This window comes from Sceloporus occidentalis, unplaced genomic scaffold (assembly GCF_023333645.1).
Source record: "Sceloporus occidentalis isolate IW3139 unplaced genomic scaffold, rSceOcc1.0.p SCAF_5, whole genome shotgun sequence".
Lineage (NCBI taxonomy): Eukaryota > Metazoa > Chordata > Lepidosauria > Squamata > Phrynosomatidae > Sceloporus > Sceloporus occidentalis.
In genome coordinates, this window is record NW_028316985.1 from 183,625,670 (window position 1) to 183,743,202 (window position 117,533).

General features: G+C 43.7%; 1 protein-coding gene across 2 annotated transcripts; it reads right to left on the reverse strand.

The window, feature by feature from the left end:
* Positions 1–3,106: 3,106 nt before the first annotated feature.
* On the reverse strand, positions 3,107–88,106 carry LZTS3 (leucine zipper tumor suppressor family member 3). Of its 2 annotated transcripts, XM_089526378.1 has the most exons (5): positions 87,810–88,106; positions 23,970–24,066; positions 14,111–14,596; positions 11,687–12,517; positions 3,107–4,454 (listed from the first exon to the last, which is right to left on the reverse strand). In XM_089526378.1, the coding sequence occupies exons 3-5, from the start codon at positions 14,558–14,560 to the stop codon at positions 3,738–3,740; spliced, it is 1,998 nt and encodes a 665-aa protein (XP_089382504.1). In that variant the 5' UTR covers positions 14,561–14,596; positions 23,970–24,066; positions 87,810–88,106; the 3' UTR covers positions 3,107–3,737. The 2 variants fall into 2 exon arrangements, with proteins under 2 accessions (XP_089382504.1, XP_089382505.1); XM_089526379.1 differs by lacking the exons at positions 23,970–24,066; positions 87,810–88,106 and adding an exon at positions 44,634–44,656.
* Positions 88,107–117,533: the final 29,427 nt, after the last annotated feature.

Consider the following 117,533-nt stretch of genomic DNA (forward strand, 5'->3'; position numbering starts at 1 on the left):
TTCAGAATGTGTTTGTTACTTTTTGTTTGAAATGAATTTTCAAGCTGTATCTGTTTTTAATCATTGAAAGCTACGTTGAGTCCTGGTCTTGGGGGGTGGGGAGCAGACTATAAAGAAATATAATAATAGCCTCAGGGCAAGCCAGCATTTGAACCTTGTAATATTCCTCTTCCACCATTTAGTGATGCCCAAACTCTGGAACTGGAAAAGTAACACATTATTATAGTGGTGTTATGTGTTACAAGTCGGAATGGTAATACTGTCGCCCCTCTATGTTCTGAACCCCCCCCCCCCAAAAACGGAAATCCACAGAAATTCAAGCCCTATTGGCTTGAATAGTGGCGCACCCCCATTTTATATCTCTCTGTTTGCGCCTCGCAAATAAGCGAGGGATGCGGAATCAAAGTCTGCACAAACAGAGGGATGACTGTATGTTGAAGTTACATTGTTTCAGGGGGTAAAAAGGAAGTACAGTAAAAGTAATGAAGTCATTATTTATAACTGGTTACTTCCAAATTGAGATAAGGACCGTTGGATTGATCCAGCAGGGCTCTCTTTATTAAGGATCCCCTCGGAATTGGGAGGCCAAATATGGGCTTGAAATTGAATCAGCTTTGCAGTGCAGACAGGCTCAAAATATCTTGCCATCAGGTTGCATTTGCAATGCTGTCACATTTCCCTGGCAATTACTGGGCAGCATTCTTGCAAAGGGAAATGTCCTATCTTCATTCCAGCGGTCACACAAATGTTCCCAAACACTAAAATCTTTCCCAAAAGAAATCAAAAATCTTCCAAAAAGAAAGACTGCAACACAGTTTTGATCCTGGACAGGTGATTTAGGTCACTCCAGAATAAATAACCCGAATTCCATCTTATTACAATGAGTAATTCTTTCTTTAAAATCAGATTGTGTAGCAATTGTGTAGCATTCCTTTCTTTCTAACCTAGAAAAGATAAGAAGTTCAGTTATGAGTGTGGGAAAAGTGGAAACAATACAGCAAGGTGGACCAAGCTAGCAAAACATTAAATTCAGCCTTAAGAACAGATGCCAGGATGTAGTTCTGCTAACAAAAGAAGATGTGATAGCCTTCCTTCTGTAGCACAATGGTCCTTTGCATCACCTGAAATTCTGCTCTGGAGGCTTCCTAGCCTTCCAGAGCACATACTGAAGGTGTGCAAAGTCTGTGCAGATGCATGGTCTGTGCAGATGCATGCACTTCTTCCAAGATCCTCTTCTATGAGATTGTCAGGACCCAGAGATCATCAGGAGAGGCCTTTCTTTCAGTCCCACCACCTTTGCTGGGGCATCTAAGTCCTCTGGGTGTTTTCTATTACCCTCTAAAATCCCGATAGCTCCAATCCAGACATTATTTATATACATTAATCCCAGAAAAACCTTTAAATAAATTTCACAGTGCAGTTGCAACATATCTGGCTGAGCATTTTCCTCCTGTCTACATGAGTTTCTCAACACAGTGCTATATCCAACCATGAACTGCTTCTCTATGCATACAGTTTCCTACAGGAAAATCACCAGGAAACAACAACACAGCCATTTGTAGAAATGTTTCATCTCTAATTCCAGGCTCTCTCTGTTACACCAACCCACTTTTTCCCACGGGAAAAAGGAGAAGAAAACCTGGGCCTAGGTTTCTGTTGAGCAGAACAGAAAGCTTAACAATATTCTGCTACGTAATCCATGCTGGAGATGTTCTGTGTGTGTGTATGTCTACAAACATATATACACACACTGTCAAAATAGGAAGGAAACAAGAGATGAGGTGAGAGTCTGCTTTGGATTTGCGTAACTTAAATCTCTGTATACAGAGTTACACATTAATTGTATTATGCATCCCTTGTGCTGGACAGCAAAGTTGTGCGACTGAACCAAGAAACCAAATGAGAAACCTGATACACAAATAAAAGAGAACATGCATTCATATGCAATGGACAATGTTCATACCCTCCAGTTGTCCTGAACTGGCAGGGACAGCCCTGATTAATCCCTTGTCATCCCACTTTTTCAGATGCTTTTAAAATGTTCCAGTTTCCTCTCCTCCTCTCACTTTCCCCCTTTGTCCTTGGCTGACTTCAATTACTGCAAACTGTGTTTGAAGTGCTAAAATAGTTTGTACTCTATTAGCAGGGGGAGACGAAATGGAGGAATCTTGCTCTTCCCAATAGGCTCAGGCAACAGCAAACTGCTGCAGCCTCTCCTATCTAATCTGTTATTCCTTACAATTAACTTTTGCCATCTTCACCACACTCTGATGTTGCGTGACCACATGTGTCCTAGTTTTCATTCTGCACATTTTCCAATGTGAAAAGTTGGGAGGTATCAATGTGTCTCCAATAGTACCACAAACACTACTCTGCCTTCTGCAAACTGAAATTGAACATGGACACTGAGCACTGGATGGGAGTGGCTAAAAGTCAATTTTAAGTTTTGCAAAAACTGCAAAAACAGGTGTCTTTGGTGTAAGGTGGGGGTTGTGCCTGTTATTTAAAAGGTGAATTCCTCTCCTGAGTGCTTTTAGGAGAGGGCAGTTCACCATTTTGGGGGCCATAAAAAGGACAGACCAGGTCTGCAGGGATAAACAGCTATGTGTGTGTTTGTGTGTAGAGTGGAGGGGAGAGGGTTGCATTTATCTTCCCTAAAAGAACCAATCTGTCATCCCAATATGCTAAAAGGGAGGAATGGCAAACTTGCATGAGGCATAAGCACATGGCTTTCAACTTTACTAGTCAATGTGACTAAAATGGCCAATGAAGATGATTCTTTCTTTCTTTCTACATTTAGGACTGCCTCCATTAACAGAACATAAAAAGGTGGTGGATGATGATGGTTAAAGATACTATAGAGCAGAGGAGGGCAACTGTGGGAGGCCCTCACCCTGAGACCTCAGAGGGCTTCCTTCTCCCACTATGTCTCTCCATGTTTTTAGGCACCAGAGCAATTGTAAGCCAGGAGAGGTCTTTTTAACAACAGGAAGGAACTAGAAGTCACTTCTTGCTCAGTTCCTGATTATTAGTATTTTTAAAAAAGCCTCTGCTGCTGCTAAAATGCCTTGGTTTGCGGGGGGGGGGGGGGGGGGAGAACGATGTGGCAACATTTTCCAAATAATTATTTTGAAAATGCAGCCAGCCCTCCATATCCACAGATTTTTTTGTCCACGGATTAACACATCCATGGATTGAACGTATTTTAAAATATATATAAATTTCAAAAAGTAAACGTTGATTTTGCTGTTCTATATAAGGGACACAATTTTACTATGCCACTGTTTATCATGGGACTTGAACATCCATGGATCTTGGTATCCACAGGGGGTCCTGGGACAAAACCCCAGCGAATATTGAGGGCCCACTGTATATTGTTGACCCCTGGAAGTGACAAAACTGGCCCTGGAGGCCTGCTTTAGAGAAATCACCAATGCTTTTTTTTAAATGGAATTAGCAAAATTTTTAAAACCACCCCACACAAATCACATACACTTCCCAGGTCAGATCATCCATACAACATGAAAAGTGCACCCGTGGTTATGTTGTTTGTTTCATTTTAATAACCTGTAGAGCACCAAAGCAGGTTGGAGGGACCCAGTGCAAACGAACCTACGCTGCTGGTTACATAGCATATTCTCTTTAGGAAGATCACCGGCTGAAGTACATGCACAGTAATTAGAAGAAAAGAAAAGAAAAACCCAAACAAACATACTTTAAACACCTCGGTCCTTTCCTTAAATCTCTGTGGACTCTATCCTCTCCAACCTGGATGGAGTCCATGCCTTCTTGTCGTCGGTGTGCGGCGGGCTGGTGACTTTGCTGGTCATTTCGTTCACCTTGTGCTCCAAGATTTGGTTCTTCTGGTACATCTCCACATAGTTCAGCTGCAGCTGCTTCTGGTACTTTATGACCTTCTCCTTCTCTTCCTGCCAAGTGCGACGCTCCCCTTCAAAGTCTGCCACCTGCTGCTCCCGCTGCTGGCGCTCCGCTTTCAACTCCGCTTGGAGCCTCTCCACCTCCTTCTTGAGGGCGTTGAGGTTCTCCTCGCTCTGCCGCTTCATCTTGGCCTCGTCGCTCTCACAAGCCAAGGTATCCCTTGCGAGCTTCTCCGACAGCTCAGCGTTGATGTGGTTGTGGTGGCCTCCCAGGTTAGTCAAGGTCTGCTTCAGGCTGGACACCTCCGCCTCACATTGGCTAAGCTTTTCCCTCAACATCTGCACCTCGCTCATCTTCCGCTGCAGCTCGTTCTCGCAGATCTCTAGGCTGACGCTTTTGTTGCTGTAGGAGTCCTTCAGGGTCAAGATCTGATCTTCCTTTTCCCTGAGGAAGCTCTTGCCTTCCTTGAGCTGCGTCCGCAGCCCAACAATTTCGTTCAGTTTCTGGGAGACGTCTGCTTGGGAGTCCTTCAGTTGCTGTTTCAGCAGAGAGATCTCTCCTGCCTTTTGGCACACCTGGGAGCGACAGGAAAGGAGAAAAAGGGTCAGGATAGGACACCATCTTGGAACATGGTTTTCTACACATAAGTTTAAGAGTTCCTCTAGTTGAGGCTAATGGATCAGGAGACTGAAGAATTTGTAGCTATAATTCCTGGAGTTTAAAGAAAATTAAATGGCAACTGGAATTCTACATCAAGAGATGCACATCTTGCAAGTAGCTACATCTCTGTGAGCCACCTTGGGCCCCTTTCTGGGAGAAAGGTGGCATAAAAATGATAATGATAATAATAATAATACTATGGGACCTTGTTATCTGCTAGGGTTTGGCTCCAGGATCCCCTGTGGATAACAAAAGCCTTGGATGCTCAAGTCCCATTAAATATAAAGGCAGAGCAAAATGGTGTACCTTATATAAAATGGAAAATCAAGGTTTGCTATTTGGAATTTACTATATATACTCGACTATATATCGAGGGCAGGTTTTGGGGCCGAAATTATGGATTTTGATATGACCCATGGATAAGTCGAGGATAAAATTTAAGGGCATATAGCAAAGGATCTAAAGGATGAAGCAAAGCAAAACAATGACAAAGACCTTAGAAAAGTCCAGCTCTTTGTGCTCACTCTTAAGGCTGGATGGATGAGAGAGTAGTGGGGAACTCGACTCAGGTTTTTTAGGTCAATTTTTTGACCTAAAATTTTTAGACTTATACGTGAGTATATACAGTATACTTTTTAAAAAAATATATTTTCAAACTGTGGCTGCTTGAATCCGTGGATAAAAAAATCAGTGGATAAGGAGGGCTGACTGTACAAAAATATAACTGTGTTAGTCTGTAGAATCAGTATGCAGAGAGATCTTGTAGCACCTTTGAGGCTAACTGAAAGAAAGAGAGAAAGTAGGCTTTAGTCTACGAAAGCCCATGCTACCAACTCACCTTTTAAGTAAAGCAGTGCCACCAACACTGCCATTTCCATGTAGATGGAAGGCATGGGGATCAGCAGAGATTTGTCCCTCTATTTTTCTGTAGCTAGAGATGCTCAAGGGATCCCTGCAGATGATGTCCTTGCAATATTTCCAGCTACAAGAAACTAGCTAGACACATCTCCACAAGCCCCCAAGTTCTCTAGTGAAGGGGAAATACTCATTCTAGTGAGGCTGTACCACTTAAAAGGTGGCTTGGAGGGGATTTTGCTTGTTACACATTTGGTAAGGGATTCTAACTTCTACAACAACCAAAGAACTGGTTATAATACTGTAAGTTAGACTTATGTGTAAGTTGTTGCTGTGTTTGTTGTGTTCCTTCAAGTCGTATCTGACTTAAGGCAAACCTATCACAAGGTTTTCTTGACCAGATTTGTTCAGGGGAGGTTTACCATTGCCTTCCCTTGAGGCTGAGAATATGTGACTTGCCCAAGGTCACCAGTGCATTTCATGGCCAGCGGGGAATTGAACCCTGGTCTCCAGAGTCATAGTCCAACACTCAAACCACTACACCACATTGGCTCTCATGCAAAAGTTAGACTTACACAATTGTAATTTACTAATAGGATCCCGGCTGATCTCGCTCTTGTTCCACATTTTCTGGCAATTCTGGGCACCAGCTACATTTTATTCCTACCCTAATGTGAATTTATTTTTACTTTTGAAACATATTGGTATGATATGTTTCCTTTTCTCCTCCTCCTCCTTTCTTTCAAAGAGATCTAGTGCTGTATCCTTGGAGCCGTTGTAGCTAGTCCCTGGAGAATTTCCAAAAAAGAAAGAAACAATGGGCACAAATATGATACCAATCTTTGTGGGAGGAGGGAGAGGAATTATGGTCCCCCGCATGAGATAGCTTTAGAAGCATTGTGAAGTAAAATGGCACTGTTGCATTACATAACTCTAAAATAACAATAATTGAAAAAAGAAAACAGAGAAGAGAACATTTGCCCTTCAGATCATAGGATCATGTCAGCACATCTCCTGCTGGTTAAAAAAGCAAAAACAACATTGGAAGAGCCCTGTTGTGGATCCAAGGGGGTCATTCAGGCGGCGTTTATTTTAGCAAGACATGTGCATAATCCCACTCAAGCATTATTCACACTGTGAGACAGCATCTCTACAAGTTCTGTTGCTCACAAATGCCAGCATCAAATAAAGATGGAGTCGACAATGTGAACATATTTGAAACATGTCCAAGACATGCAGAACTTTATCCTGGTTTATCCCAGGTCTATTTGCATCAGTTATTCACTCACCTGATGATGCGGATCTTTTAAAAAAAACTCGGGGGGGGGGGGGGAGGAATCTGGTATCGATTATCCTGGGTTAAGTGGGTGTTTTGGCAATCCCCCCCCCCCGAAACTTAATTGGATGCATTCAAAATGCATATGAACAAAGAGCCTTGTCACATTATTAAACAAACCTGGAAAGCAAATGAAAAGACACGTGTTTTCTCCCTCCGGATGACGTCGTTTTCTTTCTTTTCCTTCTGATTGTAAAACCATGAGAGAAGGTCATAAAAATGTTGCAAAAGTGTCCCATTTGCCAAGCTGAAATAATCCATTTGGTAGAAATGATGTTATTACAATGCTCTCCCACACTTTTACAACCTGAAGAGAGAGTCATGGGGAGACAGGGGGAAAAAACATTTTTTCGTCTGCCTGCCGGGTTTGTTTAATAATTCGATAAGGCTCAAAGATTCAACCCAGATTATTTTCACCATCTGAATAACCCCCAAGAAACTGCTGCAAATGGCCCACAAAAAGGACAGAACGAAGACATGGAGGCGAAAATACCTGGCAAAACTCAAGGGGTAATACTGTGGGAATTCACCCTTCTTTGGACTGAGCTGGAAGAGCCCTGAGATGCTTCATCAGTTCCATGGGATGAGAAATGCAAAATGTCACTGGACCCACTGCCCCTGTCATCCCATTTCCCATACTCAAGCCTTATGAACAACAACATAGCGAGCTTGGTACATTTAGCCTGAAGAGAAGATTGAGAAATGAGATGATAACCATCTTTAAGCACCTGAAGGAATGCCATTTTCTAAAGAAAAAGAAGCACTAAAATTTGGGGAGGCAACATTTGCCCAAATACCCTAAAGGCACCAGAACCTGTCTGACCTTGGATGCTAAGGAGGGTCCGCCCTGGTTATTACTTGGATGGTGGACTTCCTACCAGCAGTCTACAGTGTGATGGACAACTGTGAAAGAGCCCTGCTCCTGTTTGTTACAGCCACACTTGCTGGTGGGATGGGGCTGGAAACATCATCCTCTTGCACCCAAATTGCCAGAAGAACCTCCCTCCCTCAGGCAGAGCGGCTCCTTGGAATTTAAGATGGGATTCTAGGAGCACGTACAATCCTGGCAATAGTGCCACAATTGTGACTGCATAGCATAGTAGTTTGAGCATTGGACTCTGGAGACCAAGTTCAGATCCCGGCTCAGCCATGTAACCCGCTGGGTGATCTTGGCAAGTCACACTCTCTCATCCGCAGAGGATGGCAGAGGCAAAACCTCCCTGACGAAACCTGCCCAGAAAACCGCATGACAGGTTTTCCTTAGAGCCACCATAAGTTGGAAATGATGCGAAGGCATGCAACAATCACAACCACAACATAACTGAATACAGAGCAGTTTCATGTCCATAACTGTAAGCTATATATCCATGACTGCAGAATAGGATCCCAGCTCACATTGTGTTGCCTTGGAGCATTCAGTGGCAATTTTCAGCACCAGTAGCGACATTTGGATGGGTTATTTTAAAAGTCCAGAATATTATGGCACAGCAATAATAACAATAATAATAATAATAATAATCCCCTACGATTTGTATGATTCAGCACTTGCGATTCATACCAGCTTCCTCGGTTATTCCTTGTCCTTCCTCCTGGATGGGTGGAGGCAAGCACAAATGGTCCCTTCTCACGCTTAAGGTTTTTGGAACACTGTTGCTTTAAAAAACAAAGGCATGCCCATATGCGTCTCTCGACATCCACAGCAAAGGCACTGAAGAATGCTGAAGGAGGATTTGCTAAAATTGCCTACTGTGTGGTAAGATCTGGATGATGATTGGCCAAATTGCCAATCATGTCCTACAGCTTCCTTCATCTCCCCCTCCTCCAAGTTTCTACAGGCATCAGAGGCTCCCAGAGGATGCAAAAATGGCACCAAGCAACAATTGTCTGTTACGAGAGCACTTGCTTCTTTGCAATACTCTGGAAGAGCCCGCTGTTTCACCACCTGTTTGGTGCACAGCTGTGGGATAATAGCAGTATTATTACACGGTCCTTCGTCTGCAAAACCCACCACTCTGGATGTCAGTGTTGCATTATGCAGCTTATTTATATTACAGCATTATTGCACAGTCCTTCCTCTACAAAATCCACCACTCTGGATATCAGGTGTTACATCGTGTGGCTGACTTGTATTTGCATTATATCACCTGGTTCTTGGCACTCCACAAGCTTAAAGGAATTTGCTGGCTGAAATCTGTCTTTGTTTTGGATCTGCCTGTCAGTTTTTATTTCTAACCTGGACGAAGCCACTGTCTGCTTCGTTGTCCAAACACATAATTCAATGGGCTTTGATTAAGCATAACATGAAAACCACAAGCAAAGCCGCTTGTAAAATCAAATCAGGTGGTTCCTACGAAGAAACGACTACTGATAATTTCTATTACAGATTGCATGATGTGTCACTGAACATATATATACTGAACATTATGTATGTACTGTGGTTTTGAAAATTATTTTTGTTATTTTTAAAGAGCCAGAACAAGCTTCAACCTGGTGCCCTCCCTAACTGTTGACCTGTGCCTCCCATCACCTGCAAGCAGCAGGTCAATTGGCTGTGGATGATGGGAATTTCACACAAATGCATCTGGAAGGCTTCACACTGGGAAAAGTGCAAAATTTCCTAGCTGGCAGGAACAATGACAGCCCAAGTGGGCAAAGTAGAGCCCAGGGGCCACATGTGGCCCTTCAACGCTGTTTTTGTGGCCCATGGCCCTTCAAGACTCTCCATAATAACCTTCTTGTTGTCCCTCTAAAAAGTGAACTGAGTCATGTAGAAATCTTCAGGAGTGAGATTTCACCTTGGAACAATTAGCAGAGCTCCCCTGTACATTTAACATTTTTAAAAATGCCTCTTTTTCAAAACCAGAAGTCCACCTCCAATTTTGTTTTCCTTTTCCTTTTGGGGGGTACTTTTAGCAGTTTGTTTGGCCCTTAAAGGGTCTCAGGAATAAAATTTGTGCCCTAGGCCCATTGCTGTTGCCCACCCTTGAATGACAGCTTCCACTCAAGCTCTTCCAAGCTTGGACCACAGGACAGTGTGTTGGAGACTCCTTCTTTGGCGGTTTTTAAAACTACATGTTGGGAGTGCTTGGGTTGTGTCTTCCTGCAGGACAAAATGGGGTTGGATAGCCCTGGGGGTCCCTTCCAACTCTAGGATTCTATAACTCTACAAATATCTAGAGGGCCAGCCACAATGCTGACCCCTGCATTAGAGTTTCTGAGTATGTCTTTGACAGCTTCTAGGACAACAAACCCAGACTCCACATTTCCTCTGCACTGGGGCTGGGCAACTATCAGGGGCCTCAGGGACTACACCGACCCCCACCAGGAGATCTCACTCAGAGGGCCAGATGCCCAGCTGCGCACCACCAACATTTATTTTCCCCCTCCAAATGCCCCAAACACCTTCTAAAGGCACTTTTGACATGATTTTAGGCTCAAACAAGCCTTTGTCTTTTTTTTTTTTTTTAAACAACAGGAAATGGCCCAGAAATCAATGGGTCACATTCCTTTGGGGGGGAAATAAACTTCCAAAATGGCCTCAAGGGCCATAAACACGATGAAATTGCAAAGGCCTCAAATTTGGACAAAGAGGTTTTTTAAAAAGTAAAATATGGACCCTGGGGTCCCAGAAAAATAGCCCATTGACAGCATTTCCCCACCCTTGCCCTACCATGCATCCTCATGCTTTAAGTGCAGCAACAGTTATAGGACTACAGCCAATATGTATTGAGTAGGATACATGGTGACAGCCAGCATGGCATAGTGGTTTGAGTGTTGGACTATGACTCTGGAGACCAGGGCTTAATTTCCAGCCATGAAAGCCACTGGGCAAGTCACCTTGGGCAAGTCACACACTCACGGCCTCAGAGGAAAGCAAGGACAAACCCCCCCCCCGATCAAATCCTGCCAAGAAAACCCTGTGATAGGTTCACCTTTAGGGTCACCATGAGTCAGAAATGACTTGAAGCCACACAACAACAACAACGAAGGATACACGGTAAAACATGGAGCTTACATTAAGGAGATTTGGCCTGGTTCTCAGACCCCTGAAATGCCATTGTGAGCACACCATTAGAATATCTGGGGACTCTTTCAATTCTAGGATTTCATAGTTAGTATTACCATAAAACCAGTGCTAGTCTTTCCCAGTATTATAGCCTCCCAACCATCCCGGTTTGTCAGGGACAGTTAAATCCCCATCATCCAACTTTTTCAGTTGCTTTTAAAATGTTCCAATTTCTCTTTCCTCCTCCATTATCCTCAGCTTATTTCAGCTGCTGCAAACTGAATTCAAAAAGTAGAAGTAGTCTGCACTTTATTAACTCAGCAAGGAGGAAAAGGAAAGGAGTGGGTGGAGTCTTGCCTTTCCTAAATGCATTATATAAATTCCAAGGTTTCTCTGCTTAAAGTAAGTGTTTTGTGTGTTCTTTATCATTAATGTATGCATCTGGTTGTCTGATCACACTCTGATCTGGCTTGGCCACATGTCTCCCAGTTTTTATTTGTGAAATACTGGAGGGTTTGCAATATTAAGGACCTAAACAATACCCTGAAGGCCCCAGATCCTATCCTATCTTGGAAGCTATGTACTTGGATGGGGGACTGCCAAGGGATACCACAGTCGCTATATTTCAGAGGAAGGAACTGGCAAAACCACCTCTTGAGGATTCCTTGCCTAAGAAAACCCTATGAAATTCATGGTGTTGCTAGAAGTCAACAGGCACCTTGAAGGCACATAAACACACACACACAAACATCCAATATCAGCTATATACCTTTCATTAGAGTGGGAAACACACAGCCCTCCAGATTTACTTGATAGCAACTCCCATTGGCCCTAGCTGCCATAGTTAACAGTGAAGAATCACAGGAGCTGTATTCCAACCAGCACCATCTGAAGAGCTGCATATTCCCCACTCCTGCTTTGTATGATTATCAACTGCATTTGTCTCTCACCTCCCACTTGGTCTCTTCAATCTTGGGGAGAAAATCAGCCTGTTCTTTCTTGAAAGCGACAAATTTCTTCTCCAGCTCTTCCCGCTGCTGAAGGAGCTGACCCACGTCATCCTGCAGCTTCTTTTTCTCTTGCTGGAGCTTAAAGATCTGGAGCTGCAAGGCTTGTTGGGCCCTCTGGGCTTTCTTGGAAACCTGTTGCAGTTTATTGGCGTAATTTTGACGGAGGTCGTCCATCTCACGCTCCCAGATCTTTTGTTTCTCCTCAAAGACCTGGTAAATGGCTGCTTCGCTCTTATCCAGGTTTCTCCTCATCTGGAGGACCTCCTGCTCCTTTTCCCACAACCTGTCTTCCAAGTCTTGGATGATGTCGTCCGTCGAAGGAGAGTGGAAAGGCATTGTTTCGTTGAGATGGTTGAGTCTACTGAAGGAAGATGTGCTCTTACTGGAAGACCGCCCACTGTCTGAGGTAGATATCCCATTGTATCCTACAATGTTCTTCTCTCCATAGGTTGTCCCGATGCGGTTTATGTGACTGGTCGAAGCACTCATCGGGCCAACATGCTGGCTGTAGCCTGTGCCATAGGTGGGCAAGCTTGTCAAAGAGTTGCGGCCAGAATCGGAGAGTCCGCCCGCTTGGTTGGTAGTCCTGTTAAGGCTGGGCTTCTCCAGGCCACCTTTGACAGTGGAAGGGCTATTGCTGTTGGTGTGATTCAAGGTCTTTCGATTCTCTGATATTCCATTGCTCTGCGGTGGGCACAGATTCTGCATGGAATGGAAGTTCTTAGGAACTACCGGTTTAAAGGCTGAAGGTCTAACTAAGGGCTCATTGCTCTGCAAGGCAGAAAGATAAACAAGACAACAAATGAAACATAATCACCACCACCATCATTATTATTGGTGGCAGTGGCTAGAATGCAACATGGGATGCATCCTTAGTCCCATGGACTCTCAGCCTCAGAGGAAAGCAAAGTCAACCTCCTTCAGAACAAATCTTGCCAAGAAAACCTTGTGATAGGTTCACTTTAGGATCACCATAAGTCAGAAATGGCTCGAAGGCCTGAGGTTCCCCACCCTTGACTACTGAATCTTTATTAACTTCTACTGAAGCTGAGGACAAACCCTTCCCTACCACTCTGTCTCTGCACAGTGCTCTTGTATTACCTTGATGCAGATGGAGTTTGTGGCCTTGTCGGGGCACCTTGGGGCAGCCTTCCATCCTGACTGACATCACAACCCACTTAGGATTTGCATACTCGCCAACTGTCCTGATCTGGTAGGGTCAGTCCCAATTAATCCTCCATTACCCCACTGTTCAGCTGTTTTTAAAATGTCCAAGTTTCTCTCTCCGCCTCCCACCTTCCCCCTTCATCTTGGCTTACTTCCACTGCTGCAGACTCAGTTCAAAGCACAAAAGTGATCTGCACTCAGTTAACTCAGCAGGAGGAGAGACAGCAAGTCTTGCCCTTCCCAGTGGGCTCAGGCAAAAGGAATCTGCTTCAGTCTCTCTTAGCTTGTGTTTTTTGCTCCTTAATAGTTTTGGCATCTTGACCACACTTTGATGTTGTTTTGGCACATGTGTCCTAGTTTTCATCTGTGGAATGCTGGAAGGTATGGATTTGTAGTTTTGGGAATCTAGGTGTTCCAGCACCAACATCCCCTTCTTCTCTTGGACCTCAGTTTTTCAACCTTGAATCCTCCAGATGTTTTGAACTTCATCTCCCAGAAGTCCCAGCCAGTATGGCCAATGCTCAGGAAGTCTACCTTGGCAGCTGAAGCTCAAAACATCTTGAGGGCCAAAGGTTGAGAACCTTATACTTCATTCAAGTAGATGAAAAGTAATCTAGCCCCCTCTTCTCAAGTACAGAGGTGTAACATTTGATAACCTTCTGAGTGAGAATAGATGGGGTCCCTACAGTGGAAGTTTCTACTTTCAACTAAGAACCAATTTGTTTGCCCAGGCATCTTCCTGACTCGATCTAATTTGTCAAGGCAGTCAGTTACCCTTATGTCGAATGCATTATGTCAAAATTATTTGTTATTGTTTTTATTGATCTATCATCATTTTCTTATCTTTAGTAATTAGCTTCATAGTACCTGTTTTTAGTGTCAACTGCCTTGAGATTCTTTAGAACTGAAAAGCAATGTAAAAGCCTCTTTAAATAAACACAAAAAATAAATATCAAGTCTGTGTTGGTGAGAAGGCATGGCAAATGAGGAGGGCACTGAAAAGAGGAAAAGAGAATGCCTAGTCATGACCAAAGCCGAGTGAGGCCAACACCATGCAAGGCATTCCTTCTCCTGTAACCATCTATTCTCAACCATTTATTCTCCTTACTTTGTTGTACAATAGCAAAACAATGTTGATGAACTGCCTCTTACCCAACACAGGCGAGTTGTGCTTGTTTGACATCAATGGCATCTTACCTGGTCGAGTTTACCAGAGATTGGCAATATCTTTGGTGGGTTATTGGGTTCTCTGTACTGAGGAGGAGGTGGGATATTCTTCTCGTTGTTGGCTGCGACATTCCCACAGAGATCTGCCTTCACTTTCTCACTCTTGCGCAGGTCTCCGTTGATGTATATGGAGTTGGAGATCTTTTCCGATTTGTAGGTCTTCTCCTCCCCAGAGTAGCGGTTTGAGATCTCCCGTGTAGAGTAGCTGTTCCGGGACCCGTCAACCTGCCGACTACTGTTCTGAGTCCTGGTCCCCACGCTCTTCATGGCAAACTCTTGTTCATTGGCGACACCGCTGCCTACGCTTCCCATACTGCTTTGGGAGGCAGATTCAGAGAGTCTTGGTTCGAACGGGTGGAACGATTCCTGGCTGTGATAGCTGGGGTCACTAAGGACAGAGAGGGTCTCTAGTTTGGCCATGGTAAGGTATGGAAGTTGAGGCACGAGTCAGTGGCACTGGAAGAGGGGGAAGAGGAAAATACATGAGTAAAAGAAGTGTTATCAAGCTGTTTGCAATTGCCTAATAAAGGTACAGGAGCCCTCTCCAGTTTTCAGTCTGGCAAGGCTGGATGGCCATCTGTTGGGAGTACACTCATCCCTCCACATTCTCTGGGGTTAGGGGCACAGGACCCCCGTGAATATGGAAAAACCATAAATAACAAAAACACTATGTTTTTACCTGACACAACACCTCTCTAGGAATCTCTAGGTCCTCAAAGCCAACTCTGTAGTCAACATCTGCCCAGACGTTGACCACAGAATTGTGCTGGAGGATCTACAAATGCCGAGCGGAGTGTTCTCTCTAGGTCCTTCAGTGCGTCTCTTGGTTAAGGTCGACCATAGAGTTGCACTGTATGACTTAGATATTCCTAGAGAGAACATATTAATAAAATGCGTGAACAATCAAACCGGCAAAAGTCAAAGTCACAAATGCGGAGGGACGAGTGTACTGGGATTGTGTATTTCTGTATGGGGCCGGATTCAGTGGCCCCTGGGGTCCCTTCCAATTTTATGATCCTAAGATTCTAAGAACCCTAGTTAGGGCAGGATAAAAGATGAAGCCTACTCTGCTGCTGTCTGATAGCATCCTAGCCACTTGCCTCATTTCAGTCCCATGTAGTCAACTCAGGGGCCCTTTCACACTACACAAACCTAGCACTATTATTCCACTTTAACTGCCAGGGTTGCATCCTATGGGATTCTGGTGTTTGTTGTTTGGTGAGGTGCTAAAGCTTGATGGCTGAGCTTTCTAAAAACCCTTCCCTGAACTATAAATTCCCAGGATTCCATAGGATGCTGCCATGGAAGTTAGTGGAATCATAGCACTAGAACAGAGCAGTGTGAAAGGGCCCCAGGATTGAATTGACTCCAGTCCTCTTTGCAATACCTCATCTTACCATGCCAGGATAGGCAGCTGAACTCTCTTGTGTGCTGAGCCTCCCATGGCCCAAAGCTAACAGTAGGAATCTCCTTGTTCGTTATTCCCCACATTTCACTGGCAAGAGACATTTCAGAAGGGGATTTCAGTGATTCTGCAAGAGGAATAGGGTGTCTTAGCAGAGCTGTTCCTCATAGGAGCTTGTGGCCACTATTTCTTACCTCCCACCCACTCCATACCTACACACATTCTCCCTCAGAACAATGCCATATCTCAAGTGTAGCTTTATTCTGGACAGATGCCTTACAAGGCAAAAGAGATGGGAGCCACCATATTCATTTGGAGAAGATCAATGAGACACGTCCTCAAAACTCTCCTGCCTTCTCTTTGGCTGGCAAAAGACCTGTGTCATCTTCACCAAACATAATAGGCCAGTTTTTGTGATGGGAGCGGGTGGACTAACCATCAGCTCTATTAGGAAATTAGTAAGTAAGATTTTTTTTTTCTAAGAAGAAGGAGGAGGAAGACTGCAGAGGTAAAGCTTCTCAGAGATGCATCTACACGGTAGAAATAATGCAATTTGACACCACTTTAAGTGCTCTAGCTCTATGGAATCCTAGGATCTGTAATTTTACAATGTCTTTGGCTGCCAAAGAAAGGTGGTACAGCGCACCTGCGTATGATGCAGGCGCACTATACGCGGCTTCCAGCATACGCTGGAAGCCGCCTTGGAAAAGCTTCTCCCACGCCCCGGAAGAAATAATGAGGTGCGTGCTGCAGGAACGAGCTCCCATTGTTTCTAACGGGGCTTGACTTTACACGGTATTTCCCTTACGTGGCTGGGTCTGGAACAGATCCCCTGCGTAAGGGAAGGGCCAACTGTATCTCTCAAAACTATAAATCCAAGGATTCTGCAGGAGGGAGCTATGGCAGTGAAAGTGGTATCAAACAGCAATATTTCTACAGTGTAGATGCACCCGGGGCCCTCTAAATATTTTCACTTCAGTCTAATTCCAGTTTGTGTTGAGACCTATGGGCCAGGAGGTTCCCAACCTGGGGTACCCACGCACCCAAGGGATGTGAGTTGGAATTTCAGGGGGTGCAGCTAAAAGTACCTTGTGTCCTAGAGTGTCGTATCACGAATCATCACTCTATTTTTTTCTGAATAAATTAGAAACTAATTGCTCAATTTAGATTTGTATTTTGTGCACCGAGTTAAAAGCTTTATTTCTTTTAAGTTCAATTTGTTCACCTGCAGTATTGTTTGTGCTTCAAAAATTATAAATTAGACTTCTTCACTCTTCAAATGTGGATATTATTTTTGTAGCAGGTGCGGACATTAGTCAAACATTTCCTAGGGGTGCGGGGCATGGAAAAAGATGGGAACCACTGTTATAGGCCAAGGGTGGGGATTTATGCTAGCCGCAGGCAACCTGGCCGACAAGAGATGCCATGCAGCAACTGCCCCCCTGCAGACCTTGCACTGACTGGCAAAGCCTGATGCTTTGAGATTCTTATTACCTTATTACCAAGGACTGGATCTGGGGCCTTCTGAATAGAGAGCATGGTATTCTACCATTTTCAAGAGGAACATTATGCATGGTAGAGTAGGTGCTTTGCATGCAATAGATCAGAGACTCTCTCTTTCCATCCTGATATCTCTAGATAGGGTTGAGGAAAGCCCCTGTCCAAAATTGCAGAGAGCTGCTGATTGCTGTCAATGTAAAAAACATTGATCTTGAATGGAAATATGGTCTGACTCTGATATATAAGGCAACATCTGCCAGAATCCCTCCAAGCTTTTGGGGACATGCTGGGAGGTATAATCCAAAAAGTAACTTTGCCAAGCTCTGGCATGTACACAGCAGAGATGGTAGAGCACTCTGCAGATGGTCTGAGACCTTGTTGTCTCTCTGCTCCTGGATGGAGCGTGCGCATTCAGAGGTGATTCCAGGACAACTAGTTGCATGGAACAGATATGGTAAGCCCCATATAAAGGGAACTGCAGCCTAGGTGCAATGAGTCAGTCTGAAGAGGTAGCCGCTTCAGGATAGAATAAGCAATGCACTGTAACAACATGAAAGAATACATCAGCCAGCCTTGCATAAAGCCACGTATTAGAGCAAGTGCACAATTATGATGTCACACATACAGTTGAACACGCATTTCAGTACCCATCCCCATGCGCACACCCACATCATACCACAACAAAGGTGCATCTTCCAAGCAACTATAGATGCAGGCATGCAGATACACACACACACTTTACAGACCGGAAAATTCTCATTGCAATAGTTCGAACACACACACGGCAGTAATACTATATGCACCAGTCAAGACATCATTGCTACTGTGAGTTCACATGCCCAATGACAACCGCATGGCTCTGCTGCCATCATTCCTTCCCACCCCTTTATACTGTGCCTGTAACCCTAGATTGTATGAAACGAATGGAGTTTCCTAAGATGCCATAAACAATCATACATCAATGGGACAGTGAATCTTCTACAGGGCTGCATCTACACTGTAGTTTGACAGCACTTTAACTGCCATTGCTCAATGCTATGGAATCCTGGAATTTGTAGTTTCGTGAGATATTTTGTCTTCTCTGTCAGGAAGCTCTGGTACCACAACTACAAATCCTAGGATTCCACAGGATAGAGACATAGGAACAGCATATTTTTTACAGCGCATTCTCCCCATAACCCCAGAGATTCTTTGTGACTTAACCTTCTCCTTCCTCTAAAGAAGTGCAACATATCACAGTCTTGAGATTTTTAAAAAGTGCTGTATGTGTTTGCAATGTTCCTGTTTCAAGCTGGGAGGTAAAATGTTTATCAAAAACAGTGCGAAGAACATAATGTTCTCCAATTAAAGGATGAAATTCAGTATTACAATTGCATCTTCCTAAGTAGACTTAACACCTGTGGGAAATAGAACTGAACAATTTTACAACACCCATATTCACCTAGAGGCTACTGTAACATTACAAATTATGATCATCCACTGCACAGTGGTAGAGAGACTGGTGCGCAATGACCCATTGCACAATGGGCTCCATTGTGCATCAGGAACTCTCCAATATGGATCCAAATACCAGCTGGGAAGTGCTGGAGCACAACAAGAGCATCCAATGTACATCAGAAGTCCCCAAAGCACACTGAAGAAGCCAGTGTGCATGAGAAGTCCCCAATGCACACTGAAAAATCCCTATGCACATCTGAAGCCCAATGTGCTTCATAAGTGTGTCCAGAATGGATCCCCCACGAATTGGGAGGGACGACTGTATTAGAACATTCTGTGGTGTTCTGAAAAGGACTTTATAAGACTTCATCTGAAACTTCCTAGAAAAGAACTTTTTGAGAAACTATCTGAGAGTGTTTCCAGGTTAGGCTTTGACTGTATGACTGCAGTAGCTCATCTATGGACTTTATCACATGGAGGCAAATCCTGTGAGGAAAGGGGATTTTAAAATCCACTAAACATCTGCAAATGTGGGTTGTTTTTCAGATGCGTTTGCGTGAAAGAAATAACGCGAAAATAACCAGGATGGAAAGCCAACAAAAACCACTCCTTTCTACTTTTGGAATTTCCTGAAAGTAAAAAGGAGAGAGTTTTTTCTACTTTCCGTTCAGGTTAACCCTGAACGTCATGTGAAAAACAATCCGCAAAAGTGGGTTGTTTTCACTTGAAATCTAGTTTCTGCACAGGATTCATCCCGTGTGATAAACTCCTGTGCAAGCTTACATGAGGTCCAAACATCCATTTGCAGGCTTTGTGAGTTTTTTCCATTGCTTTCTCTGATTTTTCTTACTAGAAAAACAAGTCCATAAATCCTTTTACTTGTGAGTAGAGATGTGCATTTTCAATTGTGAGGATGAATAATTTCATCTCTACTGTGGGAGAAAATAAATTCTGCACAATTTTTTGCCAAGTGTTTGCACACCCCAGGAATGCTTAGGAAAATCATTCTTTGGAGAAATACAGGTGAGGAAGAGGTTATGAAAAAGTGGTTGGCTTTTGCATACACAAAAAACGCTTCCCAAAAATATACAAGTTTTTGCTTCGTAACAATGGCCCATACAGACAGGCCAAAATAAAACTCCTTCGGGTCACTTTGGAGGTATGCTGTTCAAATAATGCATGCATACTAAGAGTCCAGAAGCCACACCAAAGCCACGATCCAGTCCTAAGGACTGGAGAGCAGCTTTGGCACAACTTTCGGACTCTTAGTATGCATGCATTAGTTAAACAGCATACATCCAAAGTGACTCGAAGCAGCTTTATTTTGGCCTGTCTGTATGGGGCCAATGATTCTTACAAAAAATACACTCTACTTTTGCTCTGCACAAAAAAATACATCTTTGGAACTGGTTTTTTTTTTTTAAACACACATGCATTTTTCCACCTAAAACCACAGAGTTTGTGGTGGGGAACCTACTATGTGTATTCCTGCACATAATAATTTCTTAAACTATTTCAGGATGTGTGAATACCAGGCAAAAACTGCACCAAGTTCTCACCTTGGTGCTATCCTTCATAAAACTCAGGAAACACATTTTTCAGCCACGAATATTTGCAAATATTCTTTCCACTCCTAGCTGTGAATGCTAGGGCATTCTCTCTGGGAAACACCTCAATAATTTTCATCTTTGGACTCTTAACTCTTCTTTCCCTCAGGCAAATATTCCACAAACCTCGCTATCCATTTCTCATTTCTCAGTCTACAAGTAGAGCTGAATTTCAGGGTCAACTGTCCATCTAGGTTTAATATCATAGAACATTGTTTTAATATTCTCAAAAGAAGCAAGCTCAATGACTTTTTGTTTTCTTTCGTCCCAGGGTTTCCTTTCCCCATCAGGAGGAACGGACAACATCTTTTCCTTCAAGATCAACTCAGCCAGAATTTCTCAGCAGAGATTCTTTGAAGACATTATCTGAGAATTTTCTGTCTGGCTCCCTTCCAAACTTATGAAGAATTTTTCACACTCTCCATGGATGGGCCCCAAATATGTTCCTGCCTGAGGAAAAAGAGAAAACAATGTCTCGCCCCATTACAAAACGGTGACAAGATTGGAAGATCAATCTTATTCTGATCTAGAAACCATGGTTTATGAGGAGAGACTTAGGGAGCTGGGGATGTTCAGCCTGGAGAAGAGATGGTTAAGAGGTGATATGATAGCCCTGTTTAAGTATTTGAAGAGATGTCGTAATAAGGATGGAGCAAGCTTGTTTTCTGCTGCTCCAGAGAACAGGACCCAAAGCAATGAATTCAAACTACTGGAAAAGAGGTTCCATCTCAACATTAGGAGGAACTTCTTGACAGCAAGACTTGTTTGACAGTGGAACACACACCCTCTGAGTGGGTTGGAGTCTCATATTTGGAGGTCTTTAAACAGAGGCTGGATGGCCATCTGTCAGGGGTGCTTTGATTGAGAGTTCCTGCATGGCTGGGAGTTGGACTGGATGGCCCTTGGGGTCTATTCCAACTCTGATTCTGTGATTCAAACACCAGTGTCAACATAGCATCCACCACTATATCTGAAGGCAGCTGGGTAGCCTGGGGAAGCAAATGAAACACCGAATGCAAACCTTGCACGTAACTGGCCAGCCTCCTCCTAATGACATATGCAAGCATAAGTCCTTCTTACCTCTGCATATGTCATTTTTTGATCATTGTGGAGGTTGGTATTCTCTTCCAATCCCTGCAATAACTCTTCGTTTAGCTGTGCTAGTCTCCTTGAATGGCCATTTTGTGGCTGGTAGAGAGAACTACCTGACTATATCCTTGTAGTCAGATGCAAAATGATGCCACCATCCACTTTTTGGAGTCCTTGATGGATTTCAGGGGAAGAGTCCTCTCCTGCTTTCCACCAGTCATGAAATGGAAATTCAGGATGGCTATCACAACAAAACAATGAGTCCTGGGAGTGGGGAGGTGCAAGCGTAGTGGAGTTCTTCCTGCAAAACTCTTGCTAAACTGGGCAATGTGGGGTCTTGACTTCTATTTACTGCCAAAGGCCACTGCCTCACTCTGCCTCAGATCTGAGACAGCCTGCTTCCTCCCAAACTGGAGAATATTTGGTGAAACATCCTTTACGTTGACCCAGTTTCATCAGCTGTAAAAGGAGGACAACCCTACTGGATGCCTCCCCAAATTAGTGGCTTTCAGAGTAAGAAGGGATCAAGCTACATCCCTCTTTCTTCACTGTTGAATGGCGATGATCCATCATAAATAGATAAGGACATCCTAGGATTTCCAAACAGTGTTACACTGCCTGCGCTGTAGCCTAAAAAGGCAGTGGAATTGCTAGGGGCATGGCCCATTACCTAGAAAACCCTCTCAAGCTTTGACTGGCAGCAGAAAGGCAATAGCAGGAAGCCAAGGTGAAAAAGAAACTAGCTTCAGAGCTTGGAATGACAGTAGCTGGCATCCTGTTGGCATTTTATGAACACATAAGTTCCCTTATGTGTGTGGTCATTTGGCCATGGTGTAATGTCCACATTCAGCTCAGAGATGCATAGGAGGAGTTCTGAAAGTGGAACCATTACACATGCAGTTGCACATCCTTGGACAGTGCACAACTATGCATCAGTGCCTACAATGTACCACTTGATTCACTGGAATTGTAGTCAAAGCAAGCAAATTTGCAGATTCACAACTGGTTGCACAATGTTGGTTTTCAGCACAAGGGTGGCATAGTGCAACGGTGCAACCAGTACTTCATGAGCACAGATTTACACTACACAAGTTCTGTGTAGGATCTTGGCTTAGCTCACTGTGTTGTTAGTGGCTTGAGAAATTAATTCAGTGTCATTAGCTGGCAAAGTGTTAATTAACTACACCATTCATTACATTTCAAAGAAAGCAATGGCAGTCTGCACACTAGAGCTCTTGTTCCATGCAAACCCTTTGTTAATCTGCACACCCCAACCCCTGTCCCATGCACAGCCTCACAAGTTTGCACATCAGAGTTTCTTTTCCATGCAAAACCTTGCCACTCAACTAAGAAGAATGCCTGTTCCATGCAAAACCATGCCAGTCTGCAAACCAGGGTTCTTGTTCCATGCAAGACTTTGCCAGTTTGCCAACAAGAACTCCTGTTCCATGCAAAATCTTGCAGGACAGCAAACAAGACCTCTTGTCCCATGCAAAACCTCTCAAGACTGCACCCCAGAGCTTGTTTCACTGCAAAAACCTTCCCAGGTTTCAAACATCTTTAATCTCTGTTCATTGATTGGAGATAAAGGCAGGAGAATAAGGAACTAATGAGTCAAAGCTTGTTGTTTGTTTTGTTGGTCTCATTAAACTGAAAGCAAAAGGTGAAGCTGTTTCCCATCATTATTCAAAAAGCCCCTATGAACTGAGTAGCGTGTTTTTTCATAATGTAATGCAAAGGGATCTTTTAGCACCTTTGAAACTGAGTGAAAGTGGCAGCATAAGCATTCCTGGACTTCATCTGCTTCCTCCATCTTTTTCTGTGTTATATCCAAGCTCCAGTCCAATTCTATGGTCAACCTCTGGCTCAAACATAGCATAGAATTACCCTGGATGACCTAGAAATGCCTAGAGCAACCTCGTTAGGCACTTCTAGGCCCTTCAGCATGATTCTATGGTATGCTTAGGAAAGAAGTCTCATTGTAAACAATAGGATTCCTTATTATCCATGGTTTCAGGTATCCATGGGGGGTTGTTGGAACATAACCCCTACAGACATGGGGGCTGTACTGATTTCCTTTAGAACAGGGAGGACTATAAGGGGATTAATAAACTAAATATTGAGTTTATTGTATGGAATCTGTACCAGGAACATGATGACCTGGCTGCAGCCACATGGAAAAACCGTGAGGTGGTGGACGCAATACAGCAGTGGCTGCCACCTTAATGAGATGATGAATCTATTTCAGGTTTGGTCCAACTTTGAAGGAAATGTCCCAGGTGCTGAACCAAGTTAGGAATAGCACTCAGCACCCTGAAAAGCTCCTTTATAGCCGACCTTATAACCTGGAGTAGATTTTCCACTCCACTGACATGGTAGCACCAATCACTACTCGTTGTATAGACAAAGAGGAGTGAGTGTGGCAGAACCAAGCACTCCACCATGTTGTTCAGATGGCCTAAGATAAAATTTAGCGGTCTACTACCCATTGTTACCACGCTGTAAGAACAATCTGCCACGGAGGCTTGTTTAGCTTCTCCCCTTGTAGTTAAGAGGATTTGGGTTGCTTGGTTGAAAGTATACTACCATTACTCTTAATCCAAGAGGTGAAATATCTTTTTAGGGGAGCTTCAGTTCTGGAAGGGGGCAACTGAAGAATGAGGGTAAGGGAACTAGGTGTCAAGACTGTCCTCTCCTGAGCTAGTTCAAGATGGCTTCGGCCCATCCTGGAAGCACAGATTTCGCACCATTCACCCACCCTCAGACAAGACAGGATGGTGGTTTTATTTACTTGAATGAGCCTGTTCAAGCTTAAAACGCCGGCTGCGACACAGCACCTTCTAGGCTCCCCAACGTTCCCCGTTCATTCACAGGCCTTGTTATTGGTGCTGAAAAAATGTAATGGAAGAAGATAAACAGGTTAAAACATAGGTCCCTCATTCAGAAGTTGTTATTTTTACTCAAAATATTTATTTTTAGTTGCATTCTGCCTCCTTTCATTCACATCTTCTGTGCCGCTGTGCACATTGCAACCACAAAATTCATATTACCCTCACAACACAGACCTTTCCCAGAAATTCACAAGGCAAGACACCTTCTGAAAGAGTGCAAGCAAGTCAAAACATAACCCACCCTTCCCCAATCTGTGCTTTGCAGATGTACCGGACTGCAGCTCCCATGTTCCTTCAGAAAGCAAGGCCATCTTGGCTGAGGAACATACCTGAAGGACACCAAGAGGAGCAATGCTGATGTAACTCATCCCTAAATAATCTTTACCATCAAGAACATAGGATATGCCAGTAAGTTCTATTGCTTTCCATACTCAGAAGTTTGTCTAAATTCATAATTCCTTGGCTCTAAATTTGAACCTCAGTGTTGAATCTCATGCCACTTTCAGTACATGGTAAGCATTAAGATCCCCAGGTTTATTTCTGGTTTGGACTTAAAACACAGAGAGAAAAATGCTCCTCAGATTCATCAGGGCCACATGACGGTCCAGTGACGGCTGGCGGCTGCCATGTCAGTGGAGTAGTGGATCCACTCTGGCTTTTACACTCAACTTTAATGGACCTATCTAAGGCTCTCAACCTATTTTAGAAGAATTCAAAGATACAGCCGTGCTAGTTGGTAAAAATCGAGACGTAAAGAAATCTTGTAGAACCTTTGAGACTAACTGGAAGAAAGAAGTTAGTAGCATGCAACAAGATCTCTTTACAACCTATTTTGGAGATAAGATTCAGAGCAAATGCCAAAGTGTATTCGTCATCCCATTGACTTCAAAGCCACAAAGTGAAAAGTATACTGGACCTTGAGCCGGCTGGCCATAGCAGCCCCCAAACTCTTCCCCCAACACTGGATTCACACATAACATTTGTGCGCACACACACACACAAACACACACACACCACACTCAACACACTTTTCAGAGGTTTTCCAATTGAAAATGTCAACCTCAGAAGTGAGATGCAACCATAATCCCCCATGTACAATGTACATAATCTCATGAAGACCTGTGGATTTTCCTAATGGATCTGCAACGTTTGAATCACATTTTATGGCACTGGGAAGCAAGAACAGAGTAGAGAAAAAGCCATGGACCAGGGAATTTGATAGCACCAGAAGCTCCAGAGCACCAGGAAACCCTAAAATATGCCCCAGGAAACCCCAAAAATGGTAAAAATGCCTCCACAGTCTCTGCACAATGGGACTCTGGGAATTGTAATTTGTTGTGGCACCAGAGCTCTTTTGACAGAGAAGGCTAAATATCTCACAAAACTACAGTTCCCAGAATTCCACAGCACTGAGCCACAGCAGTTAAAAGCATTGTCAAACTGGATCATTTCAGCAGTGCAGATGCAGCCCAAGTCTTGCAACCTGTTACAAAACAAAGATTAACAAGACAATGTTGGCTGCTTTCAAAGAAATGGAATAAAATCAAGATAGAGGGATTTCCATCTCTTTATCAGCAACCTGTCGCCAGCAGTTAAGGAAACACATTAGAAACAGGAGGATGGGAATTGTGGATTTTAGGGTCATTAAGTATACATAAACTGAGAAAGAAGGAAGGACTGACAAGATAAAGGATAAGACTGTAAACAGTGCTAAGTAAAGATGGACTTATCTCCTAACTACAGGAAGAGCCACCCTTAATGTTCAACTATGTCCCAAAGGTACCAGATCCCATCTTATCTTGGAAGCTAAGTAGGATCAGCCCTGGTTACTAATAGGATAGGAGCCCAGAAACAAATACCAGGCACTGTAAAGGCTACATGAAGAGGAAGAAAATAGCAAAACCACCGGAGTATTCCTTGCCTAAGAAAATACTATGAAATTAATGGGGTCACCATAAGTCAACACATACTCTTATGGCTTGGGCATGAATACCCTAAAGGCACCAGATCGCATCTGATCTTGGAAGCTAAGCAGGTTCAGCCCCGGTCAATACTTGGATGGGAGACCCATTAAGTCAATAGGTGCCTTGAAGGAACACATACACACACGCATGCAGCATTATCAGCAGAAACCACTGTTTCTTGCATGGCATTTTGTTTTCTTTTTTTAAAAAAAGCATTAAAAAAAGGAGCGACCAAATATCTGGATTCCCTTTCACACTCAAATCCTGAATTAAGAGAATTCAGTTCCTGAATTAAATGTTGGCCAATAAAAGTATCACTGATGGATTTTTGCCTGAATTAAGAGACACTGTTTTCCAATCGCAGTTTGATCGGAACAGATTCACGCAGCGGCATTTCCAGCCAGCTCTAAGCAAGGCATTTCTGCAAGAGAGATAGAAGTTTTCCATCTTTATTACTACCTCCATCCGGAATGCGTTTGTTATGTTTGGCTGAACGTTGGAAGGATTTAGTCTACAAAACTTAGCTAAGCCAACAGTCAATATTTAACCAGCTCCTCCCTCGCTGCTGCTCCAAAAGTATTTGATTTCCTCAGCTGAAAACTGGTATTAAGAGATTCCGTGCAACTAAAACAGAGAAGACAAAAGGGACTTTTCCACCATTGAAGCTGCTCTGGTTTTCTGTTTCCGGGGAGCTGAGTCTGAGTTATTTGTTTGCCTAATTCCCCCCTTTCCCCATTCAAACAACACTGAAAAGAATCCCAGTTTCAACAGGATTATAGTAAAAGGAGACCTCCTTTACAGATAATTTCTTTTTTTCCCCCCTCCAAGAGCTCTACAAACTGTGATTATGGCATTAATCAGATGAATTAAAGAGTCGGTCCTATCCCAGAAATTCTGAAATCAAACCTCTTGGTATCAGAGAGTGCGAGTAAAGTGACCACTTACCATTTGCTGAAGAAATGCGCATCAAAGAAAGGACAAAAATGCGGAAAGTCTTGCCTAAAATTTGCTGTTGTCTTCCTTATGTCCCGTCATGTTGACTTTGACTTGCTGCCCTTCTATGAATGAGAGCCTTCCAAGAAAGCCTGTTATCGATAGCCCTGCAAAGATCTGGCAAACTCAGGGCTGTGTTTTCTTGATTATTGAACACAGCCCTGAGTTAAATTGCAAGACCTTTGCAGGACTGTGCATAACATAATCTGCATTACATAATCTGTAATGCAATCTTCCCCTTTTCTTACCTGCCTTGCACTTTCTTCCGGCATTATTGCCTTTCCCAGTGAATCATGCTGTCTCCTGACATGTGCAACAGTGCAAAGTACAACCTCAGCTTCGTCAATTTGGCTTCCAGTGAGAGTTTTGGCTTGATCTGCTCCAAAACCCATTCATTTGTCTTTCTTGCTTTCTAGCTATATCCGTAGAACTCTTCTCCAGCGCATATTTCAAATGTGCTGTTTCTCTTCCTGTCACTTTTCTTTACTATCTAGCTTTCACACATTTGTAGAAATCAGAAATACTATGGCATGGATGAGTCTCACTTAGAATTTTTTATTGTATATATCTTTACACTTGGGGATCTCAACTTGATAAACTTTCCATACATCGCATACAGTGGGCCCTTGGTATCTGGCTAAGGTTTGGATCCAGGACCCCCTGTGGATACCAAAATCCATGGATGCTCAAGTCCTGTTATATAGAGTTGTGTAGTAAAATGGTGTCCCTGATATAAAATGGCAAAAATCAAGGTTTGTTTTTTGGGATTCATATTTTTTGGAGATACTTTCAAGTAGTGGATGGTTGACTCTGTCTGTGGATATGGAGGGCTGACTGTACATGCTGATATATAGTTGTTGGCCCTCCGTATCCATGGATTCTTTATCAACGGATCCAACCATCCATGGCTTGAAAATATTTAAAAAATATATAAATTCCAAAATGTAACCCTCGATTTTGCCATTTTATACACAGTCGGCCCTCAGCATCCGCTGATTCAAGCATCCACGGCTTGAAAATACTATATATATATATATATATATATATATATATATATTCAAAACCCAATACAGTTTTTGCCATTTTATATAAAGGACACCATTTCACTATGCTATTGTATTTAATGGGACTTGAGCATCCACTGATTTTGGTATCCATGGAGGGTTCTGGAACCAAACCCCAGTGGATACCAAGGGCCCAATGTACACCCAATTTCCTCTCTTTCTCTCTCTTCTCAGGCCCCAGTCCAAGAAAATTGTCCTTCCAATGCAGTTATGCTTAACAGAGGCAAAGGGGGCACAAACAGGAATTTGCGTCCTCTAAAATAAATTGTAATGGGGTATAGCTGGGAACAAAGCCAGCATGACATAAAGGTTTGAGTGTTGGACCATGACTCTTGAATCCAGGGTTTGATTCCCCACTTGGCCATGAAACCCACTGGGTGACCTTGGCCAAATCACACTCTCTCAGCCTCAGGGGAAGGCAATGGCAAACCTCTGAACAAATCTTTCCAAGAAAAGCCCATGATAGGTTCACTTTAGGGTCATACAACAACAACAACACATATATATACTCATGAAAAGTCAACCCTGTTTTTTGGGGGATCAATTTTTTGACTAAAATTTCTCAGCTTATACATGAGTATATACAGTACTTATTATTATTATTACTTATTTTATTTATTTATTATTATTTATTTCAAGCACTGTTAAGCAGTGAGACCCTGATCTATTAATGAGAAAGACACAGAAGCTAGGAGAGGCTGCAAAAGTTTGCTTTTGCCTGAGCCTACTGGGAAGGGAAAATATTGTCCCCTCCTCTCCATTCCGCTTTGCTGAATTGACTGCAAAGGTATTTTGACTTTTGAACTCAGTTTGCAGCAACTGAAATAAGCTGAGGACAAAGGGGAGAAGTAGAAGGAGGAGAGAAAAACTGGGACATTTAAAAACCAACTGGAAAAAACCAAGTGAAAGACAATTAATTCTGACTGTCCCTGCCAAATATAGGCAATTTGACAATATTTGCTTGCAGACACCCCCACAACAATATTTGTTTCCAGGGTGCTTGTTTGCAAATACCCCCACAAAGGAAAATATTAACACATCTATTATAGAGAGTGGTCAAAGTTCTGAAAGCATCTGCTGTAATCCTTACCCCAAACTTCTTGTTGTTGTTCTTGTGTGCCTTCGTTTCCGACTTATGGCGACCCGAAGGCAACTCTATCATGGGGTTTTCTTAGCAAGATTTGTTCAGAGGAGGTTTGCCATTGCCTTACCCCTGACGCTGGGAGCATGCAACGTGCTGAAATGTTTCAGGGCCGAGCTGGGACTCAAACTCTGGTCTCCAGAGTCATAGTCTAATACTCAGAGCACTACATCTTGGTTTACCAAACTTGTAAGGAGCTGGTTAACTCCACACTCTCTTTTTCTCCTTCTGTGGGGTTATCAAAACTGGCCCTCAGTCACCTAAACCTGCTAACTATTAGAAAATAAACGTCTATTCTGATAAGAGCCTATTTTGGGTCTGGTGGGTTAATCATTAATGTTATGTTACTAAGTGGCATGGTGAGAAATCCCCAGGCGTTGTTCCACAATTGATGCACAACAGCAAGACTCAAACAGATTCGCTTCTACTGACAGAGCTGCTGCAACCAGCGGGTTCCTATTCATCTATCAATAGTGACAAATGGAAATGTGGGGATGCAAAGAAGGTGGTCGTTTGGGGAAACTTCTCTTTGCAAGAACTGGAGAGCAACATGAGAACATGGCTAGCAGAAGACCTAGAATAATGAACTTCTAGGGCAGTTCATTCTTCTTGCTTTGTGCCTTTAAGTCGTTTCCAACTTATAGCGACCCTAATGCAAACCTATCAAGGCGTTTTCTTGGCAAGATTTTTCAAAGGAGGTTTGGCATTACCTCACCCTGAAGCTGAGAGTATGTGACTTGCCCAAGATCACCCAATGGGTTTCATGGCTGAGCTGGGAATCAAACCCTGGTCTCCAGAGTCAAACACTCAAACCACTGCACCATGATGGATCTCAAGTTTGTTCATCATTCCTCAATTATTATTTTCATCAATAAAAGGGTGCAGACTCCCAAGTAATTATTAAGACATCATTACACAAGAACCAACCTGATATAGTGGTTTAAGGATTCTGGGAGACCAGGGTCCAAAACCCCACTCAGCAATAGAAACCCATTGGGTGACCTTGGGCAAGTCACACTCCTCTCTTCAACTGGTGCCACACTGCAAAAATAATGCAGTTTGACACCACTTTAACTTTCACGGATCCATTTTATGGAATCCTGGGATTTGGAGTTTGTTGTGGCACCACAGCTCTCTGACAGAGAAGGCTAAATCGTTCACAAAACTACAAATTCCAGAATTGCATAGCATGGAGCCATAGTGTATCAACTGATTTTAGTGGAAAGCAAAATCTAACATGGAAAATAGGTCCCCTTCCCCCTTTCATCCCAGTAATAAACTATTTGTAGGCTTTTTCTGTTTTGGAAAACAACAGCCCCATTATGCCCCCATTATTTGCCTATATAATCCCAAGACAAAAGCTGCTCAGAGCAAATGTACACACACAAGAGAGACAGTGACACTACTTTGTTGTCCCAAAGTCCATCCATCTGTCAACTGGCCGTGTCACGGAGTACACACACCATGTGAAGTTTGCAGATCAGTATTACTAAACCTTGGCAACCTAAGTGCTGGTTTGTGGGGAGGGGGAGGTATGCTTTATTTCTTTATTTCAATGCATATCCTGTCAGAAGAAAATTTAATGAGACTTACTCCCATCTTAGTGTTCATACCAGAGTTGAGCATAGTGGGGCCTGTGCGGTGCTTGCACTGTGTGGGTCTTAAGCCCCCCACTAGTTTGACAACCCTCCATTAAAGACAATTTCGGCACAATTTCTAGGCAACGTTTGCCTCCAGACCATACAGAAATCCCCCAAACATGTGGAAATACACATAAATAACTCCACCCCACAAGTACCCCAGACTCCTTTACTTCCCAAAACTGTTGCCATTTTGAGAGGGAATACAAAGGAAAATGGAGGCATTTAGGGCTGCAGGTATGTGTGTGCAGCTCACAAAAGAATCTGGGGGAGGAATTGGCCCTGGCCACCATGCAATTGCCTTCCTCTCATTTATACAATTAAAGCATCTGCCTAAATTCTGATAATGCTAACCTTGGCCCAGTACATACTGGCACCGAAGGACGCCCTCGTCACGTGCGAGGGGTGCCCCGCCCATACGCCCCTCGAACGTGATGAGGGTGTCCTCACTGTGCGGTGTTGAAGAGACGGCGCGTGCAGCGATGACGTCACTGCTGTGCGGCATCCAAATGGAGCTGTGCAGCAGCGACGTGCTACCGCCGCCGCAAGCTATTTGTGGAGGCACAAAAAGGAGCCGCTTTTTAGTGGACCTTTTTTGCGTATCAGCACCGCGCAATTTGATTGCTTCGGCGCTGCTATGCAGCAACGAGAGGCAGCTCCCGGCCGCCTCTTCCTGTTGCTCTGTACCGCACCTTTGTCTATTATGTGGGTAGAATTCAGAGACATCGCTGTGCTAGCCTCAAATATCAGTATGCAAAGGGATCTTGTAGCACCTTTGAGACTAGCTGCAAGAAAGAAATTGTAGCATAAGCTTTCATAGGAGTTTATTACACTGGAGCTAATTTCGGCATTAAAGAGAGATTAAAGTGCATTTAAAGCATCCCGCAAATAAAGCGAAAATGGCGAGTAATTGTGAAAATGATTATCACACGCAATTGTGCAAATAAAGTGATATCAGAAATGCATTGTCGCTGAAATCCCAAAAGTAGAAAAATGAGTGTTAATGCTTCTTTGTGACCACTTTAAAGGCAGGTTTTGTGTGATGTCGTGGGAAATCATTTTGCATAATTACGCTATTTTTCTGGGATATTCATGGGATAAACTCTATAGACTTGGTCTACTTCCTCAGGTGCATGGAGCATTAGTTCACTCCATGCATCTTAGGTGGTGGACCAAGCCTACGAAAGCTTATGCTACAACTTCTTTTGCACAGTTAGTTTCAAAGGTGCTACAAGGTCCCTTTGTCATCTTGAAGGAGGAACCCATTTCAAAAAAGGGTGTGCTGAAACTATCTTTTGTTTTAAATCTTTTCAGCAGTGAAAAAAAAGCCTCCTATTTTATTAATTCAGTTTTTCAGTGCATCTTGTATGAACTTGTTGGTTCCTTTGTATTGCCTTCACTTGTCCTCATCCTCAGTGATCTGATCAGGAAGTCCAATCTTATTTGTTGTTGTGTACCTTGAAGTCATTTCCAACTTAGGGTGACCCTAAGGAGACCCTAACATGGGCTTGTCTCAGCAAAATTTGTTCAGAGAGGGATTGCCTTCTACAGCCTTCTCCTGAGACTGTATGACATGCCCAAGATCACCTAGTGAATTTCCATGACCAAACAGGGATTCGAACCCTGGTCTCCAGAGTCATAATCTGCACTGGTGATTTTGGGGTTACTCCTTGTCCTACTCTGGAGTAAGATATTTTTTCTTAATGTTACTCCTACTCCTACTATGCTCCTTAATAAAAATAAAAATAAAAAATTGTGTTTGCATGTACAGTACAGTAACAGGAATAACAAAAATATTTTGTAACTCCTTATTCCTACTCCTACTCCTGTAAAAACCTCTTACTCCATTACTCCTTACTCCTACTCCCCAGCCTGGCCTCTGGAGACCAGTCTCTTGTGGTGTGTTTGTCTAAAAAACCTGGCACTTAATATATAATGCTTTAAGACATCATCACCAGAGGCCAAACCTAAGGGCTTAGGACAATTTTGAGCAGGCAAGCCCTAGTTGAAAGGAACTTCAAGGGTCATCCAAAGCAGTGATTCCCAAACCTTGGTTCTCCAGATGTTTTAGACTTCAACTTCCAGAACTCCCAGCCAGCTTAGCCAAAGTGTGAAAATTCTGGGAGCTGAAGTCCAAAACATCTGGAGGACCAAAGTTTGGGAATCACTGAGTCAACTCCCTGCCAGTACACGAAGTGACAGCAAAAGCACTCCTAAGAGGTGGTCATCCATCCTCTGTTTACCCCTCTGCACTCCATGAAGAAGAATCTGCCTCCTTCCAAGGCAGGTGGCTCCACTGTTGAACAGCTGGATATCGGTGAAGTTGGATGCTTTTCCCAATGCGGTATTTACTTGGAGTTTCCCTTCTTGTGATTTGAATCCCTTGGAAGGAAATGAAATTAAGGTCAGACTCTCAGTATCTTGAAGGCTTCAAACTTTATGCCAAGTGGAGGTACCATCCATGCACCTCCTTATTCCCTTCTCTATCTGGAGAAGGTAAGTCCACACACAAAATCCATAAAACATATGCAGGAGTAGCTATGTTGGTGCTACGGCATACAAGAACATCCAAATTCCACAAAACACAGGTAACCTTTTTGGGCCAATGAAAATGCACATGTTGCAAGCTTCCAAAGTTCCATCGGCTTCCTCACTGCTGCCTGATGAAGCAGTGTTTTGAAAGCTTGCAATAAGTCTTTTGTGCATTTTGGTTGGCATCACTGCTTTGTGGAATTTGGATGCTATTGCACCAGATCCATAGTTATTAATCCCACTAGGTCACACGCTGTGGCTTTGAGGATCCTGGCTTAACAGACAGCAGATAAAGGGTGTTTCTACTATCAGCCAGAGTGAAGGACCTGCCTCAGGCAACAGATTGTGGGTACCATGAAAGATAAGCAACAAGAGACACTTGGAATTCATGACATGCATGGTGGATAGTAGGAAGTAGCTGCTAGTGATCTGGTGTTCTAACTAAATACCAAATTAAAGTATTGATTTCAAGTAACCTTGCTATGTAGAGCCTGCATGATGTAGTTGTCTGAGTGTTTGTCTTCAATTCTGGTTTGTCTTCAGCTATGGAAACCTACTAGGTGACGATGGGTGAGTCACACACTCTCAGCCCCAGAAAACCCAGTGACAGCTTCTCGTAGGTCCTCCTCCGGGTCACGCTAAGCTGGAAATGACTCGAAGACACACAATAAACCCAGCTATGTATTTTTTTGGTAAAATCAACATATTGTCCACATTCATAAGAGCCACTGCAGTGTTGTAGCTTGAGTGTTGGGCTAGGAAGTTTATTACACGGGATGAATCCTGTGCAGAAACTAGATTTAAAGTGAAAACAATCCACTATTGCAGGTTGTTTTTCACATGACGTTCAGGGTTAACCCGAACAGAAAGTAGAAAAAACCCACAAATGCAGGTTGTTTTTCAGACAACGTTTGCATGAAAGAGAAATAAAGCAAAAATAACTCGAACGTAAAGCCAACAAAACCTGCTCCGTTTTACTTTTGGGAAATTCCGAAAGTAGAAAGGAGTGGTTTTTGTCGGCTTTCTGTTTTGGTTACTTTCATGTTATTTCTCTTTCTATCAACACTTCTGAAAAACAACCTGCATTTATGGGTGTTTAGCGGATTTTAAAATCCCGTTTGTGAACGGGATTTGCCTCCATGTGATAAACTCCTATGACTCTGGTGATCAGGGTTCAAATCCCAGCTTGGCTATGAAAAACACTGGGTGACCTTAGGCAAATCATAGGCTCTCAGCCTCAAGGGAAGGCAATGGCAAACTTCCTCTGAACAAATCTTACCAAGAAAACTTCATGATAGGCACACAGCACATTCATAAATGACATGATGTACACAATTCTGTCTTTATGAAGGGTCCACACCCCCCAATATATTATTTTTGTAGGGCACCTTGTTCAGTCTATCTAAAAGGAAAAGCTTTCCAACCCTCAACTAGAGGACAACCTTTAAAATAAGGGACACCTGCCAGCCCTTTAAGAGACAACCTTTCTGGCCCTCAAATAAGGGACTTTCCTTATAATAAGCGACACCTGGCAACCCTAATGAAAGGGAAGTAGATGATTAAATATTCAGTTTGTTGTTCTGAATTGTTTTGCGGCCAAGGATATCAAGAGGCATGCGTGGGATTTTCTGACTCATGGAGCAAAATATTTTGGCTGCTCTGGTGTCTTAGACACTCTTACTGGATTGTTTCAGAGCTGGAGGAGAAAGAAGCTGCCATTTGCTGCTCCACTTTGAGAGCAAGACGTCTCTGCCCAGGCACTAGGTTTAAGGACCTGAACCTAGTGGTGCTCACAGTTCCTTCTGCATGAAAAACAAGAGAAACAGTCCTTGTATAATTTAGTGGGAGACCTGGGCAGTAAGTAATGAGGAATCACTGAACTGATACTCTTCTTAAATAAAGGAGAGTCACTGCTGAATTACCCAGTCCTCTGCCACTCTTAGTCTACAGCTCTTTGTCTGCGACAGCTCTATACCAAGGATGGAAAACCATGCAACCTCCCAGATGTTGTTGGACTACAGTTCCAAGAATGCTTCACCATTGGCTGGTTTGTCTAGGACATCTGGAACCTGCAATCCAACAACATCTGGCGGCCTGCATGATTCATAGAATCCTACAGCTAGAAGGGGCTGCTAGGGCCATGTAGTCTGACCCCATGCCATACAGGAATGCACAACTACAGCACTCCAGAAAGATGCTCATGCCTTTTTAAAGACCTCCAACAAGGGAGAGTCCACCACCCTCCAAAGCAGTCCATTCCCTAACAGTTCTTATACAGGTTGAATCTTCCTTATCTGAAACATTTGGGAGCAGAAGTGATTTGGATTTTGGAATATTTGCATATACATAATGAGGTATCTTGGAGATGGGACCCAAGTTTAAACATGAAATTCGTTTATAAGAAACGTGCCAAGAAAACCTTGTGACAGGTTCAGTTTGCCTTGGGGTTAGCAGAAGTCGGAAATGACTTGAAGGCACACAACAACAAACACCTTGTACTCATAGCCTGAAGATAATTTTATACACAATATTTTAAATAATTTTGTGTACTGAACCATCAGAAATCAAAGGTGTCACTACCTCAGCCACCCACATGGACCATTTTACATTTTGGAGTGTTTCAGATTCTGGATAAGGGAGACTCAACTGTAGTAAAGTAGGTCTTCCTAATGTTTAGGTAGAATCTCTTTGCCTGTCATTTGAATCCACTGGTTTATGTTCTGGTTTCTGGTTTTGACTATCTCGGCTGCCTACATCTGGACACAATCCCAACCTTGCTCCACAGCATTTCAGTTCCCAGTTCTATCTATGCAAAGCACATGCCTTATCACCAGAACATTTAATAAGGTTATTTTTAGGGACTATGAGTTCCAGAATCCTCCAACTAGCAAGTCTCTGACCATACTAGCTGGGAGATCCTGGAAACCATGGTTGGAAATATAAACTTCTCCAAGTTCAGACCAAACTAGAGATCTCCATGACTGACAAGCCTGCATTGCAATGGAGGATTTCATCTGTTGGGATGTGTTACAGAGAACTGGAGAAGGTAGAAAGATAATAAAGAGTATAAGTTATATTACCACACGGACAGCAGATTGAAAAGAAAAGTTCCTATCTCTGATTCTAACATTTTTGCAATAGAAAGTAGTTAATATACAAGCCATACTCACTTTTAGAAACTCAAAAGACTTACCCAGAACAACTCCAGTGGCCCTCTTGCACTGCAAACGCATTACAGATTTGTTATTAACTTGGCATGAAGAATTTCAAGGGCAGTGATATAGGCCTCACTTAGCCTCCCAGAATGTCAGTGGCAAAAGGAATGGGGGAGAGGATGCTAATTATTCATTGGTGGGAATCAAGCCAAATTCTGAAGCAAGAGGTTTCGAAAGTAGCCTGAAACCATGAATGAAGGGTTCTGGTAGTTATTTAGAGGGTGTTCTTCATACTTTTATTTCACATAGTGGTGACCATACAAATCCATGTACAGCATTCCTTCCATCATCCCTCTTCCTCAACTTCAAGTCAAAGAATAATAGAACCGTAAGAGTTGGAAGACATCCCAAGGGCCAACCACATTCTGTTATGCAGGAATATACCGTGAATATACCATCTCTGGAGAGATGGCCATCCAGCTTCTGTTCAAAGATGGAGAGAGTCCACCAAGGATGTCTATTTCACTGTCAAACAGCTCTTATTGTCAAGAATTCTTCCTAATGTTCAAGTAGAATCTCTTTCCTTCTAATCTGAATCCACCAGTTCATATTCTAGTCTTGGGAGCAGCTGAGGACAAGCTTGCTCCATCTTCTATGTGATTCTCCTTCAGGTAATTTAATATAGCTCTCATGTTACCTATCAATTTCCTCTTCTCCAGGCTAAATATACCCAGCTCTCTGTTCCTCAAAGGGCATGGTGGTTTCCAGACCTTTCACCATTTTGGTCATGCTCTTCTAGACATGTTCCAGTTGGTCAAAGCTGAGTGGAGTGGCACTATTACTTCCCTTAATCTGGACACTATGCGCCTATTGATGCAGCCTAGAATCACATTGGCTTTTTTTGGGGGGGGCACTGCATTGCACTGTTGATTCATGTTTAGCTTGTGATCTAAGACCACTTGATCCTTCTCACATGTAGTTATCAAAGCAGGAGTCACCTATCTGTGCATATCATTTTTTCTTGCCTAGATATAGTTGTAGTTGTGTGCCTTCAAGTCGTTTTTAAGCCTAAGGTGAACTATCAAAGGGTTTTTGGAGGCTGAGAGTGTGTGATTTCCCCAAGGTCACCCAATGGTTTCAATGGCTAAGTGGGCAATCAAATCCTGATCTCGAGAGTCATAGTCAATACTCAGAACACCACACTGGCCTAAAGTGCAAAAGTGTTGTTTCACTGATACAATAGTGCACTTTTGTTATCTCAGCTGATTTTGACTCATGGCAACCCTGTCCTAGGAGTTTTCCTGCAAACTTGATTATTCCAAAGAGGTTTTCCACTGCCTTCCTCTGAGGCTGAGTGTGAGACTTCTTGCCCAAAGTCATCTAGTGGGTTTCCGTGGCTGAGTAAGAATTTGAACCTCAAGCAGCATTCATACCACTACACCACACTTTGCAAGCAAGTCCAAACAAAATGGCAAAACATCAGAACAAAATCACAAGAGTTAGGATCACAATTAGAAAAAATGACACTTCTTGGAACATGTCATAAGTATTGTATTAACCTGTTGTTACCCGCCTCGGTTCCCAAAAGGGAAGAGGTGGGATATAAATAAATACATTATTATTATTATTATTATTATTATTATTATTATTGTATTCTCTGATGATGCCTAGATTCTTGGATAGGTCCAAAACCCTAGTCAGTAACATCTAATCAATAATAATAATAATAATAATAATAATAATAGTGTTATGGTATCTAGGTCTTCCAAATGCCTCTGCCACGTTCTCAGTGACTCTTTTCTTTCTCAGTTTCTTTCTGTAGTAAACTATTTTCCTTCTGTTTTGTACACACACTTCTCCGATGGAACTGTTTACCATCTTGTTTCACCTTCCCTACCAGGAATAGCTTTCTTGCTCTCCTGCACTACAGCGAACGGTTTATTTTGGAGGCAGGCAGAGCTAACCAATTATTCCGCCACAGAAGTCATTTAGTTCCAGAACTGTCCAACTATTATAATTCTCTCCAAATGGCTTAAAATATAACAACACCCAGCAGAAACTCCCAGTGAAGTGGGCTTTGTTGGCAACATCTGATAAAGCGGGCTGAGGTCCAGGAGATCTCATGCCAAATAAAACCTGTTCATCTTGAAAGTGTCACAAGACTCTTAGTCATGAAAAAGAACAACACAGTTAAAAAACATAGTCTGAGATTCGATTTGATACTACTGGAGCATAAAGTTCCCCCGGGTGTACTTATAAAGTTCCACCAGTGTACTTAAATGTACTAGAATGAAGGAAGGAAGATGACGTCTGGGAAGATGACAGCTCCCAGCTGGGAAACAAGATGGAAGGAGCTTTCCTGGAGCCCCATCCACGGCTGGATCATGGGATGGAACTAGACCCATTGGCCATCTATTTGCCATTTGGCAACCAGTGAAACTTCCTTACACAGCATCAAATATATTAAATACACTAGTTATAGTAAATATTAAGTACATGTGAAAGGGATCTAGGAGCTTTAGTAGACTACAAGCTGAACGTCAGTCAGCAGTGTAATCCAGCAGCAGTTATAAAGCCAAGATAATCATAGTTAGCATCAATAGAAGTATACCATTGTCCCTCCATTTTCGCGGGGGATCCATTCCAGACCCACCCTGCTAAAATGGAAATTCACACATATTCACGCCCCATTGGTTTGAATGGCCGCACGCTCCTAGGTGCACCATTTTGACCCTCCCCATTTGCTGGTCCATGAAGAACCAAGACCTCAGACTCAAAGTCTGCAAAAATGGAGGGAGGACTGTAGTGTCTAGATTGAGGGAAGTAATAGTCCCACTCTATTCTGTTTTGGTCAGACCTCACCTGGAATACTGTGTTCAGTTCTGGGCACCGCAATTGACAAACTGGAGCATCTCCAGAGGAAGGTGACCAAAATGATGAAAGGTCTGAAAACCACCAAACCCTATGAGGTACAGTTTGGGGAGTTAGAAAATGGTTTAGCCTGGAGAAGAGAATGTTAAGAGGAGACTTGATAGCAATGTTTAAATATTTGAAAGGATGTCATATATGAAGGCTTGTTTTCTGCAGCTCCAGAGAATAGGACACTGAGCAATGGATTCAAACAACAGGAAAAGAGATTCCACCTCAACATTTGAAGAACTTCCTGACAGTAAGAGCTGTTCAACAATGGAAGATGCTGTCTCAGAATGTAGTGGAGTCTCCTTCTTTGGAGATTTTTAGAGGCTGGTTGGCCATCTTTGGGAGTGCTTTCACTGCATGGCAGATTTGGACTATATGGTCCTTGTGGTCTCTCTGCCAACTCTATGATTCTATGAATCCATGCAAGCATGGTCCTTGGTTACGTTTGTGTCATTGAGATGGTATTCCATAATCCAAAAAAATCAAAAATCTAAAACACTTCTGGTCCCATACATGTCAGATAAGGGAGATTCAACCTGTATGTGCCTTCAAGTCACCTGTCCACTTATGGTGATCCCATTGATTTCATAGGTTTCTCTTAGCCGAGGAACACTCAGAAGTGGTTTTGCCAGTTCCTTGTCTGAGATATATAGCCTGCAGTACCTGATGTTTATTGGCAGGCTCCCATCCAAAGTACTGAGCCTGCTCAGCTTTCAAGATCAGATGAGATTCTGGTGCCTTTAGGGTATTTAGTCATATGTTGCCTCCCCTAGTTTTGAATGTGTGTACAGTGGTCCCTTTGTGTCTGCTGGTGTTTGGTTCCAGGGTCCACCGTGGATACCAAAATCCATGCCTGCTCAAGTCCCATTAAATACAATGGATAGTAAAAGGATGTCCCTGATATCAAATGGCAAAGTCAAGGTTTGCTTTTTGGAATTTATATATTTTTAAAATATTTTCAAACTATGGACGCTTGAATCCGAGGATTCGTCTGTATGTGTCCGGGAAAGCAGCCAAAGGGCTGATAAGGCAGCTAGTTCTCCAACAAACAAACCCCCTCCCAGCACAGCAAAGTCAGTGTAAGCTACACAGTCCTGGAGATTCACAGTAGTTCTACCAAAAGGGATTACCAAGAGAATTGTCAGACGGTCCGAGGTTCAGAATAACAGATAGGCAGGTCGATAAAGCAGTCCAAGGTCAAGGTTTCCAGGTAGTCAAGACAAGAAGCCAAGGAGCCAGAGACAGAGTCTTTCCTCTAAAAGAGTCAGATATCCACTGGCAAAGAACCACACATGCTCCAGGTGCTTAAGAAGGCAAGGAGCCGGGCTTCAGCTGTGTCTGATTACGAAGACGCTTCTGATAAAGCCTCCGAGATCTTCGAAGGCCCTCTCTTTCTGCTCGACGCTCATTGAAGGTAGGCACACTGCCCAGATCCTCCTCCATGTCCACAGCCTCGGCACCAAGCAAACTTGACTGCTGAATCTCTGGAGGGGCCATAGACTCTGCTCCAGCAGAACTAGGGCCAGCCTCTGGCTCCTCCATTACAGGTTCAAGCCCCAGGGGCTCTGGCTCCTCCATTACAGGTTCAGGTCCCAGGGGCTCTAGCTCATCCTCTGAGTCCTCCAAGCCGTCCTCCAGGCTGGGCATGACAGTATGTGCTTCAGGTTTCCCAGTGACTTAAGGTGACCCTATAATTTTCCGAGGGTTTTCTTAGGCAGGGGACACTCAGAGGTGGTTTTGCCAGTTCCTTCCTCGGAGATATAGCCTAAAGCACCTGCTATTCATTCAGTTTGTCTCAAAGGTGCTACTGATTCTAGAGGGCTATATCTTTGAATTCTACTGCTATTCATTGCTGGTGTCTAATCCAAGTATTTACCAGGGCTGACCCTACTTAGCTTCCAAGATCAGATGGAATCTTGTGCCTTTATGGCATTTAAACTGGAATAAAACCTAAAACAGATTTACTGTGTCACTGACATAGAAGCCTCTGGCCATTCTTGGTGGCAACCCAGACTTTCTTGATAAACAGATTATGACAGGCTGCATAACAAAGTCCTTTTGTCCCTATTCAAGTGTGCCCCTTTTGCATTTCAATTGCCCCTGACCTCACTCATTGCCACCTCCTGCCCACTCACCCAAATATGTGGATAGTAATGGATCAAGAGAGGCCACAGAGTTTACTGCAAAAGGCTAATAAGTTACCCCATAAAAGAAAATAAATAGATTGACTGATTCCCATTTGTCCTAGTACCCATAGCTATGGTTACCTGCCTCTTTTCTGGCAGGGACTCTGTGCCTTTAAGACCTCTGCAACAAGGAAAAATGCAGCTAATGGCCAAGAGTTCACCCACTTAATTACTACCTGCTGTACAACTTTTTAAATGCACAGGAAAATGCCAGAAAACAAACTTGGTGACCGTTCTTGCAAGGTGAAAACAATCGCCTGTTTGATCACATCATACTCAAAATATGGATCATGATAGAAGTTAAAACTGGGGCAAAATCTAAGCGCAGAAGTTATAAAAGATGGTGCAAAGGAATAAGATAGGGTAACTAACCTCTCTGAACATATGCCAAGTGCAACCCACTTTCCCCTGAATAACTGCATTCTCCTTGTGTCCCTAATGGACTTTCTATTTATTTCCTAGAGTTTACAACTCTTTGTGTCCTGAGCACATGCTCAAGGAGGAGGAATGGCTTCTGCCTGGATATCCCCCCATACCATCTTAATTCTGAACAATTATAACAACACCTTTTACAAAAGGTAGGCCTCCGACTCTCAGCGTCGAAACTTGCTATTTCTTTTTTTTGTTTGATTTTAACACCTTTTGCCTGACCAAGAAGCCATCGGAGCTTCAAAAGCTTGCAACATCCATCTTGTGCATTTTGGTTGGCCAATAAAATTATCAATGTCTTGTGGATTTTGGTTATTAATGCACCTTGCATTCTCCCGAACGGCAACTCTGGAAGCAGCCAGCAGCTTGCAATACGATTTTTAGGACTAAAGCTGCACTTGGTAAGGAAAGGTGAACCCTACTATTCTGTTCTCCAGTTCTGACCTTCTCCTGGTTCCATCGCCACATATATACACCCAAAATGGAGCTGCTTTGGTCTAATAGTCACAGATAATTCTATACATTTTAATATTCTTCTAAGAGCAATTTTAATTCTAAAATTCTGTGGCTCTACATTGTAAGAAACTGAGTGGCTGGGCTGGACTGGTGACCTTCAGGTTTGCATCTCTTAAAGTCTGTGTTTTTATACAGTGACCCAAATATGTCCACTGGTGTGGGTTCCAGGTAAGGTGTTCCTTATTATAAGGCAATGGTTCCCAAACTTTGGTCCTCTAGATGTTTTGGACTTCAGCTCATAGAAGTCTTGACTTTTGGCCAAGTTGACTGGGGCTTCTGGGACCTAATGTCCCAAACATCTGGAGGATTAAAGTTAGGGAATCACTGTGTAAGGGATCTCCCTTACTTGAGCACCAGAAAGCTAGTCCTTTATTGAAGTGACAGGTATCTTATCGGAAGCAATGTCCCCTATTTGAAGGTTGGACCACTTGAGACAGCACAAGAGGCAAGAAAATCCCTTATTTTGGGATGTGGGCCCTTCATACAGACAGACAAGTATGCATCATGTAATTTATGAATCTGAACAATATATTACAGGTTGAATCTTCCATATCCGAAATGCTTGGGTCCAGAAGTGTTTTGCATTTTGGAGTTTTTAAAATTTTGGAATATTTGCAAATACATAATGAGACATCTTTGAGATGCAAGCCAAGCCTAATCATGAAATTCATTTATGTTTTGTACACACCTTACACACACAGCCTGAAGGTCATTTTATACACAATACTTTTAATGATTTTGTACATGAAACCAAATTTGTGTACACTGAAACACCAGAAAGCAAATGTGTCACGATCTCAGCCACTCATGTTGACAATTTTAGAGTATTTCAGATTTCAGAATTCAAGATAAGGGAGACTTAATGTGTAATTTTAAAGAGGTACGTGGTTAAGTTAACTAAAAAGAATAGAGGTACTTTCATTTGATATTTTAAGTAGATGACAACTGTCCCTTATATTTTGAAAACTTGGAAATACTATTTCCAGATAGTGCTGAACTTGTCCAAGATCACTAAGTGGGTTTCCATGGCATAATAATAATAATAATAATAATAATGATGATGTTGATGATGATAAACCCAGGGAAGCAAGGATTAATTAATTATTAATAATAAACAACTCAGAAGTGCAAGGCTTAATCATAATGATGATGAACTCAGAGATGCAGGGCTTAATAACAGTAGTAGTAATAATAATATTCTTAGGTGCACGCCTTGATAATAATAACGATGATGAACTCAGAGATGCAAGGCTTGATAAATAATAAGAAAAATAAACTCAGAGGTGCAAGGCTTGATAATCACAATAATAATAACAACTCAGAGATGCAAGGCTTAATAATGAGCTTAGAGATATGACGCTTGACAATGATCATGATCATAATGAACTCAGAGGGGCAAGGATTAACAATAACCATAATAATAATAATAATAATAATAATAATAATAATAAATACACCCTTCTTTCCCCCCCCCTCAAAATTGGGACTCAAAGTGGCTTACAATTTGAAAAAGGAGCAGCACAGCTAAAATAAACCACTGACTACAGCAACGCATCACAACTCCAGTGGAGAAAAACAGACAACAGGTGGAAAAATCTTTCCATTTGAACCTTGAAGACAACAAAAAGAAGGCAACTGGTGATCTCTTCCCCTTTTTACCTGCAGAAAAACCTTTCCTTCTCACCTTAACCAGAAGCCATCTCCTTCTGCAAGCAAGCTGCACCTATGTGTTTACTCTCACCTGTTCTGCTGGCTTGATGCAGCCTGGGAAACAGCTCTGCCCTCTCTGCCAAAGGAAGAGTTTCATGTTACCCAGCAAAAAAACCCCAAGAATCCAGACAGAACAAGAGGGAGGACAGAAAGCAGAGCGGTTTTGAAGCAGCAGCAGGAGATCCCTGGGATGGTTTACCTCTACTCTCAAGGAGACCTCATTCCCATGCAGTGGGCTGTTGGTTGCTTCCTCGCCTGCAAAGACTGTGTGAGAAAAACGAGAAAAAGGCTACCTGGAGTAAACACTGGCCTCACCTGTTGCAGAGCTGGGATCCCCTCTGGATTGGCTGGGACCAGGAAGCGCTTTTGCTGCCAAGGAACCATTAACTCTTCCCTGGAGGGACAGCAAAATTCATACTGTTCAAACTGATCTCTGCATTTGGTTTGATGCTTGATATTTTTGTCCCCATCCTTTTTTCAAGTTTTCTCCCTCCGCAAGTTTTCTTTTTAAATTTCAACCATAAGAGAAAATTCTTGGTTTGCAAAACAAACAAACAGATAATGCCTGCCTCACAGAACATGCAGGGGCACAAACAGAAATAATTTATCCCTATCTAGAGACCGGGTTGTTTTTCTAAAATAATTCCAGGATCATAGAATCGTAGAGTTGGAAGGACCCAAGCGTCATCCGTTCCAACCCTCTTCTGCCATGCAGGAACTCACAATCAAAGTCCCATTGAAAGATGGCCATCCAGCCTCTGTTTAAAAACCTCCAAAGAAGGTGACACCACTGCTCTGCAAGCAGTATTTCCCACTATCAAACAGCTCTTACTGTATGGAAGTACTTCGTAACGTTTAGGTGGAATCTAAACACATCATAGGATGTATAATGTACATCCTTGAGTCCCTATATTGGGAGAAAGGCAGGATACAAGAAAATAAAATGTTAATAAAAATAATAATATATCATAGCAAAACAGAAAACCAGGTATAAATCACACATTTAGTTTCCTTGGCTGCACCTACACTGCAGAATTAATGCAGTTTGACACTGCTCTAACTGCCATGGCCCACTGATACGGAATTCAGGGCTTTGTAGTTTTTCAAGACATTTAGCCTTCTCTGGCAAAGAGCTCTGGTGCGTCACGAAGCTACAAATCCCAGGATTCCATAGCGCTGAGCCATGGCTGGTGAAGTGGTGTCAAACTGCATTAATTCTGCAGTGTAGATGCCCTGCCCACCTTCATTTTTTAAAAGTATAGTAATGATACTACTATATGATGCCAGTGTGGTGTAGTGACTAACATCATCACTTTTTTCTTTCTTTCTCCAGTGTGATATTAACACCTTTTGCCTGATGAAGAAGCCAGTGGAGTTTCGAAAGCTTGTGACATGTATTTTGTGCATTTTGGTTGGCCCAATAAAGGTATATGGCCAACACAGCAACCCTTGGATATATGACACTTTTAGTACAATAACATCCAAAACAATGATATCTTTATGAGGCCAAAACAGCACCTTAGAAAGCAAAATGGCATTGCTAAAAGTTTAAAGGTGGAAGTTGCAAATATTGCTGGTGGGCAATTGCTCTCCCCTGCAAACTGATTTCTTTCCTTTCAAAGAGGGAGATGGCTTTTGTGTTTAAAGCATCTCCCAGCAATGCTTTGTCCTTTTGAGCTTCTCCATTAACATGCCCATTCTTCCATTACCAATTGTTCCAGGAGCCTTTCTGGAGGGCAACCAAATGGGCAATGGTAAACAGAGCTCTTATCCTCTCTGTCTTTTGCATTGAAATGGCCATTTCATCAGGAACAGTCTGCATTAAAAAGAAAAGCACTACCCCCCCCCCCCATTCCCTTCCTTTTGTGTTCAGGCACTTGGGCAAAGGATAGAAACCAGTCCCCTATTTGCTGCTTTTGTTTTGAGTCACAGGACTGGATTCCAATCTAAGACTAGACTCAGGGTCAAATCAGCAATGAATCTCCCTGGGATTACTTTGTTCCAGGTAGCCAGTGTGGCATAGTGGTTTGAGTGTTGGCCTAGGACTCTGGAGACCAGGGTTCGATTCCTGTTTGGCCATCAAAGCCACTGGGTGACTTTCGGCAAGTCGCACTCTCTCAGCCTCTGGGGTTGGCAACGGCGAACCTCCTCAGGACAAATCGTACCAAGAAAACCCCATGATAAGTCGGAAATGACTTGAAGGCACACAACACACACAGAGTCATTCCTAGCCTGATCTACGTCACGGGGTTGTTGAGAGAATAAAAAACAGTTATTGATCATTGCTATCAAGTTGCTATCACTTTCCATCACTCCTGCTACTGCTGCTGCTAAATGGTGGACAACACCCCAAGCCAGCCTCTGCCTTCTCCTGGCTGCTGTTCTCATAGAATCATAGAGTTGGAAGAGGCCCTAAGGGCCATCAAGTCCAACTCTCTGCCATTCAGGAAATCTCAATCAAAGCAGATGGCCAGGTGAGCCCACCTCCTGGTCGCCCACTAGCCAGCAAGTCTGTGCCCTGCCCTCAATTCTTCTGCACTCTGCAGCACCTTTGAGACTAACTGAAAGGAGGAGGTTGGAAGCATAAGCTTTTGTAGACTTAAGTCTACTTCTTCACAGTAGGCTCAAGTCTACGAAAGTTTGTGCTGCCAACGTCTTTCTTTCAGTTAGTCTCAAAGGTGCTACAAGATCTCCCTCTATACTGATTCTACAGACTAAGATAGCTGTATCTTTGAATTCTTCTGCACTCTCCCAGCCTGCCTGACCCTGGTCCCCACTCCTGGCACCTGGCCCAGAATGGGATTGGGGTGGGTACCTGGCAGAGGAGAGAGAGGGACTGGCCTCCATTCCCCATGCCCCTCTTGTGGATTCCCTACAACTCACCCTAGCTGTTCTCCTGGATTCCTACTCTCCACTGTGCGAGCACCTCCATGTTCGCCCTGGCCACAGGAGAGAAAGGCAGAGAGGGAGGGCAGGTAGGTGGGCTAACAGGCAGAAGACCCCAGGTCAGGGGCTGGAGCAAAACATCATGGGGACCACAGTACTGTCAGTGCCCCATCTCACCTCCCCGGCCATAACTCTTGGGGGCATAGAGGTATATGTTGTAAGAGGCCATGGGAACATCTGGGGGACCCAATTGGGACTTTAAGAGGACCATATTTAGTCCTGGGGCCTGAAATTCCCCACCCCAGGGTAGCCTGGGTTTTATGTAATGACCAGGGTTTGATTTCCCACTCAGCCATGAAATCCACTGGGTAATCTTGGGCATGTCGCATACTCTTAGCCTCGGGGAAGGCAATGGGAAACCTCCTCCATAGAAATCTTGCCAACCCCATGATTATGACGTGTTAGGATCACTGTAAGTCAGAAATGACTTGAAGTCACCCAAAAACAACAAACCAGAACAGATATGACTGACGACTCTATTGCTTTGGAATGGTAAACTCAGGCTGGGTTTTATGAGGGAAGATCCAGTTTTTACAGGAGCCAAGATGCTGAATCTGTTTTGAGAACAGGTTTCAGCACTTTGGATAGCTCCACTATAACTAGGAGTGGCTCCCATAAAATCCAATTGCCTCAAAGTAATGGAGCCAATGGCTTCCTCTGCAGCGGAAGAAATATCGTTGCACCAGTTCTAGCCCTGATTAAACTTGTGTGTTAGTGCTATTGATTAACTGTGCAATGGAATAAATAAATGTGCTCACCTCAAAGGCCAGGTGTCACCTATCCTATATTTGCACACATTCAGAATGGGAGACACCTGGCTTGAAAGCAGTACATATGAAAAGGATCTAGGGGTCTTAGCAGGCCATTAGCTAAACATGAATCAAGAATGTGATGCAATGTCTAAAAAAGTCAACACAATTCTAGGCTACATCAACAGAAGTATAGTATAGTGCCACTCTATTCTGCTTTGGTTAGACCTCAATTGGGATATTATTTCAAATATTATTAATATTTGCCTGTGAGCCACCTTGGGTCCCTCTGGGGAGAAAGGTGGCATATAAATGAAAGAAATAAAATCAACCCACCAATCAATCAATCAATCAATCAATACTATGTCCAGTTCTGGACACTACAGTTCAAGAGAGATATTTACTGGTGGGAATGTGCCAAGAGTAGGGCAACCAAAATGACCAAAAGTCTAGAAACCAAGCCCTATGAGGAATGACTGAGGGATCTGGATATGTTTAGCTTGAAGAGGACTAAGGAGTGACATGATAGCCATCTTTAAATATCTCAAAGGATGTCATGCAAAAGACTGAGCTTCTCTTCTGCTACTCCAGAAACTAGAATGAGAACCAATGGATTCAAATCAACAAAAAGAGATTTCCACTTAGACATTGGGAAAGATGTCTTGACTGTGAGAGCTGTTTAACAATGAATGGAGGGTGATGAACTTTTGGAGTTCTTTAAACAGAGGTTGGATGAGCATCTTTCAGGAGTACTGCAGTTGTGCATCCCTGCATGACATAGATGGCCCTTGTGGACCCTTCCAACTTTTAAGATTCTACGCTGAGTGGGACCAGGGGAGCGGGAGAAGAAGAATGAAGAGATAACTTAAAAGATTTCTAAATCAGGTGTGTGTGTGAATATATCCCACTTAGCAGAGCTGCTTCCTGCTCTCTCAATGCCAGGCACTTGGCTGGTTGTGCTGCCTTGGTGCCCTCTGCGCATGAATAAGTCATTGCAGAATCTGCTTTGCAGAGCACAACCTTGCTGGGGAAATCCCTTTCCCCTCTTCTTTGACATTCCTAGCTTGTAGTCACAAACTTTTGAACTCTCTGAGTCCCTCTGCTTTCTATTCTGCTCCTTTCGTACACACCGTAGGATAACTAGGTCGGGGTATGGAGCAGCCAACCCCTTGCCTTTCATCTCCCCCCCCTCCCCACTCTTCTATGCTTGCAGAAGGACCCAAAGAAATCCAAGAAGCTACATTATACAATGGACCCTTGGTATCCACTGGGGTTTGGTTCCACACACACCCCATGGATACCAAACTCAGTGGATGCTCAAATCCCATTAAATACAATGGTGTAGTAAAATGGTGTTCCTTATATAAAATAGCAAAATTAAGGTTTGCTTTTGGGAATTTATATATTGTTTTGAATATTCTATGGATAAAATATTAATGAATATGGAGGGCCGACTGTTCCAGATTGGATGCCTTTCCTGTCTTGGCTATAATGCCTATTCTGACTGGCAGTACCTCTCCAGGGAGTCTACAGGCAGGACTTTCTCCTTACCTGATATTTTCAACTGTGTATGAAAAGGATATTATACTTTGGATCTTCTCCATGCAAATTTCACTAACCAGGATGCTAGTGTCCTTCTACACCACATAATTATAGTGCTATGATTCCACTTTAACTGTCATGGTTCTATCCTATGGAATCCATGGGTTTGTAGTTTGATCAGAGGCCCCAGATGAGGTCTCTGGCTGAGATATCTAAATACCCATCCCTAAGCTGGAAATCCCAGAATTCCATGAGATGGAATCATGAGTGTTAATGAGGAATCATGGCATGATAATTGCATAATGTGAAAAATTCCCCTGCTGATGTACTTGTTGTTCTTTTGTGCCATCAGATCAGGTTCCATTCATGGAAACTCTATGAATGAGAGACCTCCAAACTATTAAGAGCACTGTTCAAGTCTTGCAAACTCATGGCAATGTTTTCCTTATTTATTATTTTATTTTATTTCATTTCTATGCCACCTTTCTCTCAGAAAGCGACCCAAGGCGGCTCACAAATAAATTGATTTAACACACTTGTAATGCAGCATTACTTTTATCCTACTGCCTTCCACTTTACCAAACAATGTTTCATCCTTTCAGTCTTATGAGCCAGGAAGGTGTAGTGATTTGAATGTTGGATCCAGACTCTGGGAAAGCAGATTTTGAATCCTCACTCAACTATGGAAACTCATGGGGTGCCTCTCTCAGCCTGAGAGGAAGGTCATATTTGAAAGGATGTCATATTGAGGATGGAGCAAGCTTGTTTTCGGCTTCTCCAGGGATTAGGACATGGCGCAATGGATTCAAACTACAGGAAAAGAGATTCCAGCTCAACATTAGAAAGAACTTCTTGACAGTAAGAGCTGTTCAACAATGGAAGACAACTGCCTGGCAGAATGGGGTTGAACTGGATGGTCCTTGGGGCCTCTTCCAACTCTATGATACTGTGACTTAACTTCTCTGAATACATTTTCTCAAGGCTGCCATACTTTGGACATACCATGATGTGGACATACCATGATGTGATTCCCCGGAAAAGATTATAATGATCACTAAACAAGAAGGCAGTAGCAAAAGAGGGAGACCACATTGTAGGTGGACAGTCTCAGTCAAGGAAGCCATAACCTTGTGTTTGCAAGCCCTGAGTAGAGTGGTTGATGACTGGGTGTCTTGGAAGGCTTCCATTCATAGGGTCACCATAAATCAATGTCCACATGATGGCTCTGAACAACAAACTGCACCTGCACATTTCACATTGCAATAGGAAAACGGGTTATTAGTCATGTGCATTGAACAATGACCCAAATACATCACACTAGCTTGTTATTCAGTCTAGGGGTTGCATAATGGATATTTACGGTATGCTGAAGCGATGTAGGGTCTCAGCCAGTGAGTTACATCACAACCTCATTAGTGAATTAGAATGCCAAATACAAATTCTTATTTGCATGTGGAATTTGCAATTTGCACCAATGAACAATGCAAATCTATGTGCAATGGTACATATATGCAGCTTTGCCTTGGCAACCTTGAGCTGGCTTTGACTTTCCATATTAGACAAAAATGCCCAACCGCTTTTGTAAGGGAACATTACACTTAGGGAAGAGGCCAACTAGATTCCAGAAATGGACTTCATCACCAAGGCCACAGTTTCCACATCCAATTTTTTCCTCGCCAAACTAAGCAAACACATTCACATTCAGCACAGACGTTAATAGAGAATGCAACACCCAAATACGAGTGTGCACTTTTAAAATATAGATCGCGAGGCTGTGAATAATTTAAGATGGCAGACTGCGTGTCAAAATGCAGATGTTTGCAGAGGGAGACAGGTGTGAACAAAAATAACTCCTTCCAAAACAGTCTCTCTTTTTCTCTCCCTGCTTCTCCTGCTCACACAGAGCCAATTCTGAACAGCAACAGCCCAGAAAGTAGATGCAGAATTACACATTCAAAGAACTGAAAGGTATGCAAATGCTTCGTATGATTCATGGCAAGCATGTAGATTTGTAGCTTTCAGCCTTTCCGCTAGACCTACCTTTTAGCATAAGCTAAAACAAGGGAACCCACTTACGAATCTTGTCCTTCTTTTGTGTTAAAGAAAATGGCGGCTGCATCACAGGTACAACCCACCTGGAGGGCAGGGTGTGACCTACTTATGATCCATCACCATGAACTGTCATCTGAACGCCAGTTTGCAAAGATTGCGTTCTCCTGTGCCTGCTTCTCTTTCCTGTTTTTATGCAGCACAGAAGAGTCAGGATGGGAATGGGGCAGAGAAATCAGGCAGGGTATGGAGGAGACACAGGATTTTATTAAAGAGCATACAATTGCTAACTTTTGCTGACATTATTTGAAAGACTTCCAATCCATTTTACCTAGCCTGTGTCAAAATGGGCTGCAAAAAAAAGAACATACAGGTTGAATCTGTCTTGTCTGAAATGCTTCCGACCAAAAGTGTTTGGGACTTTTTCAGATTTTGGAATATTTGCATAAACGCTCGCCCCTCCATTTTCACAGACTTGAGGTTTGTGTCCCTTGCCTGTTCACGGGTGGCAAACAAAGGGGGACAAAATGGGTGGCATGCTCATGGTGTGCACCCGTAAGTGCCCGCTGCCATTCAAGCCAATGGGGCTTGAAAATAGGCAAATTTCCATTTTTGCCGTGTGTGTGTCTGGAATGGATCCCTTGCGAAAATGGAGGGGCGACTGTACATAGTCAGATGTCATGGAGATGGCACCCAAGTCTAAACGTCAAATTCATTTATGTTTCGTATACACCTTATACACATAGCCTGAAGGTAATTTTATATACACTATTTTAAATAACTTTGTTCATGAAGCAAAGTTTGTGTGCACTGAGCCATCAGAAAACAGATGTCACCATCTCAGGCAACCATGGGCACAATGTTATCATCTTTTCCAGGGAGTAATGTCATCTCACGATTTGTTGACTGTTATTGTTATAAGCCTTCAAGTCTGTATCCAACTAATGGCATCCCTAAGATGAACCTATCATGGGGTTTTCCTGGCACAATATGTTCAGAAGAGGTCTGCCATGGCCTCCGACTGAGGCTGAGAGTGTGTGACTTTTTTCCCAAGGTAACTCAGTGGGTTTCATGGCTGAACCGAGAATTGAACACTGGTCTCCAGAATCATAGTCCGATGTTCAGACCACTACACCCATGTAGGCTTTTCATCTCATGAAAGGCGCTTGGATCAGGATGTGTGAATGCAATGTTCTGTAAACATGAGTTATCATAGAAAAATGCTGGCCCGAGAACTGGCACTAGACCCAGCTCTCTGCCAAGAAGATACTCAAGAGAAACTCCGGTTTGGCTGCTGCACAATGTACGAAGCTGTCCTCTGTTTGCAGGTTCCTTGCCTTCCCCTCTCACCACCCCCTCCTTGCCAGCATGAAATGTCCAAACATGTTTGGCAAAGCAGCTGGTACCATCCACCCCACTGTTTTGGCAATAAATCTGTCAGACAAATTGCTAACAATACATCTATTTTCTCTCTCCCCTTCCCTCCCTCCCTCCCTGATTAAATTCCAGAACTCTTCCATTTGGTCAATTCATCTGAGGTTATCTCAACAGCCGTCCCATCTCCCTTCCTCCCTCTTTGCAACACACAGATCTTCCTGCCCTTTCCTTATATGTGGCAAATTGTTCCTTGGCACCCAAGGTTTCTCCCCAGTCCAGAAAGTCCTCCTTTTCCAAGACACATCCTATATTCCAACCTTCTGTATTGGGGGGGGGGGGATTCCAAAAGGTCCCCCATTTGGAGCATAAGTAAGAAGCCCATCGAGTAACACCACGTTTGATTTCCCCTTTCAAGAAATGTGTCCTTGCTGCAAATAGGGAAGATAGGATGAATCCTTCTAAAGTTCTTTCTGCCAGGAGAAGCAGCAGACAAGACTAGCACCCAGAGCTCAGGAAGCTTTTGCTTCTCAGAGGGGGAAAGGACTGCAATGGGCTGCTTGAGGACACAATGCAAATATTGAAAGGGTCCCCCCCCCCCCCTAATTTCAGCACAATGGACAAATGAAAGCAATAATTTAAATGCAGATTAAATCAAGGGTTTGTTGCTAGTAAAGTACAATTTTGTCTCTCTCCAGGTTCTATAAGTATATTGCAAACCAGTGAGGCATTTTAACAAAGAAAAATCCAGTTGACATAATAAAATACAGGATATGCAATATAGCTGTAAAAACCATATGAAATGAATGCATTTTTATAGTTATATTAGGCCTGAAACAGCTGGGCAAAGAGTGCCATCATGGGGCTGATTTTAGGGCTCAGGAATGCAGAGCGTCCACACACTCCCGAGCCCTACTGCGCATCCCCAGTGCCATCATGGCTCGCCCCCATCCACACAGGGACCGCCATGATGACGTATGGACAGCACAGCCTCCAAACGATGCTGCGACACACGTACATTATTGGTGCACACAAGGGTGCTAATGGCATCCTGGTCGCATTGCAGAAAGAACCCGTGGGAAGTGGGTTCTTTTTATGCCTTCTGGAGGCCGTGCCATTTGGTAGGTGCGGCCTCCATGTGGAGCAAAAATGGGTGGCTGCAGACTGCCCTTTCAGGGCAGTCTGTACAGCCCTTATGGCCTATGTGTTCTTAGTTGTTTGTATGTTGTTTTTTTGAATGTCCTACACATTTCATGAATAAATGCCTACATTTTGTGGTGCCTTGTTCTCTTTTGCATCACTTCAGAAGGCTCTGGATTTTCTGGGAAGATCCAGAGCAAAAGGTGAATTTTAAACATCAATTTTAAGGGAGGTATAACACAGATTTTGTATTGAACTGGATGTATGTCATCAGGGCAGTTTGGACCAGAATCAGGGACTAGGCCCTGCATTCTCTGGACTGATCATTGAGAGGATGGGAGGAGGACATATTATTTGGCCCATGTGGACACAGCCTGTGTTTTGAAATCTTTTGGTAAGGTCTTTCTCTGTGACCTACCAAACTCCTAGGTACATGTGGTGGGAACATGGGAGACAGGGCCTTCTCAGTGGCTGCCCCAGACTCTGCAATTCCCTTCCAAGAGAGGTTAGACTGGCACCGTCCTTGCTCTCCTTGCACAGGCAGGCAAGACTTTTTCATTTCAGCCGACTTTTGTCCTTTGTTCAAAGGGAAAGGGTCTTTTGCAGTGTGCTGCAGTGTTTACATTAGCGAGCCAATATGGGGCAGTGTTTCAGTGCTGGACTAGGGATCCAGGAGATGAAGGTTCAAATCCGCATTCAGCCAAGGAAATCCCCTGGAGGGCCTTGGCCAAAATTGATTCTCTTAGCCTTGTTCTTGTTGTGTGCCTTCAAGTCATTTCTGACTTCTGGAGACTCTATGGAGATATCTACAATATCAAAACAAGCTTGTAAAATGTGGGCTAGACACAAGGCAACTGTTACATAGATTTGTAACTGGTTGACCGGCCGAACCCAAAGGGTGCTCAACAATGGCTCCTTTTCATCCTGGAGAGAAGTGACCAGTGGGGTCCCACAGGGCTCTGTCCTGGGCCCAGTGCTATTAAACATCTTTATCAATGACTTGGATGAAAGAACTGGGGGGCACACTTATCAAATTTGCAGATGACACCAAATTAGGGGGAATAGCTAATACCCCAGAGGACAGGATCAAAATTCAAAATGACCTGAATAGACTAGAAAGCTGGGCCAAAGTTAACAAAATGAAATTCAACACGGAGAAATGTAAGGTACTGCACTTGGGGCGGAAAAATGAAATGCACAGATATAGGATTATGGGGGACACCTGGCTGAACGAGAGACTTATATGTATGAAAGGGATCTAGGAGTCCAAGTAGACCACAAGTTGAACATGAGTGAACAGTGCGATGCGGCAGTTAAAAAGGCCAATGCGATTTTAGGCTGCATCAATAGAAGTATAGTGTCTAGATCAAGGGAAGTAATAGTGCCACTGTATTCTGCTCTGGTCAGGCCCCACCTGGAATATTGTGTCCAGTTCTGGGCACCACAATTTAAAAAGGATGTTGAGAAACTGGAGCGTGTCCAGAGGAGGGCAACTAAAATGGTGAAGGGTCTGGAAGCCATGCCCTATGAGAAACGCCTTAGGGAGGTGGGGATGGTCAGCCTGGAGAAGAGAAGGTTAAGAGGTGATATGATAGCCCTGTTCAAATATTTGAAGGGATGTCATATTGAGGAGGGAGCAAGCTGGTTTTCTGCTGCTCCAGAGACTAGGACCTGGAGCAATGGATGCAAGCTCTAGGAAAAGAGATTCCACCTCAACATTTGGAGGAACTTCCTGAGAGCAAGGGCTGTTTGACAGTGGCAGACACTCCCTCGGAGTGTAGTGGAATCTCCCTTCTTGGATGTCTTTAAACAGAGGCTGGATGACCATCTGTCAGGGATGCTTTGATTTGGATTTCCTGCATGGCAGACTGGGATTGGACTGGATGGCCCTTGCGGTCTCTTCCAACTCAGATCCCAACCTCATTATTTAAAATGTCACCAGAATGGAAAAAAAAAAAATCACAATGACAAAGCAGGTGAAGCAGGACTCGAAAACAGAACCTGTCCATCTCAGCAGCCAGTTAGAGAACACATCTGGAACAACACAACTCTCTCAACAATTCAACACCTGCCAACAGAGGGGGAAAAACCAGGAATGTCATGTTTTTTTTAAAGCATTCTCTTTGAAACGTACAACACAGTCCTCATTATTTCCAAATCCTTCTGTTGGGGCAAAAACAGTAGGGTTTTCTTTTAAAAAACAGTATTTCAAAAATAACCAATTCTGCGCTAAAGGGATTCACTACATTAAAAAAATATACTATACTGAAGACAGAAGAAGACTTGGGAGCTGCTAAAATGGGAACAAGTGTTAACAAAAAGGAGGGACGTTGAAGACAATGTTCTGGCATTCAGAATTATTAGAGAGAGAAAAATGGATTTCCCCAGCACTGAAGCCCTATCCATTATCGTTTTAAAGCTCTGCTCCGATGCCACATGAAGCTACAGTCCCCAGAATTCCATAGCATTGATCCAAGGCTGTTAAAATAGCGTCAAACTGGATTGTTTCTGCAGTGTGGATGCAACCTACAACTCTCAGCAGCCTGAAAAAAGCCTGGGCAACGGCATTCCTGCCAAGTCCCAATCTGGAAAGTCCAAATTAATCCTCTGTTATCCCACCTTTTCATCTGCTTTTAAAAGGTCCCAGTTTCTCTCTCCTTCTCCCACCTTCCTCCCTTTTCCCTTGCTTTACTTCAAAGTGCAAAAGCAGTGTGAACTTCATGAAGTCAGCAAGGGGGAGAGAAGAGGAAAGGGTGAGTTCTTGCCCTTCCCAGGAGGGTCAGCCAAAAGCAAACTGCTGCAGCCTCTCCTAGCGTATGTGTTTGTCCCTATTAATATCTTTTGCCATTTTCACCATCCTCCAATGTTGCTTGGCCAGATGTGTCCCAGTTTTCATCTGAAATGTTGAACGGCATGCGATGAATGGAGAGATGATAGGAAACGTAGTCAAGAAGACAAAGTTTGCCTTAAGCACTTCCCCTCCATAGCAATAACAATAGCAACTACATTTCTATATTGCTTATCGGTGCACTTAAGCACTTTATAAGCAGTTTATAACAGCCAACATTTTCAATTTTATCTTGCAGGAATCAATTTCCAGGCTATTCAACCTCCTTGGGTGCATCTACACTATAGTAATAGTACAGTTTGGCTCCATCCTACAGGATCCTGGAGTTTGTAGTTTGCATGCTCTGGCCGAGAAGACCATGCACAACTACACATCCCCGGATTCCATAGGATGGAGCTACAACATTTAAAGTGGTGTCAAACTGCATTATTTCAAATGTACTCATTGTTACCCTTTGCTGGACACACTCCAGTTTTTCATTACACACCACACAACTATAGTGCTATGATTCCACTTCAACCGCCATGGCTACATCTTGTAGAATTTTGGAATTTATAGTTTGGTTCCATCAGACAGGACCATGGCAGTTAAAGCAAAACCACAATGTTGTGACTGTGTAGGGCCCCTGGACACAGCATTCCAGATACGGCAAGAGTGGTGCATTGGTTTGAACATCAGTCTGTGATTCTGGAGACTGGGGTTGGATTCCCCACTTGAGCATAAAAGCCCCACTGGGAGACTTGGGCAAGTCACACTGTCTCAGCCTCCGAGGATGGTAATGCCAAACCCCCTCTGAAGAAACCTGCCAAGAAAAACCTATGATAGCTTCGCCATAAGGTCAAAAATGTCTTGGAGGCACACACAGCAACCACAAACAGCAACAGAATGGGGTGGTGGAACTCTTACTCTGGTGTTCATAAAATTCAAATTATTTGGCTTCTCTGTTCATAATTACCTTTTCACCTACACTCTATTGCTCCTTCCTGTCCTCTTCCCGGGGCTGCATCTGCACTCCAAAAATAATCCAGTTTGACACCACTTTCATCGCCGCAGGTTAATGCTATGGAATTCTGGAGTTTTGTGTGATATTTAGCTACCTCTGACAAAGCGTCACAAGAAACTACAGTTCTCAGAATCCCGTAGAACAGAGCCATGGCCGTTAAAGTGGAGTCAAACTGCATTACTTTTGCAGTGTGGATGCAGCCCAGAAGAGATGTTTCAATAAAACGTATAACCTGGCAGAGAGAAAAGGTAAGATGACAGATGAAATGTTAACCTTTGCCACTTTGAGCTGCTCTGCAAACACTGTTTTTCCCCACCGAAGCTGTCTGGGAGACGCAGCGCTCCTATTCCCCAAGCACTTTGCAAGACAGGCTTCTAACCTTCAGCTCGCTGCCATTTCAGAAGCGTGTAGGAGGTGAAACCAGAACCCTCTAAAATCTTGACAGCCTCCTCCATCGAGGGGTGAACTCCCCATGGAAGGCAGGTTCAAAATGTATGATGATGACGACAAGTCTGCCTTATCCTTTCGTTCTTATGAAACAAGGCCTGTGCAGTGTTACATGCCCTCCAGCATGCACTGCAGAAAAAATCCAGTTTGACACCACTTTAAGTCAATGCTATAGCATTCTGGGCAGTGTGGTTTGGTGAGACATTTCTCTGCTTGAGCGCTCTGGTGCCACCAAACAACAATTGCCAGAATTCCACAGCTTGGCAGTTAAAGTGGTACCAAACTGGATTATTTCTGCAGTGCTGATGCAGCCCTAGATGAAAACCAAGAGATGCATGGCTTAATCCCATCAGAGTGCGGTCAAAACAGTGTGAACCCGCTGCAAGAGGAAGGCAAAAGTTATCAGTGAGGAAGAACAGGCGGACTTACTATTTTAATTTATTTTTTACTTCAAGGATTTATATCCTGCCTTTATGGGAAAACCCTGGTATTTAGGTACAGTAGGCCCTTAGTATCTGCCGAGGCTTGGTTCCAGAACCCCCCATGGACACCACAATCTGTGGATGCCCAAGCCCCATTAAATACAATGGCTTAGTAAAATGGTGTCCTTTATATAAAATGGCAAAATCAAGGTTTGCTGACTGGAATTTATCTATTTTTGGAGTATTTTCAAGCTGTGGATGCTTGAAACTGTGGATAAAAAAAACCTGTGGATAAGAAGGACCGACTGTATGTGCTTCAAGTTGCCCAGTGACTTAAGGTGACCCCATACGTTTCCTAGGGTTTTCTTAGGCCATTTTCTAAGCACCTATTTTATCTTATTTCCTGGGCAGGTTTGAGAAATGTACCCCCCCCCCCCCCCCAAAATTCCCTTCTCAAACCTCTGTTTCTGATCCTTTATTAAAATCTTCTTTGGAAACATCTAAAAAATAAAATATAAAAAATAAAAATGCCTGGATAGAGAAAAGATTTTCCTTCCACCTTTTCATGCTTTGCTTTATTTCGGCCTGTTTCCAAATATAGACCAGTTTCTTTCACAGCCAGCGGAAGATGAAGGAATCCGAAGCAGCGAGAAGCCAGAAGAATCAGACAGCATGCCATGCCAAGGTCTTGCCTACCATGTTAGAGGAAGGTTAATATGCTTGGCAGGATCCCTGGTGGCATTCCTGGACCAAATACCAGAAATAGCATTCTGGATTCCACAACATGGGAGCTGTCCTTTCCAACATCAAGTCCGAAGCAGAGATGTGAAACCCTGGAAATAATGGACGGAGGGAGGGGGTTTTTCCCCTCCCCAGCATTTTTTCCATTTTTTTCTGTACATGTCACAATAGTAGCATCACAACACATCATAAAATCCCAAAACGAGACCACATCAAACGTTCCATATCTTTAACATCTATCTACATCAACAATAAAACCAATCTACAAACTGAGACAGTTACACAAAACACCTCCAAATGACATAAAATAAGTTTTTCTTTTTTTCTTCATTATAGAGTTGCCCCTTTGAACTTGCGGGGGATCCGTTCCAGACTCCCCACTGCGAGTTCGAAATCTCACACATTTTCAAGCCCCATAGGCTTGAATGGGGTGCATGCATGTGGGGCGCCCCATTGATGTTAATAGCGGTCACCCTTCTGTGGATTTTCAAGTTCGCATATTTCAAGTCCGCAGACTTGGAGGGGCGATTGTATATACATATAAGCCAAACAAATCTCTTAGAAGATCGTATACCATTTTATATTTCCTTTATATCTCTACCTTATCTAAATATTCTCTTATCTCTCCATTTCCTCCCTAAATATTTTAACCATCTTTTTTCCAAATAATAATGTGGAGTTCTTTACCTTCTTAATTCTCCAATTAAACTCAAATATTAATATATTTCTTCTCCAATATTTTACAATTAGATCCCAGTCGTCATTTATCATTATGAATTCTTCTTTAATTCTCCTTGAGAGCCTATCCAAATCTCTCATATCTATTAACTTTATTAATCAGTCCTCAATTGACAAAATTTCAATTTTTGTGCATACAGCAACCTGGCTGTGGTTATCTTATACAATATCATTTCCCACCCTTTTTCCTCATCACTCTCTCCAATGTAAGTGCCATATTGAGAAGATATCATTCTGGTTTCTTAAAGGATTTTCCCAACATTTCTGTTATAACTATATGAATCTCCCCCCCCCCCCCGCCCCCATCTTTCTCTTTGCATTTCCAACATTTGATCTCTGGGCGTTTCTATATCTTAACTAGTTTTGTCGATGTTGAATGCAATATGTACAACATTTTGTAATAGGTTTTTCTGTAGGTTTTTCAGGCTATGAGGCCATGTTCTAGAAGAGTTCATTCTTGACGTTTCGCCAGCAGCTGTGGCGTTCTCTGCATTATTTCTACATTGTAGATGCTCCCAGAGAGGCTCATCTGGAGCTGACATTATCATTTTTTCAGCACAATTTTTATTCTCCCTGATATTTTAAGAACAATTTGACTGGTCTGAGATCTATGCACTGCTTTATCTTTGCGGCAGGTTTTTCTTCGCTTTGATCATATTCTGCACTGGCCTCGTCCTATTTTTTGATATTCTGTTTTAATACCACTGCTTTCCTGTTGTTTCCTATTGCTGTTTTGCCTAATAGTGCAAGGAATAGACAAGAAATCAATCTGGACGTAATTTTCTTCCCCGATGGCTTGGTCGTGCTTCTTGATTCCTAGCAGATTTTGCTAGATTTCTGCTGCCATCGTGTGTTTTTTTAACCCTGTTTTGAGGCAACCGCGCATGTGTTTCATGCTGCCAAGTCATTAGACATCCAGTGAACAGAAAACATGACTCATAAAGCTTTATAAATAATACATATGAAAAAATTGTGTTTGATCTGTTAGACTTTATTCCAACTGGGCTTTTCTTTGTACCAAATCTATAATAATAGATAGAGATGTGTGTGTGTGTGTACTAATGTTCAAAGAGTAAAACCTAGAACCTGAACCTTGACATAATTATTAAGTGGGCCCTAAAGATACAGGTTGAGTTTCCCTAATCTGGAATTCCGAAATCCAAAATATTCCAAAATCCAAAACCGTTCACATGAATAGCTGAGATAATGACACCTTTGCTTTCTGGTGGTTCAGGGTACACAAACTTTGTCTCATGCAGAAAAATGTTTAAAACATTGTGTATAAAATTACCTTCAGGGTATGGGTATATGGATTATAAAGGTAAAAGGTAAAGGTATTCCCCTTTGGAATGACTGTCAAGTAGGAAACACAAATGAATACGAAACATAAATGAATTTCATGGTTAGATTTGGGTCCCATCTCCACAAAATCTAATTTTGTCTATGTAAACATTCCAAAATCTGAAAAAATCCAAAATCCAAACCACTTCTGGTTGCAAGCTTTGTAGATAAGGGACACCCAACCTATATCTTCTCATTTTTGAAGCCCATTTTGACATAGTTTAGGTAAAGTGAATTAAAGTTCTTTCAAGCAATTTCAGTAAAAGTTAGCAGCTGTATGTAATAAAATCCTGTGTCCCCTCCATACTTGCCTGATTTCTCTTTGCCCCATTACCATCTCTCCCATCACCCTTCTATGATGCATGGAAGAAAAGAGAGAAGCAGGAAAAAAGCAGTGTTTGAAAACCAGTGTTCAGATGACAGGCCATCGTGATGACTTTTAAATAGGTCTCCAAAATACAGTATCTCCTTATATATATATGCAAACATTCCAAAATCTGGGGGGGGGGGGGGGGGGGGGGGGAAATCCCAAAACACCTTTGGTCCCAAGCATTTCGGATAAGGGAAATTTCAAACCTGCATTTTTGTTGTTGTTGTTGTTATCCACCCTCGAGTTCATCTCGACCCTGTAGATGAGACATCACCAAGACTCCCTCTGCTCAGGTCCTGTAAATTCATACCCATGACTTCCTTAATAGAGTCCATCCATCTTGCATGTGGTCTTTTTCTCTTTTTGCTTCCTTCCATCTTCCCTAGCATTATTGTTTTTCCCAATAAGTCATGCCTTCTCATGATGTGGCCTAAGTACGACAGCCTCAGTCTAGTCATCTTGGCTTCCAGAGAGATTTCTGGCTTGATCTGCTCTAGGATCCATTTGTTTTACTTCTTGGCTGTCCATGGTAACCTCAGCACTCTTCTCCAGCACCACATCTCCAATGAATTAATTCTCTTCCTATCTGCTTTCTTACCTGTCCAGCTCTCACATCCATACATGGTAATAGGGAATATAATGGCTTGTATGATTGTAACTTTCATGCTCAATGGTATCCCTTTACATTTTAGGATATTTTCTAGTTCTCTCATAGCTGCCCTCCCCATTCTTAGTCTTCTTATGATTTCTTGACTGCAGTGATGAATTTTAGCTTATTAAATTCTAATCTATCTTGCAGTACTATCTCTAGTCACCAGACAGAGCACAGGAGTGGGCCATATGGACTTGCTAAACCTTGCAAAACTGGCACAGTGGTCCCTCCACCTTTGCTGGGGTTGGGGGTAAAGGACCCCCGTGAATGTGGAAAAACCGAAACTAAAAAAAAAAAAAACAACTATTGTTTTTACCTGGGAGAACACCTCTCCAGAAATCTCCAGGTTCTCCACTGCAACTCTATGCTCAGCATGTGCTAGATACCATAGAATAATACTGGATAACCTATAAATGCCTAGAGAAGTGTTTTCTCTAGGAACATGAATGTTCTTCAACACAACTTTGTGGTCAACTTCTGGCAAGTTGTGCTGGAGGCCCTAATGATTCCTAGGAGTTTATCATATTTGGGGGGGGGGGGGGGAAGATTGGGACTTTAAACAGTGATTAACCCAAGAAAATCATGCAATTGACATTAAAATACATTTAAAATGAGATTAACACAAGAGCCATCATCCTGTGAATGAATAACCAGGGAATAACCAGGCAATAAACAGCAAAAAGTCAATCATGGTAAAATCCCATAAATGATCTGCTGCTGTTTCTTGCCTGGTTATTCACAGATTAATGACACTTTAACCACATTTCACCTCGACGTCGTGTGAAAACCATTAGTGCAATTGTGTGATAAAAACAGGTTATTCATGGGATAATATCACTTTGAACACGACGTTGTGTGAAAACCATTAGCACAATTGAGGGATTATCATGGGTTACTCAACATTTATACTTTTTATCTGTGATAAACTCCCTAGAGAATGTATTAATCATATCCACAAATAATCAACTCCGCAAAGGTCAAAGCCACAAATGTGGAGGGCCAACCGTAGTTCTACTTTTTTCACTGATTTCCAGCAAATCCTGATCATGCCTTTACACTCACCAGTTCTTAGTATTATTATGACCTGCAGAATGTTTTTCTAGCTTCCTTGTGTCTTTTTCCAGACTAGAAACAAAGATAGCCTTAGAGGTTGTTCCCACTAGGTGAAACCCCGCGTTCTGAATCGAATCCAAGGAGTGGCGTTCCTATTAGGATCTGATTTAAACCTAGAACGGTTCTAGAGCAACCCGCAATCGTCCCCACTACAAATCGAATCGTAGAGCGGGATAAAAATTTAAATCGAGTTTTCCTCATTTAACGCGTGTTAAAAAAACACTAGGGTCCGACCTACGTTTTTCCATTGATTTGAGTTAGGAACCGGAGTATTTAAATAGGAACGACAGCCTTTGAATCGGGTTAGATGGATGGGAGGAGCCGAGTGCGATGGGGCTGGCCTTGGGGGAGTTGCCCTTTCTGTCCCCATCCGTCTGGCTGTCGCCATTTTTGCTTCCCTCACCCCTTTGTCCGCTGTGGTCTTTCAATAAGAGATAAGGATTATTTTTATTTTTTATTTTAATGGTTTACAGGCGCTTAATCTCTTCAGCGCTTTAAGCGCCTGAAGTCCCGGCTGCTCAAGCGCCTGCATCTGCCAGTGGATTGCAACCTCCCCTCTGTGTGGGGAGAGCCCATTTCTAACGGAGGAGAGGCAGGAAGGGAAGGCTCCTCTCGAAGAGGCATTCCCTGCCCGCTTGGGCTCTGATCTCGCCCAGACAGGGAAGGGAAGGCTCCTCGCGAGGAGGCATCTGATCTCGCCCAGGCAAGGAAGGGCTCTGATCAATGGGGGGGGGGGGGGGATAGAGCCTTTCTCCCTCCATTTCTCAAATGGAATCTGCCTTCTCCTCCAACCCTGGAAAGAGAATCTTTGGGAAGAGTGCTCCCTCCCTGCTTTTCCAGCAGCCTCCTTCATTGATCTCTGGGCTCTCTGAAGGGATTCTCCCTGGCTGTCTTGGGAGACATGAAGAGGGGATGCTGTCATGGAAAACCTATCCCATAGTTCCTCTGGAAAGAGCTTGAGTTTCCTAAATTCGCTTTGCCAGAAGCCTCCCCCATTGATCTCTGTGCTCTCTGAAGGGATTCTCCCTGGCTGTCTTGGGAGACATGAAGAGGGGATGCTGTCATGGAAAACCTATCCTATAGCTCCTCTGGAAAGAGCTTGAGTTTCCTAAATTCGCTTTGCCAGAAGCCTCCCCCATTGATCTCTGTGCTCTCTGAAGGGATTCTCCCTGGCTGTCTTGGGAGACATGAAGAGGGGATGCTGTCATGCAAAACCTATCCCATAGTTCCTCTGGAAAGAGCTTGGGTTTCCTAAATTCGCTTTCCTAAATTCGCTAAATTCACAAACAGTCAATGAAATGGAAACGATGCCAAAAGATAAATCGCTTCCAAATATTCCGGATTAACGTTACGTCATTCTGACGTACTATTGATTGACAGCTCCAAATAAGGTATGGAGGAGAAGAATCGCTTTATTTAAACACCGATTTCATGCCAAGTAGGAACGCTTGCAGGTAAAAACTTCGATTTAAATAACCAGATGGGAACGATGAACAAAGCGATTCGGATAGCGGGATAAGAACAGTGTTATTTTGAATTGATTTTATTAAAAACGTTGTATTTTAAATCGTTTCAAATCTTAAGTGGGAACAACCCCATTGATTTTCTGCTCCCCTCCATTCATTCACATGAATCACCGGCTGCCAGAGATTTGCTTGAACTTTCTGTCATAAGGTAATTCATTCAAAATTGCTACAATCAGCTAATGAGCAAACAAGATCATGTCAAATGAAGTGACTCTGTCAACAGACAGGGCAGCATGTTAGAGCAGTTCAGAAAACCAGCCCGCCAGCAGAATCTTAAGGGAGTGCAACCTAGTGGCAATAAGTCAGAGAAGAGCCGAGTTCAATTCCCGCAAGTTCACCATGTGAACTTTAGACATGCCATCATGCCTTAAGCAGAATAATAGAATCATAGAATTGGAAGAGACCACAAGGGCCATCCAGTCCAACCCCCTGCCATGCAGGAACCCTCCATCAAAGCATCCCCGACAGATGGCCATCTAGCCTCTGCTTAAAGGTCTCCAAAGGAGGAGACTCCACCACTCTTCGAGGGAGCATCTTCCACTCACTGTCAGGAAGTTCCTCCAAATGAATCTCTTTTTCTGGAGCTTGCATCCATTATTCTATGTTCTAATCTCTGGAGCAGCAGAAAACAAGCTTGCTCTATTGCTTTGTGTCCTAGTTTCTTGTTATTATTGTTGTTGTGTGCCTTCCGACTTATAGCAACCCTATCAAGGTGTTTTCTTGGCAAGATTTGTTCAGAGGAGGTTTGCCATTGCCTTCCCCTGAGGCTGAGAGCATGTGATCTGCCCAAGGTCACACAGTGGATTTCATGGCCAAGTTGGGACTCAAACCCTGGTCTGCAGAGTCACAGGAGCTGAAAATGCAACCCCTTTGAGCGCCGAATCAGGGCCGCTGCAAATACATACCGCAGTGTAAAAAGGGTGCCATAGTCACCAGTGCTGTAGCTTTTGGGTGCTCCTTTGGCACTGCGTCCTTTGGATGCAGTGCTGGAGGAGCACCATGATGCCGCCTGCTGTGTGGTGGGGCGTGCGGCATCATGCCAACATGGGGATGAAATCGGGGCATGTGTCGTGCGGACGCCATGCCACCACTCCGCCCCCAAGCCAGCCTTTCTCGTTGGTCTGTCAAGGCTCATAATCCAATGCTCTAACCCATATGCCACACTGGTTCCTTAGTCTCTGGAACAGCAGAAAACAAGCTTGTTCCATCTTCGGTCATTCAGTCACCATTGCTGCAACCAGGAGGAAAGCATTGCACAAGGAGATACTGAATACCTCCTGGCGTAGCATTCAGAAAAGAGCTTAAAGCTGACATAACCTCTGGTCACCCAAACATAAGTCATCAATAGTTTTTCAGCCACAGTCTGAAACATTAGGCCTAGAGCTGAAAACGTAAAGGGAAAACAAGAGGACAACACACAAACTGCAAACCTTATGGTGCCTTACACATGTGTATGTTCCCCTACGGAAGCAGTTGAGCATTTTTGCCCAATGCTTAGAAATCTGCAATTAGTTCAGTTTTATAAAAACAGAGCTGTACTTATGGTGCCACTGTGCAAGCAGACACAATGGTGGATGTGGAGATGCATACAGACACGCATGTGGATGTATGTGCTATGTGCACATCTGATTGTGCATTCAGTTGCATATTCAGGCATGCATTCAGCTATGCAAAGTTGCCGTTCAAAATAAGGCTGCCAGACCACTCTCAATGCATAATGCCAGATGGGGAGAGTTTTGCAAAACATCCCTGATTCAGGATCTCAGCCAAACTGTTGCAAAATAGGATCCAAATTTCCTGAACACCCAGGCAGGAGGAACACCAGCAAACTCGAGCTGTTGTCACAACCTAAACACAAGCCCCCAATAAGCCATTCCAAACAAAAACATCACAATCCTCTACTTTCTGCCTTTGCTGTGCCACATTTGACAATTTGGTGGCGATGATGATGATGATGATCCTGCCGCCTTTTTCCCAGACTGAGATTCAGGGGACTTACAAGAATTTAAAGAGTTACAAGTTAATTCTCCCTGATCTGAAATGCTTGGGACCAGAAGTGTTTTGAATTACTGATTTGCATATTTGCGTATATGTACGGAGGTATTTTGTAAATGGGACCCAATTCTAACCAAGAAATTTGTTTATGTTTCAAATACGTTTCATACACATAGCCTGAAGATAGTTTTATACACAATATTTATAATGATTTTGTGCACAAAACAAAGTTTGTGGACACTGGGCCATCAGAAATCAAAGGTGTCACTATGTCAGCCACCTATGTGGATAATTTTGCATTTTGGAATATTTCGGATAAGGAATTCCAGATAAGGAATTCAACAAGACTCAACATGTACAAATAAAACTGTACATGGTACAAAAGTTAAAAGTATAATTAAACTATCAATAGGGTCAAAGACTCTACTGTTAGTTTTGAATTATACTTTTAACTTCTGTACCATATAAACTTTTATCTGTACAAGCGGTGGCTTCACTGTTGGACTACAACTCTGGAGAGCAGGATTCGATTCCCAGCTCAGCCATGAAACCCACTGGGTGACCTTGGACAGGTCACACTCTCTCATCCTCAGAGGAGGGCAACGGCAACCCGCTCTGAAGAAACTTTCCAAGGAAATTGTGTGATCTGCTCAAATCATTTTAGGGTTGCCATAAGTCGGAAATGACTTGAAGACACACAAACACACAAAGACATGATCGTGAAAAAGAAACACAAATATACTATAATCAACACAGCACATGAAAGGTCCTTTCCTGGTCTGTAAAGGTCCTCTCCTGCCTATGAAAGAGAGTTGTGGGACAAAGAGAAGGCCTCCCCAGAAGATCTCGAGATCTTCTGGCTCATATAAGGATATATGGTCCTTCACATAACCTGGACTTGAACCATATAGAGCTTTGTAGGTCATCACCAGCACTAAGTATTGTGCCCGGAAACAGACCAGCAGCCAGTGGAACTGTTGCAATGACAACAATAACAACAACATGTGTTTTGATTATGTCTTCCTACATGGCAGTGGGTTGGACTGGATGACCCTAGTGGTCTCTTCCAATGCTATGATTCTATGTGCAAGAGCACCACAGACACAACTCCACTTCTATAACCTCGAAACGAATGAGCTACCAGAGGCGCAACCAGTTGTACATATAAATGTCCCGCTGCACAACTGCATAGACATCTGTATGCGCAACAGCACTGCATGCAAAACACTGCATGCAAAATTATGGAAGCACAATTTTAAGGTCACAGAAACAGGGTTTTGCATGCAGTGCTGTTATGCTAACAGGATTCCAGGTAGTGCAAAACTAGTCTTTTTCTCTCTGTGCAAAGACATCAACTAAAGAAGAACTGCTGACTGGTGAAAAAGCAGGAAACTATTCCACCTTCCCTCTCATTTTTAAAAGCCCACGCACCAAAAAATACCAGCACAATGGCACAATTTTTCCACACTTGCCAGAAATCGTTCTCACTGTTGCAAAAAGCTCTCCTAGGAACTGGTAGGAAATATTGTACCATCTCATATAAGGAAGAGGAGTGAGGAAATCTTGTAGTGTTTTTGTTCTGGTGTGAGAGCTCCAAACAAGGCTGAATTCAGATATCTGGTTCAAGGGATAACATTGCAAAGAAAGAAAAAGAAAGTGGAAAATGTTGCAAGAGAAAGAAAGATTAGGTAGGTTTTGTGCAGTGATGGCAGGCAAGCCTGTGCCGCTCAGCCACCCCTTCAATTCTGCTCCAGGAGAACAGAAGGCGATGTTGGACAACATGAAATCATCAAAGGCCTGAACACGGCCCAGAAATCCAACTCCCAGCCTGCAGATTCTCTGGAGAAGCTAAAAAATATCAACACATGGGTGACGAGAGACTGATTTGGTTTAAAGAGAGAGGAGTTGTGAAAGCTGGACAGTGAAGAAGGCTGACGGAAGGGAATCAACGTATTTGGAATGTGGTGCTGGAGAAGAGATCTACAGATACCACAAACTGCCAAAAAAATTACAAACAAATGGGTCCTACAGCAAATCAGGAGCCAGTGTGGTATAGCGGTTTAAGTGTTGGGATATGACTCTGGAGACCAGGGTTTGATTCTCAGCTCGGCCATGAAATCCACTGGGAAACCTTGAGCAAGTCATATGCTCTCAGCCTCTGCTTCGAGGATGCATTTATCCTCAAAATAGGATTGCCAGATCTGCAGGCCTGGGACTGTGTCTCTGGGTTTTTCCCAGGGGTGAGGAGTTGGTTCAGATCCAGGCAAGAGAAAAAGGCTGAGTAGAAATCTCCAGCTCAGCTAGGAGAGAATTACCGTGTTACCTTTTTCCAAGACTTAACTGCTTCATTGCTACAACTTGCAAAGAGATTCCAGGGCCCTATTCACACTACGAAAATAATCTGGGGTGAATCCGAGTTTAATCCTTGGTGTTCACACATGTCCCGAATGCACTGAATGCAACCCCCCCCCCCCCCACTTAACCCAGGACATTCGATATTGGGTTTTTTCTCTGAGGCCCCATTCCCACTCGCCCATTTGCCCTGGACAGAACTGGGCAGATCCAGGTCCCCCCATCTTGAATCTCCCCAGAAACAACTGCCCACTATTCTTTACTTCAATCGGGGTAATTTACCCCTCTGAAGTTCACATTTGCGGAACCGGTTTAAAATGGAGCCTCCTTGTTGTCAATCAAATTCACTTCCGCTTTCGTCAAAGGTGACGTATCCTACAGCCATTGGCCAATGGAATGGGTGCTTCCCCCCTCCTTTTTAAAAAAAAAACCTGGTGGCAGTGTGCGCATATTCTGTCAAATTTAAAAACCTCCAGGTGCGTGTCTGTGTTGTGTGTATTTGGGTCAAGATTATGGCAACCCTAAAACGACCCCATCCTGGGGTTTTCTTGGCAAGATTGGTTCTGAGGAGATTTGCCATTGCCTTTCCCCTGAGGCTGAGAGAGTGTGACTCCCCCAAAGTCATGGATTTCCACAGCCTTTCAGCCTCTAGCTTCCCCTTCACTTCCAGCCAAATGCTACAGCCCTTGCCTCCCCCCATGCCATCCCGTTCCTGTCACAACAACAACAACAACAATTCCTCACCCCAGAATGCCAACTCTGCATCCTCCCTCCTTGCGACCCCAGAATGTCTCACATACACATACACATATGTAGCACAAGCATTCTGTATCAAGAATGTGAGAGAGAAGGCATGTTCCGTTCTCAGCGCTCCCTCTGACCTAATTCCCTCCCCTGAACTTGACCCTTCATCCTGATCCCTCCTCCTCCTCCTCCTCCTCCCTGATGCTGCCCTCCACAGCACCCTTTGCCCTGCTCCTTCCTCCTCCTCCTCCTCTGCCCCGATGCTGCCCTCCATGGCACCCTTCGCCTTGCTCCTTCCTCCTCCTCCTTCGCCCCGATGCTGCCCTCCATGGCACCCTTCGCCTTGCTCCTTCCTCCTCCTCCTCCTCCTCCCTGATGCTGCCCTCCATGGCACCCTTCGCCCTGCTCCTTCCTCCTCCTCCTCCTCCCTGATGCTGCCCTCCATGGCACCCTTCGCCTTGCTCCTTCCTCCTCCTCCTCCTCCCTGATGCTGCCCTCCATGGCACCCTTCGCCCTGCTCCTTCCTCCTCCTCCTTCACCCCAATGAAAGGGAGGCATGTTCCGCCCTCTGCCCTTCCTCTGCCCTAATCTCTCCCCTGAACTTGACCCGATCATGACCGGGGCTAAGTTCATATTTGCTGGGACCCGGGTTTTCTCAAAAGATACAGGTAAAACTCCACTTTCAAAAGACCTGCGCCAAGGGGCATTTGCCCCTGAATGGGTGTGAAAGCCTCAATTTCTATTGTGGAAGAATCGGGGCCAATATGAACTTCCCGTGTTTAATCTGGTTTCTGAACCGGGGTAAAAGGTAGTCTAAATGGCCCCTGAGTTTTCCTGAAAGATCTGCATCAATCTGCATCTTTGATAGTGTGAATACACTTCTGAATCGATCTGGATTGCTTTGTATCATTAAAGCAGCTCCATTTTAACCAGAAATGATGGCATGTGTGAAGGTTAAAATGATTCAAAGAGATTTGTAAGCCCAAAACATAATGGGAACAACAAACCCGAAATGCCCCAGTGCGGCAATCTGCATCTCCTTGGGACAAAACAACAAGTGTGAATGCCCCCTAAGTGAGAAGGAATGATCCTCTCATTTCACATTGATCTAGGAACAGCCTTTAAGATTTCTGCTTTAATTTCCAAACAGGAAAAATGTCCTGCGTGTGTTTACGTGTGTGTTTGAATGACAAGCTGTGGGTAACTGAAACTGGTACTTAACTCATCACTGGTGATGTCTCAAGTTTTGGCCTAAAAACCTCATGGCCAGGGACAACTGAAACTGGCAACCTTAAAGGCTGTGTGTTTGTGTGTGTAGACTGAGTCTCTTTTATCCATACCCAGAATTCCAAAAACCAAAATATTCCAAAAACTAAAAACCTTTTTCATGAGTGGCTGAGATATTGACACCTTTGTTTTCTGATGGGTCAGTGTACACAACCTGTGTTTCAGGCACAAAATTATTTCAAATATTGTATAAAATCACCTTCCAGTTATCTGTGTAAAGCGTATATGAAACAGAAATGAAATTTATGTTTAGACAAGGGTCCCTTCTCCAAGATATCTCATTATGGTATACTCAAATACAATTGGCCCTCCATTTTTGCGGGGGATCCATTCTGGACCCACCCACCCCCCCGCAAAAATAAGCTTGAATGGGGCATGCCCCGGCGCATGTAGCTTGGGCGTGCACGCCACTGAAAATAGTGGAGGCCGCGCCTCTGCTGATATTCAAGGTTGCGGATCTCAGATCCTTGAGTTAGGAGGGGTGACTGTATTCCAAATTCTAAAACACTTCTGGTCCCAAGCATTTTGGATAAGGGAGATTCAACCTGAATACATATACAGTGGGCCCTCGGTATCCGTCAGAGTTTGGTCCACATGAATACCAAAATCTGCGGGTGCTCAAATCCCATGATATACAATAGCACAGAGAAATAGTGTCCCTCATATAAAATGGCAACACCAAGGTTTGCTTTTTGGAATGTATATATTTTTAAAATATTTCCAAGTCGTGGATGGTTGAATCTGTAGATATCTGTGGATATGGAGGGCCAACTGTACTTCATAAATATTTGCTATCACTCTTCACAGCCACAGATGACCTTGTATCCTGCACCCCTTCTCACACACCTTTTCCAAGCCTCACACATGTGGCATCTCTATGGAAGCTGGCAGGCCACAGCTGGGACCAAAGGTCCCCTCTCGCTTCCTTCTCTCTAAGTGGAGCATAACTGAAATCTAATCATAAACAGCGAAACTCCCTTTTGACGCTGTTGGCAGCCGAACTGGCACCTTGCCCGACGTCTCTATTTTGCTCGCCTTTCTCCTTCACAAAAGCTCTCTCTTCCACTGAGTGAGCCGTCGCTGCTGTCTCAGGGAACATCCTTTTCCCACACACACACATGCGCATGGCATGGCCTGCTCTCCCTGGCGAAGGCTGCCCAAGAGCCTCAACTTGTCTGAGTTTCAAAGACAACGCTTCCGAGGCTGCCTCGCCAAGATGTCAGCTCTCCTCAACCTCATCTCTCCCTCATACAACATCGCCTCCTCTCCGCCAGTTTCTCCTCAAGTGCAGGCGTCCAAAGGCAGTCCTCCTTGGGCAGCTTGAAAGATGGAGATGGGGGAGAAAAGCATTGAGAAAATGAGAAGTAAAGAGAGCTGAGGCTGGGCAATGTAGAAGAGAGAAAAAGACACCTGAACCTACCCACAAAAGCTTTTTGACAGTGCAGCCGCAAATTGTTATCAGATTGAAAACTGGAGAGGCTCCTGTGTAGGATTATCCAGCCCAGACCCTCAATTTTCATGGAATGTCTCCAGATGAGGGTGCCAGTTTTTCAGTTCTGGGGGCTCGGCTCCAGGCAAGAGACGGAAACATGGAACCTGGGCTCCCCACAGGTGCTGGAGAGCCAGATGGCATCCGTGTGAGACTTAGGCTACATTGGCACTGCAGAAATAATCCAGGTTGACTATTTTAACTGCCATGGTTCAATGCTATGGGATTCTGGGATTTATAGTTTTGTGCAATATTTAGGCTTAGTGGTTAAGACACCAATTCTGATGATTGGAAGATCGGAAGGTTGGCAGTTCGAGGCCTGAGTGTTGCATGATGGTGTGAGCTCCTATCACCAGGCCCAGCTTCTGCCAACCTAGCAGTTAGAAAGCATTCAAATGAAAGTAGATTGATAGGTACCACTTCTCAGTGGGAATATAGCAGCGTTCGGTGCAGTCATGCTAGCCACATGACCAGCAGAACAGTCCTTGGCCAACGCTGGCTCTTTGGCTTAGAAACAGAGATGAGCACCGCACTTTACAGTTGGTTACAACTAGATAGTCATGTCAAGAGACTACCTTTACCTTTACCTTTAGCAGAGCACTCTGGTGCAGCAACAATCTACAGATCCCAGGATGCCACAGGATGGAGCCATGACAATTAAAGTAGTGTCAAACTGCATTATTCCTGCAATACAGCTTGGACCACAGCAAACTAGCACTTTGTGTAGCCATTTCAAACTAGCAGAACTTGAAATCCCCAGATCTGATCGCTGGGAGAAGACTACCTTATATATGTGTAAATTTACAGCGCTTTATAAATAAAGGTTAATAATAATAATATGTGATAGCAAATCCACTTTCCCAAGTGGGTATTTTTAATGCATATCTGTATACACTCTCAAGACAAATGTCTTGTCTACAAAATCTTTCCTGATTCCCATCGGTTCCTGCTCATGAAAAGTATAAGAACCATATCTGCTGGCTCAAACATGGCCTTTTCCAACAACAGCCAGATATGTAATTATGAGAAGTTCACAGACCAGTGACAGCTCATTAATTGGTTGTAGGTCACGTATAGTGGAACACACTCCTTCGGAGAGCGGTTGAGTCTCCTTCTTTGGAGGTTTTCCAACCAAGGCTGGATGGCCATCTGTTGGGATTGCTTGGATTGTGTCTTCCTGCATGGAAGAATGGGGTTAGATTGAATGGCCCTTGGCATCTCTTCCAACTCTATTGTTCTATACAGCACTGTATGCCAGCACTCTCTTTCCTGTTAGGTCCCTATCCAGTAGCAAAGAGCTGGTATAGTCCAATGGAAGAGGCTATGGAGCTCCAGGTGACAGAACTGAGCAACAAATTTCCCCCTACTATTGCCAAGCCACTACACAGCAAAAGCAGGATCCATGGGGATTGCAGCTGGTCCTGTTGGCATGGACATATGGTACAGGTGTTCACCACACTTTGCATCACCTACAGCAGGGATGCACATCCTTGCAATGAATTCCTCATTAGGCAGGCTCCCTTCCCACCTCCCCAGGCTTCACTTCCCTGGCTGGAGCAGCCCCTCCAGCCTCCAAAACTAGGATCGCTGTTCCAGGACAAAACCTTAATTTCAACCCTTGTTTCTTCTCCATGGGAATGATGCTTTTGTTGTCCAAACATGAGCACTGCCACACACATTTGAGTGGGCATCCTTGGCATGCCTGTGCTCACTGATTACTAGTTTGTATGTTTGCAGATGTCTTGTTTGCTCGCCACATGCACTCCAAATGCAGCCATTTTGTCTTTTTGTTCTGCTTCTCCACCATAAGACCCCGTGTTTGGCTGTTCACGAATGGAGTTACTTCTATGTTTTTCTAAAAAACAATTGGGCTTATTTCTTTCTCTGCTTTGACACTGGGTGTGGGGTGGATGTGGCACTGGTTGTTGTTCAGCTTTTGGTTTGCCAATTTAATTACTCTGCTAGAGCAACTCACTGCCATTTCACACACTTCCCAGCAACCAAACAGCTTAGTGCAGAAATGACAAATTCATTCTCAGTGTAGACCACAGAACCGCACAATATCACCTATCTTTGTTCTTTTCACACTACACAACCACAGTGGGCCCTTGGTATCCACTGGGGTTTGGTTCCAGGACTCCCTGTGGATACCAAAATCCATGGATACTCAAGTCAGTCTCACACACACACACACACACACACACACACAAACACACACACACACACACAGAGAGAGAGAGAGAGAGAGAGAGAGAGGGAGAGAGGGAGAGAGAGAGGGGGGGAGGGAGAGGGAGAGGCAGGGGGTATAAATATTTTAGGAGCCAGCATGGCATAGTGGTTTGAGTGCTGCATTGCAACACAAGAGACCAGGGTTCGATTCCCAGCTCGGCCAGAAAGCCCATTGGGTGAGCCGGGGCAAGTCACACTCTCTCAGCCTCAGAGGAAGGCCATGGCAAACGTCTCTTCTGAATCAATCATGCCAAGAAAACCCCATGATAGGTTCGCCTTAGGATTGCCAGAAGTCAGAAAGGACTTGAAGGCACACAACAACAAATAAATCTTTTAATTAATAAATAAATAAACAAATATAAGGCTAGTTTCCCTTAAACAATGCTCTTTATCTTGCCCATTATTGTGCTGGTGTGTGTGTGTGTGGGGGGGGGGTTGCCTGTGTGTTCTGCATTTTAATCTGGTATAAATTTTTTGATGGTTTGATCTCATCTTAACTTTGGTTATCGTGTGGATTTCTAACAATATGTTTTTTTATTTGTTAAGCCACTTTGAGTTGCAAGCGGGGGGAAAGATGGGTTGGAAATAAATATTAGGAAGAGGACGAGGAGGAGGAAGATTGGTGATTTTTTGCAGGCGTGGGTGTTATAGGTGCAGCCCCCAACATTTTGGGCGGGACTATTGCAGCCCCCTTGTCCTTCCACATTTCCCTAGCCCTGTTCCCACCAACTGGCCGGTTCCCCCAAAATGCACTGAAGCCCATCCCTTCCCTTGCTGGATTCTCATTGTCACGTTCATTTTCAAGCGATCGCTAAGGTCAGCCTGGACAGCTCAAGATGGGCAAAAAATCCTTCTCTAAATAGCTTTGCCTGAGAAATATGGCACCAAATCCAGGCTGGCTTCTTAATAATCTTTTAATCTGCTGCTAAAATTCCTCGCCGAAAGAGCCTTTAAGTCCTGCATGTTTGCTGGCAGCCAGCTAACTGCAATCAAGCAATGCAAGAATTAAAAAGGCATCTTGGGGTGGATGGACGGGGGAGCCTTCCTTCCTGGTTGCCCTCCGTTTCCTTCTTCAATATCTCGCATTTAGTTCAAGGGACTACTTTGGAGCAGAATCCCAAAGCACTGTTCCCTTCCCCTCTCTGCAAAATGTCCAGGTTCAGCAGATGACAACCATGTTCTTGCTCAACACACATAGAAGCATTTGTGGTTGTGGTTGTTAGCTGCCTTCAAGTAGACCTCAACTCATGGCAACACCATGAATGAGACAATGCAACTGTTACACAGATTTGTAACTGGTTGACCGGCCAAATCCAAAGGGTGCTCAACAATGGCTCCTTTTCATCCTGGAGAGAAGTGATCAGTGTGGCCCCACAGGGTTCTGATCTAAGCCCAGTACTATTAAACATCTTTATCAATGACTTGGATGAAAGAATAGGGTGCATGCTTATCAGATTTGCAGATGACACCAAATTAAGAGGAACAGTTAATACTCCAGAGCACAGGATCAAAAATCAAAATGACCGTAACAGATTAGAAAGCTGGGCCAAAACTAACAAAATGAAATTCAGCAGGGAGATATATAAGGTACTGCACTTAGGCAGAAAAAATGCACAGATATAGGATGGGGGACACCTGGCTGAATGAGACTACATGTGAAAGGGATCTAGGAGTCCAAGTAGACCACAAGTTGAACATGTGTCAACAGTGAGATACGGAAGCTAACAAGGTCAATGCAATTTTCGACTGCATCAATAGAAGTATAGTGTCTAGATCAAGGGAAGTAATAGTCCCACTATATTCTGCTTTGGTCAGGCCTCACCTAGAATAACACTGTGTCCAGTTTTGGACACCACAATTCAAAAAGGACACTGAGAAACTGGAGTGTGTTCAAAGGAGGGCCACCAAAATGGTGAAGGGTCTGGAAACCATGCCTTATGAGGACAGACTTAGGGAACTGGGGAGAAGGTTTAGAGGTGACATGATAGACCTATGTAAGTATTTAAGGGATTTTATGTTGAAGATGTTTTCTGCTGCTCCAGCAACTAGGACCCGGAACAATGGATTCAAACTACAGAAAAAGAGATTCCACCTCAACATTAGGAAGAATGATAATAAGAGCTGATAGTAAGAGCGTTTCGACAGTGGAACACACTCCTTCCTTGGAGAGTGGTAGAGTCTCCTACCTTCGAGGTCTTTAAGCAGGGGCTGGATGGCCATCTGTTGGGGATGCTTTGATTGAGAGTTCCTGCATTGCAGCAGGTTGGACTGTATGGCCCTTTGGGTCTCTTCCAACTCTCTGGTTCTATAATTCTAAGTCATCTCTAGCATTGCTCATGTCTTGCAAAGTCAGGGCCATGGCCTCCTTGGTCAAATAGATCCATCTAGAATGGAGTCTTTCTCTCTTCCTACTGCCTTTTACCTTGCCAAGCATTATTGTTTTTTCCAGTGAATCATGCATTCCTGCATGGCAGGGCGTTGGATGTGATGACCTTTGGGATCTCTTCCAACTTTGTCATTACATGCTTTCTCATGATATGGCCAAAATATGACAGGCCCAGCTTAGTCACCTTGGCTTCCAGAGAGACTTCAGGCCTGATTTGTTCCAGGACCCTTTTATTTGTCTTTTTAACAGTCTGTGGTATCTGTAGACATCCTCTCCAGCACCACATCTCAACTGATATGAGTGTCTCTCTATCCTCTTTCTTCACTGTCCAGCTCTCGCACTCATACATAGCGGTGGGAAATACGATGGCATGGACAATCCTAACTTTAGCATTCAATGATATACCTTTGTTCCTCAGGATCTTCTCTAGTTCCTTCATAGCTCCTCTTCCAAATCCTAGTCTTCTTCTGGTATCTTGATGGCAACCTTTGTTCTGATCAACAACTGATCCAAGAAATGAGAAAACTTTGATTATTCCAATTTCCTCATCGTCTATAGTGAGTTTATGTAAATCCTCCATGGTCATTATTTTTGTTTTCTTAATGTTCAACGGTAGATTAGCACTTTCTTCTTTCTTCACTAATTGATCCAAGTCTTTGTTATTTTCTGCTAGTGGTATGGTGCCATCTGCATACCTTAAACCAGTGTTTCCCAAACTTTGATCCTCCAGATGTTTCAAACTTCAGTTCCCAGAATTCCTGATTGTTGGCTAAGCTGGTTGGACATCTGGGAGTTGAAATCCAAAACATCTGGAGGTCTAAAGTTTGGAAAACACTGAAGGGTCTCCAGGGCAACTCTATGGTCAACTTCTGGCAGAACTGTGCTGGAGGACCTAGAGATTCCTAGAGAGAACATATTAATTAAAACAACAAATAATCAAATCCCCCAAAGTCAAAGCCACGAATGTGGAAGGCCAACTGTACTTAGAAATCTCTGCCAGAGAGCTCTACTGTTGTAATGCCAGCGTTCCATATTCATAAATTCTGTATGCACAAATCCAACCATCTACAGCTTGCATTTTGCCATTTTATACAAAGCATTTTGCTGCACCATTGTATATAACGGTACTCAAAAATCCACAAATTTTGGTATACATGTGTGTGTTGGGGGGGGGGGGATCTTGGAACCAAACCCCAGTGGATACCAAGGGCCCACTTTACTTCAGCAGAGAATGCTAGAGAATTCCATATACACCTCAAAACTACACACCCCAGGATTTCCCAAGACAGAGCCATGGCTCTTGAAGTAGTATTGAACTGCTTCAGTTGTGTAGAGTGTCTAACAGAAGATGAGCAACCAATGTAGAGAGGTCAATTAAAATTAAACCCAAAGCAAAGACCCAGTATTGACCATCATCATTCTTACCATTATTATTATTCTACCAAAACATGGTTGCAAATTTTTGAAAAGAAGGTCAGATGCAAAGAAAAGAGAGTATTTGGCATTTTAGAATACTATGTTTGGCTTTAAGATGGTTGAAGGAGGGAAAGTGGGAAGAAAACATCACCACCCGCTTAACAGTACAGCTAGTGGATAATCGCTGCAAGTTTCAGAGAAACAGGGCTTGAATATGCAACCGAAGGCAAAATTCACAGCAAAAGGGGCCGAGCTGCCTTCATGCACTTTGGTATTGCCATAAATTCTGCACTGTCTCAACCACAAGGAAATGTAAATGGGATTTATAGAGGGGATTGTGGAATCAGCTATGGGATGGGGGTGAAATGACGGCACAGCCCCCTCAAATAAGAATCGTGCTTCCCTCCATGAGATTTTCTTTTGGTGCACAAATTCCTAGCTTTGCGGTAAGGCTGCATCTACACTGCAGAACTGATGCATTTTGACACAGCTGCCATGGCTCAATGGTATGGAAGTCCAGAATTTGTAGTTCTGTGAGATGGCTAGCCTTCTTCAGATGCCAGTGTGGCCTAGTACTTTGAGTTTTGGACTATGGGATCTGGAGAACAGAGTTTGAATCGCAGCTCAACTGTGCAAACCTACTGGGTGTCCTTGGGCAAGTCACACTCTCTCAAAGAACGGAATGGGAAACTCCCTCTGATGAAACTTGCCAAGTGGTAGGTCGCCATAAGTCAGAAATGACTTGAAGGCACACAACACACATAGCCTTCTCTGTCAGAGAGCGCTGATGCCACAACACACTAGATAAAAATGCAGTCTAGGCTCCCAAAGAAAAGGGGCAGGCGAAGGGACCAAAGGAAATTGCAATCCCAGTAAATGTAGAAGTTGGAGGAATTGTTTTCAGTACCTCAGGCTGCATCTGCACTGCAGAATTAATGCAGTCTGATACTGCTTTAACTGCCACGGCTCCCTCCTATGGACTCCTAAGATTTGTAGCTTGTTCTGGCACCAAAACTCTCTGACAGAGACAGTGAAATATCTCACAAAACTACAGAGCCCAGAATTTCACAACATTGAGCCATATCAGTTAAACCAGTGTTAAAATCCATTCATTCTGCAGTGTGGATGCAGCCTGAGTTACATTTTCTTTTAACTTAAGTTGGAAGCCACTTTGGGATCCCATTTTGGGGAAAAGGTGGGATATAAAACAAACAAACAAACAAATACATAAATAAATAAATAAATATGTGAATAGTGTGAAGGGTAAGCTCAGCCCGGTGGAATCACAAACCTCCAAGTACAGCAGAGCCTCGCCATCCGTGGGCTTGCTATATGCAGATTTGAGCATCTCCGGATGGCAAACCCCACTGTCCCCAATGGCTGTGCATTCACGTTGCCACAGCTGTTTGCTTTTTCCTGAGCCTACTGGGAAGGACACCTCAAAATGCATGGGATGCATAGGGATGCAGTGGCTTAGGGGTTAAGACACCAATTCTGACGATCAGAAGATCAGAAAGTTGGTAGTTCGAGGCCCAAGTGGAGCATGATGGCGTGAGCTCCCATCACTAGTCCCAACTTGCCAAACTAGCAGTTCAACAGCATGCAAATGCAAGTAGATAGATAGGTACCACTATCTACATAGGTTCAGTGAAGTGATGTTGGCCACATGACCCCTAGATCCATCTCTGGACAATGCTGGCTCTTTGGCTTAGTAACAGAGATGAGTACCGCTCCCTACAGTCAGTTACGACTTGACATTCATGTCAAGGGACTACCTTTACCTTTACTAGGAAGGAGAATATTCTCTTTTCTCCCCGTTGCTGAGTGAACTGACTGCAAACTACTTTTGCACTTTGAGCTCAGGTTGCAGCTTCTGAAGTAAACAGAGGACAAAGAGGGGAAAGCGGGAGGAAGAGAGGAACTGGGACATTTTAAAAGCAGACAAAAAAGTGCGAAGACAGAGGATTAACTGGGACTTTCCCAATCAAATCAGGACAGTTAGTAACATGATAAGCTTCCTCAAGAAATTCCCAGTTTACTGCCAACTATGAGAAAAACTTGCTATTATACATTTAATGCCAAAGGCAAAGGGTCAGTAAAAAACTATGGCGCGTTACAGACGGCCCAGAAGGGGCAGTCTCACGCCGCTGCTGGTTGCTGCGTCCGGGAACCGCAGCATCCAAACCGCACGGTTCCCGGACGCAGCAAAGAAGGAGCGCGAAAATCGCACTCCTTCCTCGGTCCCGGAAGAGACGCCATGAGGTGCTAGTCATGCACTCGTGGCATCACTTCTGCTGCGTGACGTGCGGACGCAGAGCATCCACTACTTCAAAATGGCAGCGGCCATGTGGAACAGCCGCCGCCATTTTGACGTAGTCATTACGCGCAAGGGGCAAGGCGCGTCAGGAAGCACTGCCCCTTGCGCGTGATGACGGCGCCTCATGAGCCCGTCTGTAACGTGCCTATCTTAAGTATCTTCAAAAATGTGGATTTACTCAGTGGCATCACTAGGACTGGCATAATTCAGTGAGGTAACACATGGTATCAGTCTCTGCACTGATCTCTTCACAGACCACACTAGACAGAATCCTGAGTAATGTTTCTTGCACTAATGTTACTCATCAATCATAATTCCCATACATCACTGAATGTAATGGCAATAGTTGCAATATAAACAGCCACAGATGCTGGCAAAACCTCAGGAACAAACTCTTTTGGAACACTGCCACATAACCCAAAAAACCCACAAAAAACTATGAGTGCCGGCCACGAAAGCCTTCGACTTCACAATCTGAACTCAGTTTGTACCAACTGAAGTAAGCCAAGGGCAAAAGGGGGATAGAGGGAGGAAAAGAAGGAAACTGGAACATTTTGAAAGCAGTGAAAAAGGTGGGAAGAGAGGGGATTAAACAGAATTTTCCCTGCCAAATCAGGCCAGTTGGGAAGTATGCAGTGCCCATATTCTTTTGCATAAAGACAGTTGTGCAGTGGAGTGACAACTTGCCGGGTGAAAATACAAGACCTTTTCACTTATCTGGGATGATGGCATTACCTACTATGTGCAGCAGCCCAACCCTGTAAGCAGCCCCAGCTGATGGACAGCAGAGATGCTCTTGCTAGTAGAGAGGGGCAGCCAGGGATTTGGGAGGAAACAGGAGCAACCACCCCATTGGACGTTTACCCCCTCTAAGGTGCCACCTGGTGCAATCTGTATTCCCCGCACCCCCTTAGTGACACCACTGACTCTCTACACCTGGGACGAATTACAGTGGTCCCTCCACATTCCTGGGGTTAGGGGTGAAGGACCCCCATGAATGTGGGAAAACTGCAAATAAAAATAAACAGTATTGTTTTTATCTAAGAACATCTCCCAAGTCTTCCAATGCAACTCTGAGGTCAACATCTGCCAGACCTTGATCACAGAATCACAGAGGACCTAGAAATGCCTAGAGAAGTGTTTTCTTTAGGAACATCTAGGTTCTCCAGCACAACTCTATTGTCCAATTCTGGCAGAATTGTGCTGGAGGAACTAGAGACTCCTAGAGAAAATGTATTAAGCAAAACCACAAATAATCAAATCCGCAAAAGTCAAAGCCACAAACGTGGAGGGCCGATTGTAGATTTTTCCTGCAATTTTCATGTATTGAGCCATCTCTTGGGGTCTCTTTCCCACTACACACTGTTTCACTTGGATACCACTTTATCTGCCATGGCTGCATCCTATGGAATCCTGAAATTTGTAGTCTGATGAGCTATTTAAAATTCTCTGTCAGAGGACTGTTTTGCTCCCCAAACTACAAATCCCAGCATTTTGGAAGATGGAGCTACAGGAGTAAAATTAGCATGAAAAGGCTATCATAGGACAAGGACAAGGCAGTGTGACCAAGTATTCTGGGTGAGTTCATCTGGAACAGACCATCAAGTCCTAGTTGTTGTGTGTCTTCAAATCATCTCTGATTTATTTCATCCCTAAAGCAAACCTATCATGGGGTTTTCATGGTACAGTTGGTTCAGAGGAGGTTTTGCTACTGACTTCCCCTAAGGCTGTGAGAGTGCGACTTACCCAAAGTAACCCAGTGGGTTTTGTGGCTGAGCTGGGGATCGAACTCTGGTCTCCAGAGTTGGAGTCCAACACTCAAACCACTGCAAAATATTTTGTTTCATGCACAAAATTATAAAAAATATTATGCATAAAATTATCTTCAGGCTGGTGTATAAGGTGTATACGAAACATAAATGAATTTTGTGTTTACGCTTGGGCCCCATTGTGGTTTGAGCATTGGACTGTGACTCTGGAGATCAGGGTTGGATTTCCTGCTCAGCCATGGAACCCACCGGGTGACTTTGGGTGAGTCACACTCTCTCAGCCTCAGAAGAAGGCAATGGGTAACCTCCTCTGAACAAATCCTGCCAAGAAAACCCCATGATCGGTTCGCCATAAGTCAGAAAGGACTTGAAGGCACACATCAACAACAACTCATCTCCAAGATATCTTATTAAGTATATGGAAATAATCCAAAATCCAAAATAAAATAAAATAAAACAAAATCCAAAAAAGTAGCAAACACTTTGGGTCCCAAGTGTTTTAGATAAAGGAGACACAACCTGTATTGTTGTTATTGTTGCTGCTGAAGGCATTATCTATGGGATGGAAGTGGAAGACGTGAGGAGACAAGGTTTTCTTAGGCATGGGATATTCAGAGGTGGTTTTGCCAGGTCTTTCCTCCAAAACAGAGCCCCCAACGCCTGGGACTCCTTCGTTGTCGTCCATCCAAGTACTAACTAGGGCTAACCCTGCTCAGCTTCCAAGATCAGGCAGGTTCTAATCCTTCTCCAAATACTAGTGAGAAAAAAACACTCCAGACATGCCCAGAGGCTTCTCCCAAAGCAAACTTCTGCCTTACCTCCATGGTCTGCAGGGGAAACCCTTCCTCTAAGACAGTGGATCTGATGGGAAAGAGCAGCCTCTCTCAATGGGATGCCCTGAGCATTTCTAAGAGTAGTTTAACTCAAGAGGAGGAGAAGGACCACTCTCCTTCCACATTACTCTGCCAAGCCAAAATTGAAAAAGATAGTGGGAAGAAAACTGGAGCTGTTCAGCAGCTTGCAAACCTAGTGCAACCCTTTCACTGGCAGGCAAAATGGGAGATGTGCGTGTGTGTCTGTGTGCATACATACACATGAGTGTCTGTCCCTGTCTTCTCCGCCAGCGTGCTTACATCATGCACAACCAAGCCAGCGTGAAAACAAGCGCCCAAGCGCCTGTCGAATTGCAAAGGGGCAGCGGAGATGTGCAAGGATGCGCGAGCCAGCGCTCTCTCGCTCGCCTGCCTTTGCTGCACTGCAGTTATGATCATCACCAGCTCCTTCTGATCTTTTCCGGAGAGCTGGGAGAGAAAGAGAGAGGATAAAAATCCTTGCTGAAGCAGGCTCAGATTTAGCTCCAAGAAAACACACATGGATCCACGCATGTATTTCCATGCATGATGACCTAATTATGCACTGGGCCCATCCCAAAGGCCATGGGGAAGAAATTGCTCCAAGCCACTTTTCACCATCCAGAGCCTGCAAATCTGCATCCTTCCTGATCGCTCTTTCCTTGCAATAGTCAACCGAGGTGCTTTGGCTCTTGGAGGACTCTTCGTAAACAGGCATTTAGGATGGAGATGGTGACAGATCTTGCATTCCTCCATTCCCATCCACAATCAAACACAAACACACAGATATACACACAAAATCCCCTTGCGCTGTTTAAGGAGGGGAAGATTGTGCACAAGAACAGTGCAGATTTTGAAGGATGGAAGAAATCTGGGAAAGAAAAAGGCCAATCGCAAAGGGAGCTGGAGCAAATGGCGAGAGGAGCCCTGAGTGTAAAAGTTCCTTCTCTCCTAAAATAATAATAATGAGAAATGAAGCCTCTTTGATAAAGCTAGTGACCACTGCACATCAGAAAGGAAGGTTTAACTGACAGATACATGCAACCTAGTTCAAACATGTACCCAGAATGGAAAAAGAAGCTACAGGATTTTATTTTATTTTTATTAAAGATCTCATGCTATCAAAAACCGAGCCAAAATCAGGCATCTGATCTCACCCTTTAAGATTTCTTTGGGTTGTGGGGAGAGATTTAATACCCACAATGCTATAATTTGCTGCACAGGGACAGATAAAGTCACCCACTCATGTGGTATGCATGCATATATACATATATGGAATGGATGCAAAACAAAAACTATGCATCCAGGGAATGAATGGAAAGCAAAAAATATACCTCCATGGCATGGATGGAAAGCAAAAACTACACCATCATGGAATAGGTGGAAAGCAAAAAAATCTATCTCCATGGAATGGATGGAAAGCAAAAGTATACCTCTATGGCACGGATGGAAAGCAAAAGCTCCATGGATGAATACACATATTATCTATCGTGTGTGTGTGTGTGTGTGTGTGTGTGTTTATGCATGCATGATGGTATATATATATATATATATATGTGTGTGTGTGTGTGTGTGTGTGTACACACAATCTATAATGTGTGTGTGTGTGTGTGTATGGGTGTGTGTATACATACATACATAGGCATGATGGAGCTGGTTTCTCTCAGCATCCCCTCCAGCTTGTTTTGGCATCTTTGCTTAACCTAATTTAAAAAGAAAGGAGGAGGGGGAGTCTGCCTTGCCTTCCCCCCATCTATACCTTGGCACCAAAATGGTACCCAGTAGGTACAGCAGAAGCCTCTCCAACAACCAGATGACACAATTTGCAGCCATGTCCCCGCAGCCCCTCACCCAGATGGCACCGCCATGAGCATCACTATCCCTCATGCTTTGGATGCCACCCCACTGATGACATCATCCCCAACCCCCCCCCTCCAAGAAACCTCCCATGCCAGCCATGCCACCACCATGGAGGACCTTAGAAGGAAGGGACTGGTGACATGGGTTGCGCCCACAGATCCAGACACTTCCCACTCTCTTAGCAATGGGGAACTGGTTTGCGTGTCCCTCCAACACACCGCTGCAAATTGTACATCCCCCAAAGATGCCACTGCACAAGGGGGAGGGGAGGAGGGAGAACCCCAGGTACCCAGGGAGAGAGATGGTTTGGAAGAAAGGCAAAAAATGCATATATATTGCACACCAAAGGTCCAGGGACTTCTCATCAGGAAAAAGCTATACATGCAGGGAATGGATGGAAAGCAAAAGCTATCCATTTCATGGAATGAGTGGAAAGCAAGAACTGTACCTCCATGGAATGAATGGAAAGGATGAAACGCAAAAACTATACCTCCGTGGAATGGAAGGAATGCAAAAACTATATATCCATGGAAAGAGTGAAATGCAAAAAATATACTACATCCATGAAATGGATGAAATGCAAAAACTATATATCCATGGAATGGATGGAATGCAAGACCTAAACCTCCATGGAATGGATGAAAACCAAAAACTATTCATGGAATGGATACAAAACAGAAACTATATATCTACATATCCACAGCATGAATGGAAAACAGAAACTATATATCCACAGATGGATACACATATTACTATGGGTACACTTGTTTATACATCCCTGTAGAAGGGGTGTGTGTTTGTGTGAAAACATGTGTGCATGCAAAAATCCTATTCACAGATGTCTGGAGATGGACCATTCCAACACGAAGGATGCAAACTCCCAATGGCACACACAGTTTAAAATTGCAGCCCCCCCCCAAAATATGTCTTACTCCTTCATACAGACAGACCCAGAGTCCTCCCTCCCTCCCTGATCCTGGTCCAGACTGCTCCACCTTTGAATGGCCAGACTCTCTCGCACCCAGAGCCCCTCACTTGCCATTTTTGCAACTGGGCAATGCTTCCAATTGGCCATTCTTGCCATTTGCAATTTTATTTTTTGCAAAGCAGCGTGCAAAGGCGAGCTTGCCATTGCTTTTGCAAGCTGCAAATGTGCAACCTGACAGGGCGCAAAGGCGAGCTTGCAATTTTGGCAATTGGCAATGTTTGCAATAGGTAATGCATGCCATTTGCAACGCTTGCCATTTGCAATATTATTTTTCTTTTGCAAGGCAGGGGACAAGGGCGAGCTTGCAGTTTTTGCAACTGGGCAATGTCTGCAAGTGGGCAATTTTTGCAACTGGCCATTCTTGCCATTTGCATTTACTTTTTTTTTGCATGGCAGGGGGCAAGGACGAGCTTGCGGGGGGATTGCAAGTGGGATTTTTTATGCAATTGGCCATTTTTTGCAAATTGGCCATTTTTGCTATTTGCATATTTTATTTTATTTATTTATTTATTGCAAGGCACAGGGTGCAAAGGCGAGCTGGCCATTCCTTTTGCGAGCTGCAAACGTGCCATCTGGCCGGGTGCAAAGGGGAGCTTGCAACTGGGTCATTTTTATTTTTATGCAAATGGTAATTTTTGCAAGGCAAGATGCACACCTTCAGCCACACAAGCTCTCTCTCTCTCACACACACACACCCCCAGGTCCACAAATTCTGGGTCTCCCCTTCCTCCCTCCAACCCCCCCCCCCCCAATATACCTCCAAAGGTGCAAGAGAGACCTGGCCTCCTGCTCCCTTTCCATCCTTACTCTTTGCAGCTCTGGATCCTGCAGCTTCAGCTGGGAAGGAGGAGGAGGAGGAAGAGGCGTCCGGGTTTAAATCCTCTTATTTTCAGGGAGGGGATGCAAAATGCCAACATGCAAAATTTGCAGTGTCTTGAGGGGATGGGAAGGATGCAGAGTCCCTTAATTTTTAAGAAATCAAAACACCGACAATTTCCCTCTCCTTGCAGCCCAAAAGCCCACTCTGCAATGGATCCAGGGCTGGTCAAAGGCGAAAAAAGGATGTACACGCATCTCTCCCCCGGCGTCACCCATTCACACGTTCTTCCTCACTGACACGCGTCTGGTTCCTTTTCTTGCGGCAAACGGAGGGAGGGGAGTTCCAGCCTCTCCGGCCACGCCCCCTGTCACAGCCCGGACCAATCAGAACGCAGGTTGGGAAAAAGAGGAGAGGGAAGCTCCGCCCCCTTTTAACCCTTCCTTCCCTGCAAAGCTCCAGAAAAAGCAAGAGAGGGACCAGAACCCACGCTTTTGGGATGATGGGGATGATGGGTTATGCAGCTTAGTTTGGGTGACAAAGAAGCAGCCCTGGGGCCCATAAAAACACCAAAGTTATTTATATTTCTTTCCAGGATTTATTTATATATCTATATATTTATATTATTAATTAATTAATTTCATTTCATTTTTATGCTGCCTTGCAGCTCACAAGACAAGAAAGATTTTGATGTTGTACAATAAAAAATGTAAAACAATTAAAACCATTGAGCTCCAAGAAAGGGACCCAAGGCGGCTCCCAGGATAAAAACACCTTTACAATAAAAACCATCCAGTTAAGACAGTATAAAATCCACATAAAAACATGCAAAAACATCACTAAGTAAGGCACTAGATCAGGGGTGCATCTACATTGTAGAAATGATGCAGTTTGATGCCATTTAAACTGCCATGGCACCATAGTACAGAGTCCTGGGATTTCTCAGAGAAGGCTGAAGACCTTCTCAAACTACAAGTCCCAGGATTCCATAGCACTTAAAGTGGGACCAAACTGCATTATTTCTAACGGTGTAGAGGCATCCTCAGCCCTCAATGTATCCCATATGACCACGGCTGTCGAAATAATGCACTTCACGCCACGGCTCCATCCAACAGGATCCTGGGATTCGTAGTTTGGCGAGGCTCCTGGGATTAGCCTCTTGGGCAGAGAAGGCTAAAGACCTTGCGGAAAACTACAAATCCCAGGAGCTCCCACACTTAAAGTGGTGTCAAGGGAATCCCCATTCATACAAAGATGCTCACTTGTGCACACATTCAAGAGCTAACAAAACGCAAGACGGTAGTGGATAGGAACTTGCGGGGTTGCAGAGAGCAATACTGAATTGGTTCCAGTATAATGTCAATAAAAGTATGGTGTCAATAAAAGCATAGTGTCTAGATCAAGGGAAGTAATAATGCCACTGTATTCTGCTTTGGTCAGACTTCACCTGGATTATTGTGTCCAGTTCTGGGCACCACAATTTAAAAAGGATGTTGAGAAACTGGAGCCATGTGTCCAAAGGAGGTTGGCTAAAATGGTGAAGGGTCTGGAAACCACAAAGTCCTATGAGGAACGACTGAGGGAGCTGGGGATGTTTAGCCTGGAGAAGAGAAGGTTAAGAGGTGATATGATAGCCCTGTTTAAATACTTGAATGGATGCCATACTGAGGAGGGATCAAGCTTGTTTTCTGCTGCTCCAGAGACTATGACCTAGAACAATGGATGCGAAATACAGGATAAGAGATTCCACGTCAACATTAGGAATAACTTCCTAACAGTAAGGGTTGTTCGACAGTGGAACACACTCCCTTGGAAAGTGGAGTCTCCTTCTTTGGAGGTGTTTAAACAGAGGCTGGATGGCCATCTGTTGGGGATGTGTTGATTGGGATTTCCTGCATGGCAGAATGGGGTTGGACTGGATGGCCCTTCTTGGGGTCTCTTCCAACTCTACGATTCTATGATTCTATGACTCAATTGGGTGAGGAAACATATTGCAATGGAAATGGCTCAGCAAACTGCCTTGGGATTGTTGGGTGGCCAGCAATGCTGAGGAGTCGAGGGAGATATGGACAGAGAGTCTGTCTGACTGCAAGCTAGACCAAATTGGGGATGCTTTGGCAGACATATTTATAGGACAAAATGTATCCCAGGGCAGAATTTATTAACTAAATAAATTTTAATTTAATTTAATAAAATAATTAAATAAATTATTAATATTATTAATTTAATATTAATTTGATATCAAAACAAGGAGGTGTGGAGGGAGGCTAGACCTTCAGATAAGTAGTCTGTAGTCTGACCAAAGCAGAATACAGTGGCACTATTACTTCCCTTGATCTAGACATTATACTTTTATTGACACCATACTTTTATTGACATTATTTCGTTTATGAGCAAGACCCACAAGTGGTTTTTTGGTGCGTATTGATGATCTCTATTCCAGTTCAATTCAATCTTTGAATATTTCTGGCATTGGTATAATTTCATTTTGTACAGTCTGCTTTTTCATGACTGACGCTAATTTTGATTGATTATTTTTAGTTTCCTTGATATGGTCTCTGTATGCGCCTAATGTTATTAAGACTCTCTTTAACAATTTTTTTAATTTGCCTGTTTGAAATAATCTGTCGGTCACCATTATGTTTTCCTGTTCTAAATCTGATCATGCGCAATCATCCATGTTATCTTGATGTTCTTCATCTTCAGCGTTATCATCATTTGACTCATTTATAGTGTCTTCAATATGTTTTGTCTTTTTTGTGCGTTTTGCTGGAATATGTGGATGCTCAAACCCCATTAAATACAGTGATATGGCAAAGTGGTGTCTCTTTTATGGATGTTTTATTGTTAGCCACTTCGATCTTTTCGGAAAAGTGGGATACAAATAAATATTATTATTATTATTATTATTATTATTATTATTATCTTATATAAAATGGAAATTCAAAATTTGCTATTTGGAATTTATACTTTCTTTGAATATTTTCAAGCCATGGATGCTTGAATCTGTGGATAAAAAATCCATGGAGAAGGAGGGCTGACTGTACTTGCAGATTGTGTGTGTGTGTGTGTGTGTGTGCGCGCGTGTAGAGAGAGAGAGAAATATAATGCCAGTGGTAGGGTGTTTTGGAGAGAGTGTCATGAATTAGGACAGAATCACAGAGTTGGAAGAGACCTCAAGGGCCATCGAATCCAACCCCATTCTGCCATGCAGGAACTCACAATCAAAGCATCCCCGACAGGTGGCCATCCAGTCTCCATTTGAGTTGAGGTTGTATCTATACTGAAGAATTAATGCACTTTGACGCTTCTTTAACAGCCACGGCTCAATGCTATGGAATCCTGGGGTTTGTACTTTTGTGAACTATTTAGCCTTCTCCATCAGGGAGCTCCAATGCCACAACATACTACAAACCCCAGGTTTCCATAGGATGGAGCCATGACAGTGTCAAACTGCATCAATTCTGCAGAGTGGCAGCAGCGTATATTTGCATTATATTTAAAAATCGTCATTCTTCAATAACATAAAGCAGATTCTGCATAGCAAGCACCGAATCCTACCATCTCCTGAATTCTACTCTATTCATATCATGTAGTCCATGCACGTGGGAATACATTTGACTAGTGCTTGGATTAAAGTAGGCAAAAGGAAAATGCTCCTCACATTTGATTTCATCTGAAAAGGGGAAAAGCCTAAGCAATGGGATGTCCTTCTACTTGATCTCTGTTTGCCTCTTATTAGTTCCATGCTCCAGCAGCCCTGCCTTGGATGACCTCCTCTGCGGCATTCAGTACTATCTTCAGACTGATGTTGCTGAAAGTCAGACCTGGTGTTGCCTCCACCAATCCCCTTCTCATCCAGGCAGGACTCCATCTTTCCTTTTGCCAAATGATAAGACACTCACTGTAGATCTGCAGAATCTGCAGATGTGTCTCCCAGCAGATCGGCCAGTGGCTCATCCCTTGTGTACCGCAGTCCTCTGAAACCAGAGACCCAGAAGGATCGATGCTTTGTGTCCCCAAGTGAGAACATCCTGCTCCAGCCATCGGATCTGAGCAAGAACGGCGCCAGATTTAACACATGGCCCGGTGGTTCTTTAGAAACATCTACCCCTTTGGAACAATGCCCTGGCTGGGAATCTGCTTGTTGATGCAATTTTGCCAAATGTGGCTTTTGCATTTGCTCTGTTTTCATCAAGCACAAGAATATTTGTAGGCGTCATGGAGCTTTTAAATGTCCTGGAGATGATGGGCTTGCATTAGGAAAGGTTCGTCTTCTCAAGTCAGTCAGAGGAGCGGTTGTACCAGGCTGTGCATTCATCCAAGGCAAATGCATTGTGCCAAATGGGTCAGTAGACTAGTAAATGTCCTGCGTATGTGTGTCATTGGGGAAACACTGGTGTGAAGTCCCCACTCAACCTACTTCATGATAACACAGCCCTGTCTTAGAAGGTTGCTGTACAGATTCCACTTTTTTCCACATCTACAGTCTTGGTTCAGCTGCACAGCAATGCAATTCAAGACAAGGGTTGTGTAGCACAACTAACACTTGACTCTGCATCTGGAGATTTATGTGAAACAACCCCAATGTGGAATCTCAGCTGATAACATTCCTGGAAAGAACTAGGAGTTAAGGTAGGAGCTAAGCTTATAGGCTTATTCATCATATATATCTGGAAGTAATCATAAAGCTGGCAGAGATCCAAAGGGCCTTGCGGTGCAACCCCATTCTGCCATGCAGGAAGACAGAATCAAAGCACTCCTGACAGAGGGCCATCCAGCCTCTGTTTGAAATTCTCCAAAGAAGGAGACTCCACCAGACACCAAGGCAGCATACTCCACTGCCAAATTATTATTATTATTGTTATTATTATTATTATTATTATTAACCTTTATTTATGAAGCGCTGTAAATTTACACAGTGCTGTACATGCAATCTTTTTAGTCAGACGGATCCCTGCCCTCGGGCTTACAATCTAAAAAGACATGACACAGAAGGAGAAGGGAGTGGTGGCGGGAGAGGGTAAGAGGTCCAGCAGTTCCTCTCTACCTCCGAGGCCTGGACCAAGGCAGATGGACTGGAGGGAGGGATTGGCTTCAAAATGGAAGGTTAATCTTCATCCAGGGAAAATATATACTCTCAAGTAGGATAATACAAATACAATAAATAGCAATACAGGAAATGGTTTGATAAACAGGCACTAAAAGAACATCAGATGGTAAGCGACAATTATGCAATGCCTGGGAAGGCTTCTCTGAACAGGATGGTTTTCAACTCCATTTTGAAGCTAGTTAAAGAAGTGATGGCTCTTGCTTGTGGGGGAAGAAGGTTCCAGGAGTGAGGGGCCGCAAGTGAAAAGGGGCGAATCCGGGATGGGGCAGAGGAAATCCTGGGCTGGGACAGCAGGCCTTGACTACCAGAACGGAGTGCCTTGGTGGGAAGGCGAGGAGAACGAAGGTCTGATAAGTAAAGAGGGGCCAGTCCATGGAGGGCTTTAAATGTCGACAGCAGGAGCTTATACTGAATGCGGAAAGGGAGGGGGAGCCAGTGAAGGGATGCCAACACAGGAGAGATGTGGTCAGAGCGGTGGGTGGAAGTGATAATGCGTGCAGCCCTTATTGTCAGGAAGTTCCTCCTAATGTTGAGGTGGAATCTCTTTTTGCTCCAGGTCCTTTTTTCTGGAGCAGCAGAAAACAAGCTTGCTCCCTCCTCAACATGGCATCCCTTCAAACATTTAAATGGGGGTATCATACATCTTAACCATCTCTTCTCCAGGTTAAACATTCCCAGCTCCCAAGTCTTTCCTCATAAGGTATAGTTTCATAGAAATGGAAGTGGCAACCAGGGCCATCCATAAAAACATAGAATCACAGAGTTGGAAGAGACCCCAAGGACCATCCAGTCCAACCCCCTGCCATGCAGGAATACAGAGTCAAAGCACTCGGTCAGATGGCCATCCAGCCTGTGATGAAAAACCTCTGAAGAAGGAGACTCAACTACACTCTGAGGCAGTGTGTTCCACTGTCAAACAGCTCTCACCATTTGGAAGTTCCTCCTAATGTTTAGGTGGAATCTCTTTTCCTGTAGTTTGAATCCATTGCTCCAGGTCCTATTCCCTGGAGCAGCAGAAAACAAGCTTGTTCCATTGTCAAGATGACATCCCTTCAAATATTTAAACAGGGTTATCATGTCACCTCTTAAAGCTGGTAGCACCTTTGAGACTAACTGAAAGAAAGAAATTGGCAGCATGAGCTTTCGTAGACTTCAGTCCTCTTACTCGGATGCATTTGATGGGATGCATCCACCAAATGCATCTAAGGAAGTAGACTGAAGTTTATGAAAACTCAAGCTGCCAATTTCTTTCTTTCAGTTAGTCTCAACAGTGCTACAGGATCTCTCTGTGCACTTATTCTATAGACTAACACAGCTATATCTTTGTAATCAAAGCTATTAAAGAAAGAAAAAGAAATTGCCAGTGTGAATCCAAGGTGTTGGTGATAACACTGGGTCTTGGGCTGTGTCCACACAGATCAAATAACATGTCCTTCTCTTGTCACAACAATCAGTCCAGACGATGCAGGATACAATCCCTGAGTTTGCTGTGAATGTCTGGACATCATACAGCCAGTTCAGCACTGAAATGACCTTATGCTACTCTTAACATCGACTTTTAAAACTTGCCTTTTGCCCCAGTTCTTCCAAGAAAATCTGGCGCTTTCTGCAGTGATGCTGGGTGGCTGTTCACAATGCGTCCTGCTGTGCCGCCTGGTGCAACTGCTGGTGCGAGTTGTTGCCTCTGAGGTCAGAACAATGATGCACCTCATTTTCAGCCTCAAAGGGAGTGACTTGTGATGGTGGGCAGCACAGTATGCATTGGTAAACTGTATGAACCTTTCCACCTTGCATTGCTCTGGAATGCCTAGGTAACTAAGGTAGAGGAGAAGAGTAGAGAGAAGCTCGGACATTTTTTAAAAGCATCTGAAAATTGGGACAATAGAGGATTGATTGGGACTGTCTCTGCTAAAATAGACATTTGGAGGATATATGCCACCTTTCTGCTGAATATAGACAATACACAAGACTGTGCATTGTGTATCTGTCAATATGCCTGAGACCCAGTGTGGTGTAGTAGTTTCATTGCTGGATTAGGACTCCAAGAGACTAGCGTTCAAATCCATGTTCTGCCATGGAAACCTCACTCGGAAGAAATCTTGCCAAGAAAACCCTGTGATAGGTTCATGTTGGGGGTACCATAAGTCAGAAATTACTTGAAGACACACAATAACAATGTGCCTCCCGTTTCGACAATCCTAGCGTATCAAGGGGTACACAGACAACACAGCTGATTAGCTAAGCAACATCCAAGAAAGCACAATTGGACGGGCAACAGTTACACTTGTCAACCTCTGCTTACACAACTGTGAACTGCATATGGAGATTATGCCATGACCAAAAAAGCACAAACACACGTGAAAGGAAACATGCGTGTACAACAATGCTTAAAACATCAAGGGTCCTGCGGGAACCGTGTCCTCTGTTGTCTCCTGCTAATGTTAATATTCCCAGGAAAGCTTGGTTATGCCTGGGAGTGAGTAGGATGTTTTCTGTTATTGTAATATTTGTTTCGGTGACAGGTTGTTGTTGGTCTTTTAAGCCAACAAAATTATGTAAGCATTAATCCTAATTGTGTTGTGAGTCATTCTGTTCTGAACTGTAAAGAAAAATCAGAGAAGTGATTCTGCCTTCTGACTTTATGTGACCTGGTGCGATGTTAAATATGGAACGATGGGCACATTTGTGTATATGTTTGTGTGTGTGTATATATGTGTGTGTGTGTGTGTCTATACACAAACACAGATGCTGTGGCAGATGGTGAGTTCAGCTCCCAGAAGTCCTGTCCAACATGGCCCATATCAGCGATTATGGGAGTTGTAGTTCAAACCATTTGGAGGGGCATAGGACTCGTTACTCCTACACCAGCAGGGCAATGAATCCACCCTGGGTTTTAGCCCAAATTTTAAATGAATTACCCAAGGTCCCAAAGTAGATTTGGCACCTTGGTACATTCCTTGAAAGGTCAAACCCCAAGCAGATTCACTGCTCCCTGGAAATGGAAATTGTTGATCACCATTGCATTGAGGGCAGGCACATGATCCAGTTCCACCAGCAGAATGTTCACAGAGAAAGATGGAGAGAAAGAGTTGGATTTGGATTTGTGTGCCACTGATGACAATGTTGGGAATCTGGTACGACTTCTCTGCTGACTCCTGCGATTTTGCGCTCCCTCATGCTCAACCTGATATGGCTAAAGCTTGGCTCCTGCCAGCTGGCAGATTGGTCTAAAGCCTTGATCAGGATTGTGGCCAAATATTGACAGCCACCCCAGGAAACGAAAGGGTTGATTTGCATGCAGTGCAGGTGGTATATATTTTCAAGTCGCCTGTTGACGTATTTTGAGCTCATCAATTTCATGGGGTTTTCATAGACAAAGAATACCCAGAAGTGATTTTGCCAGTTCCTTCCTCTGAAATGTAGCCTACAGCACCTGGAATTGGTTGGCACTCTCCCACCCAAGTACTAACTAGGGCTTCTTATCTCCCAAGATCAGATGGGACCCTGTGCTTCTAGATTATTTGGGCAGTTTGTTGGTGTTAGCTGTCCTCCAGTCGACTTCAACTGGACTCTGTGAATGAGACATCTCCAAAACCTCCTATCCTGAACCTCCATGCTCAAGTCCTACAGACTCAGACCTATGGTCTCCCTGATGGAGTCTAGCTATCTGGCTTACAATTTTCTTCTCTTTCAGCTGCCTCTACTTTTCCTAGCATCATTGCCTTTTCTACTGAGTCTTTCCTTCTCGTGGTGTGTCCACAGTCCAAGTCTATGGCTGGGTAGTTTTGGGTAGATAGTACAATTAATGTGCATCTCTCCATGGGGAGATTTGCAGTATACAGTGTAAGACCTTGCTTGCAGTCTCTGTGCCTGCGAATCAGAGTCCCAACTTCTCAAACCCTGGCTGCGCTAGCACCTTTGTATGGCTTGAACTCTCCACTAATAAGAAAAGGAACAGTCACGAAACCATGGTTTTGAAAAGCCAGCTGCCCCCACATTTTGGAAATGGAAGGAAGAGAATTAAGGACTCAGATAAGTAAATGGGGAGAAAATGAGCACCAGACTACAGTGGCTTGAGTGGAAGAGAGGTTATTTATTGCTTCAGTGTGGCAGGATCCAATCTGACAGTGGTTATTCAGAGTGAGTGGGAGCATCTCTCTTGTTCTCAGCAAATAGCCTCCTTCTCTTTGCAGGGACTGTAGGAGAAAGGAGAATCAGAGAATCCTGGAGTTGGAAGAGTCCCCAAGGGCCATCCAATCCAACCCCATTCTGCCATGCGGGAAGACACAATCTAAGCACTCCTTGTGACAGATGACTATCCATACTGTTTAAAAACATCCAAAGAAGGTGACTCCACCATCGTCTGAGGCAACATATTCCACTGTTGAACAGCTCTTACTGTCAGAAGTTCTTCCTAATGTTGAGGTAGAATCCCTGTTCCTGTAGTTTTAACCCACTACTCCATGTTTTCTTTACGTTCAGCAGCAGGCCTGCCTTTGCACTTTCTTCTTTGAGCTTCCTTAATAGTTGTTCTAGGTCTGTAATATTTTCTGCCAGTAGTATGGTGTCTTCTGCATATTTTAGGTTATTAATATTCCTTCCTCCTATCTTCACTCCTCGTTCTTCTGTGTCCAAGCCTGTCCTTCATATGATATTTTCTGCATACCTTCCAATTGTCCTGATTTGTTAGAGTCAGTCCCAAATAATACTCTGCTGTCCCACTTTTTTTTAAGCACCTTTAAATGTCCCAGGTTCTCTCTCCTCCAACTTTGTCCTCAGCTTACTTGAGTTGCTGCAAACTGAGTTCACAGTGCAAAAGTAGTTTGCATGCTGTTAACTCCTGGGGAGAGAGGACAAGAGGAGGCAAAATCTTTCCATTTCCAGTAGAATCAGCCTACAGAGTTTGCATCTAACTAATTAACAATCAACTGGATGCAGCCCCATTTCACTGCTGACAGCTGAGTGGCAGATTTCCACCGTGTCTCAATAAACAATGTGTCACTCACCCTCCAAATCCAGAGGCACATGGATCTGTAGGTGTCCTTCAGAACCATTCCTTTGTCAATCTTCCTGCAAAGACATCTTTGAAATGAAAGTTGCTCTGGCATCCTAGTTACTCATCATGCTCATTCAGCTAAAAGTAGCTCCATCATCCAAATTATGTCCCTTTCATACTGCACAGGTATAGCATTATCATTCCACTTTAAATACTCTGGCAACATCCTAAGGAATACTGGGATTTGTAGTTTGGGGAGGGCTGACAACTCTAAGTACCCCTCCTTAAACTCCAAATCCCAGGGTTCCATAGGATGGGGCCATGGATATTGAAGTGGAATCATAGCACTATAATTGTGTAGCATAAAAGGTTCCTTAGGCTGTTGGGACCTCATCATCATCATCATCATCATCATCATGTTTATTTACTTATATCTTGCCTTTCTCCCTATATTAGGACGCAAGACAGCTAACCACAAATTTAAAACAGTACAATTTAAAAATAACACAAACGCCTTTAAAGAGTATAAATGTAAAGTTTAAAAAAATTAAATTAAATTTAAAAAGTAAAATAAATTACATATTAAAATGCCATATTGAGGATGGAGCTTGTTTTCTGCTGCTCCAGAGACATGGAGCAATGGGTTCAAACTACAGGAAAAGAGATTCCAGCTCAACATCAGGAAGACCTTTTGACTGTAAGAAGTTCAACAGAGAAATGGGTTGCTTCAGAGAGTGGTGGGCTCTCTTTCGAGGTCTTTGAACAAAGGTTGGATCTTTCAGCAGTGTTTTAGCTCTGTATTCCTACATGACAGCAGCTGGATTAGATGCTCTTTATAGTCCTTTCCACCGATAGGATTCTGTGGTTCTCAGTCTGACAAATTCCTAATTTTGACAGACTCATAGCTCTCACTCTGTCTAATTGACATCCGTTTGGTCTTTTAAACATCCCTTCAAACATTCTGCAAATCACAAGTCACTTTCAACAATCCATGCTCTCACCCCCTTTCCTTATTATATGCATGGTACATCACACACACACAAGCATGTGTGTGTGTCCCTTTAAGTTACCTGTCAACATACAGTGACCATGTGAATTTCATAGGGTTTTCTTAGGAAATCCTCAGAGGTGGTTTGATAGTTCCTTCCTCTGAAATATTGTGTGGTATTTATTTGCGGTCTCCCATCCAAGTACTAACCGAGCTGACTCTGCTTCACTTCTAAGATCAGGTGGGATCTGGTGCAACAGGCAACTTGAAGGCACATACACACACACACCGTTTGTTGTTGTCGTGTGTCTTCAAGTCCTTGCCAACTTATAGTGACCTATCCTGGGGTTTCCTTGGCAAAATTTGTTTGGAGGAGGCTTACCACTGCCATCCTCTGAGGCTGAGAGAGTGTAACTTATCCAAGGTCACCCAATGGGTTTACATACACACCCACCTACAATCCCTAAAAGCCAACTAGCCACATGTTGAAAGTCTCATATTACCCAACGGTTCTCTCTCCTCTCTCCCATGGTTTGCATCTGTTGCAGTTCCACCATTCGCACCCATGCTCAGTCTCCTATTTCCCCCTTCATTCCTCCTTCCCTGGCTGCAACTACTGAACATATCCACCACCAGCTTGGCAGGCAGCAGCAGCAGCCAGCTCCTACACACCTAGCCTTTGAAGCAAACTGGTTTCCTACGCAGCTTTTTTTGCAGAAAATCACGCTTGCAGCCTCCTCCATCGTCCATCCCTATAGATCTTTTAGGAGCCTTTTAAGAGGTTTGGTATGGAGATGGAGAAAACACACACACATACACACACAATATTTCTCTCTTCGTGTGTGTGTGATTGGGGCAACAGACAGGGCAGATGGCTGCCCTCTTTATGCTTTGAAGACTGCATCTGCACTACAGAATCATGCCATGAAGAGTAGACAGAGGCTGCAGCTGCACTGCAGAAATAATCCAGTTTGACACCACTTGAACTGCCATGGCTCAATGTTATGGAATTCTGGGAACTGTCCATGTGTTTGTGGATTTCAATGGCCTCCTTGTGCATTTTGACTTGGTAGTTGTTGGCATGGTCCAGAATTTAAGTGTTTTCAGATAACAGTCTATGCCCAGATTGGTTTGTAATGTGTTCTGCTAGTGCTGATTTTTCTGGCTGGCCCAGACTGTGAGAGACGCTGCAGATTGGACCGGCTAATAAAATCAGTAGTAGCAGAACACATCATAAACCAACCTGGGCATAGAATGCTATTTGAAATAGCAGCACAACTCCAGGCTGCACCATTCAACACAGTACAACACACAAACTGAACTAACTCCACCATAAACACATAAGCCACTTCCTCCCAAACAAGGGTCCAACAGGTATATATAATCCACACACTTCCACGTCACCACCTCTGAAAATGCCAGCCACAGTTGCAGGTGAAACGTCAAGAATAAATTCTTCCAGAACATGGCCATGTAGCCCAAAAAAATCTAAAGATGTCCATGAAAGCCTTCGATTTCACATTTCTTCAGTGTTGATACAGGTGAATGGCATAGCCCATTTCTGCCCAGAAGAGGCAGATGTTTGGGGAGAAGTAGTGTCACCCCATCTTAGGGTGTCACCTGGTGTGATCCACATCTGTCATGCCCTGTGTAAAAGCTGGAGACTTGGAGGAGGAAGCAGAGGAACCCAGCCTTGAGCCTGGCCCCAGTTCCTCAGTGCCTATGCCTAGAGAGGCTGCTGCCAATGAGGACAATCAGGCACCTGGCACCAGTACAGCTGAGGTTCCTGCCAGCATGGACACTGAGGAGAATGGGAAGGCAGACTTACCTGTACCTTCGTCCAGCGAGTGGAGGTGAGAAAGAGAAGGCACGCTTTTGTATACATTCTCAAAGAATTTATATAAAATGCTAAACAATCAGGGGACAGCTGCACCAGTAAGAGCTGGAGATAAAAGCCTGGAAGGAATGCCAGAATATTGTCAGAGGTTGACCAACATCTTTGGCAAAAGCACCCTTGCCTTGAACTCTCGTGTTGCCTGACTCTCTGGCCCGGACCTTTGGACCTTGGACTGATGATTCTGATTGCCCCAACATTGTATTTTCAGACTGCTTGACGCCCCTGCTATTCTGAACTCTTGGTATGCTCTGATTTCTTAGACTTCTGAAACTCTGGACTTGGATTATTTTGGACTGTCTTTTTTGCTCTTTTGTCTGAGCATTATCTTGATACCAAAGGCTCTCTAAGCGCCATGGCTGTCAGCTGCTGTAAGCTTTCCCAGAGCGTACCCCCTGCACTTTCCAGTGATGCCCCTGATTTTGTTCAATGCAGAACAGCTTTATCCAGTTCAAGGTTGCAGATGTTCAGTATGAACATCTTACTGATGAACACTGAACATAGTTCATGGTTCACTTTCACCAAGCTTCACTTTAACCACATGCAACTGTGTACATGTAAATACGTTGACTTTTATTCCTTTCCACAGGAGGGTAGGCTGGCCCCCTCCCTGCTTTCTTTTTGCTGGCAAGTAAAAACATTTTTATTCAGGCAGGCTTTTTAAAAGCATGACAGGGTGGCTTTTATATGGGCTGTTTTACCTGGATTTTAAATTTTTGTAGTAAAGTTTTTAGAGTGTTCTTATCTTCTGAGCTGCCTTGGGTCCCTTTCCGAGAGAAAGGCGGCATAAAAATGAAATAAAATAATAATGAATAATATAATTGGTTGCACATCAATGTGCAACATCTTTAGTTGCCTATTTCACATGCGCATCAACATGTAACAGACATTTGGGAGCCTCCTCTTCCACACTGACCACAGGACTAATGCACATTGTGCTAGTTGAATGTATTTATGCTGTTTCCCAAGCTGGAAGCATTTCCTTTTAGGAGCATTTCCTTTTCCAGGACTTATGATGGCAGAGGAGGCTTCTGGAAGTTATCATCCAAAAAAGAGGGAACTTTTCCAAGCACAATTTATTTCCCTTTCTCTCTTTTTAAGGAAAGGGAATAAGAGCTGACAGAGCCTGAGTAATAAAAGATTATTCTTATAGTAATAACACAAAGTTCGCAGGGAACTGAAACAGCTTCCCAGAATTAGAAGCTGTCAGTAATTATAACCTAGTTCAATGTGGGTGCTATTTAAAGGTAATATGTTAAAAGTGCCTTTGATAGAAAATACTCGGTTGTGCAATTGGGGGGCCCTGGAGAAAACGTTCTGCTAAGCAGCCGTGAGATTAGCTTTGGAGGCAGCGTGGTCTTTTCTTAAGGAAAAAGCCCACTATGATTACCGATCAATTTCAATTGTTCACAATTTGCCCCCCAAATCTCTCTTTCCCTAGCTGTCTGGTTGTGAGTTACAATTGTGCAAAACACTTCCTCTCCATCAGGCACTGGTGGGTTAGATGCCAGCTGAATGCAGGTTGTTGTCCACCCTTCTTTCCTGGAAGGCCTAAGTCAGCAGTCAGCAATGTGAAGCCCATGTGTGGCCCCAAGGACCCCAAAGTGTGGCCCTTAAAGCCTTCCAATCTCCCAGTTGTTGTTGTTTGTCTTCAAGCCATTTCTGACTTATGGTGACCCTAAGGCAAACATGTCATGGGGTTTTCTTGGCTGAATTTCTTCAGAGGGGGCTTGCCTTTGCCTTCCTCTGACGTTGAGAGAGTGTCACTTGCCCGAGGTCACCCAGTTTCAATGATTGAGCTGGATCTGAACCCTGGACATCCAGTATCCTAGGCTGCATTTGCACTGGGCGGGGGGTTTTGAACTGAGAAAGTTAAAGCTGACAAGGGGTACAATGAAGTTAGGAAATCTATTAGTAAAATATTCCACATTATTGGTACCAGATACTAAATTACTTGTTTATATGCATCAGAGGGGGATGAGGGAGGGTGGAGGTGGTTGAAATGTATATGTGGTGCAATAATGGTAATATTGAGCCATGATTTATTATATATGTTGTACGGTATTATGGGGCATTAAACCAATCAATAAAATATTTTTAAAAGGGAGAGAAGAACAACAGGGTACCCATGAGTCAGTCGTCATGCTTGTATTACTACATAGATGGAAATGTCATATCAGGTGAAAACCTAAAATTAAAAAATGAATGTGATCTGCTGAGTGAATGGCAAGGCTGGATGCATGCATGCAATACATGTGCTCTTCCTTGCCATTGGCCATGCATCGGCTGTCATCTTTATCGGCCTGGGAGAAAGGCAGCATACAAATAAAGTAAATAAATAAATAAAAATTTACGTAAAGGTTGGGACTGGTAAACCAACCGATTCAGTGCAAGATGCTGTGGGACCCAGGGAGTTCTCAGGATAAGATAAACATGCTGGCAGTACAACTGTTTCTCATTCAATCTGATCCTAAGGGGAACAGAATAGTTATACTGTTGGACCTACTTACCCAGGGATACTTTATTATGGATTCAACCACCCGTGGCTTGAAAATATTCAAGAAAATATAAATTCTAAAAGGCAAAGCTTGATATTTCCATTTTGCACAAGAGACACCATTTTTTCATGCCATTGTATTTAAAGAGACTTGAGCATCCACAGATTTTGGTATTCACCGGGGATCTTGGAACCAACTCCCAATGGATACCAAGGGCCCACTGGATTAAATTACTATTCAAAAAAAGAACAAGGGGTTATACAGATTGCCTGAAGCTGCCCCTTTTAGAGCCAGATCAGGACCCTGCGGCCCCAATCCTATCTTTCCACAGTGCATAAATAAGCTGCAAAAAGCGGCTCCTTTCTGCACCGTGGAAAGAGCGCCATAGTTGCCAGTGACATGGCTTTTCGGCGCTCCTTTAGCACTGCATCATCTAGACACAGCACCAGAGAAGCACCATAACACCAAATACCATGTGGTGCGGCACGCAGCATCACGCTGGCTTGGAGATGAAGTCAGGGTGTACGTCATGTGGATGCCACACTCTGACTTTGGCCCCAGGCCGGTGTTTATGGATCTCTCAGTCCTCCAGCATGACTCTATTGTCAACTTCTGTCAAAAGCCACACTGGAGGAGCTAGAGATTCCTAGAGAGAGCCCTTGTCTAGGCATTTGTAGGTCCTCCAGCACAATTTCATGGTCAACGTCTGGCAGATCTTGACCATAGAATTGCCCTGGAGGAGCTAAAGATTCCTAGAGAGTTGTTAAAGTTGGGTTAAAAAAATAGTGGTTTTTTTTTTACGGGGGTCCTGTGCCCCTATCCCCAGGGAATGTGGAGGGTTCAAGTTAGTGATCTGAGTGCTGGACTATGACTATGACCAGGATTCGAATCCCCACTCGGGTGCAGAAACCCATGGGTGAGCTTGGGCAAGTCACTCATTCTCAGAAGGAGGCAAAGGCAGACTTCCCTCTGAACAAATCTTGTCGTGAAAATCTTGTGATACGTTCACCTCAGGGTCACCATAAATCAGAAACGGACTTGAAGACACACAACAGCTTCTTAAGACTGAAACACAGAGCCAATCCACTGCATTAAATGCAATGGAGCCAGCAGCCATCCCTCTCCAAATCCTTTCCTGCTCCACGGATTGTACAGCTTCACAGCCACAACCTCACAGTTGTGCAAATCTCAGCTGTCTTCCTGTAAACATATGGATGTTATTTCAGCTCCCGGCTTATTTAGAGCTTAGCGTCCATTTGATCTGACTCTTGCCAGATGTTCATTTCATCATATAAGGAGATTCCCAGCCCCAGGAGAACTGTATCCCAGGACTAAAATACCTCTGCGGAAAGCGAAAGGTTGGACAGGATTGGAAAGGGCCTGTTTTGAGAGGAGGGTGACTTGTTGGGTCTTCTGTGCTCCTAAATGGCGAGGAAGACCTTCAGAGAATGACCTTCATAGAGGGGTGTAGTGAGGATACGAACAGCAAGGCAAGGATGTGCACAGCCTTCGGATGGAATCTGTGCACTTCAGTAGGAGAAGAAAGGAGGGCCCCCAGATTTTATTTTAAGTTAAAATTTAAAATTTCAATTTTTAAATGTTTCTTTTTTTAAAAAAACTATTATTTTAAAATTTTCTTTAAAAACATTACATTTTAAACAAATTTTCACTTGACTGATAGGCCCTTGTGGGCCTTTCCGGATATAGGATTCTATGATGCAAAGTAAACATATGTACATATTTTGTTTACACGGGTCCTTTTGTACTTTACATTTAATAAAACACAGGCACACACACACACACAGACACACACAGCAATGAAAACCTAAATTATACGCTGGCTTCTGAAATGTCAACACCCTTTCAAGCATCTCTTTTCCACGAGAAGGCTAGAGAATTTCACACATTTCCACGACAGGTTCAACATTCATGATGGAGGAGGTCTTCTCATCGTATGCGGAAGAAATTCATTCTCTCTCTGTGTGTGTGTCTGTCTCAGACACACAGAGAGGGACACACACAGAGATATAGACACAAACACAGACACACACAAATTCCTTCAGCTAGGAGGAAAAGACCCTAATATTCAGACTGGCTGGGGCACGTTGCACTTTTTCACACTTCTTGTTCTATTTTAAAATGCAGAAACCTTTCAGCACTGGAACAAGGGATGCAAAAGGAAGACCTTTCTGCCCCCCCCCCCCAAAAAAATCCACCTCCTTAAAATAAAATTTCCTTCCAGCTCCCAAATTTCTAGCACTGCAATAACTTAAAACCCCAGCTGAACATTTAGAAGTACAGGGGGATATGGACGGTTGGACACAGCAAATCGCAGAGTCCAAGGTGTGAGCAGTTTTCTATGTCTGCTGCCACACTGCACAAATAAAGCACTTTGACACCACTTTAAGTGCCGTGGCTCAGTGCTGTGGGATCCTGGGATTTGTAGTTCATTGTGGCATCAGAGTTCTCTGATAGGGAAGGCTAAATATCTCACAAAATTACAAATCCCAGGATTCCATAGTACTGCAAGAACGGGGAAGCTGTAGTGGAATCCAACAAATGCAACTCTTGCATTTTGCTTGATCAGGTAAGATCTCAGCCAATTGGTGTGAATATTCATCAAACATCTAGTCTTGAGAAGAATAGCTAGAGATGATGGCCTAAATCCAATTCAGTGAGTCAGTGAATTCATGATAACTTGATAAGTAAGTCAACAATCAATGTAACTGGTATTGATTTAAAGGATCACCTTTATTTGGGAATAACAATTTGATTTAGGCCTATGTGCCATCTGGATGGACCCTTGCTGGTTACTGTCATCAGAGTAGTCCCATTGAATCAATTGTGAGTCAAAGTGTACGCAAATCTAATTGACTCTAGTTGGGGTCGAAGGATTGGCGGTGGGACTATGGGGGCGTTCCCACTCGCTAATACACTGGTTTACAAAGTGAATCCAGGGTGTATCGTTCTCACTCAATCCCGAATTAACGCTAGAACAGTTCTAGATTTACCCTCTATCGTTCCCACAGCGATTCGAATTTGATTCGAATCCAAACATTTAAACCGGATCAGAAGCCTATAAACCAGCGCAAAAAAATAGTAGGTTTTACCCTGAGTTATCCCTTGTGCCGATATAAGAATCGCTGTATTTAAATGGGAACGTTTCAGCGTCTGATTCGGGTTCCACAGGATGGGAGGAACGGAGTGCGATGGGTTGGCTCAAGGGAGTCACCCTTTCTTTGTCCCCATCCGTTGTTGCCGCTGCCATCTTTCCCTCCCTTGCCGACCTGCTGGCGAGGGTCCATGCTTCTAGATATGATCAGCGCTAATAACAAAAGTAAGAGAGACCGGAAATTACAGGACTCTGAAGAGCTTAAGCGCCTCCTCATTGGCTCTTTTTTTAAAAAAACCCGCGAAATTTAATATGAATTAAAAACGTCCCCGTAGTGGGAACACAGGTACAGGCTACATCGATGCAAGTTACTCCGAAGTATTGTGACGTCATGATGACGTCACTTTGATTGACATGACATTCAAAGCCGAAACAAGTGAATGTGAATGAAAAAGTAACAAAACCAGTTTAAATATACATCGATTTATCCATGAATGGGAACGATACTGTGTCAATTACAGCGAAACAAAATAAAACGTTATGTAAATGGAAACGATACAAATAAAGTGATTTGAAAAGCGGGATAACACTCGCTGTATTTTGAGTCGTTTTAAAACAAATCACTGTATTTAAAATCATTTTAAATCACAAGTGGAAACGCCTCCTATGGCTGCACTATCTGTATTCTTAGATGAAGGGAACTTTTGGAAAACACACTCCAACTCTGTGCTAGTGACCCTCCAGGGAGAAGATGCTATTACAACTCCAACAATGTTCATTTAAACAGTTGATGTTAATGAGGCACCAGAAGCTAATCTGTGCTGTTGATCTGTTCATAGTTGAGTGTGATGGTGATAGGGGATGACAAGGCTTCCAAAACAAAGCCTACCAACTCGATCATCTTGATTATGTGGCTGGTCCCAGGGCCAAAACTAAACAAACAGAAGGGTCATCTTTCCGGATGGATTGCCGAGAGCGAAAACAAGCGGCTCTCGTTGCTCGCCACATCACACAGCATTAGCGCTTGGCATCCTGTTGGTGTTTAATGCATATTTAAGGTACATGTGCAATTGTACTTTGGACCTTACCGGCCATGGTGTAACATCCATATTCAAACTAGAACGTGAACCAATGGATTCAAAGGGCAGGAAAAGAGATTCCAACTGAATATTAGGAAGAACGTCTCGACTGTAAGAGCTGTTTGACAATGGAATAAACTGCCCCAAAGGGTAGTGGACTCTCTATCTTTGGAGGTCTTTAAAGAGAAGCTGGGTGGGCATCTTTCAGGAGCACATGGGTGTATAAGTGGTGTTCCACAAATGTAACCATTGTGCATGCAAATGGGTATTCTTGGGCCTCATTCCTACTACCTTTTAAACTGGATCACAATCACAAGTGGATTATTTTGATGCCAGAAAATGACAGGAAATGTGATCCTGGCAAATGTAGTGGGAACCACGCTCAGAGGTTGAATCGATGGATCGATTCAGATTGCACATCGATTTATCTGTAAGTGGGAATGAGGCCTTTGATTCTTGTAAACATACGACGGCTAATGGAGCACACCAAGCAATTTTTTTTTAATAGTCAACATTATTTATTTTTTAAAAGTTAATTATACAAGTTGTACAAATTGGTAACATAATATCCAAGAATTTTAGCAATCTTCATTTGACCATTCTGGTATACAGGTGGAAACATGTCCCTGTTTTTAAAAAAAATACTAATAAAACATTGTCTTTCGAGCACCTTGAGATAAGTCTCCAGTGGATTTTTGTGTTCTCTGCGGATTGCATTGGATGTTCCGCACTTTCTGCTTCTTGTGCCAATTTATAGCTAACTGTAACTCAGCACAGCTGACCTATTTATCCCAGCATTTTTCTTTTAAGGTGGGCCATTCCCTTGCCTGTTTTTCGATTACTCCCCTGCCTCTGACTGGAGCATCTGGGCTCACCTCTTCTTCTTGTTCTTTCTCACTGGGGAGGCCTCCTCTACATAGGACAAACCAAAATGGTGCTAAGTCTTCTGATCCTTCCTGACCGATGACCTTAGTTTCTTTTTGGGTTAATCTTGGGCACATCTGGGAGATTCCGTCTCTTTCTTCACCCTGTGCATTTATTCATTGTCAGATTGTCACTATATAGTCACACTGGAAAGTATCTTCGAAGCATTGCCCCATATGGCAAATAGCATACCAAGAAGTAGGGTGGTCCACTGTGCAGCAAAGATCAAGGACCTTTGGCCAATTGAGTAGGTTTATTGACCCATAAGAGCGAGTGAGCCGTGCCTTTCTGGGCTGGTGGAGGAGGAGCATTGTTCTTTATTCTGCAGAAAGCCCAGATGTGTCACAGATGCATCTGCTAAATTTGGTTGCATAACCACATTAAAAAAACATCTAATATGCAGCAGTATTTTTAGCTCTCTTATCCAGCAAGCACATACAGCAAGCATATGGTTCCTTCCCTAAGCAAACTGCCTTTGGCAATACTTTGGAACGCCGAACCTTTTGTTCTTAAAGGGGGATGGATAGCTAAAATGAGAGGGCACTGCAGTTTTACAGTGTCCACTCATGGGCTTGAAGCAAGTGAGAGAGGAATTTGGCTGCATCTGCATTGCAGAAATAATCCAGTTTGACACCACTTTAACTGCCATGACTCAATGCTATGGAATTCTGGGAACTGTAGTTCTGTGAGACATGTAGCCTTCTCTGTCAGAGAGCTCTGGTTCCACGATAAACTACAATTCCAGGAATTTCATAGCATTGAGCTAAGGCAGTTAAAAGGGTGTCAAACTGGATTATTTCTGCAGTGCAGATGCAGCCCAAATCTCGATATAGCTTTTATAAAGTGGGTCCTGTACTGGGAGACAGGCAGGATAATCAGTCCGTCCGTCCGTCCGTCCGTCCATCCATCCTTCCATCCATCCATCTATCCATCTGCCCATCCGCAACATGGGGAGGGTCTACACAGGGCTAGCTCAGGATACCGATATTACATTAGTGTTCTTCATTGGAAATTAAAGTGCCAACTGCTGGAGTAAGTCATCTGAATGTGGGTGGCGTAACTGACAAATTTGGGCTGCATCTACACTGCAGAATTAATGCAGTTTTACACCTCTTTTAACTGCCATGGCTCAATGCTATGGACTTTTGGGGTTTGCAGTTTATTGTCCTGGCTTTTGTCAGCAGCCTAGCTACTGCGGCCATTTACTTTCCTGACAATAGTGCCACAATCATTAATAAGTTTATAGTACTGAATATGGAGTGGTTCTGGATCTGTAACTCTCAGTTACGAATCTGTAACTATGAGTGCATCTACACTGTAGAAATAATGCAGTTTGATACCACTTTAACTGCCATGGCTCTCTCTCACAGAATCCTGTGATTTGAAAGGCACCAGCACTCTTTGGCAGAGAAGACTCAAGACCTTGTAAAACTATAAATCCGAGGATTTCATAGGGTGGAGGTACAGCACTTAAAGTGATGTCAAACTGCATGTAGATCTACCTTACAATACAAGATGTTGGACAGTAATTGTGGCCTTAGTTTGGATATCTTGAACTGGTAAATAGTTGGACTGGATGACCTGTGAGGTTCCTCTCAACTTTAGAATTCCACTTTTCTATGATTTAGCTGTGGATTTTGTGCATTGGCATTGACTGGACTGATTCCTTCCAGCTCTGCAATTTTTTGTATGATTCAAGATGTTAGCAGGAGGCACAGCGCTAGCCAAAACTGGTGGCTTGCCTGTGACAAGGATGCTTCAATGGCTTTTGCAATTCTCCCCTGCAACCTGGTCTGCACAAAAAGAGATCTACAGCTCTGGCATTTGATTATAGGTTTCAGGGGCCACCAAGTCACTGCAACCTTTTCATTTTGCACAGCGATGGCCCCCAAAGGGTAAACATTGCACAAAAGTGGCATGAGGTGGGTGCAGAGTTCTGAATGGCAAGCCTGCAGCAGGCAGCCATGGCCAAATAATACACCCAGACATTAGCAGCATAATTTAATTAGGCTTTCCTAGGTATTTAGCTTAGCACGCCAAGGACCTCCACCTGAGCCATTGTAGCTGCCTGTGCTGGGTCAGATGGGAAAGGAGCCCTGATTTCAGGGAATGAGAAGAATTGCACAGTTTAGAGAAGAGGAACTGCACAATCTGAAAAGTTGAATTTCAAAATCCAAGAAGTGGAATTGCACAATCTGAGAAGAGGAACTGCACCATCTGAGAAGAGGAATTGCACAATACTGGACATACTCAGGCAGAACTTTAGCATCAGGGTCATGGGACACCCTTCTCTGGCCAGCTTGGGCATCTTCTATCCAAGACAATGCAGAGAAGGCGGATTTCTGTGTAGAACAGTTAATCCGGTATCTTCTTTGGAAGTCTTCAGAAAGAGGCCAGACAGCTAGGTTTCTGACTTATGGTGACCCTAAGGTGAACCTACCATGGGGTTTCCTTGGAAAGATTTGTTCAGAGGAGGTTTGCCTCAGTGTGTAACTTGTTCAGAGGAGGTTTGCCTCAGTGTGTAACTTGCCCAAGGTTACCCAGGAGGCTTTCATGGCTGAGCAAAACACTGGTCTCCAGAGTGTAGTTCCAACACTCAAACCACTATGCCACGCTGGTTCTCAAATCAGATTTACTACACCACTAACATAGAAGTTGCTGGCCATTCTTGGTGGTAACCCTGCAGACCCTGCTTAGTTTCCAAGATCAGATGGGATCTGGTGCTTTTAGGGTATTTAAGCCCTTTTGCAGTTTGTGTGGGTTTTACAGTGGGCCCTCCATATCCACGGATTCTTTATCCATGGATTCAATCATCCACAGCTTTAAACATTCCAATAAATTCCAAAAAGCAAACCTTGATCATGCCATTTTATATAAGGGACACCATTTCAATATGTCATTGTATTTAATGGGACTTGAACATCCATGGAACCAAGCTTTGCGGATACTAAGGGCCCACAGTAATTCCAATAGAAGTTTTGGTTCAATTTTGAAAGAGCTGGAGTGGAGCCAGTGCCCTACTGACATGGAAAGCACCATCCATCACTGGTGGAATGGGGATTCTAGTTTACCCTTCATCTGAGGCTGCAAAATGTCTTGGGCCACCCTTGGCACCCTGGGAAACCTGTCCTCCTCCAGCTCTGACCACCTTGCAGAAAGTCTCTCTTGACAAAATTGCTCCCACCTTGCTGAACCTGTAGCTGATCTGTGTGATTTCCTTTCTACACATCCCCATTCAGGGGAGAAGTGAGTGGCTGATTATCGAAGAGGAGAGGGAAGAGCAATTGCTATAGCAACCCTTCCTCCGAGTGACAATATGGTCTGCCTCCATCACAGGGTGAGGAATGCAGGCTCAGGCCAAGGTGGGACTTTCTTTGGCCAACAGAACTCTTTCAAAAGCCCCCCTTTCCCCCCAATAACCAGCAATGATGACCACAATATCACAAAATCGTACTTCCTGAGCAGATATTACGGCACTTACTATTCTTTGCCCAAACCATATTGACTGAAAAAGGACCGCTCCAGTTTTTGCAAATGACCAGAAAGCAAGTTTGGGCAGTGTGGAATGTGCAAAAATGATCTGTGCAAAACTGCAATTTGGGCAAATATTGACCGAAGGTGCCTCTACACTGTAGGAAAATTATGCAGTTTGACACCACTTTAAGCAGAAAGAGTGGAAGGCGGCATGCTAGATGGATAGACTCTATTAAGGTGGTCATGGGTGCAAGTTTACAGGAACCAGGCAGAGCAGCAGAGGACAGGGAGTCTTGAGATGTCTCATCCATAGGGTTGCCATGGGTCAAAATCGACTCAAGGGCAGCTAACGACGACAACAACAAAATCCTTCCACTGTCATACCCATTGGATCATGTTGCCTGAGTGCTTGCCTCCTCCTGCAAAAGTTCTGCTTCTACTGATCCTATTGTTGGATGTACCAGAAAGTGAAATGCTTCACGATCCCAAGCAGCTGTTTCCCAGCTAAGCGGGTGATTTACCTGGATTAGAAACAGCTTTTGAGAAGTGTTGGTTGTGTTAAGGCCCCCTAATAGGGGTGTGTGGGTGTGGATTCCAGTGGCATCAAAGAGTTATGTAAGAGCTTATGGGCCTCATTTCCAGTTCCCTTTACAGGCACAAAAAGCTTCACTTTCTGGATGCAGACATAGTCAGAGTAACTGTGTTGGCCATCCAGCAAAATATAACAAAATTCAACCCCCCAAAAAGAGCGACACCTTTATTGGCCAGCCAGAAATGCACAAGATACATCATGCAAGCTTTCCAAGTTCCACTGCCTCCTTTGGCTGCGGAATTAATGGAGCTTGGCACAACGTTAACTGCCACAGCTCATTGCTGTGGGATTCAGGGATTTGTAGCTTGGCGAGATATGTAGCTTGCTCTGTCAGATTTGCAGTTTGTTGGTACCTCAAGAAACTACATATCCTAAGATTCCATCCGATGGAGCCATGACAGTTAAAGCAGTGTCAAACTGAATTATTTCTGCTGTGTGCCAGGAAGCTCCATCAAACAATAGATGTTAAGAAATCATATAGGAGAAGGAAATGGCAATGTTAGAGTTGCAGGCCTACATTTTGTATCAGATGTTGTGTCTTTTGTTCAGGTGGTTTGGAGGAATCTCAGGCTACTCCAGTCTTGGCCACGCGCGGACTGAGAGAAAGGACCGCCAAATTTAAGCTCAATTAACAGCAGTAAAATAACTTCTCTTGCGACTGGGGATATCTCTGCGTTGTTGACACCTGTCATCAATGCACAATGACAGGTGTGGAAAACAGAAGGATTATGGTCTTGCCATAAATCGTGCCAAGAAAAATGTCACAATACATTTGCCTGAAGTTGCCATAAGTCGGAAGCAACTGAAAGGCACCCAACATGTTGCATGTCAGCAAATGACAAATCCTGGGATCTGTAGTTTGGTGAAATACTCTACAGTATTCTCCTAAATGACAACACTAGAGAATTTCAAACTACAAATCCCAAGATCCCATGACAGTTAAAATGGTACCAAAGCAAAACTCAGTGCTAGATTAGGAATATATAAAATACCATTTTAGGACTATATAAAGGGAGAGCCAGCATGGTGTAGTGGTTTTGGGCATTGGACAATGACTCTGGAGACCAGGGTTCGATTCCCAGCTTGGTCATGGAAACCCACTGGGTGACCTTGGGCAAGACACACTCTCTCAGCTTCAGAGGATGTCAATGGCAAAAAGCCCTTTGATGAAACTTGCCAAGAAAAACCCCGTGATAGGTTCGCCTTAGGGTCGGAAATGACTTCCCTCCCAAGACATTTCAGTATTCTTACTGCAATTCTCCCACTCCCAATGCTAATAATTTTTGGCCAATTAATTCCTGCCAATGTAAGAAGATTGAAGGTGGATTATTGTACAAGCTGTAAACCATTTCTTAGATTTTACAGTGCAGAGTGATGTGGGAGAAGTGGGGCAGGAGAAGAAATCAAAATGAATGAATTAGTTTCAGGTAATCCTAAAGCCCGGCCCAGCTGCTCCCCTTTGCTTTTGCAGAGGCTTATTATCCTTGTTAAATATCTTGTCTTTCCACTTTATTCTTTTTCATTGCTCCATTGTTTAGGGTTATGGCACTGTCCCAGGATGCACAATGTCTCTATTCATGGGAACCATTCGCTGGGCAAAAAAATAAGAACAAAATAAAAGTGAATGAATAACCTTGAATAGATGAAAAGTCCCTGGGAACTGGCAGAATTACATTCATTGCCTGGAGGGTAGCGTGTGGGTTTTTAAGAGGGGAAATATTGAAGAAGATGCAAGGAAAGTTTGCAAAGGGTACAATTTATGAAGAGTAAAGGAGCTGCTGGGATTAAAGTAATGGAGTGATATGTAAAACCTTGCAGGTTGCCCTCTTGTTCTTCCTGACCATGTTTGTGCAAAGTTGCTATAAAAATGTGGAATATGAGAGACGCTGCTGCCATCCCCTGGGCAAGCCATGGATCGGCCCTTTTTGGATCACAGTTGAGAGGAAAAGGAGCGCCAGCCTGTTACAGGAACATGTGTGTGTTTTTCCGCCTCTCATCCTATGACAGGTCCATGAATTTCATAGGGTTATCTTAGGTGAGGAATCCTCAGAGGTGGTTTTGCCAGTTCCTTCCTCTGAAATATAGCCTACAACACCTGGAATCCATTGGCGATCTCTCATCTAAGTACTAACCAGGGCTGATCCTGCTTAGCTCCCAAGAACAGACAGGATTTGGTCCCTTTATTGCTGCTGCTGTTGTTGTTAAATGCCTCAAAGCTATTTCTGACTTTTGGTGAACCTATCTTGGGGTTTTCTTGGCAAGATTTCTTCAATGGGGGTTTGTCACTGACATCCTCTGAGGCTGAGAGAGTGCAACTTCTCCAAGCTCACCCAGTGGGTTTACATGGCCAGGCTGGGATTCGAACCCTGGTCTCCACAGTCATGGTCTAATGCTCAAACCACTACACCGCCCTGGCTCTCCTGGTCCCTTCACACACCCTCCAACATTTCATAGATGAAAAGTGGGACAGGTACGGCCAAGCAACGCAATAGGATGGTCACGATGGCAAATGTAATCAGTGAGGAAGCTAGAAGGGGCTGCCTGAGTCTAAAGGAAAAGGCAAGGTTCCTCTCACTCCTGTCCTCTCCCTCTATGAAGTTCAATGAGTGAGAGCTCATTTTGCACCTTGAACCTAGTTTGAAGCAACTGAAGTAAACTGAGGACAAAGGGGGAAAGGGAGGGAGGAGAGAAAAACAGGACAGTTTAAAGCAGCTGACAAAATGGGATAGCAAAAGATTAATTCTCTGAAGATGCCAGCCAACAGCTGCTGGCGAAACATCATAGAATCATAGGCGGGGTACAGACCGCCGCTTTGCAGCGGTCTGGCACCGCCGCCAGAAGGTCCGCGGGGGAGCCGGAGCCTTCAAACGGCCCGACTCCCGCGCGGACCGAAAAAAGAAGCTCCAAAATGGAGCTTCTTTTTGCGTCGCGTTTGCGACGTAGCGAGGCGCCAGGGGCGCGCTCGCTACGTCAGCAGCGGCGCGACGCGTCTGGACGCTGTGCGTCCGATGCGTAAAGATGGCGGCGCCCATGTAGAAGGGGCGCCGCCATCTTGTACGGACGGAGTCCGTACTAGACCATGGGGCGTCTAAAAGAGACGCCCCTTTTTTAAAATGGGACGTCCGGAGGACGTCCCAAAGGGCTGTTTAGAAAGCCCCATAGAATCATAGAGTTGGAAGAGACTGCAAGGGCCATCCAGTCCAACCCCTGCCATGCAGGAACTCACAATCAAAGCATCCCCGACAGATGGCCATCCAGCCTCTGTTTAAAGACCTCCAAGGAAGGAGACTCCACCAAAATCTCCATTGAGGAAGTGTATTCCACTGTCGAACAGCCCTTACTGTCAGGAAGTCCCTTCTAATGTTGAGCTGGAATCTCTTTTCCTGGAGCTTGCATCCATTGCTCCAGGTCCTGTTCTCTGGAGCAGCAGAAAACAAGTCAGCTCCCTCCTCAGTATGACATCCCTTCAAGTATTTAAACAAGCCTATCATATCACCTCTTAACCTTCTCTTCTCCAGGCTAAACATCCCCAGCTCTCTAAGGCATTCCTCATAGGGCATGGCTTCCAGTCCAGACCCTTCACCATTTTAGTCGCTCTCCTTTGGACGCGCTCCAGTTTCTCAATGTCCTTTTTGAGTTGTGGTGCCCAGAACTGGACACAATATTCAAGGTGGGGCCAGACAAAGCAGAATAGAGTGGTAGTATTACTTCACTTGATCTAGACACTATACTTCTATTGATGCAGCCTAAAATCGTATTGGCCTTATTAGCTGCCGCATCGCACTGTTGACTCATGTTCAACTTATGGCCTACTTGGACTCCAAGATCCCTTTCACATGTAGTCTTGTTCAGCCAGGTCTCCCTCATCTTATATCTGTGCATTTCATTTTTCTGCCCTAAGTGCAGTACTGTACATTTCTCCGTCTTGAATTTCATTTTGTTAGCTTTGGCCCAGCTTTCTAATCTATTCAGGTTATTTTGAATCTGGATCCTGTCCTCTGGGGTATTAGCTACTCCTCCTAGTTTGCTGTCATCTGCAAATTTGATAAGTATGCCCCCAATTCTGTCATCTAAGTCATTGATAAGGATGTTGACTAGCACTGGCCCCAGGACAGAACCCTGTGGGACCCCAGTGGTCAGGAATAAACTTCTGGTCAGGAATGAACTCTTCTAGAACATGGCCACATAGCCCGAAAAACCCACAAAAAAGAAAGGATTAATTGTGACAGTCCTTGCCAAATCCAGACTGGTGGAGTATAATGGGCCTTTGGTTGGAGTTTCGTTCCAGGACCCCCTGTGGATACCAAAATCTGTGGATGCTAAAGTCCAGTTATATCCAATGCCATAATAAAATGGTGTCCCGTATATAAAATGGCAAAATCAAGGTTAGCCTTTGGAATTTTTCTTTAAATGCCTTCAAGCTGTGGCTGGTGGGATCTGTGGATACAGAATCTGTGGATATGGCGGGCCAAATGTGCATGCACTCTCATGATTATGCTCAGTACCACCCCTTGAAATGGTGTTTATCCTGTCGCACAAAAGAGACTTTGTATATCTCATGCACTTCATCTACCTCCATTTCACAAAGCCTTTCTCTTGATGTTAATATATCACCTATAGTACAATTTGCGGTTTGGCCCAGTGAGTGCGGAAACCCTAAGGGAGGGCCTGTGCTTTTATCAGTCCAGTTTGGAGAGAAAGGGGAATTAAGCTGTGTTTGCCAAGGATAAGAACTGGACCCTTTTCACCTTCAATGAGTTAATACAATTTTTAAATATTGACAAAGGAAGGAATGGTGTGTGTGTATATAAATTCCTTACACTGGACTTTGTATTATTTCTTGGCATTTATTTTGTGTTTTCATTTAGGGCTTTGAGGTTGCCTCCAATAACTGCTGAGCAAGTTCTGGACCTATGCTTTCTGTGGTGCATGGGATTTTTGTAGAGATGTGAAGGCGCAGAGAAAAAATTGGGGCGAAAAATTCCCTTTGGAAAAAAAAGGAGGAAACATTTTTTTTTACTTTTGTCAGAAAATAGGGTGGTCT

Coding starts and splice junctions, on each gene's coding strand:
- LZTS3 (XM_089526378.1), bottom strand. CDS start 14,560: ATGGCCAAACTAGAGACCCTCTCTGTCCTTAGTGACCCCAGCTATCAC. Junction 12,518..14,110: donor TCTCTGGTAAACTCGACCAG/GTAAGATGCCAT, acceptor TCTGCCTTGCAG/AGCAATGAGCCCTTAGTTAG. Junction 4,455..11,686: donor TTGAAGAGACCAAGTGGGAG/GTGAGAGACAAA, acceptor TGTCGCTCCCAG/GTGTGCCAAAAGGCAGGAGA.